This window comes from Scyliorhinus torazame, chromosome 27, assembly GCF_047496885.1.
Source record: "Scyliorhinus torazame isolate Kashiwa2021f chromosome 27, sScyTor2.1, whole genome shotgun sequence".
Classification (NCBI taxonomy): Eukaryota; Metazoa; Chordata; class Chondrichthyes; order Carcharhiniformes; family Scyliorhinidae; genus Scyliorhinus; species Scyliorhinus torazame.
Window position 1 is genome coordinate 19,020,780 of NC_092733.1, and position 144,179 is coordinate 19,164,958.

Consider the following 144,179-nt stretch of genomic DNA (forward strand, 5'->3'; position numbering starts at 1 on the left):
ATTTAAGGTGGTTCACAGAGCGCACTTGACGGGGGCAAGGTTGAGTAGGTTCTTTGGGGTTGAGGACAGATGTGGAAGGTGTTCAGGGAGTCCGACGAACCATGTCCATATGTTTTCGTCATGCCCGGCACTGGAGGGGTTCTGGAGAGGAGTGGCGGGAGCAATATCTCAGGTGGTGAAAGTCCGGGTCAAGCCAAGCTGGGGGCTAGCAATATTTGGAGTAGTGGATGAACCGGGAGTGCAGGAGGCGAAAGAGGCTGGCATTCTGGCCTTTGCGTTCCTAGTAGCCCGGCGAAGGATCTTGCTAATGTGGAAGGAGGCGAAGCTCCCCAGCGTGGAGGCCTGGACAGAAGACATGGCTGGGTTCATTAAGCCGGAGAGGATAAAGTTTGCCTTGAGAGGGTCTGCGCAGGGGTTCTACAGGCGGTGGCAACCGTTCCTAGAGTATCTCGCGGAGCGTTAGAGGAAGGTCGGTCAGCAGCAGCAGCAACCCAGGGGGGGGGATTGCTTGGGGGGATGGAGGAGCAGGAGATAACATGAAGGGTGGGGGAAACTGGCACGTGCGGGAGAGAGCCAGTGTATAAAGCTATGTAAATATACCATTTTGCCATGTATATATCTTGCTCAGTGCAATTTTGTGTTATTTTGTTACGGGGGGGGGGGGGGTTATTGTTTGTAAGGGGAAAAAATTGTGTTGGTAAAAAACTCTAATAAATATATTTTTAAAAAAAGAATCATGTGAGGAAATCAAGGCCGGGATTCTCCGATCTGAATCCGCCGCCCCACCACTGCCAGCGGGAACGGAGAATTTGGCGCTCAGCCAAGACTTCATTCACTGCAGCGGGATTGGAGAATCCCAGCGGTGGGAACGGATGGGAAATCCCGCCCCAAGCCTTGACGTGACAAAGGCGTGAGTGAGCAGTTGAAGGTGGAAGGAGGCACTGTATCGAAACCCTTTCAATATAAAGATCCAATAAGAAATGAAGGAGAAACTGCTTTACCCAGAGAGAGGTGAGAATGTGGAACTCGTTCCCTACCACAGCGTTGAGGTGAATAGCTTTAGGAGGAAGTTAGATAAACACACGAGGGAGAAAGGAGTAGAAGGGTGTCCCATTCAATCCCGGGTTTCAAGCTCCAGATTTGGTCTGCCATCATAGGAGGTATAGCAGAGAAGCAGGCCATTCCAGCACCGCCTGAAGGTTCCCCTCCAAGCCACTCGCCACCCTGACTTGGAAATATATCGGCCGTCCCTTCTCAGTGGCCGGGTCACAATCCTGGAACTCCCTCCCTAACAGCAGTGTGGGTGTACCTACACTACATGGACCGCAGCGGTTCGAGATGGCGGCTCACCACCACCTTCTCAAGGGGAAAATGGGGATGGGCTATAATGGATGGCCTAGCCATTAACACCCATATCCCATGGATTAATCTAACGAAATACAGGCTGATAGAGTTAGGCGTAGAGGGTTGGCGGCAGGTTCAAGTGGACTGGCATGGAACCTGTTGGGCCGAATGGCCAGCTGCTGATGGCAGACCAGATCTGGAACTAGAAATTCAAATCAGTATTGAATGGGGTGTCAAGAGGTGCCCGGGTGAGAAGCCTGGAAGCAGGAAAGGAATTGGTAACTGAAGTTCAAAGCGAGTTCTCGGTTGCAATGCTGACGGCAGCTGAAGGCACACTTGGATTTATTTCAATAACTCTGTTAGATCCTCCAGCTTTGCCAGGAAGAGGAAAGCGGAGGGTTAATCCTTACATAAAAAAGGGAAAGACTGGTGTCTGATGTGATACAACAGTGTGTAATATTGTCTAATTGTTCCCGTTGAAACAAACTCAAACTTGTAGGTTGGGACAAAGAGCCTCGAGGACGCAAATTAGCTTATTTTCATGTTTGCGGTTCCATTTTACTCTTTAATATAAATCAATAAATCGTTACATCTGTTTGGCATTCTGTCAATGAAGGAACACATACGGGGCAGATGGGAGCTCAGACGAGACCTTACCAGAAAATATTTTTAAAATTCCGTCAAATAGCAGATGGGAAGCAAGCATCAAACGTTCACATCTCACCAGTTAAAACATAACACCGTGAGTCAGTGGCTTAGAGATCCCCCCATCCCCTGAGCTAAGGAAGGGAAATTTCTGCTACCAAATATTATCCAGTGATCCATGCAGGAAAACCCATGAATGCAAGGAGTTGAGTGTGGAGGACACTCCATTTGACTGCCCACTGATCAGAGTTTTCGAAAACATTTAGATCCAGTTCTCTTTTTTTCCAATTAAGGGGCAATTTAGCGTGGTCAATCCACCTACCCTGCACATCTTTTTGGGTTGTGGGGGTGAGTCCCACGCAGACACGGGGAGAATGTGCACGGACAGTGACCCGGGGCCGGGGTCGATCCCGGGTCCTTGGCGGCATGAGGCAACAGGGCTAACCACTGCGCCACCTTGCCACCCTTGCCCGCCGATCAGATGCCCAACAAACTGCTGCCAGGCGATGCTCAGGTGAATCAATGACGGTGGTCATCAGAGAATCAGAATCAAAGAGTCCCGACAGTGCGGATGGAGGCCATTCGGCCTATCGAATCTGCACTCACCCTTCGAGAGAGCCCACTCCCCTGCCCAATCCCCGTAACCCCGCCTCACCTGCACATTGTTGGACACTAAGGGGCAATTTGAGCACTGCCGACCCACCTAACCTGCACATCTTTGGGCTGTGGGAGGAAAACCATGCAGACACGGGGAAAACGAGCAAACTCCACACAGACAGTGACCCAAGGCTGGGGTTGTGGGAAAAAAAGGTGACAGTTGGAACCTGCTGAGAGGAGAACTGAAATCGACAATGATGAAAGACTTCGAAGTAAAAAGCAGAGTCAAGAGTGCAAGTTATCTCAAGGTTCGGTACATTGACCAAGAAGGCCTCTCTGGATGATGGAGCTGTGATTGGTCAGCAAGAGGCAAGGACAAGGAAGTAAGGAGCAAAAATTGGTGAACTATGTTCATTGGGATATGAGAGCAGTTTCTTATATTCGGATTTGCTGCGTGGCTTTGATCATACATGACAGGCGGCATCGGTCTCAGCCGCAACCTCATGGTTGTGGCACACACGCCCCAGAGCTGGAAGGTTGGAGTCCCACTCCAGAGCACAGCATCTAGGCCGACATTCTCCCAGCGTGCGAGGGATCGCTGTAACACCAGCCCCGTCGTTCAGTAGACGTGTTAAACTGGGCACGCACGTCCATCAGAATGGGGACAAAAATACTTGGTGTGGTTGGGGATGGGGGAGTGAGTAGACGATGGTGTAGGGTAGGTGTCGTTGATTTAACGTGGGGCCCTCAGTTCCCAATTTCAACTGGGCAGATTAGGCCAAGACATTTCCCCCCCCCACAGAGAAGTGAATCATTGCGGAGGGAAGCCGGGCCGGCATGGGCAGTATCTGGAGGCGGGCCACACGCTGGGGGCAATGGCAGCAGCGGCTGATGAGCAGGCTATCCTTTTGACCATGGTTATCGGGCCTAGCGTAACCATGGTTTCTCAGCCCTTCCAGCAAAACCTCCTCCAGCAGCTTTAGAGTTGAAAGCCTGAAGACGAGGGAAGTGGAAGAAACTGGAAGGAATATTGAGCAGCTAATTGTAGAGTTTTATTTCTTTTTCCTTTTTTAAAATAAATTTAGAGTACCCAATTTATTTTTTCCAATTAAGGGGCAATTTAGCGCGGCCAATTCACCTACCTTGCACATCTTTGGGTTGTGGGGGCGAAACCCACGCAAACACGAGGAGAATGTGCAAACTCCACACGGACAGTGACCCAGAGCCGGGATCAAACCCGGGTCCTCGGCACCGTGAGGCAGCAGGGCTAACCCACTGTGCCACCGTGCTGCTCCTTATTTCTTATTCCTGACTCCAGGAGTTTGGCCAAATATTTAACTGTCCTGTTCTTTGTAATTCTCTCACATTATTTTCATGTTTATTTCCTTTTTTGTCTGCCCCGCTCCTGCTCTCCTTTGCTTGCCTCGTTTTGCATTGCAAGTCATTATAACACCCAATAAAAGCAAATGCTGGAGGCACAGGCCTCCAGGCATCATCTGGTTTAATTCTCGTTTCCCTGGCTCATTTATGGCTAGTCAGGGGGAAGGACCTGTGTATTGCATTTATCCAGACAGATATTCACTATGATTCAAATTACCTCCCTGAGAGAGGGGTGAAAAGTCTAGTCGAAATTACCAATGCGATTATATCTCTTCAAAGGTAGCTTCCTGATTTCACTTCACACATTGTTCCCGGAGGTGCGAGGGATGTCCTTATGTTTATTGCACCTTTCTCATCAGCTCTGCTCTTGAACTATCTCTTCGTGCTGCTCAAAATCTGGTGATAGTTCCTGTGCTTCCCTGTGCAACCGCGTCCTAGTGTGCTGCAAAAAAGCATGTCTCTTAGATCATAAGAATAGTGTCCTCTCCCCTCCCAATCTCCGCCACCCCATCCCGCCCTACAACCCGGCCAGATCTCAGTGTCCCTCCGACCCTGACCTCTTTGTGCTTTTTCCCACTTTGGTTCATTCCATTGTTGGCGACTGGGCCTTCACTGTCTGGGGCCTAATCTCTAAAGTTTAGACGGTCATGGATCTTCGGAATTCTCTATCCTGGAGGGTTGTGGATGCTTCACTGCTGAATACTTTAAAAAGAAATTTAGAATACCCAATTCATTTTTTTCTAATTGATGTGCCATCAATTAACACAAGACGAGTAGTGAACGAAACTATGGCTTTAATAAGCTAAACAGGAAGCCTCCTGGCCACTGATCCCGAACTGGGATAGGGCCGGAGGTCAGCCACCTTTATACCGAGCCCGAGGGGAGGAGCCACAGGCGGAGCCATCAGGCAGTGGTTTACCACAATACGCGTAGTACAGTAACAGTTTACCGCAATACATATAATACACTAAGAGTGGTTTACCACACTAATTAAGGGGCAATTTAGCGTGGCCACTCCATCTACCCTGCACATCTTTGGGTTGTGGGAGCGAAACCCACGCAAACACGGAGAGAACGTGCAAACGCCACATGGACAGTGACCCAGAGCCGGGATCGAACCTGGCACCTCGGTGCCGTGAGACGGCAATGCTAACCACTGCGCCACGGGGCTGCCTTTCTGCTGAATACTTTTAAGGGATGTGATGGCCAAGCTTTTCGCCTCCCTGGGAATGAAAGGATATGGGGACCCAGGCAGGAAAATGGAGTGGAAGTCCAATACCAGCTATGATTGGATTGAATAGTGAAGCTAGCCTGCTGGTTTTCTCCACTGTTGCTTCACAGCGTCAGGGTCCCAGGTTTGATTCCCGGCTTGGGTCACTGTGCAGAGTCTGCACGTTCTCCCCGAGTGCTCCGGTTTCCTCCCACAAGTCCCGAAAGACGTGTTGTTCGGTGAATTGGACATTCTGAATTCTCCCTCCCTGTACCCAAACAGCCGCCGGAATGTGGCGACTAGGGGATTTTCGCAATAACTTCAATGCAGTGTTAATGTAAGCCTGCTTGTGACACAAATAAAGATCATTATTAAAACAAACCCAGCCATTCCAGTCTCTCCTCACAGCTGAAACCTTCCATCCCGGGCAACATCCTGGTGAATCTCCTCTGGACCCCTTCCAGAGCAGTCACGTTCCTCCGATGGTGTGGCGACCAGAACTGCCCACAGTATTCCATCTGCAGCCCAACCAGTGTTCTATAAAGCTGTACCAAGACCTCCCTGCTCCTATATTCTATGTCCTGGCTAATGAAGGCAAGCATTCCGTATGCCTTCTTCACCGTCCTATCTATCTGTGCTGCCACCTTCAGGAATCCATGTACACCAAGGTCCCTTTGTCCCTCAATACCCCCGTGGGACCTGCCGTTCGTTGTGTATATCCGAGGCTGGTTTAGCTCACTAGGGTTGGATTCGTTTATTGTCGCGTGTACCAAGGTACAGTGAGAAGTATTTTTCTGCGAGCAGCTCAAACAGATCATTTAGTACATGAAAAATAAAATAAAAAGAGAATACATAATAGGACAACACAAGGTCCACAATGTAAATACATAGACCCCGCAACAGCTGAAGCATCACTTGGCTAGACAGCTGGTTCCTGATGCGGAGCGAGGCCAGCAGCGTGGGTTCAATTCTCGTACTGGTTGAGGTTATTCACGAAGGCCCCGCCTTCTCAACCTTGCCCCTCGCCTGAGGTGTGGTGACCCTCAGGTTAATTCACCACCAGTCAGCTCTCCCCCTCAAAGGGGAAAGCACCTTATGGTCATCTGGGGCTATGGTGAAGTTACCTTACCTTACATCCTAACCTTATTAAACCTCCCAAAATGCATCACCTTGGCCTCTCTCTCTCCTACTTTCAGATCACTTTGACCAAGCTTTTGGCTCCCTGACAAATATCTCAGTGTCAAACTTTGATAACATTCCTGTGAAATACATTGAGACTTTTTACTCCCTTAAAGGACCCCAAAAGTGCAAGCTAGCTGCACTCTAATAGAAGCAGAAAATATCAGTCTGTTAATCTGCTGACAGGATAGGAGGGAACCAATTGAAATTGGAGAAGCTCAGGAATTATTTCAAATGAGAGGAAATAGTTCCATGGATTGGTTGTGAGCCTCTGAAGTGAACATGGATTTCAGGACAGCCACAAGGTCTAGCTCCTGGCTCCAAGCGAAGGACATCTCGTCTTGGCCATTGTCAGAAAACATGGTACGAGCAGTAGGAACGATTCTTTCTCCTGGTTTACTCTTATCCAATGGCCCAAAAGTGTCAATTTTTGTCCTCTAACTGTATTGTAATTTGTCGGAATGTATGGACCCTTGTTTGCTGAATTTAAAATGACAGCATCGCGGTGACGTATTGGTCATTTATTTCAGCCAAAGCTGATGCACGTCTTCAGACATGAGCGCCAGTGAAGGTGGTGCACAGAGTGCACTTAACCAGAACACGCATGAGCGGGTTCTTCCCGGAGGTGGAGGGCAAATGTGAACGGTGCCAGGGAGGCCCGGCCAGCCGCACCCACATGTTCTGGTCTTGCCCCAGGATTGTCGGGTACTGGACGACCTCCTTTGAGGCCATGTCTAAGGTCGTGGGGGTGAGGGTGGAGCCGTGCCCACTAGTGGTGGTCTTCGGGGTATTAGAAAAGCCAGAGCTGTTTACGGGGAGAGGGGCAGGCGCCCTAGCCTTTGCCTCCCCTGACCGCCCGCCGAAGATTAATAGTCGCCATCCGGGGATCAGAGGACGGCTTTCACGATTCGTGGAGGATGTTCACCAGTCTGTTCCAAGACTTGTTTGTGACCAGCAGTCAATAAATAAGGGGGTGGGGGGGGAGACAAGACAGGCAACAGAAGAGAGAAAGGAAATGAGGGGGGAGAAAGGGAAGGAAGGAAGCGGGGAGGCAGGGAGAGGGGCTGGACATCAAGCAGAACACAGGGCAAGGAGAGAACCAGAAGGGTCAAGCAGTAGGGACACGCACAATCGCGGTCGCAACAGCAACGCCAAGATGGACTCCAAATTTGGCCCACCCCTCAGTACATTCTAATCCCAGGAGGTGGCAGGTACATAACCAAAATGTTGCTGTGACAGCAACTGACCACCGGGGGCACAAAAATAGGAGCCCCCACACCTGTACATAGATTAGAGTTGAATAAATACTTATTCATTTGTTGTATAATTTTGTTTCCTTTTGTTTGTATTCATCCTTAAATACCCACTTTTTTTATTGAAAATATTTGGTAGTATAGTGTGATAGCCCTGGAGAAAGGCACAATGTATAAACGTAAAACCAATAAAAATATACTTTAATATATACTTTTATACTGGATTGGCCTCGCTAAATTGTCCCTTAGTGTCCAAGGATGTGCAGATTAGGTGAGGTGACGGGGCTCGGGTGGGGGAGTGGTCCTAGGCGGGGGACTGGTCCTAGGTGGGGGAGTGGTCCTAGGTGGGGTGCTCTTTCAGAGGATCGGGGCGGACTGGATGGGCAGAGTGGCCTCCTTTTGCACTATAGGAATTCTATGGTTGTATAGGTGTCTGTGTACACAGATCGTTACAAGCCAATCAACAAGGACAAACAACTTCATGAAAAAGCTATAAAAAAGAATATGAAGGTGAGGAATTGATGTGTCAATGTACAGAGCATTGTTTGCGTCTAGGGTTGCCAACTGTGATTGGATCTGTCCATGGAGGTTTCATCACATGACTTGTCCCCCACGCTCCAGCCGTCTTTGTGACATTCTGTCTTCCTACGCCATTATCCAATTGGACGATGTTTGACTGTCAGCCATAGAGCCCGATCCTTCCCTATTTCTATGAGAAATGGTCAATGAAAATGATTAAAGAAACCATATTTTTTAATGCCCCGGATGATTCTTCCTCCAGGATTGCACCCAGCAGTGTAATGGAGATTGATCTTCGATTCCTGGAGACTCCAGGCCAATCCTGGAGGGTTGGCAACCCTGGAGTCCCATCTGGGGCTTTGCCTTCAGCTTTGGACAGCAAGGATGGACCATCAGACCGTAAAACGTAGGAGCAGAAGTAGGCCATTCGGTCCATCGAGTCTGCTCCACCATTCAATGAGATCATTGCTGATCTGCTATGATAATCCTCAACTCCACTTTCCCACCTTATCCCCATGACCCTTGAATCCCCCTTACTGGTTAAAAAATCAGTATTCACGGCGCCGAGGTCCCAGGTTCGATCCCGGCCCTGGTTCACTGTCCGTGTGGAGTTTGCACCCCACAACCCAAAGATGTGCAGGGTAGGTGGATTGGCCACGCTAAATTGCCCCTTGATTGGAAAAAATTAATCGGGTACTCTTAATTTAAAAAAAAATAAGTACAAATGAACATACCAATTAGGATCAGGACTAAAACCAGAACTTAAAAGGGTTAAGTTATGAGAAGAGTCGTGTCTGCGTGGGTTTCACCCCCACAACCCAATGATGTGCAAGTTAGGTGGATTGGCCACGCTAAATTGCCCCTTAATTGGGAAAAAAAATAATTGGGTACTCTAAATTTATTTTTTAAAAGTTATGAGAAGAGGTTGCATATGTTTGGCTTATATTCCCTTGAATTGAGAAGATTAAAGAGTGATCCAACTCAAATATTTAAATGGTTAAGGGATTCGATAGGCCCGATACAGAGATACTATTCCTTGCTGTGGATAAATGCAGAACAAGGAGCGTGTCTGTGTGTGTAGTGGTGATGGGGTGGTGGGGGGGCGGGGTGGTGAGTGGGGGAGGCATCATCTTTAAGTTGGAGCTTAGATCATAAAACTATAACACCATAAGCTGTAGGAGCAGAGGTAGGCCACTCGGCCCATCGAGTCTGCGTTGCCATTCATTGAGATCATGGCTGACTTGATAACTCTGAACTCCACTCTCCCGCCTTATCCCCATAACCCTTGATTCACTTACTGAATAAAAATTTGTCTAGCTCAGTGAAATCAGGAAGCAATTTGTGACCCATAGGATAGTGGAATCTGTTCCGCTTCCAAACATTGTGGATCCTGAGTATCATCATTTAGGGCAGCACGGTAGCCTTGTGTATAGCACAATTGCTTCACAGCTCCAGGGTCCCAGGTTCAAATCCGGCTTGGGTCACTGTCTGTGCGGAGTCTGCACATCCTCCCCGTGTGTGCGTGGGTTTCCTCCGGGTGCTCCGGTTTCCTCCCACAGTCCAAAGATGTGCAGGTTAGGAGGATTGGCCATGATAAATTGCCCTTAGTGTCCAAAATTGCCCTTAGTGTTGGGTGGGGTTACTGGGTTATGGGGATAGGGTGGAGGTGTTGACCTTGGGTAGGGTGCTCTTTCCAAGAGCCGGTGCAGACTCGATGGGCCGAATGGCCTCCTTCTGCACTGTAAATTCTCTGCACTGTAAATTCTATGATAATCTATGATAATCTGAAGTCCAAAATTCGATTGTGAAGTTTTGATCAGGTATGCATGTCAATCGCTTCTCGCCCTTTTGACCTGGTATGTCTCTGTTGTGGGGACCATGAATTGGATTCAATCTGAATTTGAATTGGATTTTGGAGCAGGCAAGGAGCTGGATTAGGGGTCTCGCCCCTGTCCACAGTCTGAGCCCTGGCTTCGTAACTCAGAAAAAATACTTAAAAAAAAGGTAAGCATAGCAAAGGACATGGTGGAAAGGTGGGAACGTGGAGCGAGGGAAAGATCGGCTGCAATCCAGCCAGACGGCAGAACAGGCACGAGGGGCTGAATGGCGTCTTCTTGGTCCAATGTGTCCATCGGTCCAAGTGTACAGACAAAGGATGTCATTTTTGAATGTATGTGTAACCCAGAAGATTTTAAATGTTGTTCCCCCTGCTATTAAACTAGTTTTAAAATTTCACCCGGACTGTGTTACTTATCAAAGAGGGATGTGACAGCTGGGGGCAGAACACTTCCCATTCCAGGCACCTACATGGAGTGTCAGTGCATTTAAAATACAACTAGATAGAGAATAATGATGCCTCCACTGAGCTCCAATCTCTGCAGAACACCTCAAGCATCACAAGTACATCGTCCTTTTTTAAAAAGCTTTTCAGACCAGCCTGGCTGTGACCTCCACTGGGCGAGGTTGCCAGTTAGGAGATTTGTGCTAGAGCCCAGAACTGGATTTAGTCTTTAATAGCGCTTTGTACCATAAATGCTCCTATAACAACAGGAACAAGTGGCATACCGATGATGAAAATTAAAATCGACCAGTTAAATAAATTGAACGGCATCTAGTGTCGGCACATGATTTGGGAAATGTGCGCTGTCTGAAATCCTGGGACCTCCGTTTAAAGAGCCCGATTGATTTAATAAAAACATGGTTTGTCATATGGCACGGTAGCACAGTGGTTTGCACTATTGCTTCACAGCGCCAGGATCCCAGGTTTGATTCCCGACTTGGGTCACTGTCTGTGCGGTGGTCTGCACATTCTCCCCGTGTCTGCGCGGGTTTCCTCCGGGCGCTCCGGTTTCCTTCCACAAGTCCCGAAAGACGTGCTGTTAGGTGGATTGGACATTCTGAATTCTCCCTCTGTGTACCTGAACAGGCGCCGGAATGTGGCGACTAGGGGCTTTTCACAGCAACTTCATTGCAGTGTTAATATAAGCCTATTTGTGACACTAATAAAGATTATTATTATTAATATAAAGGCTCCCACAGTCCAAAGATGCGCAGGTTAGCTGGATTGCCCATTTTAAATTGTCCAAAAGTGTCAGGCGGGGTTACTGGGTTACGTGCATAGGTCGGGGGATTAGGCCGAGGTGGGGTGCTCTTTCCAAGGGTCGGTGCAGACTCAATGGGCCACACGGCCTCCTTCTGCACTGCAGAGATTATATGATTCTATATATGAGATAACATAGTCGATGCCCAACTCTTTCACGACCCAGGTGGGGTTTGACTGTCCTAGGTCCGAACTGGAGTGTTCATTATCTGCTGCCAGCTATCTCCCTTCCCAACTCTTTTAAGGATTTGAATTATTGATTCTCCGGGCTCTGCTTGCCTCCAGTATCCTGCTTATTATTTGTCAGCCTGGGCTGCTCACTTTGGTAGACAACTTGCCAGAGGTCATGAGGCTAAGTTGACAGCTGAGCCCAGTCCTTTCCTCATGGGATGATCACGCCTTGGTCAGGTAACTCCGTCTAGTCATGGCGATCGGAAACACCTGCCTGATTTGATTTTCCTTGCTTCGGGGAGGTGAGGCCTACTTTGTCCTCACCTACAGGAAAGATCTGTTTCCACTAGCTGAGGGGTCAGTTGTCGGGGGTGGGTTGGTGGAGGGTATAGATATACGGCGATTGGTAGAATTTACAGCAAAGAAACAGGCCATTGGGCCCACCTGGTCAATGCACCACAGGAAACTCCTCCTATCATACTTCATCTCACCCTCCCAGCATGTCCCTCTATTCCTTTCTTTTTTTAATAGAAATTTAGAATACCCAATTCATTTTTTCCAATTAAGGGGCAATTTAGCGTGGCCAATCCACCTACCCTGCACGTCTTTTGGGTTGTGGGGGGCGAAACCCATGCAAACACGGGGAGAATGTGCAAACTCCACACGGACCTTGACCCAGAGCTGGGATTGAACCTGGGACTTCGGTGCCATGAGGCAACCGTGCTAACCAGTTGCGCCACCGTGCTGCCCCGATTCCCTTCTCCCCCTTGTATTTATGTGCCTCCACTGATGCTGTTTGCCTAGTTAAGGCAAGCGTTTTCATCCAGAGATTGCTGTGCATCTGGAATTCACTGCCCGAATTGGAGGATGAGGCTGAAAGGCTCGACTCATTTAAAAAGTAAAATAAGCAGGATACTACGGATGCTGGAATCTGAAACAAGAACAGTGGATGCCGGAAACAATCTGGCCGCATCTATCAGGAAAGGAAAGCAGATTCAAAGCTTCAAGCCCATTGACTGTTGGAATGTACCTGCATCTGCATCTCAAGTGCTGTACCTGGTGCTGGAAAACGGGATAAAAATGAGCGGCTGGTTTCTTTGTTTCTCAGACTCAGTGGGCTGAGTGGCCTCTCGATGCACCACAGAATCCCTACAGCGCAGAAGGAGGCCATTCGGCCCATCTGGTCTGAACCGACCCTCCGAAAGAGGACCCTACCCCGGCCCACTCCCCTCCGCCCAATCCCTGGGACCCCACCGAACCTGCGCGTCTTTGGACTGTGGGAGGAAACCCACGCAGACACGGGGAGAACACGCAAACGCCAGACAGACACCTGAATCTGAGTGCCTGCCGCTGTGGTTCCCAAACACGAGAGTCTCAGACCCGGACCTGAATCTGGGACCATTTTCTTAAATATAAATTTCGAGTACCCAATTAATTTTTTGTTCCAATTAAGGGGCAAGTTAGCGTGTCCAATGCACCTATCCGGCACTTCTTTTTGGATTGTGGGGGTGAGATCCACGCAGAGGCGGGGAGAATGTGCAAACTTCACACGGACGGTGACTCGGGACTGAACCCGGGTCCTCGTCGCCGTGAGGGAGCGCCGCTGACCACGGGTTGCCGCTCGCTGTGACAGAGTGCCGCCCCCAGGGATCATTTTTCTTTTAGCGGTTTGCACAGGACTGAATTCACAAAAAAGATGATAAAAAAATAAATAAAATAAAAGTTTGGACATTGCTCATCCGCAGTCCCCTGGTCTAGAAAGTGCCCAAGACTAGACTGCCCCAGACACAGGAGACTGACTGACTCAGCCCTGCAGTAATAGACATTGTTCATGCTCCCTGCAGCTGGGTGGGCGGGGCCGTCTGCAGGGAGGGGGCGTGGCGAAGAGGGGCGGGTGATTGACATGTTGGCTAGCCAATGGGGAGGGCGGGGCCGGACGGACCGAGAGCCAATGAGGGCGCGAAGGGGGCCGCGCACGGTGGGGGGGTGGGTGATTGACGTGCCGCCGCGCCAATGGGGAGGGCGGGGCCGGGGTGGCCATCGGGGGCGGGGTAGGGGAGGTTATAAAAGGGGCGGGCGGCAGCCGGCGTGCGGTCAGTCGGTTGAGCGAGTCGTTGGCGATGGCGGACGGCGGAGGAGGAGGAGCGGAGCCGCCGACCAAGCGGCTGTGCCTGGGCGGTGGCGGAGGGGCGACGACAGCGGCGGGGATGGCGGCCAGAGCGGCCCACACAAAGGCCGGCCACGGCCGCTTCCACAAGCCCGACACCCTTCTGGACATCAGCGCCAAGAAGGTGGCGGAGAAATGGCCCTTCGAGCAGGTGAGCGAGGGGAGGGTTGGTTAAATAAATAAATCACCACAGTAAACAACACTGGAGAGCGAGGGACTGAAAACAATAGGCAATAAAGCCCGAGCTGTCAGACTCACCAGAGCCTCCTCCCCCTCAGCACCGCCAGCCCCTCCATCCCCCTCCCCCTTCGAATCGCCCCCCTCCCCCCCCTTGAATCCCCCCCCCCTTGAATCCCCCCCCCCTTGAATCCCCCCCCCCTTGAATCCCCCCCCCTTGAATCCCCCCCCTTGAATTCCCCCCCCCTTGAATTCCCCCCCCCTTGAATTCCCCCCCCCCTTGAATTCCCCCCCTTGAATCCCCCCCCTTGAATCCCCCCCCTTGAATCCCCCCCCCTTGAATCCCCCCCCCTTGAATCCCCCCCCCTTGAATCCCCCCCCTTGAATCCCCCCCCTTGAATCCCCCCCCCTTGAATCCCCCCCCCCCTTGAATCCCCCCCCCTTGAATCCCCCCCCCCTTGAATCCCCCCCCCTTTGAATCCCCCCCCCTTGAATCTCCCCCCCCTTGAATCTCCCCCCCCTTGAATCCCCCCCCCCTTGAATCCCCCCCCCCTTGAATCCCCCCCCCCTTGAATCCCCCCCCCCTTGAATCCCCCCCCCCTTGAATCCCACCCCCCTTGAATCCCACCCCCCTTGAATCCCACCCCCCTTGAATCCCACCCCCCTTGAATCCCACCCCCCTTGAATCCCACCCCCCTTGAATCCCCCCCCCCTTGAATCCCCCCCCTTGAATCCCCCCCCTTGAATCCCCCCCACCCCCCTTGAATCCCCCCCACCCCCCTTGAATCCCCCCCACCCCCCTTGAATCCCCCCCACCCCCTTTGAATCCCCCCCACCCCCCTTGAATCCCCCCACCCCCCTTGAATCCCCCCCCACCCCCCCTTGAATCCCCCCCCTTGAATCCCCCCCCACCCCCCCTTGAATCCCCCCCCACCCCCCCCTTGAATCCCCCCCCACCCCCCCCTTGAATCCCCCCCCACCCCCCCCTTGAATCCCCCCCCACCCCCCCTTGAATCCCCCCCCACCCCCCCTTGAATCCCCCCCCACCCCCCCTTGAATCCCCCCCACCCCCCCTTGAATCCCCCCCCACCCCCCTTGAATCCCCCCCCACCCCCCCTTGAATCCCCCCCCACCCCCCCTTGAATCCCCCCCCACCCCCCCTTGAATCCCCCCCCACCCCCCCTTGAATCCCCCCCCACCCCCCCTTGAATCCCCCCCCACCCCCCCTTGAATCCCCCCCCACCCCCCCTTGAATCCCCCCCCCACCCCCCTTGAATCCCCCCCCACCCCCCTTGAATCCCCCCCCACCCTCTTGAACCCCACCCCCTTGAATTACCCCCTCTCTGCTCAGCTTCTCCTATTAACCAAAAAACCCCTCTTTACCCCCCCCACCCCAAAAGAATTTGGTATTCAAATCGGTCCCGCTGACCAGTTAGACTTTTCCAAAGCCAAATAATTATTCCGCTCCTGGATTTTTTTTCTCTCATCCAAGAGACTGACTTTCTTCCAATTCGACCCCCCAGGGTGCGAACACACCACCCCCATACCTCCCCCACCAAGCACACGTGCACCCCCGCAGACACAAACACACAACCCCTAACTGTACACCTGCACCCCACCCCAACCATACACACGTACACCCCCCCCTTCGCACCATACACACTTATACCTCCACTCCGTATACACATGCACCCCCTCCCACAGTATACACATACACCCCCTCCCACAGTATTCACGTACACCCCCTCCCACCGTATACACACCCACCGTATACACACCCACCGTACACACGTACACCCCCCTCCCGCCGTACACCCCCCTCCCGCCGTACACCCCCCTCCCGCCGTACACCCCCCTCCCGCCGTACACCCCCCTCCCGCCGTACACCCCCCTCCCGCCGTACACCCCCCTCCCGCCGTACACCCCCCTCCCGCCGGCCGCGCGCCCGCCGGCCACGCGGGCACCCCCCCCACCCAAAAATTCTTTCCCCCTCCCCTCAGTTGAAAGTAAAAATTCGCTTGGGGTGGGGGTGGGAAAGAGATGGAGGATGTTGTGGATAATTTTTACGAATCAGGGAGAGGGCGTGGGAAGGACATTTTAAGAAATGGTTTTTAGGGTGAAGGGAGGAGAATGATGCATTGTGCGTCAAAGTCTGGGCACGGAGAATGGGTCTTTTAAAAAGATTGAATCGCTTCTCCAGTGTGTCTTCCTCCTGCATTTTCTCCCCCTCCCCGTGTAAGAATGACACTCGTGGTTGATTCCTGCAGTGGAAGTCATCGCATTTCGCGTTTGTGTGTGTAATTTGCAGTTAATTCTAGTGTCAGCAGTGAGGGACTTTGGCGTCTTTGCTCCAGATTGCATTTTTGGGTTGCTGTGGTCCAGCAGATAGCAGTCACAACTATTTTATTTTTAAAAAGTTATTTACCAGTAAGTTGGTACTGCGACCTGCTCTAATTGTTCTACATTGGCTTCTATGTTTGTTTTGTAAAGTTGGCTCGATTTGCACAATGCTATTTCTAAACAACGAAGGGCATAACTTCAGCGAAAGGGAAGGGCTGGCAGTCATGAAACAAATAAAATATTCTAATGAATTGACACACAGCAGAATTGATCCTGTGTTGCCAGTCTTTTACAAGGTTGGGTACATGAAATGATAATGTAGCTGGTTTGAGGCTCCGCTGAGAATCTAGCCTTTTGTTTTCGCATCGCTTCTGACGCGGAGTACGAGATTTAATTTCTGTGGAGCATGCCCTGGAATGTGTTTGGTTGTGCGTGCACAGTTTTTAAGTTCTGGTTGCTGGAAGGTGGACTTCTTGTATGGTTTTGATTTTTTGTGTGGGCGTTGCTTGCGAAGCCAGCGTTTGTTGCCCTTGAGCGGTGTGGGTTGCAGGGCCATTTCAGAGGGGCAGTTGAGTCGACTGCACTAGTCGCAAACTCATCGCCAGTGAGGACGGTAGGTTCCTCCCCCAAAGGGCTTGAGTGAACCAGATGAGTGTTTCTGACAATAGTCTCATGGCCGCTATTACTGAGAGTAGCCATTTCTTTATATTCACAATTTTAAAAAATTAATTGAATTTAAATTCCATGAGCTGCCATGGTGGGATTTGAACCGGTGTCCCCAGTCATTAGTCTGGGGGCCTCCGGATTACTAGTCCAGTGACATTACCACTCTGCCCTCTCCTGCCCTAGTGACCCCATAGAGGAGGTTTTGTCTGAAACTTGGTCAAGATGGCCACCATTCAGACTTTGGTTTGTTGATTCAGTCTCTTTATTGGCACCATTTGCAGGCGTTTTAGTCTGTTTTCCGGGAGTAAAATAAATTTAGACAGTCTTCCAACGTTTGCCTCGACAATTGGGCAGTATCAAATCAGCCTGAAAACGGCCTGTTTGTGCGTTTACGGACCTTGATGACCACTGGATTTTCATTGGGGTGTTGTCGCACATTCCCTACCCAGTTGTAATTGTAAAAACCTTTTAATCAGTCCAACTGTGTATTATGTTGTGTATACATTACGATTTCTAATCTGGCAGCTGCCCTTCCGATCGGAGAAGGTTCATGTGAAGAAGTTCTTGCCTGAAGTTGATTTGTCTTGTGGATTTGAATTACTGACTACTTTTGCACCAAAAGTTTCTCAGTTGTTCTTGATCTCTGGATTTTAAGTTTGTGAAAAGTTTCCCAGTTGTCAATTCTGTAAAAGGGGTTTGTGTTAATTCCGACGCCTGGTTATCTGAGTGGGTGTGGAAATACGTTTTAGAAAAAAAAGTACCATGAGCCATTCCCCTCCCCTTTACCTCCTCCTCCCTGGACGTAGCAGTCCCACAATCATTGGACTGACGTAATTTTGTCTCAAGGCGATTGAATCTGCAGCAACTACCAGAGCACCATAACAAAGCCTTTCCACTTCAAAGTAAAAATCTCCAAGAAAAACAGCATGGTTTGTGGTTTCTTGTAGTGTCGCTATCGATATGCTATTTGCAGAATAACAGATGCCAAGGAGGGAGGTTAAAGGCTGTGACCATCAAAAGGGTTCTTATGAAGTCATAAATGATGCTTAAGCGATTTGTCATTTGAATCCCTCTACAGACTGAACTCCCTTTTTGCTGTCTTATTTTGCGCGTTACGATCACTTGATCCTGGCTGACCTCCCTCTGCACGTTTGAGATCTTAAAGCCTCAAGACCAGGAGTGGAAGTAAGGCCATTCGGCCCATCGAGTCCTCCACCATTCAATCATGGCTGATTTCAACTCCATTTACCCGCTCTCTCTCCATAGCCCTTAATTCCTCGAGAAATCAAGAATTTACCAACTTCTGTCTTAAAGACACTCAACTTAAAGCCCTGTCCATGACGTAGCTCTCATTGAGTCTCATTCACCCAAGATCCTTGTGCTTGCTGACCCATCTTCTCTCTCGGCCCTAGATTTTAAAATTCTTGTGCGTGCTTTCCAATCTCTTGGAATTCCCACCCTAAACTACTTCCTTTCAGAATTCCTTAAAGTTTAGCTCTTTGAAGCTATTGGCCATGTGTCCTCATCCTCTTGTGTGACTCTGACTTTGTTTTATAGTGCTCCTACGAAGCACCTCGGGTGCTGCAGTATGTTCAAGGTGCCACGTAGATGCAAGATGTTGATGAAATCATTTTAACCCGTTGAGAATTTTGTCTGAGTGCATTGGTTTAGGTGCAGAGTTTTTTGATGTGTTGATGGTGTGCTACTGCCCAGTGCTCTGCTATCACGAGCTCTGCCTTAATTTGAGAATAAATGGGCTAACCTTCCTTGTTTAAAAGTGTGAGGGTGGCGCGGTGCGTAGCACTGTTGCCTCACGGCGACAAGGAACCGGGTATGATCCCGGCCCTGGGTCACTGTCTGTTGCGGAGTTTGCACATTCTCCCCGCGTCTGCGTGGGTCTCATCCCCACAAACCCAAAGCTGTACAGGGTAGCTGCGGATTGGCCATGCTAAATCGCCCCTTAATTGGAAAAAATAATTGTGTACTCCTAAATTTTTTTATTTTGAAAGTGTATGGGCTTGTAGGTTAATGACACCAGCTGCAAACATTGGCTCAGGGTTAATCTAGTTTTCTGAAGTCTGATTGTTTCTAGTGGAAATTCAGTTAGTCTTCTCCTTTTGGCAGCTACTTGAGATAGCTCGTAACGCAGTCAGCTGGCAAAATATTCCCATCGTGTAGTTTTGAAGAAATCTGTGTTCAAAACTTGCATCTGAACTGCCAACAAATGAAGGGAAAAAGCTGTGGCCCTTCAACTCATGCTTAGTGTGGAGACTATGTTGGGATAAATTATACATAATCTGTGGAAAGAATGGACTTGATGGGCCAAATGGCCTTTTTCTTTAACGTTTTCCAACTAGTTCTGGTTAGTCCTTCCCTCATCAGATAGGGTGGTGGTTTATGAAAGCAAGCTACAGAACTGACTAGTGAAGATGGTGGGGATTGGGCTGGAAAGGGAAGAGTGGCTGATTTTTACTTTAAAGCGATTCCTGGGATGTGGCTAGCTAATCCTGTGCAGAATTAATAGTCATCAATGGTTGCATGTTCCATGTTTAAAGGAACCCCTTGCAGGGTCTGCTGTCTTAAATATAGTGACTCTTTTCAGCAGTTCACATTTGTCTTCACTCGGGAAAAGGACGATGTAGGACCAGAATTCAGGGAGGGACTGTGGGGTACAGTTTGACTTGGAGAGCGAGGAAGTATTCGAATAGAATCCCTACAGTGCAGTAGGAGACCATTTGGCTCATCGCGTCTGCACTGACTTTCCAAAAGAGCGCTCGCACATCCACCCATTCTATCCCAGTAACCCCATAACCTAATATGCACATCCCTGGACATTAAGAAACAATTTATTATGGCCAATCCACCTAACCCGTACATCTTTGGACTGGGAGGAAACCGGAGCACCCGGAGGAAACCCACGCAGACACTGGGTGAACGTGAAAACTCCACACAGACAGTAACCCAAGGCCGGTATTGAACCTGGGTCCCTGGTTTGGAGACTGCAGTGCTAACCACTGTGCCACCATGCTGTCCATGGAGGATTTGGTGGGCTTAATAGGGAGAAAATTACACGGGCTCTGCCTCAAATTTTTAATTCCTGTGTGGCCACAGGGGAAGTGGTAGAACATTGGAGGGCAGCAAATGGGGTTCTAATTTTCAAGTAGGGCGGTAGATGTAAACCAGAGAATTACAGACCAGCCGAGCCTCATCAGCGGTAGGGAAACTATTGGAGACAATTCTGGAGGAGAGAATCGATCTCCACTTGGAGAGGTAGGGTTTGATCAGGGATAGGCGGCATGGCTTTGTCAGAGGGAGGCCATGCCTAACAGACATTAATTGAATTTCCCGGGGAGCTGATTAGGTATGTGGATAGTGCAATCAACGTAGTTTATAGGGATTTCAGCAAAGCCTTTGACAATGTCCCACATAAGAGACTGATAAAGAAGATTAAAAAGCACACAGGATTTAGACTAGCTTAGCAAGGTGTGTCCAAAACTAGCTTAGTGGTAGGTGACGGGTTGAGCTTTTCGGTGGCAGATGGAATTTAATTGTGAAAAGTGCGAGATGATGCACTTTGGAAGGAGTAGCAAGACAATGGAGTACTTGATGAATGGCCGGACACCAGAGGGATCTTTGGGTTCTTGTCCACAGATCTCTGGAGATGGCAGCGCAGGTTAATTGGGTAGTTGAGGCATGCGGGTGTCTTTTTATCAGTCGTGGCATAGATTATAAGAGCAGGGAAGTTATGATGGAGCTGTACACAACTTTGGTTCGGCCCACAGCTGGAGCACTCTGTGGAGTTCTGGTTGCTTCGCTATAGGAAGGATGTGATTGCATTGGAGAGGGTGCAGAGTAGATTCACCGGGATGGAGCATTTGAGCTGTGAAACTGGATATACTTTGGTTGTTTTCTTTAAAGCAGAGGAGGCTGATTGAGGTTTGTAAGATTGAGGAGTATGGACAGGATGGTTGGGAAGCAGCTGTTCCCCTTGGATGAAGGATCAATAGCATGGTGGTATAATTTGAAAGTGAGGGCAAGAGGTTTAGAGGGGTTTTGAGAAAAGTTCCCCAAACGGTGGTGGGAGTCTGGAATGTACTGCCTGGATTGGGGGGGGGGGGGGGGGGGGCGCGGGGGGAGGGGGGGGGTGTAGAGGCAGGAAGCCTCACAACCGTTTAAAAAGTACATGGCCCAAGGCTATGGGCCAAGTGCTGCTGGGAGGTGGGATTAGTGTAAATTTAGTTTTGTTGATGGGCCGAAGACCTTTTCTGTACTGCACGGCTCGATGAAAGTTGGTAAAAGGATATCGCTTTATTTAACTTTGGAGTCAATATCATTCTATTGATTACTTCTGAAAACCAGGATACATTTTGGAAGCACTCTGTTCCCCCGCTATTGTCTTAAGATCTTGAAACCGTTATTGTGCTATTCTCTACTGCTCCACTTTCGTTTCCTTTATTCTGTGTGCATTTTATTTTTAGGTAGAGGAGAGATTTTCTCGCATTCCAGAACCAGTTCAGCGGAGGATTATTTTCTGGTCCTTCCCCAGGAATGAGCGGGAGATCTGCATGTACTCCTCACTCAGCTATCAGTGTCAGGAAGGGGAGAAGGATGGTGAGGTTCCGTTCAACAAAGGGCTAAGATTATTGGAGACTGGAGCCATCGATCGGGTACTGCAAGTAGGTGAGTATGCCATCAGGTGATCTGGGGGCATGGATTGCTGAATGCACTTGAATCATGAGGAAATATTAATCCAATTTGTAAAGCACACAGTGTGCCACTGTCGTTTCTGATGGCACATGCTCTATTTGGTTAAGACATTATCACGCGTGAGATGGTCACACACTCCGTTTTTGTGCCTGTGCACGAGAAGAACAGGAAGGTAGAAAGGCCCCTGAGGATGTTTGCAGAAGGCGTTATTTCATCGTGCAGCCTGCTTGTTTGCGGGAGGAATGGTTTGGGTCCACAGACTTGCATCTATAAAAGGTGCTTAATGGTATGCAGAAGATAACCCGACAAATCTTTGCTTGTAATCACTGCTAATTGACATTTTTTTCTACTGCCTTTGCTCTTTGAAAAGCAGTATTTGTCAGCAGCAGCTAATAAGATCTTCGCAACCAGCTTAGCCAAACATGAGTAGCAGTTAACATCATCTTTTGTTATATAATGGACTTCCTTTTGTGATGCTAGTCTAGTCCCAAGACAGTGGAACTGCAGCATTTTCCCACAATAGTGAAGTCATAATAAAGAATTAACTTCAGATGGCTTAGGGCACAACCTCCCATTTTAAAAAGAAACATCGCTGAAGTGGTGACGGGTGCTCCGTGTCATGTGCTCAGAGTTAAACTAAACGCAAGATTGCCAGAGGTTTCAGGTTGACTTCTCGTTGTCCTCTGTGACCCTTTTTTTTGTTCATTTGACTGGGCCTCCAATAGAGGCTACAGTCTCCTCGGCCATGACTCACCGAGTAGCACTTTGTTGCTTCTGAGTCATGTGGTGATGGGTTCCAGTCCAGAGGCTCAGAAAGGTAGCCTGACACTCCAGTGCAGGACTGAGGGAGTGCTGCAGTGTTGATGTTGAACTGAGCCCCTGTGCCTGCCTGCTCCCTCTGCGTGGGGCTAATGGACCCCATGGTGTTATTTTGAAGAGGAATTCCCCCCTGGTCCTCTGACTGTTTTAATATTAAATAATTTTGCCACTATGATGTTGCTGTTCATTGGAACTTTATGTGGACATTGGCTGTCAAGTTTCCTGTACTCCAGCAGTGGCTGATACACTTAAAACATTTTTTTAAAATACTTCCGTTGGATGCCCCAAAGAGTTTTACAGACAATGGTTATGAATTTGTAGCACAGTGGTTAGCACTGTTGCTTCACAGCTCCAGGGACCCAGGTTCGATTCCCGACTTGGGTCACTGTCTGTGCGGCGTCTGCACGTTTTCCCTGTGTCTGCGTGGGTTTCTCCAGGTGCTCGGGTTTCCTCCCACAAATCCCAAAAGACGTGCTTGTTAGGTAATTTGGACATTCTGAATCCCACCGTGTTCCTGAACAGGTGCCGGAGTGTGGTGACTAGGGGATTTTCACAGTAACTTCATTGCAGTGTTAATGTAAGCCTACCTGTGACAAAGATTATTATTATTTTTTAAATATGCTAACTTTGCTGCTGCTTGCTGGGAATAGTAGGGGAGACGGTACGTGAGCTGGTGTTGGTGGTATGAAACCAGCCTGGGTTCCTGCTCTCCCTGACAGGTGTGGCCCTGGAAAGTGTTGGGGTATGGGTGGGCTGTTGCCTTGCAGGTCAAATAGTCATGAAGGCATTTTCTGTTGACACCTAATCAAGATGCATTGATGCTTGCGGATCATATTCCAGTTGAATTGGTGGCATAAAGCTGGGGAGGCGAGTGAAAGAGGGGTGTATGGAACTCCATTGTAAATATATTCCACCACCATGTAGCTGCCAATGTTTTCTGTCCTTGCTCGTTATATCTGAGCCAGGTCTAGGAATGTTTTAGTTTCTCGTCTGGCTTGTACAAAAATCCACTTTTACAGTGCTTGCATAACAGGTGAACCTTTTGCACAGTTCTGAAAGCTGATTAGACGATGAGTCAGGAATCCAGTTTCCCTTTTTGTGTGGTAACAGTGCACCAGCCAGTGACTTCTGTCTCTGTGCTGAGCTGTTGGCCTCTGGGCTTCCCTAAACTGATTTTGTTTGGGGTGTGTAATTATGTATAATTCATATCAGAGGTCCCTGAGAAACCACAGGCAGGTGCCTGGTTCGAGATTGTTTAACAAGCTTATTTTTGCACTTGCAAGGTCATCTGACTGAACCAATCCAGCAGTGCACAAGAAAGAATAATTCTGACAAATGTGAACAAATGATGCATTTGCAATAAAGTTTAGGATGTACCCCAAGGGCCTCCGATAATGACCTGAATCGTAGAAGTAAACTTTGAGTTGTTTGAAAAGCTGCCTTGTGAGCCAGCAACTGTGCAACCTTGACGTGCAAGTCAGCTGTTTTGTACATATAAATTCTGCAGTGTTTGTGTACTGTGGCTTTCTCATTTAGCAGCTGTCTGTTTAAGGTGCTTCTAAATTTCTTTAAATAGACGATGCTCAGTATTGATCGTTGTCTGTCTTGCCTGCCGTGTGGGTCTTTCGTCTTGGAATCCTTTCCCTGGAGTAGTGTGTCTGACAATTTGGTCCTGAAGGCAAACCATCAAACCAGTTTGGGGATCTACTGGTTCCCAAAAAACAGCAGCCCATGTGTTCGGCATAGGAAGAGCTGTGTCTGGTTATTAATTTCTGTGTCAATCGCTCGCTGGCAGGTGTAAGGTGGAGAAAAATCTAAATGTTGAACATTGGAAACAAAGCTAGAAAGGGTGCCCGACTGGCTGGTCAGAATCCAAAAGGACAGATTCACGTTTCAAATCTGATCCGTCCAGATTCACAGTGATTTCTGATATTGTGTTATGTTGTATCTGTCAGACAGCTCTACAATGGGAAGAAAATTAACATGGCAGCCCATTTGAATGATGAGTTTTATAAATTGTTTCCCCTTGCGAATTTGGTGCTCCCTAGCACCTGACAGTCCAGCTGTTGAGGATAGGCCAACTCCAAGCATGCACTTGCTTATTAAAAGAATTTACAGTGCAAAAGGGGGCTATTCGACCCATCGGGTCTGCACCAGCCCTTGGAAAGCGCACCCTACTTAAGCCCACGCCTCTACCCTATCTATCCCTGTGACCCGACCTAACGTGGTGGACACTAAGGGGCAATTTAGCAAGGCCGATCCACCTAACCTGCACATCTTTGGACTGTGGGAGGAAACCGGAGCACCTGGAGGAAACCCGCGCAGACACGAGGAGAAAGTGCAAACTCCACACAGTCGCCCAAGGCTGGAATTGAACCCGGGTCCCTGGTGCTGTGAGGCAACAATGCTAACCGCTGTCCCCATCGTGTTTAAGTTCTAACGGGCTGGAGTTTTTTTTTAAAGGGTTTCTGACAGGATTGCCTCATTGCTGGTAAATCTGAGATATCGGAAAATACAAGTTACTGGGCGTGTGGATTTAAACCCCCTCAAACTGCAGATGAGGAGTGCTTGTTCTTGCATATAACAGCCTGTTAATTACTGTAACATTCGATACTGAATAATTTAATTCCATTATTACAGGTGTGTACAGAACTTTGCCAACTGTAGACAAAGTCTAATTAATGCATTTCAGCTGTTTGAATACATGGGTAACTGATATGTCGTAATTCACTGAGAGGAAGAACGCTTCTGAATGTTCTCCTAATCATTGTGAATTTCTTTAGTCCAGGAGGAAGGTATTTCGGCTGTCGTGCGTCTGTTGGCCCTTGTGAGATCCTATTTCTCTTTGCCTCATCAAATTTTCCTCTCTTTTTGTTCCTCCCAAGCCTTTATTTTCCCCTCTTATGATTCTGTTTTCACTACTATTTTTCGGGAATTCTATGTCCCACCAACTCTTACAATGATCAAAAAAATGTACGCCCTGCTCCTGATTTCACCGACCTAGGACAAAGTAGCCGCTCTCTGATTTTTACACACTGCGTGCGTTAAGGCTGTCTTTTTAAACTGAGAATTGCGGCCAGCGGCAGGACATCATTTGGGAGAGATGTCAAGCTTTGGTTAAAAAAACATCATTATGGGAGGAAAGACGTGTTACCTGACCCCTTTGAAAATACAAGGGTTACTTTTGATGACCAGGCCTGCTAAAACAGCTGCCTCGCCACATGAACTACTGTGACCTCTGCATCTGCGACTCATTTCAAGTGCCTGACGCAGGCCTTTCACCCACTTGTGTTAGATTAGGCTCTGATCCACCGGCAGTTGGGTAACTGAAGTGCATGTCAAACATGTGCTGGCTGGTCTGTCGGAATACCTGCAAGGCCAGCAGTGCACTTCTGGGAATGGGAGCAATTCAGTGATATATTTCAGGGAGTTCCTGGGAAAGCACTGAAGTTGGAGAGAGAGGTATATGGAGCCTTGATTCCAATGGGCAGGACAATGAGCATATAGTGTGATACAATGGTGCGTTGGGAGGGATATCTCCTGATATTGAGGTAATAGATGGACATAAGCGAGTTATTCGTTTTTAGGTTGAGGAAACAATACTGTCAAAAGCAAAGTACGAATTTCCTGGAAACCTGAAAAATTAGAAATGCTGGAGAGAGAGAGAGTTGGTCTTTTAGACATATATGTATGTATGTATCGTCAGGCTAATATTTCTCTTGGCAGTAGCTGATGTGGCTGCTGATGAATTATTATAAGGGGTTTGTATCCTAAGTAACATCCTTGCAGCACCTCCATACCTTTAAGTAGTTTGTTAGTATCTTTGTTAACTCAGGAAGAATGTCTGAAGATTGGACGTCTGAAGACATTAATGCAGCGACGGTCTATCTTGCATAGTGGTGCTTTGGCAGGCTAATCTAATGCGAGTGGGTGAAAGACTAGCCAGTTTGAAGGGATCAGTGTGTGAACTGCGTACTAACGAACAGACATTAGCAGAGAGCAGCCCTGCTGCATACTCAGCATGTAGTAATGTTGCAGTCGATTGCAGTTCAGGCTATGGGCAAAGCCAGAGAGGAAACTTTGCTCAGTTCTCCTGGCGGTGCTGACTCATGCCTGGACATGGTTTTTACAAGTGCTGACTGCCCTTCAGCATCTTGTGTAAAGTGATTGCTCCTATATTTATTGGAGTCTGGAAATCGGAGCCAGGTCTGATCCTGTACTCTCTGCTTGAGAGCAGGTTTCAGCAGGTTGCTGGAGAGCACTGTGGTCCCGGCCGAAATATGCATGACTCAAGTGTTGGTTCTATAACGTCTTGTCCTAAGTGGCCTCTACATAGATCTGAGCAATGTAGTTTGATGAATCGTTTGTGGTATACAGTGACCAGCTTGGTCCTGGAGAGGCTCTAAAGTCATGATTCAACAGGGTGATGCCAGGCATGGGGTGATCTTTGAACTACTACTGCTGGGAAGATTTAACAAAGTTTCTAACGTTGAAGGTTTTGGTAATGAATAGGGGGGTGGGGAAAGTTACCTATTGTGGCAAAGAAACATGAAATTACCGTTTGAGGACAGAGACCTTTATTCCTGCGGCAAGTTATTAGAGCTTTCCCTGAGTGGAGGCTGAGAATCATAGAATGTACAGAGAGCCATTTGCGTTCTCATCCAACGCACTAGTGGTCTTTGAGCAAGCGGAAATGAGTAAATATTTGAAGTAGATAAAAATGGGAGCGAGATCATAGCACTGAGATTTGTTTGGGATTGCTCCAGTGTAGAACTGGAAGAGGCAATCTGTGTGGTTTATCAGCTGATATCATTTGGTCGACCTATATTTCTTTGGATCTGTGTTATTGAGTTCTTTGAGAAGGTGACCAAACAGGTGGATGAGGGTAAAGCAGTTGTGGTTTATATGGATTTCAGTAAAGCGTTTGATAAGGTTCCCCACGGTAGGCTACTGCAGAAAATATGGAAGCATGGGATTCAGGGAGATTTAGCAGTTTGGATCAGAAATTGGCTAGCTGGAAGAAGACAAAGGGTGGTGGTTGATGGGAAGTGTTCAGACTGGAGTCCAGTTACTAGTGGTGTACCACAAGGATCTGTTTTGGGGCCACTGCTGTTTGTCATTTTTATAAATGACCTGGAGGTGTGCGTAGCAGGATGGGTGAGTAAATTTGCAGATGACACTAGTCGGTGGAGTTGTGGACGAGCGGGAGATGGCATGGAGGGTGGGGGGAAACGGTACGTGTGGCCAAGAGCCAGTGTATAAAGCTATGTAAATATACCATCTTGCCATGTATATATCTTGCCCAGGGAGATTTGCGTTATTTTGTTGCCGGTGGGGGGGGGGGGGGGGGGGGGGAGGTTTATTGTTTGTAAGGGGAAAAATTGTGTTGTTAAAAAACCTTAATAAAAAATATTTTAAAGCTATGTCCCCTCGTGCTAGACATCACCATCCGAGGAAAAAGGCTCTCACTGTCCACCCTATCCAATCCTCTGATCATCTTGTATGCCTCAATTAAGTCACCTCTAAACCTTCTTCTCTCTAACGAAAACAGCCTCAAGTCCCTCAGCCTATCCTCATAAGATCTTCCCTCCATACCAGGCAACATTCTGGTAAATCTCCTCTGCACCCTTTCCAATGCTTCCACATCCTTCCTATAATGCGGCGACCAGAATTGCACGCAATACTCCAAATGCGGCCGCACCAGAGTTTTGTACAGCTGCAGCCTGACCACATGGCTCCGAAACTCAATCCCTCTACCAATAAAAGCTAACACACCGTACGCCTTCTTAACAACCCTCTCAACCTGGGTGGCAACTTTCAGGGATCTATGTACATGGACACAGATCTCTCTGCTCATCCACACTGCCAAGAATCTTACCATTAGCCCAGTACTCTGTCTTCCTGTTATTCCTTCCAAAATGAATCACCTCACACTTTTCTGCATTAAACTCCATTTGCCACCTCTCAGCCCACCATTAAACTCAATTTGCCACCTCTCAGCCCAGCGCTGCAGCTTATCTATGTCCCTCTGTAACTTGTAACATCCTTGCGCACTGTCCACAACTCCACCGACTAGTGTCATCTGCAAATTTACTCACCCATCCTGCTACGCCCTCCTCCAGGTCATTTATAAAAATGACAAACAGCAGTGGCCCATAGCTTTAAATTGAGGGGAGATAGATATAGGACAGATGTCAGAGGTAGGTTCTTTACTCAGAGAGTAGTAAGGGCGTGGAATGCCCTGCCTGCAACAGTAGTGGACTCGCCAACACTAAGGGCATTCAAATGGTCATTGGATAGACATATGGACGATAAGGGAATAGTGTAGATGGGCTTTAGAGTGGTTTCACAGGTCGGCGCAACATCGAGGGCCGAAGGGCCTGTACTGCGCTGTAATGTTCTGTGTGTGTTTCCATGAAAATCTGATAATTCGTGCTGTAAAAGTGAACATTTTCTCATTTTTTTTCTGATTGCTGGAGCCCACTGTACTTTTTGTATTGACCGTTAACCTGGCAGTGTACTCTTGGAATGTGAAAGCTGGGCCTTCAAGTCGCTGTGGGTGTGAAGGAGCCAAATCGAGCCGTGCCAGCTGAATCTGAATGCGTATGCCTGCCCGTGGGTGCTGGCCTTCCAGATCTGAATTTGCAGATGGAGCCATCAAAAATTATTCAGTAAATTTTAAGTAATCTTCAATCCTTCCAGCACAAACTATACTAAGTATATGATTTGGGGGGAACAGGATTAATGCATTTAGACCGTCACTGATCAACCTCCATTTAGTTTTCCGCATTGCTTCATAGCCTTTCGCAACAAAAATCATTTTAGTTGCCCCCCGCCTCCAAATTCCATCTACCTGTTTCCGATTTCACTGGCCCCACTCGAGTTTAATAATGTCCTGCTCTGAATTGTTCCATTGAAAGGTAATTTCCTCTATGTACCTTTTATTGAATCTCGTTACAATTTTGAGCACCCAAGATTTAGGTCGCCCCCTCATAGTCTATGAAACCAGTTGTCATACTTTAACCCATTAAGTGCTGTTGTAATTGGGGCGAATTTGCATTGTGGCCTCTTGTCTGTTCATGAGGTGCATCATGCCTCAACTGAACACCACTACTTCAAGTGGGGCCTGAGCAGGGTTCTGTACAGTTGATGAATAACATATTTCCCTTTTCATTCCAGTCCTTGATTTGGGGTGGAAGTGAAAGAGCCTTTGTACGTTTGTTCTTTTTTCCTCTCTAAAGAGCTTGCGTTGAAATGAAGTACTACTTGTGGCAAGATTTTCATATTCTAACCTCACTCTCTGGTTAAATCAAATCTCTGCCTGGATTGGAATCATACCATACTACAGTGCAGAAGGAGACCATACAGCCCATCGAGTCTGCACTAAGCCTCAAAGAGTACCCTATCCAGACCCATTCCCCTACTCCATCCCTGTAATCCCACCTAACCTTTTGGACACTTGAGTGGCAATTTAGCATGGCCAATCCACCTAACCTGCACATCGTTGGACTATGGGAGGAAACCGAGCACCCGGAGGGGAAACTGAGGTTCTGTAGACTCCACGCAGAATTGAACCTGGGTCCCTGGTGCTGAGAGGCAGCAATTGTTGCTGACTATCTTGTATTTATGGCGTCTAGTTCTGGCAGAAAGATTTTTTCCACTTCTGTCTCCAAGCCTCTTCATAATTCTAAAGATACCTCCTTTGTCCTATTTTTTTATTTTATAAATTTAGAGTACCCAATTATTTATTTTTTCAATTAAGGGGCAATTTAGCGTGGCCAATCCACCTAACCTGCACATTTTGGGTTGCGGGGGTGAAGCCCACGCAGACATGGGGAGAATGTGCAAACTCCACATGATCCGGGATTTGAACCTGGGTCCTCAGCGTCGTAGTCCCAGTGCGAACTACTGCACCATGTGCCGCCCTCTTGTCCTATTTTTGAGGGAATAGAATAGCCCCAAACCTGTACACGAGCAGCAATTGGATAAGTGTTTTGGCAGTGATTGAAGGATGAACAGTGACCAGGGCTCTGGGAGAACTTTGTGACAGCTTAGTTGGAATTTTACAGTCGCTCGGGGTGGCAGGTGAGCCTTAAGTTAAACGCCTCTGCCAAAAGATGGTACCTCTGGCAGACAGTGTTCCTGTAAAATTTGGTTGGAATTCTCTGTCCGTTGAGATTCCCTCTTTCCCTATGGCAGTGAACCCCTGCCTGCGGGTTTCCTGACGGCGTGGGTGGTTCAGTGGAAACCACATTGACAAGCGGCAGGAGAAAAGAATCACCCAGCTGGGGGACTGCTCCTTCCCCTGGTGTTCGAGTTCCAGAGTGATGCTTGTACTATGATCTGCTAACTCTGGCCTCGTTGAAGTTGCAACTGCTCACCCAGTCCTGCAGAGTTCCATAAATTGTTCTGATACTTGTGTGAGCAGGAATATCAAGTTCACGTTGTTGGTGTCAGTGTGCAATTAGAATTTGACATGCTTTTGAAAAATAACTATTTAAAGTTGCCTTGATCCACTTTTATTAAAAGTTGTCTTAGCAGTTCCTTTTCAGCTGGGTTCAATTTTAATTAGGGCTGTTCTTTTAATAAAGCAGTTTACATTTATAGATAGGAAGCTGTCCCAAATTACTGCAAGAGGTGAACTTAGGAGGATTGTTGGCTTGGTTAGAGGTGGGCTTGAAAGATGGTTCGAACAGGAGTTAAGGGAGGCAGGTTTTATTTAAGTTCTGGAGTGTACTGCTTCGATAGTTGAAGGCACAGTTGTTGCTAACTGTGTAGCTGTTGGCTAAGAAGTTAAAACTGGGCAAGTATAGTTCTGGTAGGAGGGAGGTGCAAGGCTGGAGGAGATGAGATAGGGACAAAATTTTGTCCAGGAAGTAATGTAATTGCTCACGGCTTCTGCAGAGTTCCTGTTTGCTAAAATTGGAATTTCCAATCAGCAATTGGCACAGGAAAAGCACAATCACACCAGTTGATGCTTTATTTTTATCCATTTAAAAAAAAAACCAAGGGTGGGAAATGGAACATTTCTAAGATGCTAAATACTGCCTTAACCCAGTTTAAATTGTTTGAACCCACTTCATTCTTGAGGCCACTGTGTATTGGCAAAATAACATGCTTTGTCCTAGAATTGTGAACAGCCTTGTCTCCTCTTACAAAAGATTTTTGATCTCCGACTTCCACTGTAACAACAGCTATTCTCCACCCCCCACCCCCGCCAGTTCCTTAAAGAGCTAAAGGAAGTGGCCATTGGATTTGAGGACAACAGAGTGGTAATGTTAACGCAGCCTTGAACCAAAGCTGTGTTTGAACGAACATTTTCAGCTTTTGTTCCCAGTGTCTTGTCGTAATCCCCAGCTGTGATTGATCACTTCACTCTTCGATACTGATAATTTCACATGTCTGCAGATCAAAAAGTGGTGGTTCGCACATGTGAAGTGGAAACAATGGTCTCCTGTGGGATTCAGCAAAAAGGATGTGTTTGAGCTCCAGCAGGAGTTACATTCCTAGAGAGAGGGGGAAGATGACAAAATCTAAAGCTATTCGGAGTGAGGTCCAGGTGTGTTTTCCTTAATTTTGAGCTATGATAGTTTCACAGTGTGTGACAGTGAGATTTCTCACTGCCATTCGATCTTAATCACAGACTACGTGTTGTTTGCTATGTTCTTCTGTAACACTGGAATATTTTTTCGTCTCCTTTTCTTGCCCCACTTGCGAAGGTAGTTAACAGCCCTGGGTACAGTTCCACTGGTGTTTGAACTCACTTTGGTAACCTGTGTTGCCACCACTTTAAAAATTGAGTAGTCAATTATTTTTCTTTTCCCAATTAAGGGGCAATTTAGCATGGCCAATCCACCTAACCAGCACATCTTTGGGTTGTGGGGGTGAAACCCACGCAGACACTGGGAGAATGCCCAAACTCCACACGGACAGTGACCCTAGGCTGGGATTCGAACCCGGGTCCTCAGCGCTGCCGTCCCAGTGCTAACCACTGCGCCACATGTCGACCCGTGTTGCCACCAATGTTGATTTCTCACACTCCCTGGCAGAAGGTGGACAATTAATAAAGAAAAAGGTCCCCAGGCTCGATCACCTCTGCATCAGTGCAACGTTGGATCGGCTCTTTGGGTGTTTTGTTGGAACCTCTTTTGAGTTAAGCAGTGCTGCATACTTCTCTAATGGCAAGCCGAAACTGCAAGCACATTCTCCCTGTGTTGCCGTGGATTTCCTCCCACGGTCCAAAGATATTCAGGATGTGTGGGTTACAGAGATAGGGGAGTGGATGGAGGTTAGGGTGCTTTTTCGAAGGGTCAGCGTGAACTCGATGGGCCGAATGGCCTCCTGCACTAGGAATTCTGTAGATTTGGCATTGCTGTTTACGTTTCCAGATTTAGACCAAGCTCAATCCTTGTATTTCCTGTTGAATCATGGGATAGACCGTGTTGGAAGAAAAAAAACTAGAAAATCTAGCTGGGCCAGACGTGGAGTGACTCAAACATTTGGACTTATTCATGGGATGTGGGTATTGCTGGCTAGACTAGCATTTATTGCCCATCCTTGATTGCTCTTCAGTAGGTGGTGGTGAGCCTCTACCTTGAACTGTTGCGGTCTCTTGAGGGGTAGGTACATCCAGAGTGCTGTTGGGGAGGGAATTCAGGATGTTGACTCGGCAACAGTGAACGAATGGCTGATATACTTGCAAGTCAGGATGGTGAGTGGAGGGGATCTTCCAAGTGGTGTGTAGCCAGGTATCTGCTGTTCCTGTTCTTCTGGATGGTAGTAGTCGTGGGTTTGGAAGGTGCTGCCAAAGGAGCCTCGGTAAGTTCCTGCAGTGCTTCTTTTAGATGCTACAGATGGAATGTTTCTGGAAGGGGTAGCAATCAAGCGGGCTGCTTTGTCATGGGTGGTGTTGAGCTTCTTGAGTGTTGTTGGAGCTATTCATTGAGGCAAATGGAGCATATTCCATTACACTCCTGACTTGTGCCTTGTAGATGGTGGACAGGCTTTGGGGAATTGCTCACTGCAGGATTCCTAACCTTTGACCTGCTCTGGTAGTCACGGTCAACGGCTAGTTCAATACAGTTTCTAGTCAATGGTACACCCCAGGATGTTAATTGGTGCAGAATTGAACAATGGTAATTTTAAAAAAGATTTAGAGTGCCCAATTCATTTTTTCCAATTAAGGGGCAATTTAGCGTGGCCAATCCACCTACCCTGCACATCTTTGGGTTGTGGGGGCGAAACCCATGCAAACACTGGGAGAATGTGCAAACTCCGCACGGACAGTGACTCTGAGCCGGGATTGAACCTGGGATCTCGGCGCCGTGAGGCAGCAAGGCTAACCCACTGCCACTGTGTTGCCCTTGAACGATGGTAATGCCGTTGAAAGTCGAGGGGCAAATGGTTAGATCCTCTCGTTAGAATTGCTCATTGCCTGGCACTTGTGTGGTGTGAACGTTACTTGTCAGCCCAAGCCTGGGTATTGCCTGGCTGCATTTAGACGTGAACTGCTTCAGTACCCAAGGAGCCACGAATGGTGCTGAATGTTGTGCAGACATCAGGGAACCTTGTGATGGAAGGGAGGTCATCGATGAAGCAGCTGAAGATGATTGTGCCTTGGACACTATCCTGAGGAACTCCTGCAGTGATGTCTCAGAGCTGAGATGATTGACCTCCAACCACCACAGCCATCTTCCTTTGTGCCACGTATGACGCCAACCAGTGGAGAGTTCTTCGGGCTCCTTGATGCCATATTTGGTCAAATGCTGCCTTGATGTCAAGGGTAGTCTCGCCCCTCACGCTGGCATTTAGCTCTTTTATCCATCGTGGAGCAGCATGGAATGAGGTCAGGATCTGAGTGACCCTGGTGGAACCCAAACTGAGCATCCGTGGGCAGGTTATTGCTGAGTAAGGAAAGAGAAAATGCTGGAAAATCTCAGCAGGTCTGGCAGCATCTGTAGGGAGAGAAAAGAGCTAACGTTAACCTGCTGAGATTTTCAAGCATTTTCTCTTTCGTTTCCGATTCCAGCATCCGCAGTAATTTGCTTTTATTATTGCTGAGTGAGTGCCATTTGATAACACTTTTAAAACGTTTAGGACCCAATTCAGTGTTTTCCAATTAAGGGGCAATTTGGGTAGCACGTCGGCACAGTGGTTAGCACTGCAGCCTCACGGCGCCGAGGTCCCAGGTTCGATCCCGGTTCTGGGTCACTGTCCGTGTGGAATTTGCACATTCTCCCCTTGTTTGCATGGGTTCCGCCCCCACAACCCAAAGGTGTGCACGGTAGGTGGATTGGCCACGCTAAATTGCCCCTTAATTGGAAAAAATGAAATTGGTATTCTAATTTAATTTTTTTAAATGAAGAAAAAAATTAAGGGGCAATTTAGCGTGGCCAATCCACCTACCCTGCACATCTTTGGGTTGTGGGGGCGAAACCCCATGCAAACACGGGGAGAATGTGCAAACTCCACACGGACAGTAACCCAGAGCAGGGATCAATCCTGAGACCTCTGCACTGTGAGGCAGCAATGCTAACCACTGCGCCACCGTGTTGCCTTGATAACACTGTTGATGGCCCTTTCCATCATTGCCGATGATAGAGAGTAGACTGTATAGGGTGGTAATTGGCCGTGTTTTCTTCTGTACAGGGCATACCTAGGCAATTTTCACATTGGAGGGTAGGTGCCAGTATTGGAACTGTACTGAAACGGCTTGGTTAGGGGTGCAGCACGTTCTGGTGCACCAGACATCGATGCTATTGCTGAAATATTGTCAGGGTCCATAGACCTTTTGCAGTATCCAGTGATTATGGTTTGTCCCCTATGCATAAGCTTTTAGTGTAAGTGGACACCTATATCCCAGAACTCCTAGTCCCTCTTCATTTTATGAAAATATTCTGGCTGGCCTCTGAAATCCTTGCACTTCCTGCACTCTTTTCCCTCTCCATTTGTCATGATTTTGAACATGGGAACAGCAGTCTCTGCAGTAACTTTTATTTCACAGTATTTTGTTTGGCGACTGCGTCACACCATGTCCGTAGAGTGGTTGATTAAATAGCGCACACACTGAGCACTTAGCCACAGCGAGTTAAAGATGTGCTTTGGGTGCCTTGTCGATCTCTGTTTCTCAACCTTAAGCTTGTTCTGAGAGTGGTTTAACGATGGTGGCTTATTTACCTAAATTTTACCCCAGGGAATGTTTAGCAGCTGGTACATGAATAGTTCAGGAAGTTTCAGTCTTTCTTCAGGTTTCTGTGACCCTCCCAACTGACTCTCTTCTTTCTCTCCCCCCCCCCCCCTTTTTGCTCGAGTTACTGGTGAACTACGCAGCCAGGGAAATGGCAATGAGTTGAGATTAGAGCCTGCCATTGTTTCAGTGGCTTTGAACTAAGTGAATCACACAGCTGCAGATCCTCTGGCAAAGGGCTAAATTTCATGTAATTTGACTAGTTTGGATTTTGTAAATACTTCAGTGAGCTGCAATGTTTCAACTTCTCACAGGTTAGAGAAATGCCCTTCTTCAGTTGCCCCTAACTCTACTGCCTCTCCAGAGAAAGAGGAGCAGAGGAGATTTGATTTATGATCCGTCTTGTACTGTGTTTTACCACAGAACCAAATTGGAGCAGCGCACCTGGTAGAGAATCTGACTCCGTTTTTAAATGTCGCCACCCGACCAGTGTGTTCTGAATTCTGTGCATTTCATACCACCGCTCTCTCCAGATCCATTTTAAAATGGGGCCTGTGGGGAGACGAGTTGACATCTGATATTCTAAATCGGTTCCATCTCCCATTGTCTTGAATAAGGCAGGACCTTGCTGTGACATGCTGATGTCTGTAGAACTGGCCCTGCCCTCTTGTGTGCCACACTAATGCTGAACTTGTAATGCAATTTCTCTGCAATATGTTGAGATAGCCATCCCCATCGTAACTGCTGTTGTTTTAGAGCGGATGTATCTGAAGAACAAGGTGTGGGCTATACTCCAGACTGGGAAGGCTGCGCATGAACAAAATTGATTTTTTTTTTTCTCACAGTAATCTGGCAGCTATCAAGGTCACTTCTCATTTCCTGCCAAGGTGCTATCCCACAAATAACTTGGGTTTACCATATTTCTTAAATGCGGTTTCGCATCTTTCCTCCTTTGGGATATGTACCTGGGACTTCTGGACTGCTGGTTCTGTGGCACAATCACTAAATGCTGTGGCCTGCCACTTGTATGTTCCTTGTGAGTTTGGAAATGCCCTGGTCATGAGATGGTTTATAAAATCCACGTGCTTGCTGTAGTGACTGTTTGTATAATACTGCATGTAGCTTTGCATGTTATAAAAGGTTGGGACATATTCAAAGTCAGACTTTGAACCTGATGAAATGAATTGGTTATTCTCACGGAGGTCTGTTACTGAACCAAAATCAGTAGGCTCCAGGTGCAGTCTGGGTCTGATGCTAAATAACAATCTCTGGGGTACCATTGAGACATGGCAGTTGGCCTGACTATCCCAGGGAAAGAGAAGTACTCTGGCATTTGTTACCTGCTCCCCCTGCTCCTGATGATTTTAACATCCATTTAATTCATATTGGGAGGGTGTCTCCAAGGGACCTATGATCTGACTGGGCTGTGAACCTCAACAGGACTGACTAACCCACTGACGTTGCCCAGTCTCGCAAACTAAAGGCCTGGCAACTCTTTATTTTCTATTTGCACTTCTTCCACACTGGTTTGTCCTGTTTAACTTGCAGGGGCCTGGCGGATTATAAGGGTTGTTTTTAGTGTTGCTTCACTGGTCGATTAAATCAAAAGCCAAGCTCTGTTTGGTTGAGCCACTTGAGATGCTTGCAGATTAAGAGAGGCATTGATTTTGATTTCATGTGGGTAAGGAGGCTCTGGTGGCATGCACCTGAACTGCTTGTGAAGACAAACGCTTGGTCACTCCAGGTCTACTTGCACAGGGTGCTGACAGCTGCTATCGGGCTGCGAGCTGTATCCGAGCATGGATCACTGCTTTCAAGAGAACCGGGGTAAGGGGGGAGTGCAGAGGAAGAAAGGGTTAGAATATGGGCTTGAGCTATGTGTACTTTTGTACTGATTCACCTACAAGGTCCTGATCCCAGTTCAGTGACGGCAAACACCGAAAATGTCTCTGTAAAGCAAGCTGTGCAAAAGACTCTGGTATCAGATATCTTGTCATTTGCCTCGGAGACTTGTGGAACAAGCAGCAGTGTGTTGTGCAGCAGGAATGGTTGCATTCTTGCAGTTTGCTGTGTGGTCGATGATGGGATTATGAAGCAAACACTTCGATGAAAATGGAGAGATTGATGTCCTTGTGGCTGAAATTCAATAGCAAGCCTGCATTACAAGTTCTGATCGAGATTAGTAGAACTCCGAATCCAATGTTAATTAAGGTTTTAACAGAAGTAATTAAAAAAACAAGTGCGCGGTTCCACTATTTCCACCCGTCCCTCTCTTTTGCCCCACCAATGGCCTTTTCTTTAATTGCCTAGGGCTAGGCCACAAGCTTGGAATTCCCTGTTTGTACATGCCTCGCCCCTCTCCTTCCTTAACCTTCCTCTTTTTCATAGAATCCCTACCTACAGAGCAGAAGGAGGCCATTCGGCCCACTCCCCCACCCTATCCCTGTACCCCCAGCTAACTGTTTGGACACTTAAGGGGGCAATTTAGCATGGCCAATCCACCTAACCATATTTTTAGACTGTGGGAGGAAACTGGGATATCCGGAGGAAGCCCAAACAGACACCGGGAGAACGTGCAAACACAACGCACAGTAACCAGAGGCCAGAATCGAACCTTGTTCTCTGGTGCTGTGAGGCAGCAGTGTTAATACCACAGTGCAGCCCGGTTCAGAAGTTCATTATCGGTGATTGAAGGCAACTATAATGTAGTTCTGGTGTTTCAATGAAATACACCCTTCCCCCGCGGCTTGTCTGCTGATCACTTATTTTCTGTGATATCTGCAATCTATTTCAAATGGTACATCTGAGCTGAAAGAAAGATTAAGCAATACCTTGATTTTTGTCCCCAATTTAATTGCTCCACTTGTGGCTGAGCATCAGTTGCCTTGACCCTAACCTCCTGAAATTCTCTCCCTAAACCCCTCTCTACCTCCTTTCCCTTTTTGGCTTGGTGGTAATGTCCACTGTCCTAGTAATTCAGAGGCCCCAATGTTTTCCCCATTTTCCCTGTGTTTGCGTAGGTCTCACCCCCCACAACCCAAAGATTTGCAGGGTAGGTGGATTGGCTACGCTAAATTGTCCCTTAATTGTGGCGGGGGGGAATTGGGTACTCGTAAATTTTACAAACAATACATTTTTTTAAAGAAAGGATTTTTCCGTGGTGCTAATACAATGCATTGGCGTGCTGGGGTGCAGCAAAATTAGAATTCAGCAAGACCTAATGGTTCGTATATTTCCCTGCTAGGTTTATCTGAACTGAGGTTTTTTTTTAAAAAGGCAACAATACTATAGGTGTTTAAGTTGGGTTATATCTGGTAAGAGAGCAAGGTGGTGGTTGCAGATTTCTTCTTGCTATCAGCAGTGCAAGGTGATGGAGAGTATCGTCCAAAAATCACACCGTGACGTCAAAGCATGTTGGCTCGTGCATCATTTCTCCACGGACTGGGGAGAGGTGACTCTGAGCAGGGGAAGGTAATTGGAAGGACCAGCTGTCGCCTAGTGCTCTTGCTCTGCATTAAGCATCTGATCACAGAGATTAATTTCACTGAAGCTACTGGCGGAAGAATTGGAACCTGCAGTCTACAGTAAGGGGGGGGGGGGGGGGTCGAGATTTCTCAAGAAGAGAAATTTTAACTTCCAATTGTTAAGATTTTTAAAACTGTTGCTCATGCTTTTTATGGCCAGTTTTAGTGTTTCTTCTGCAGTACTGAATTTTCTGGATTTTAGAAAAAAACTGTAAAAGTGAATCATTTTTGGATAGTTGTATTGAATTGTCCCAAACCAGTGGAAGACCCTGCTCCTTGCCGGGGGCGGGGGGGGGCATCTTAGAATTGACATGCTTCAGCCCACTTCTCCTAATGAATGTGCCCTAACATGTGCGGAGCTGCAATGACTTTATTTTTAAAAAATAATCTTTATTGTCACAAGTAGGCTTACATTAACATTGCAATGAAGTTACTGTGAAAAGCCTGTAGTCGTCACATTCCGGCGCCTGTTCAGGTCCACGGAGGAAGAATTCAGAATGTCCAATTCACCTAACAACACGTCTTTCAGGACTTGTGGGAGGAAACCGGAGCTCCTGGAGGAAACCCACGCAGACACGGAGAACGTGCAGACTCCGCATAGACAGTGACCAAGCCGGGAATTGGGACCCTGGCGCTGTGAAACAGCAGTGCTAACCACAGTGCTACCGCGCCGTCCTTGGTAGCGTGGTTGCCTGTGCTTTGAATTCACTTGCTCTGTGCTTGGTGGATGATAGTGAGCAGCCATGTATGAGATTACACCATTCGCAACTTCATCTGACTTGTGTGTCCTGCCAGCATAATGTCCTTAACTAGCCTCTGAAGCCATAGGAACGCCAGTCCACAGTGGGCAGAGGAAAATGGCAGCCCCTAATGCTTATGGAATTTGAAGTAAATTTGGAGGTCATCTTCATGCTGTTTGTTTGACTTGATTGCTGCAACACAGCCGTGACTGCGCTTAATTAAGTACTTGATTAGCTGAAAAGTGCTTTGAGAAGTCTGCTAGTCGTGAAAAGCTCTCATGCAAATCTTTTTTGTTTTGTTTAATAGTCCAAGCTTGGTGATGGCCCAGTTTCTCTCCCTCCACTCCCCTCCCAAGTTTACTCGTCAGTGTGATGGTGACTGCCGTGTGCATGTAACTCAAAAAGCCGCGTTAACTTTGCAACCCCTTGTAAACCGAGCAGTGGGATTTGACTTTGTTTGTTTGTTTAGCTGGGCCTGTTGGGGAATGAAGGTTTTAATTGTTTATAGAGAGCTCTGTGGGTCTGGTGGTCCTGTTTGTTCCATGAATTTCTGACTGTTTTGACAGCAAATGTTTGGAATTGGCCCAGATTAGCTTTATTTACTGTGAAACTGTGTTCACGACCTCTGGAAAGTCACAAATCCTTAGTCGTTTTGTACATTGGATTAGTTTCCCCCCCCCCCCCCCCCCCAAAAAAAAAACCAAGTTTGGCTCACTGCATGTGAATATCAATTGACTGCTGATGTCTTGGTAACACTTGGGAAGCTTGGTTGGGTGGTCCAGAGCTGGCATCACTTGGCACGAGTCTTGGGGGCTTCCAGAAAGTCCTAAAAGCTGATGTGTATTGAACTCCATAACTATTCTCTAAATATGTGCTGCAGAAGACATGGGCGTGAAGTATATTCGTGTGATTTTTTTTGTTGTTAAATCCAATTTTCTGGTACTATTTAATTTTAGTCTGATGTGCAGATAGATGCAGTACAACTTGCCAGAATGGATGTCGTTCAAACTGACATCCCTTTCTCAAGTGGGGAAAGGGCAGGCGAGGTGTGACCTCAAAAGAGGAATGGATGCTAGCAAGGATGGAATGGTCAGGATAATCCAGAGCAAAAAAAACAGACATTTGAATAGAATTGAAACTGAGTTTTCCCCGTCCCCTTACTGCGTTTAAACGTCCACAATTGTCAAACTGAACTTGCATTGACACCCATCCCTAATGTTTCCCGTGCTGCTTCCGCAGTCGGGTCCAATGAATGACTGATGCAAAGCTGTGAGGGGCCCTCTAATCCTCACTTCAAAATACTGATTTAAGTATTGTTCAAATATTGCTTTGTTTTTACCCGGACCCTGATCTCAGCCAAAGCAGCAGCTTTGAAGCTTCAAAATACTTGTGCGAGGTGAAAAATGAACACCCAGGGCTTGTTTGCAGTTCTTGACACAAGAAAATACCGTCAGATTGAAGAGCTAGCTGTTCTAATCAGAGCTTTTATATGCATCAAATTTTGCAGCTTGTCAAACTTAAAAAATCAACAGAAATAGACCTTTTTAATTTGCGATGCAGGGGAAAGAGCAGCTTCTCTCAACTGACTCAATTTCTGGTGAGCAGCAGGATTGACACAAGATTGATTTGTTAAATGAGAGATTTCTTCACTTGGGTTTGTGGATTTTGTGAAATTCTCTGCCGCAGAGGGCTTTGAGTATATTCAAGGTTTTAAGGTTTAATTGTGAGCGCTAAGCAAACCAAACGATAGAGATGTCCTGCAGAAGTGGAGTAGAGGTGGATAATGAGCTATGATTGGAAGCATTCTAGGCAAGTTTTGATGCCCATGTTTTCTACGCTTTCCACCAAGATTTCCTGGACATGGTTGGCGTTTAACTTTTTCCTCCACTCCCTTGGGTACGATTGAGAACTGAAGCCGTAACCTTATAGCATGTAATGGAGCTGTACTGTTTGCATTTATCAGAGCTGTTCACGTCGCTTGTGTAGTCTTAATCATAGGTCATTATGCACATGATAAGAAGTCTTACAACACCAGGTTAAAGTCCAACAGGTTTGTTTTGAACCACTAGCTTTAGGAGCGCAGCTGCTTCCTCAGGTCATTCACCTGTGGAAGGATTTGCGCTCCGAAAGCAAGTGATTCGAAACAAACCTGTTGGACTTTAACCAGGTTGTGGTAGTATCAGGTATTGCAGTACCCGAGAGGCTGTAGACCATTGGGTAAACCTAGGAGTTTACCATTGGCTGTTTGGTATGTAGCTCCGCCCTGATAGGCGGGGTATAAGAACAGGTGCCGTCCCAGCAGCCCTCATTCTGTACCGAAGCTGCTGGGGAACAGATCTAGTCTATTAAAGCCTTCAGTTATGATACAACCTCGTCTTTGAGTTTAATTGATCATGCATCACTGGTGTTGTACGACTTCTTACTGTGCCCACCCAAGTCCAACGGCGGCATCTCCACATCATTATGTACATGCATAAAGGATCCCTCGAACACAGTGTAGCAATCTGTGCTTTTTTTTTTGGAGTGGATTTAATTGTTAAAGCTCAGTAAACCTTCTAGTCTTGTGAATTCCTATTACACCCTGGTTAGAAACTTGATATAAACAAGGCAAATTTCTAGGCAAAGCTCAAGAATGGTGCTCTGAAACTTGGGGTACTTGTACATTTGGCTGGCCTGGGTTACCTGCCATTTTATGTACAAATTAATTTTCAGAACTGACCACTCTCGTGGCAAATATTGGGCACTAGGAGCCTTGCAAAACCTGATCACTTGTGTATCTGTTGACTGAGCTGATGTTTTGCTCTCTGGTGGCTTTCCAAGTGTGACTCCTGACAAATCTATAATGCTTTCTGACTGAACTTCCATTAATGCCACAGCCCTTTCTCTGGCCTAACAGACCAGCAAATTACTTTTTGAATTACAGTCTCTGTTGCATGAGTGAGCAGCAATAGCAAACTAACATCAACAGGTAATCTTGTTTTTTTGGTTCTGTGCATTCCAGGAGGAATGTTGCCAGGACAATGGGAGTCCCTCTTTGTTCCATGGGATTTTTATGTCCACAAAACCACCTGTTTCTCATCTCCCATCTGATGAACAGCAACTCGTGCAACCTTTCTTAAATGCTGGCCTGGCACTTTTGACCATGATAATATCTGGGTGGCATGGTAGCACAGTAGTTAGCACTGTTGCTTCACCATGCCAGGGTCCCAGATTCGATTCCTGGCTTGGGTCACTGTCTGTACATGTTCTCCCAGTGTCTGTGTGGGTTTCCTCTGGGTGCTCTAGTTTCCTCCCACAAGTCCCGAAAGACGTGCTGTTAGGTAATTTGGACATTCTGAATTCTCCCACGGTGTTCACGAACAGGCGCCGGAATATGGCGACTAGGGGCTTTTCACGGTACCTTCATGTAAGCCTACTTGTGACAATAAAGATTATTTATTATTATTATTACATAGAAAATAGAAGCAGGAGGAGACCATTTGAGCCATTCATTGATACCCTGATTTCCCCTGCCCCCCCTCCATCTCTTGACCCCTTTAGCCCCAAGAGCTATACCTAATTCTTTCTTGAAATTACACAACGTTTTGGCCTCCATTACGTTCTGTGGTAGCAAATTCCACAGATGCACCGCACTCTGGGTCATTCATCTTGTCCTTGTCTCAGTGTTTCCCAAGACCTCATGCTATCAACGTTTCGGCATTGGAAGGAGTGCCGTGTACAGTGACAGAGTGAAACCTTGAACTCCGGTTAAATTATGAGGAGACATTAGGTTGCGTTCTCTGGAATTTTGGAGATTTAAGAGGTGATTTCACCCATGTTTTGAAGATATTAAGGGGAGCAGATGGGGGGAAACTATCGCCACTAGTTGGAGTCTAGGGCTACTGGACATGGTTGAAAGATTGGAACCAGACCGTTCCGGAATGAAATTAGGAAGTGCTTCTGTATGCGAGAAGGTAGATGTTTGCAGTTGCTGAATGTAATTTGCCTGTCCTATACATATTTAAAGCATATGCTGTACCACAACAGAAAGCAAGTGTCTGCTTTCCTGAAAAAATGTTCAGGAGTTTGCATTCATTCAGTATTATCTGTATGAATGAATTTTCTGCAATAATGGCACAGAGACGACTACAGTATGGTCATGTCCATATTGCAATAAAAACCCCAAAACTGCCTGTCTAAATTTGCAGAGCAAATTTACTGATCTGTAATGTGGAGAGTAATTCTCAACCGCTTCACTGTGCTTGGGCCTCGCCACATCAAGTTGTTGGAACTGCAGTGCATTCCTGGATTACATAGCTGTTTTTAGTCAATTTTCAAGGCCTTTATTCTCCCCATTATAGTGAACATAATTCTGTGATTCATCAATCTCTCCTTTCCTGCATGAAAGCACCCAGTGTCTGTTCATCCCTGTGGAATCCATGGGAGATTCACTGGCCTTGGAATAGTGAATGCGACATCGTGGTTAAAATCAATTTCGCCAAGTTGCTTAAACGCAAGGCAGTGCTGAGTCCTGCTTTGAAAATGCATTGTGAGGAGGTTTCAGATATGTGAAATTTTGTAGTGAATTACATACAGATGGCAGAGAGACTGTTCTTTCTCCCCAGCACCTCAAATTCTAGGTACGGATTTGGCCAGCTACCTTCCCTTATGAAATAGAATTGTAGAAATCAAAAGGTAATGTGTGGCTTAAAAAAAAATTATAAATGGAAAAACGTTGCTATTTCTGTTGATGGTTAAACCTGCTTTGACTGCCATCGACTTGCAACAGACTGTGTGCCATGTTGTTTGAATTTGCTATTAAAATTATTCCCCCTAACACCCAAAATCCATTGTTCAGATCTTGAAGAGTCTTAACAACTAATTAAAACTGTTAATGAAATGCAGTATTCAAATTGCATCCAAGAGGCAAGCGCATTTGATAGTGAAATTTTTCATTTGGAAGTGAAAATACTAGCCTGTCAGCGAAAGCGTTATCAGTTTTAACCTTCTGGTGTTCTGCAGCAACACGACAGACCTGCTCTTGTTTTTTGTTGCAATGTGCTCCATGTAAATGCAATCGGTTTTTGGTGTGTGGATTCAGTTTTAAGAATAAATCAATCAAAATAACAGCGCAGTCTTGTCCCACCTAGCACTGTGTAGCTGCTTAAGAAGCACGGTAGCATTGTGGATAGCACAATTGCTTCACAGCTCCAGGGTCCCAGGTTCGATTCCGGCTTGGGTCACTGTCTGTGCGGAGTCTGCACGTCCTCCCCGTGTCTGCGCGGGTTTCCTCCGGGTGCTCCGGTTTCCTCCCACAGTCCAAAGATGTGCAGGTTAGGTGGATTGGCTGTGATAAATTGCCCATAGTGTCCAAAATTGCCCTTAGTGTTGGGTGGGGTTGCTGGGTTGTGGGGATGGGGTGGAGGTGTTGACGGTGGGTGTGGTGCTCTTTCCAGGAGACGGTGCAGACTCGATGGGCCGAATGGCCTCCTTCTGTACTGTAAATTCTATGTTCAACATCGGCCAGGCCGAGGGAGTGTGACTTGTGTACCCCACCGTGTGTATTTACACGAGTGCAGCCAGTTAAACCATAAAGCAGATGTGCAGTGACTCTGCTTCCTCCTTGTACGTGAGAAGACTGGCCATTTAATATTATGACAGTGCTGCAGGTAACTAATTGCACTTTGCCTCTGACAAATGCTGTGGCGTTGAAGAAGAAACATTTAGGGTACGTAATTCTTTTTTCCCTCAATTAAGGGGCAATTTAGCATGGCCAATCCACCTACCCGGCACATCTTTTTGTGTTGTGGGGGTGAGGCCCACGAAGACACGGGGAGAATGTGCAAACTCCATACAGACTGTGACCCGGGGCCGGGATCGAACCTGGGTCTTCGGTGCCGTGAGGCGGCAGCGCTAACTAGCTATGGTGTAACTTTCAAAAGAGATGTTTCTTTGGTTTTGGGCTGAGGTATAGGATCAGCACAAAGCAAGCTGTCTCCTTTTCGAGCAGGTGCAGGGTTTGTTTTGATTCAATAACTTCAGTTTGTACATCTGCTCCAGAGTTACCTTTGTGCTTGAGTGTAGCATGACTTCCATATTGCTCATCTGCCCAGCAAAAAATCTTTTTACAGTTTTCAACATAAAAATGCCATGATTTCGGAGTTTTAATTTTGAATGAAATTGCAGTTGGCATTACTCGCCCAGTCAATGTGAATTTTATTCATGGAGCAGCTGGACAATAAACCCTAATAAAACGCTATCTTCCGTTGATAGCAGGTGCTTAGTAAGCCTGTATCACGTGGTAGAGATTTCTTCCATAGGATGTGGATATCACTGGGAGGGTTTGTCTTTATTTGCCCATTCCCAATTGCCTTTGAAGGTGGTTTCGAGTCGCTTTCTTGAACTGCCAACAGTTTTATCAGGAGTTGCCGAGGTCCGGTATTTTGGAATGGCTTGACTTTCTCTGATCTTTTTCAGACTTCAGGTTATGCAGAGTTGGCCTTATCAGTCTTACAGTCTGAAATGGTTAGGGCAGCATTTCTTACAGGGGTCTGGTGAACTGTGAGCATTCTTTACATGGGCCTGGCGAGCTGGAATGAGTAGTTCAGCCTTTCTTGCATTGTATCAAACATTTTGACCAGTCTTCCCATTGACCTGTTTTCCCATCATGCTATTACTTAATTTGTACCATATCACACATAGGGATATGTCTAGGGGTTTGAGGATTGTGACTCCATGACATTAAAGGAACGGTGGTGATTCCTAACCAGGGTTGTTTGTGACTTGGGGGAAATTTGAAGTTGTTCGTGCTCCCTTGCACCTACTGCCCTTTCCCTTCCAGGTGTTGGGAAATGCAGGCTTCGACTGTGCTGTTGAACAAGCCATGGCAAGGTGCTATAATGCATCTTGTAAATGGTGCATATTGGTTGTTGTGTGCTGGAGGTTGAGGCAGTGGATAGGGACACTCATCCAGTGGACTCCTTTGGATTGGATGGTGTCCAGCTTCTCGAGTGTTGTTGGAGCTGCACTCACTAAGGCAGGTAGAGTATTCCATCATGCTCCTACCCTGTAGGTGGTGGCAAGTCTTTGGGGAGTTAGGAGGCAAGGCACTTGTTGTACAACAGTCTCTATCTCTGACCTATTCTTGATCAGTCACAATATTTAAGTTGCGATCCCTGCAGTGTTAATGTGAGATTTTGATGCGATTGAATGCCATGGGAAGATGGTCATGTCTGGTAATTTTGTTACTTGCTGCTGACCAGAGCAAGCCTGGACTGCTTCACCATCTGAGGAATTGTGGATGGAACTTATGACTTCCTGTTGGAAAGAAGGTCCTTTTATGAAGCAGCTGAAAGATTTGAGAAGAGTGCCCTGAGGAATTCCTGCAGCAAGTGCAATAATTTTCCTTTGTGCTCGGCATGATTCAACCATTGGACTGTTTCCGAATTTTCCCCATTGAATTCAAGTTTGCTTGGACTTCTTGAGACCACATTTGGTCAAATGCTATCCAGGGTTATCACTCTCTCCTCGTCTCCTGGAGTTCAATCTTTGGACCAAATCTGGATCTAGGTGATCCTAATAAAAACAAACAAAATGCATTGCTGAAGTGCAGTTTAATAGCACTGCCGATATCCATCACTTTGCTGCTGCCCTGGAGAGTTTTCTAATGGGCTGGCGATTGGATTTGTCCTGCTTTTACTGGACGTGACATAATTGGGCAATTTTCCACTTTGCCTGTGTTGTAGCTGTGCTGGAATATCTTGGCTAAAGTAAAGCTAGCTACGACATACATTGTAGCTGAGAGATTGCCCAGACGCTTAATTGTTTACGGTTTCTGTTGTGCTTGGACATTTCTTTATCATGCGAGTTCAAATTGGTTGACAACTGGCTTCTGTGAAACTGAGGACCTCGAAGGGGGCTAAGATGGATAATCGATATACAAATGGTTGAGGCTGCTTCATCCTTGTCCTTGCACTTGCTTGTAGGCTGTACCATTATAGGTAGGTAGAGATATTCATGAAGCTGATGGTGGTTTCGTTGTCAGCTGTCATTCATGATGACTGTAGCAGGACCAAAGAACTTTGACATTTAATTGACATGCCAACTGGATGGATGGACTGTGGTTTGGGACCATCTGATGGAGGACCAACAATTCAAATTTAGTGTATATCGTGTCTTTCACAATCTCCAGATGTCTCAACAATTTACGCAATGACTTGTTCATCAGCTGTAATGTAGGAAATGTGCTAGATTTACACAGCAGGGTCCCACGAACATCAATGTGATCACTAGTCTGTTCAGTCTTCCCCTTTTTCATGTCTTTTCTGAACCCCCCAATGATGCAGCATCCCCTCACTACTGCACTGGAGCGATGGCATAGACTCCTGTGCTTAATGTCTGGAATGAGACTTGAAGTCATGACCCTAATCGGAGGCGTGAGTGATGCCAACTGAGCTACAACTGGTACCCAGAGGCAGAAAGAAAGCTTGAAGAGATGAAGAAAAGGAAAATCTGCAGTTGGTTATGCACAGCAGGCTAGTTTACACTTGACAGACTGGTTAATGCTTCAGGTGGGACCGATTATACACCCAAGTTATATTTTGTGGTTCCAGGTGCCTTGTTTTGTAACCCAAGGTTTCATGAAGGTGGATGTACCTGTGCTGTTATTTTCTAAAGATCTAATTTTTGTGTTTTTAATTTAAAAAAAAGCTACCTTCCTTGGCAGCTAGAGTGGGCAAGCCAAATTTATTTAACGGTTGGCAGAGATCGGTGGACTTGTGTCACAAGGATTAAATATTTGAACTTGCATTGAATATATAATGCAAACAGGCCAACTGGCCCAACCAGACCACGGCAGCATTGAGGTTCCACACGAGCCTCCTCCCATCTTTCCACACCTCACCACATCCGCATAATCCTTTATTCCCTTCCCTCGTATGAGTGTTTCGCTTTCCCTCATCCGCAACTCCTGTCTTGTAACCACTCTAGGAAATTCAGGAGCATTTATCTATCAGATTTCTTGGTTGCCACCTGACATTGACTTATTCCCCACAAGTGGGTATTCCATCTTGCGTCTACTCCATCAAAACCCATCTTAGTTCTTAAACCTTCGAGGTCAACCCATTTTGCAGAGAGGTGTTGCTCCTGCCTTTTTAAGTGGAATAGAATTCTGTACAACTTCTTTGTGTGGTAGTTAACTTAAAAAAAAAAAAAGCCATTTGGTGCCACTGTTTTCGCCATTGTCGCCATGTCCCATATGAGCTGCATTGGGCACCATCTTTGGAGGGGGGGGGGGGGGGTTGGGAATCTGGCTCCTAAAAATCTTTTAGGGGTGAACTCCAATTAAGTCTCATCCAGTTTTGACATGCAAGCCATCCATCCTTGCACGTTGCTTGTCCTTGCACGTTGTTTGATGTTGTTTAAAAAATTGCCCTGAGAATGTTGAATTGATTTGATCTGAATAGAGACCCTGGGATCTAGAAAACAAACCGAAAATAGTCATGCTGTGGATTAAAACTGAATGGAGTTTACATTGATAGGTTTCCAGCTCCCATACTGTTTGAATGTCTCCGTGGGCAATACTTATGAATTGAGCTGCTGATTTTAAATTATACATCATACCGGTGAGCAGCAGGACTGTACAAGAGTACTTGTTTTCAACTTGACTCAATTTGCTACAATATTACTTTAACTCTGCACTCTCCTCTAAAATACACCAATGCTCGGTTAAATTTTACTGTGTTCCTTCTCTCCTCTTCTTCTTCTTCTCTCCCCCCCCCCCCCCCCCCCCCCCCCCCGGCCTCCCTCCACTCCCCAAAGGACATTTTTATTCATCTTGGGGGTGACCTGTTATTTTTAACACTTGAACATGTTGTTTGTGATTTCAGTGCTGCAAATGCAGCTACTACAGTGAGTGTTACAGAATGTATGCTGCAGCAGTGAATATTTAGAGACTTGTAGCAAGCAAGATAGCCCAGAATAGTGCAGGAACTGCTTAGGGCCTTGGAGCACAAGTGCTACAGAAGTTGGTTTGATGACAGCTGTCAGAATTGAGCTATTGCACCATGCAAGCCAGCGCATGCCTGGGCTCCACGAAGAATGGGATTAAAACCAGCCACCACAATGGGCCAAGCACTTGGCTCTTTAAAAGATTGGGGTCATCAAAGGAACTTGATCACGTTTCCAGCTGCTTTGACAGGCCACTGCAGAGCTTTTTGCCCTGGCTTTGCGCAAACACACCTAGCATTGGCCATTTCTGCGGGGGGTGGGGAAGACTGCGGCAGACAATGGGAGCAAGAAACAGTTGCACGCTTGTGTGAAGGATAATGTTCCGCAGCATGTGTTCTTTTTAGTTTAGGGGGGGAGGGCATGTATGTGGCTTCAATTTGAGCCCCCCCCCCCCCCCCTGTGTACGTATCACTGTGATAACTGTATTAATGCGTAGCCATATGGAGACAGAATTAGCATTTTGGAAGGTCATCAGCTGATACCTCTGTTTCCTGTTCTGAGCAGGCAACCGACAAGCTGCTGTAGCCAATTGAAAGGGAGGAAATTAAAGCCAGCCAGATGGAGAGATGGGAGCATTTCTCTGACAATACACACACATGAAAATTTACTAGCTTGCTGACTGCTCATGGCTCCAAATTTTTTAATGGACAATAGTGGCTTTATTGATCTAGATGAATACAATTAAAATATCACAGCCAGCGCAGCTAAACTGACCCCAGCTGCTTGTTTCCAAAAGCACAAGGCCTACTTGGATATTTTTAATTTCCAATGTTGGTGTTTGTAATTTCTGCTCTGGTCAGAGGCGGAAAGATTTGGAATTTGTTTTGAAGCTGTACTTGGCGCTAAGAGTTCTGTTTTGTCGATGTTCTATTGGTGGTTCCCAAGTAGTTTTTGCTGGGTGCTGGTAATGAGGTACTTCTCCCTTTGTTTTCTCTTCCCCAAAGGTTTATGGTTGTCAGAGTTCTGAGCTAGCCTCCATCACCTCTTATGGGGAGCAAACGGGTTTAATGGATGTGAAAGTGGATGAGGGAAAGGTGGGGCTGCTTCTGTCGATAACAGATTATTGCAACTGAGGCAGGGTATTCCAACCCCTCCCCCCAAGGTGGTATTAACTTTTTTTTCCTAGCTGCATTAAGTGTACTTTCAGCCCATCCAGTGGTACGGCCATTAAAGTTGGCCTCGTTCCTGTGCTGCAGAAAAATCACCTCTGCCTGGCCACCGTCCGCTCACTCCTGCTGGGACGTTTTGGAGGGTGGGTATCTTGGCGAGGGCAGACTTAATGTCGATGGCTCCCCGGTTGAATAGCCAGAGTTGCTATCTATCCAGCTTGAAAGAACGGTCAGTCTGGTGCGGTCGAGTGAGGCGCTGGAATCAAACGTTTTGAATGCCCGCTGGGGGCGGGGGGCAGGCAGGACTGCTATTAAAACAGACCTAGAAATAAGCTTTGAAAAATTCTGTTCTTTCAAGAAAATTGTATGGGTCCTGAATTCAGTGATCCACTGCCAACCCTTTCAGATGGCAGGTGAGCGATCAGCAAAGCAAGCGCAGCAGCAAAAGAGAAGTCTCAAAGGAGGTGAACTCCTCTGTTTCTTTCTCCCCCTCCCCCTTTCTTGTTATAATAAAAGTTACATTGGGAAAGCTCCTCTCTCGCCAGTTGAGCATGTGTCTTTTACTGCCTTGGCATGGAGCAGATATGAAAGAGCTCGCAGGCTGTTTCAAGTTTGGAAAATGGAAGCAGTTTCAAAGATGTTGTGTGCTGTATTAATTTGTGCATGAGAGCAAAGGAAACCAGTACTGGAGCTGGAGGCAGACATTTAATTTTTATAGGGTATGCTCAGCAGCCATTTCACAGCTAACTTGAGTTGTTTCTGATACTATGGTTATGCAGGTGATCGCAGCAGCTATTTTGCACCCTTGTTTTAAAAAAATTAATAAAACACACCATTGACCTCCAGTGATGGCGTTGATCCATTACTTTGGGTATGGTTCCCTGAACAATGGCAACCCTGCGATGGCTGTTTTACAGCAAATCTCTTCTCATTTTTGGTGCCGTTACTTGACACCATATCGTGAGTCACGGTTTTTCATTTCTGGTTTCCCTTCCGAGACCTCAATTTGAGGTCAGTTGTTGCCAACGACGAAGGTCAGCCGAGGCGCACTAGATTAGGGATTGACCGTGTGACCTTTCTAATCTTCCTCAAATGTTTTAGTGTGTGCGAGTGAAGTTGAGCCATTGGTGGTCATCGCCATGTTGGTTCTCGCCCCTCGTTGAAGCTGCCTCCTCTCCTGCCAAACGTTCTGCACTCCCGAGAGCACATTGCAAGCTGGAAACATCATCATGTCTCAGCAGTTCAGCCGGTCTATTTTGAAAAATAAAATGCCAGTGATTCTCAAATGGAGATATTTTGAGTCCTTGTATGCAGTCGGTCTCTACTTTCAATGAGCAGTTGTCGAATTTTCAGTTACTACCACCGGAGCTCTCCCATGTTTCGTCTTGGTGCCTGTCCTGTGTGTTGGCGCTGTTTATTCCTTTCTAAGATGGTGTGTGTGTGTGGGGGGGCGTAATTTGATTGATCAAACACACGTTGAGGTGTTGAGCTCCAGTAACTCCCAACAAAGAAATCCCAACTCCGGCTGAGGAGAGGGGGGGGGGGGAAAAGATACTTTTCTCCAGAGAGTAGAGGATGTCATTTCATATGGCTCAACAGTGACATGCCTTTTTGTTCTAAAGGCTGTTATGGCTCCTTGGGGAGCAATTTGGACTTCTCAAGTTCCTCCGAGAACACGACTACATGCAAGGACATGCAGTGGGGATGTGCTAACTAATCCAGTCTTTCACGATGCTACAGTATTCTTGGGTTCCTCTTGATGAATGTGGGACGACTGCGATTCATGCAGCTTGGCTCTCTGCTAGCCAACAATAGTAAACATGGGTTAGCATGGTTAACTTCCTTTTGCTAATGGATTAAGATGATATTTTTCCTTTTCGCTGAGCAATAGATCTTGACAAGATTTTTGCTTGGCTGCTAAACACCGTGCAAAGTGACCGATCCAGTGCTAGCTCCTGTACTTCCCTCCATCGATTCCCTGTGAGAATTAGCTCGGGAAGGCCTGGGTTTGATTGATATGTGCTGAGTTATCTTGTCTAGCTGGAGTGTCTGATAATCGCTGCGTTAGTGGAGGGAGGGGACTGGAATTGTTTGGTGTTCCTCCGCTTAATGATCCACTAACCGGAGCTGGGAAGTCCATGAGTGTATTGTTAAGCGAAGAAACAGACAGATGACCATACTTTCATTATTGTTCACAGTTGAATATCCTCCTGCCGCTTGATGTTCAGTGGGTTAAGTGATTCTAGAAACTTATCTGAATACTATGAGGGCATGTTTCTTTTTTGGGTTTTCTCCTTCTGGGTCTCCCTTTAATATTAATCTTACCCTGCATATTTGCACCCAAGGGCTGGCCTCATGCAGTCGATGGAAGCCAAATGGAAAAATCATACCTGCCCACCCTAGCAACTTGCATTTACGTAACTACTTCATGGGGAGCTTAATCAAACCAAATTTGAAACCGAATAATTAAGGAAGAATTATTAAGGACGATTAAATTGTCAAACCAATAGGTTTTTAAAGTAGTCTTAAAAGGGGAAAGCCAGATTCAGGGAGAGCATTCCAGTGCTTGGGTGTCTAAAAAGCTGAAAGCATGGCTGCCAATGGTGAAGCAGTGAAATCTCTGATACGCAAGAGGCCAAGATTGAGGTTTTCAGTCTCCTCTTTTGCAAGTTGCTTCGCTCACACTGGCACATGCAAAGCACCAGAACATGGTGATCCTCATAGCACCATGACCATTCTCTGGCAATATGCAAGTCCCTTTCATTTTGAACTTATCTGTCTGATTTTTGGTATCAGGAAGCTGCTTTCCTGACTTTTGCTATTAACACCTGGTTTCTGTAGACCCAGGTTGCAATGTTTCAGACTCTAATGTAAACTTACTTCCGTGTTGCATTGAGGCTTGCTGAATCCATCCTAGGCTGCCCAGTGACTGAATTTTAAGGAACAGGTACTTAAAAGTTTTTTTTAAAAAACACATTATAATCTTTATTAATGTCACAAGTAAGCTTACATTAACACTGCAATGAAGTTACTGTGAAAATCCCCTGGTCACCACATTCCGGCGCCTGTTTGAGTACACAGTTCAGAATGTCCAATTCACCTAACAAGCACGTCTTTTGGGACTTGTGGGAGAAAACCGAAGCGTCTGTAGGAAACCCACGCAAACACAGGGAGAACGTGCAGACTCTGCACAGACAGTGACCCAGGCCAGGAATCGAACCGGGGGTCCCTGACGCTGTGAAGCAACAGTGCTAACCACTGTGCCACCCCCACTAGATTTTCTCAAAATATAACACACCTAGCAAATATGACAGTGGCTCCCTCCTATAATCTGTATGCAACTCTTGCTCCATCTAAAAAGAGTGCCAATTTACACATGTCCGCTCACTTCCTACTGTCCACAAAGTGAAGTGTGTTAAGATGCTGCTGCTTGTATGACTCTGCCTCTCTTCAACTCTCTTTAAAATAAATTTAGAGTACCCAATTTTTTCCCCATGGCCAATCCACCTAGCCTGCACATATTTTGGGTTGTGGGGGATGAGACCCTTGCAAACACTGGGAGAACGTGCAAACTCCACACAGACGGGGCCGGGATTGAACCTGGGATCCTCAGCAGCGTGAGGCAGCAGTGCTAACCACTGCGCTGCCCGGTAAAGGGATTTCTAACAGCGGAGGAACAGCAGACAAAGTTGTCCTAGTATCTTGGGGGAAGATCAATCTCAACTACCATAACAGATTATCTGGTCATCTATCACATTGCGGTACTGTGCAAAATGGGTTTCCCCCATGTGTGTGCCTACATTACAACAGTAACAGCAGAAATGTTTTGACTGCTTGTAAAGCACTTTAAGGATGTCTTGTGGTCAGGAATGATGCTATCTAAAGGCCAATTCATCTGCTGACAAGTAGTGATACTTCACAGCATGCTTTCTGAAAGATGGGGAAAGCTATCTCGAGGGGAGCAGTTCTCCTCAACATAATGAGGGGAGCTCCAGGTTGGAAAAACCTTGAATGAGATGGTTGATTTGTGAGCAATTAGATTCTATTGGGTTGCAAATGAACTTTGAAAAAGATTACAATGAGCAATATAGGGAGAAAGGGGGGGGATGGATGGAATGAATTTCAGCAATGGCAAGTTAGCTCCTGTACAATATTCAGGGGGAAGGACTGTGGGTGTGTGATGACCGAGTGCTGAACACAATTATAGTACTGTGCAATTTAAGTAGCTGTGAATGCAACATTTACTGTTAATGGTATAAAATTAGCTGACTGCATCAGAGTGAGGCATTCACAGCAAAGCCCCATTTATATGAAATTCTTTGAACCAAGTATGGCTGATAGAAGCAAAACAATTGTTGGTAAGGTGTTGACCATTGATGCATTGCGTTAATTTGAACTTGCATAGTAATTAAAGCTCATTATTGATAACTACTCGCAAAGAAACATGGAGTTTTGACCACCATTTCTGAACTTGATTGGAACAGCTTGAGGTCAAGGAACGTATTGTGAAGTTTTTTGAAAACTTTTTTTTTTCTCCATTAGAGCAAACTGGGTGTTTACTTTCCTGATATCTAGGAAATGAATGTTGGTGTTGAATTTTGAAGTTTGTGTCTTGGGTACAGTTGCACACGTTTATCCATAATTGCTGGCAATTGCTGAGGGCGATCGAATGCTGCTTTGTACCTTTTTTTTTCTTTTGCCTTTGGACAGAGTTGAGACAGCTGATTGATTGCACCCTGGGGAGACAAACTCCTCCCCTCTTACTGCAGTCAGTGCAGCTCAATCGACGTCCAATAAACTAAGGGCCAGTGTCATCTGTCTGCCATAGATTCATTTATTAAAACTAATTAAGGAAAGATGAGCTTCCAGCAGAGCCTGGGGACGGGCTTGTTCCTCCTGGGGAATTAGGATGATGGAGGTGTGATGTGAGCACAGTGAGCATCACAGCTGAGAGCATCAATTACCTTCTCAACGAGGGAGGCATTTGTGTGTTAGACGTTTTAGTTGCTGTGATATGAAGAGTCTAAAGTTCTGTTCCTTTTTCACAAACACATTTATTTTATTCCAACAGCCTTTTCACTATACTTCACCTGACAGAGACCACCTGAAGCCCCTTTACATATCAGTGTCAATTAATGGATACTTAACATAAATGAGACAACTAATTGCAATGTCTCTTAACCCATTACTTAACAGTCTCCCCTTCCTTGGAGAAAAAAAATAATTAGGTGCAAACAAAATTAAGAAACAAACATGATTTCTCCCCTTTTTTTATTTGTTTGGACGAGAAAGAAAAAAAAAGTCACAGAAACGAACGCCCTTCATTAACAATATCCAAAAGCTTCTGTGAACTCGCCCCTCTTTTCGTAAAACAATCTGACCGTTGATAGCTCCTGTCGACCCATTTAATTTTTGTTATTTCCCCTCTGTCCAACATCTGCTTCAAACTTGCGATGTCTATCCGTAACCTCTTTTCATTGACACTTTTTGTAGAGTGCACATTTTCCCACAGGGATTTATTGTCAATGTGACAGTCAATAGGTATATTACCCAAATCCCCTAATCCCAAAATTTCTGTCAATATCATACTTGTATAAAGGACCATATCCACCGCCTCTACAAGGCTTAACGTCTCAGCAGCCAAAGTGCTTTTTACCACTCTCCTTATTTTCTTTGTTTCCCACACAAGCGGGCAACACTTACCATTGTTCCTCAAAAGGAAAATTATAAAACTTCCTGCGCTTGAAACCCCATCGCATAAATTTGTGTAGGACGCATCACTATAAACTGAGTTTCAAGTGCCTACGGTCACCTAAAACCGGGAACTTCAAAACACACTCCTGAATTTTTAGTTTGGCCAACGCTTTATTTGCTCTTATTATGTCTTCCACTTCTGGATCATTCATTTTTGTACTCTACGCTAAGACTCACGTCCGGTCTATTCTGTCTACCTAACCAGTTCAGTTGCCCAATTAAACTTCGCAGTTGCTCTTTTTCTATCTTTGAAACCATTGCGTCTTTTTGTGAAACTCGGCCACGACTAATTGCTATTGGGCTGATGCTTTCCAAATAAGATTGCTAACGTAAAGTTGCCCCTAACTTAGTCTGTCCAATTTCCAGTCCAATATATTTAAATGCACCAGAAGCCTGACTTCCAACCCTGAATTCTTTCCTCAAACCAGAGATTACAATAGCTTCAAAATCACTAGTCCCACCCCACAAAAAAAATCATCGACATGAATCATAAAAATGGCAGAAAGATTTCCTTTATAGTGTCAGTAAAACATTGCAGGATCTGCTTTCAACTGGGAACAGCCTAACTTTAACAAAACTGACCTTACCGAAAAATACCAGACTCTAGATGCATCATTTAATCCATATACACTTGTTCAACTTCCAGAGTACTCCTTTTGTGTTAGCTGCTTCTTTAGGAGGACGGAGAAGAATGTCTCTCTGGAGCTGATGCCCTTGCAAATAGGCAGCTTTTATATCTATAGATTTGCATTCCCATGCCTTTGTGGCTAATAGAGCCAAGAAGATCTTTAAAATAACCTTTCCTGCTGTAGGTGAATCTACCCTTAAATCCTGATCTAAGTTTTCTTCAAATCCCCTTGCCACAAGCCTGGCCTTGGCTTTATAAGTTCCATCCGGAAGAACCTTTTCCGTGCAAATCCATCTGTGAGATAGAGCTTTTTGTCCCCTAACCGGTACTTCCGTGTATACCCCAAATTCACTCCAACTATGCAATTCTTGCTGTTTAGCTTCTTTGATAACTTTTTCAACTAATTTATTTGAAGCACCAAAACCTCACGTGCATGTGGGTTCTACTCCTATTAGTATTCGTAGTCTTACTCGTGTTCCGAGATCTTGATAAACTACGTCCCCATTCCTGCCTGGTATCTCGTTCTGTACTGCTACTGCTTGATCTTTCCCTTCTGCTGTGGGATGTCCTTTCAATAGTTCTCGACCTTTTCCTGCGGACCTGTTCACTATCCGATGTGCTATCTGAACTGGCACTGCGTTTCTGTGCCCTCCATTTTTTGAACTTCGTTTTCCCAATTCATTGTCTTGACTCCTTCCCCTGAATGCTGTACATTCAACCAATGTTTATACTTTCCAATGGCCTTCCCTGCTCTACTAATACCAGTTGCATCCTTCCATTGACTAGACCCTTCAGGCAAGTCCGTCACTTGTACCAACTTTTGGCAGTTGCCCTTTCGGAAAAATGGCCTGTTCTAATTCATCAGAAGTATTGTGTTCCTCCACAGAAACCCTGTCTATATCAGTTAATTGGTCCTCATAGTTTTGTAACACGTGTGCACCAGATGATTCTGGTTCCTCGTCATGTCTGTCTGCTCTGTCTAAATTTGAAAATTTGTAATCTGTACCCATTATCCTTGATGAATGTACCCTAACAGTTTGATTACCATGTTGCAAAATAATTGTTTTGCCATCTATGATATTCCCTGGGCCTTGCCATTCATTAGAATTGTCTCTCTTATATTATACCATGCCTCCTTGCTGAAAAACGGCATCTGATGGCCGTACGTTATGTCTTAAAGCTCTGCAAATTCTTTCAGAGACTTTTTCCAAAAAAGCTTTTCTACTGCTATGTAATGCATTTAAATGTTCAGCAAAACCAGAGCTAATTGTAGTCCCCTCCCAAGCTGGAGGCTGGTCATCCAAAATGGACGGAATTTTAGGATTTCTACCAAACACTAATTGATAAGGACGATAGCCCCCAACCATCTGCAATGAATGCTTTGCATGTACTGCCCATGCTAAAGCTGAATTTAGCCTGCAATTTGGTCGATCTTCCGAAGCATGTCATCGATGACAGCATGATTTCTTTCACAGACACCATTACTAAATGGGCTTTCTGCAGCCATATTCCTAACTCTGACATTCATGTTTTCTCACACATCCCTAAACTCATCATTAGCAAATTCTTCCCCATTGTCTGTAAGGAATTTTGTCGGTGGACCCATTCCTGTCCCTATCCATTTTTCCACTATTTGATCCAGAATGACTCTCTTTTCTTTACTTCGTTAAATGAAAATCCCTTATTGTCACAAGTAGGCTTCAAATGAAGTTACCGTGAAAAGCCTCTAGTCGCCACATTCCGGTGCCTGTTCGGGGAGGCTGATACGGGAATTGAACAGTGTTGCTGGCCTGCCTTGGTCTGCTTTCAAAGCCAGCGATTTAGCCCTGTGCTAAACAGCCCCTTGTACAATCGTTGATTGACTAAATCTGGTTGCTAAATCTACAGAATTCAAAATAAATATATTATTTGCTTTATCCCAGATCTTAAGGTCCATGGCCACAATGTTGTTAAAATCCCTGGCCAAAGGTAGGGTTACTATCGGTCGTGCTGGTGTCCTTCTGTACTTCCTACAAACTTCACAGCGGTCACTAACCTGTTCTATCCGTTTAGTATAGTCATCATCCCTTATCCCTGCATCCTTTAATACATTTTTCAGCCTCCGAGAAGACGGATGTGCAAATTGCCTATGCAGTTTTAATATCAAAAGCTTTTTATCAGCTAAAGTCCCATTTTCAACTGCCATTAACACATCCTTAACCACTCTACTTGAAATATTATTTGTCAGTAATGGAATACAATAGTATCCCGACTGTGTAAATTGTAAGTCCACCGTCTTTCCAAAAACTGTTGCCTTATCCTGTTCCATATCCAGTTTCATGTGTGCTTTCTTCATCGACGGTCTGCTCAGAAGCAAAGGTATCTCACTTGATGCAACATCCGTCTAATGAAATGATTCACTCCGGCAATATTGCAAGGGATCACCACTCTTTTCAGCGACTTCAGAGTATTATCATCCCCAAACCTGAAATTGTGGAACTTTCAAATTCCTTAACCTTGTTACGATTTTCAGCATTCAAAGAGTCCAGGTAACATTTTAACCAGTCAATTCCACACACAGTAGATGGGCAGCCACTGTCCAATACAGCACAGTTGAAGGATTCTGCAACCAACACCCTCATTACCGGTGTAAAACTGCTTGTCAATAGGACAATGCCTTCTTTCTGGTCACTATCTTTTTCCTCTTCTGACTCTTCCGTGTCCTGTGTCGCTTCAAACACTCTATAACGAGTTGGACAGTTGAAAGCATAATGGTATTGAGAGTCACATCGAAAACATCGATTTATCATGCCCCATGCATTTCTGGGGTTCATCTTCCTATTGTAGGTTTTAACTGGGTTTCTGTCTTCATAATTTCCTTGTCTCGGCCTCCTATAGTCTTGAGCCCTGTTTGTAGCCATATGATTTCGCCATCATGTTAGTAGTGTATCTTCCATATTCTGCCTTATTGCAGGCTGACCTATTTGGGTCATCAGAGCCATCGGAATCGAATGTTTCCCCAGAAACTTTTGTAAAGCTTTTGTCATCTGTTCGAATAAGGTATCCTTATCAGTAAACTGAACTCCTGTCAAAACCAGGAGCCTTTCCATGTTGCTCACTCTAGCACAGTCAAGTAATTTAAAGGCCAACACAGACTGTGGAAATGCCAGGTTGTGTTTCTGCAGCCTTTTATATAGTCTGCCAGATTCCATTATATAGTCTTCCATGGAGATATCCTCCATTTTCCGTAACTTATCAAAATCCGACCATGCTTCATATGCACTTAACAAGTCATCTTTCTTATAAATCTTATCCATATAATGTAATATAGTCTCCAGACCTTCTTCTGAGTCTAACTTTTCCAATTCCAGCTCAGAAAGCACTTTGTTTCTGATTTTACTGCCATATGGTAGAGAAAGAGCCAATGCCATACCTTGTTTTCTCTTTCCCAAAGCAGTTACCTTAGTCCACATAACTACTGCACTTCTCCATTGGTCGTACGATTCCTTCTCAGAAAATAAGGGAGGATAGTCCTATCCAGCCATCTTTATCCTCGGTTCAGCCATATATCCCTTTTTTTTACTTTTCTCACTTAGTCCTTGGTTTGATCTGGAAAAGTTGTATCTTTCAACCCTTCACATTTACACAGCAACCATCCTCTGCTACCAATTGTTAGACTTTTTAGTTGCTGTGATATGAAGAGTCTAAAGTTCTGTTCCTTTTTCACAAACACATTTATTTCATTCCAACAGCCTTTGCACAAATCTCTCACTATTCATCACCTGACAGAGGCCACCTGAAGCCCCTTTGCATATCAGTATCAATTAATGGATACTTAACATAAATGAGACAACTAATTGCAATGTCTCTTAACCCATTACTTAACATTGTGAAAATGGCTTTTATTTCCCCCCCCCCCTTCATTTCCTTTCCTCAGTTATTGGTGTGAAAGTCATCTTGAGGGGCAGTGGTTCCATCGCGACGCCACCATTAATTCTTAAGGTCATTTAGCCTGAGCTGGATATGGCACTGCTTTCTGATGCCACCATGACTGTGATTGTTGAAATGTGCACCAACGTTTTACTCCATTTTTTTTTAACAGAGAGGTAAGTCTTTCTGAAAATAGCTGCAAGCTTAAGTGGCTTTGTTTTTGCTTAGGCTGTTTTGTCTTCTAAAACAGAGATTGTGATAATGTGCTTTTAATTTGATACGTCACGTTTTATGGACCTTGGAATCAATCCAGAGGCACTTCACTCGCATGCATGTGCCCGACTTGAGCTGGGAAGGAGTTGAGCCTTGCCTGTGGTTGTTTTTCGACTGTATATCTGGGAGTCAGCAGCAAAGCAGCCTCTTTTTTAACCATTTCTATTTTTAATCCAAGCTGAGTTTAGTTTACACTGCTGTTTAAAAAAGAAAAAAAAACGGTGCGTCCCGAGTGCCTCGTTTGCTTTGCAGTTTCCCAATGGCTGCCTTTAGCATTTGCTCCAGATTGCAGTGTGAAGCTGGTCGGGCCACGAGTCCTGTTGACTGACTGGTTGGGTGGCTTTGCTGCTAAGATATCGTAGTTTTCAAGTTTCATTTTTTTTGCCATGTGCAAAATATTTGTAACTGCTGGATTCGCAGGCAGCTGTATTGAAATCAGCCTAGGCATCCTTGTCCACATTTGTTTGGGTGGGGGGGAGGGAGGGAGGGAGGGGGGAGGAGAGCGCGAGAGGGAAGAGGATTTGAAGCTGCTGGAGTACTTTCCCAAATGTCTGTGATTAGCACTGTTGCTTCACAATGCCAGGGTCCCAGGTTCAATTCCGGGCTTGGGTCACTGTGCGGAGCCTGCACGTTCTCCCTGTGTCTGCGTGGGTTTCCTCCAGGTGCTCCGGTTTCCTCCCACAGGTCCTGAAAGACGTGCTTGTTAGATGAATTGGACATTCCGAATTCTCCCTCTGTGTACCCGAACAGGTGCCGGAATGTGGCGACAAGGGGCTTTTAACAGTAACCTTATTGCAGTGTTAATGTGAGCCTACTTGTGACAATAATAAAGATTATTATGTCCCTGACCCCCAACACCACCATTTGTTTCTTGAGTGAAATGATGAATCTTTCGGGTTTGAACTCGTCTGTTCTTCAGGGCATTCTGTGACTTTATTTCTTCTCATTCCAGGAGATCAAGGCTCCTCAAGTTTCCAATCCCAGTCTCCTAGCCCTTTAGCTTGCCGGTCGTGAACATCGGAACATAGGAATTAGGAGCAATTCAGCCCTTCGAGCCTGCTCTGCCATTCAATCAGATCCTGGCTGATCACTTCCTGGTCTCAAATCCACCTCCCCACCTGTTGCCCATATCTCTTTAACCCATTTTAATAATTAGAAATATATCTATCTCACTCTTGAAACCATTTAATGACGTTTATGTGTAAACACTTTTGTTTGTGCCCCAGTCTGTTGCAGGAATAAGAGTGCTTGGTTTAAGAATACATGCTCCAAGATGCTGGTCTCCCAATCACTTGAATTAAAATAGAATCATTATGAAAAGTGACAGGACTCTTCCCAAATTGTGGGCACTTTCTGTGCTGTGTTCCCGTGAGCTTGCTCCAAATCCTTTTCTCTCCAAACTAGGGAAGAAGGGAGACTTTTGTCTAGTTGGGCTGGGCTCGGGCCAAGCCTAAACCTCTCTTGGTGCTTGGCTCGCTGTTTAACCACAGGGGATCGGTGGGGGCGGGGGGGACGGACTACACACAATCTGGCCAAGTTCCTGCCCTTGTATCCTATTTTCATGTGTGCTTTGGAGTTGTTGGATTTCCTTAACTTCCCACCCCAACCCCTTCACAAAAGGGGTGTTGCAACAATTGTCTGAACTAAGGAGCTCAGTGGAGTTTAAACCAGGAACTTTCAGTTTTGTTCAGTCTACTGCTCTTGAATTCTACTTTTAGTTCTAGGAACTGGACTTGAGCTTTCCAGTGGGCGCAGATTAGTGTTAAAGTATTCTTTTTTCTTTAATATAAATTTAGAGTACCCAATTCATTTATTCCAATTAAGGGGCAATTTAGCATGGCCAATCCACTTTCATTTTCATTTTTTTCACTTAGCCTGCGCATCTTTGGATTGTGGGGGTGAAACCCATGCAAACACACGGAGAATGTGCAAACTCCACATGGACAGTTACCCAGAGCCGGGATCGAACCTGGGACCTCGGTGCCGTGAGGCTGCAGGGCTAACCCACATGTTAAAGTATTCTTGAATGTGTTTTTTTTGTTTTTGTTTGCACAGGATTTCATTTGAGTGGAACTGTGACTGAGCTTGCCAGCCAGGGCGAACCTGAGAAAACTTACAAAGTTGCCATCAGCTTTGACCGCTGCAAGATTACCTCGGTGACGTGCGGCTGTGGCAACAAGGACATCTTCTACTGCGGCCACGTGGTGGCCCTCTCCTTGTACCGGATTCGCAAAGCCCAGCAGGTGGAGCTGCGCCTCCCCATCTCCGAGACGCTGTCGCAAATGAACCGTGACCAGCTGCAGAAGTTTGTCCAGTACCTCATCACGGCCCATCACACAGAGGTGCTTCCAACCGCGCAGAAGCTGGCCGACGAAATTCTGTCCTCGTGTTCGGAAATTAATCAAGTGCACGGTAAGGAACAGGGCTGAGTTCGCAAACCCATGGGCAATCTGATTGCTTTCCGCTGAAGCTGTTTCAAGGCTTGTATTCTATGCTCGACCTTTCTAAAGCTAGCAGCTCGGAGCAGAGCTAAATTTCTCTTCTTTTTTTTAATCTTGCCCACTTGCTGCATTCCATTCCACAAAGTCATGATTGGATTAAGTGTCATTCAGTAGTTTCCTGTTTTTTTTTCTTGATCTCGGTTGTAGGCCAGGATAGTGCTCTCATCAAGATGGAAGATTATGGTTTTGGGGAGTGTGACAGTCATTTCCCAGGATTACATGAGAGATGCAGGCTGTTTGGTGTAGAGATGAACCCCATTCCACCTCTACGCTATCTTTCAATTGTATTTCTTCAGCGAGACTTTATTTAGGACGGCCATGTCTTGTGGAGCTGAATGTACCTGGAATGGCAGCTGGTTCGTTTGTGTGTGCGTTTAACAGTAAACTAATTGCGTAGCTGAGGGAGAAAGGACTAGAAAGGTATGTTGATGGAGTTCCATGCAGCAAGGTGGGAGGAGATTTGCATAACCAAAAATGGCTGGATGGCCTGTTTCTGTACTGTAATTACATCTTGTATTTGTACACCCAATCTAAAGAACAAAGAAAAGTTCACATGATGTGGAGATGCCGGCGTTGGACTGGGGTGAGCACAGTAAGAAGTCTTACACACCAGGTTAAAGTCCTACAGTTTTGTTTCGAATCACTAGCTTTTGGAGCACAGCTCCTTCCTCAGGTGAAAGAAAAGTACAGGACAGGAACAGGCCCTTCGGCCCTCCAAGCCTGCGCCAACCATGTTGCCCATCTGACCAATTTCTCAGAGGCATGATCAAAGGAGATATTAAGACCGTGGTCAAAGAGGTACAATTTAAGGAGCCTCCTAAAGGAGGCGAGGTGTTCAGGGGGAGAATTCCAGAGCTTGGCAGTTGAAGGTGTGACCAACAGAAATGGAGTGCAGAGTTCTCACAAGATCACAAGATTATCAGGTGGAGAAGGTTACGGGGGGGGGGGGGGGGGGGAGAAAGAGGAGGAGAAAGAGTTCAAGCTGTGGAGAATCAGGATGAGAATATTAAGGTTTGACTTATTGCTGGACTAGGAACCAGCGTGAGTTGGTGAACGGAGGGTTAATGGTGCTCCATGTGAGTTAGGATGCAGGCAACAAGGAGGGAGAGCATTGGAATAATTCAGCCGAGGGTTGCAGGGGCATATGTGGCTATTCAGCAGCCGATGGGCCGAATCAGGGTGGAGTTCATGTTGCCGAGGCAGTCAGGAGATCATCTCGCGCTCATGCCCAACACTTGAATTGTGTGGTTCCAACTGCAGATGGTTGACTGGGAGTAGTGGATTTGGCCATGACATTGGAGTTTGTGATAGACTGATGCCAATTGCTTTGATCCTCCCTGTGTTCGGTAGAGTGCTATATACGTGCTATTAATGAAATTGAACTTCAGAGTTGCAAAAAGGTCATTCAGGACTTCACGTGTTGAACTATTTTTGGAGAGTAGTGGTTGTAGGTAAATGTGCCCGCTGCTTTCGAGCACTAATGTTTGGCAGAGAGATGAATAACCACTTGTTTAGTTTGTGGTATTCGTTAAAGGAGGTATGTTGACCAGGACACTGAGAACCTCCCTGCTCCTTTTGGGTATTCTCATGGGAATTTTAGCACCCACCAAGTAAGTAATCAATTCAGTGTCTCGTGCTGAGAATCACACCTTGAACCCAGCATTCTGTCTTGCGTCTTGCTGCTTTTTTATTTGTATGGTGAGATTTTTCATTAATTCAACAAAATAGTCTGTTGCAGCGAAACGATTTCTGTTCCAACGGTTATTGTTCCACTTGCCAAAACACTTCCCAGTCATTCCCTGCTCTGAAAGTGGCCCAGTCATCGACTTGTGATGCTCGTCACACGCGGCAGTGAATCTAGCAAGACCTCGTAGCGGAGGGCAGGCGTTTAAAAATTCTCAGCAATAAAAATTTTTTGCGTTGTTGCACAGTAAATCGAGATCATGTGAGGCATTTTCTTGGCAAAGCTGCTTGTCCTAGAAATGATCAGAATATACTGCTCAAAATGGCTAAGTTGCCCTTGGGGTGGCCTCTGGACAACCTGTCTTGCTGATAAATTCCGAGCCGTAGCCAGCCGGAAGGACGGGCATTGTCAAGCCTGCTCAGTATATCTATCTAAAGTCAAGCTCAGTGCACCCTTCTGCCAAGGGGGCTTGATTTGCCCTGTACTTGTGGCATCTTATTTTTACCCATTCAAAGTGGGAATGGCTGTTGATTTCACTCCCTGTAATTGCGATTTAAGCGGTGCCTGACGAACCATAAAAAGACCGTTCATATTTTTGTTTATCCCATTCTGCTATTGCTGCTGAAAGTGCTAAAATGTTGCTCTGCATTAAACCTACAGAGCAGATGGTGAGTGCTGGGCCGGTTTTGTATCCGCTTTGGTGCGGGGAATACGAGGTCGGATCATTCCATGAAATGTTTCAGCAATGTTTCTTCTCCTTTTGCCATCTGTTTTGATGCTGTTTCAAACAGAACCATAGCAGGCAACTTGCTCGTTTAAAGTAATGCGATGTCTGACATGTATTCCACCCAAGCCGAGGAGTGTGTTTGCACTGCGTTGTAAATAACTCCTGCGCATCAACCTATCATTGATATCTCCCTCGAGTGACCGTTCCTCATTGTAGATCTGCACAAGTGAGTGTTAGTAGACATTGTTTGTTTGGCCAGAGAGATGGCCGTTATTAAAGCCTGATTAATGTCTGGCGTCCGCGTAAACACACTTCCCAGCAATAATTAGTGGATGGTGATTGGGAGCCAGAGCCAAAGTTATTCTTCCATGGGATGTCTGAGGCACCTTGAATTGCTGCAGTCCTTGTCTACGTCCACCCATTGCCTGTTAGGTTGGGAGTCTCAAGATTTTGACCCAATGACAATGAAGGAACAGTGATTTTTTTTGTTTGTTTTTGTTTCTGGGTCAGGATGCAGTGAGACTTGGGCAACCTCTGTGGGCCTGCTGTCTGAGATCTTCTAGACTACTAGAAGGATCAACTAACAGACTTGACAATTGGCCATCCTTTCAGCTGGTTTGAGGCACAGAATTCATCAGCAAGCCATGTTATTACCCCAAGGGCAATGTAGCCATTCTGAGATATTGATAGAGGTCACCGGTTTGGTGTAAGGATTTGGCTTTGATTTATTGTCACTTTTTATTGTTCTGCGTACACTCCAGACGGATCATTCCATACATGAAAAAAATATGTCGCATGCATAAATACACAATGTAAATACATAGACACGGACATTGAAGCATACAGTACTACTCAGTAGAGAAAATGTGTGGAGAGATCAGTTCAGTCCATAAGAGGGTCATTCAGGAGTTTGGTAACAGCAGGGAAGAGGCTGTTTTTGAATCTGTTAGTGCATGTCCTCAGACTTTTGTATCTCCTGCCCAATGGAGGAGGTCAGAAGAGAGAATAACCTGGGTGGGAGGTGTCTTTGGTTATGCTGCCTGCTTTCCCAAGGCAGCGGGAGGTGTAGACCGAGTCAATGGATGGGAGGTGGTTTCTGGTGATGGACTGGGCCGTGCTCACGACTCTTGTAGTTTCTCATGGTATTGGGCTGAGCAGTTGCCATACCAGGCTGTAATGCAGCCAGATGGGATGGACCTGTAAAAATTGGTAAGTCAATGTGCACATGCTGAATTTCCTTCGTTTCCTGAGGACGTACAGGCGCTGTTGTGCTTTCTTGGTCTTAAGACCATAAGACATAGGAGCGGAAGTAAGGCCATTCGGCCCATCGAGTCCACTCCGCCATTCAATCATGGCTGATTTCAACTCCATTTACCCGCTCTCTCTCTCTCCATAACCCTTAATTCCTCGAGAAATCAAGACTTTATCAACTTCTGTCTTAAAGACACTCAACGTCCCGACCTCCACCGCCCTCTGTGGCAATGAATTCCACAGACCCACCACACTCTGGCTGAAGAAATTTCTCCTCATCTCTGTTCTAAAGTGACTCCCTTTTATTCTAAGGCTGTGCCCCCGGGTCCTAGTCTCCCCTGCTAATGGAAACAACTTCCCTACGTCCACCCTATCTAAGCCATTCATTATGTTGTAAGTTTCTATTAGATCTCCCCTCAACCTCCTAAACTCCAATGAATATAATCCCAGGATCTTAGCATCGACGTGGGTGGACCAGGACAGATTGGTGATGTGCACAGCTAGGAATTTAAAGCTCTGCACCATCTCCACCTCGCACCATTGATGCGGACAGGGGTGTGTACGACACTTTGATTCCTGGAGTCAATGACCACCTCCTTAGTTTTCTGACACTGAGGGAGAGGGACAGATTGTTGTCATTGCACCACGCCACTAGGAGCTTTGCTGAGATGCTGCAGCGCATTGTGTAGATGGTGGGAGTCAATGTTTTAAGATGAGCAGATGAGCTGCTTTGTCCTGGATGGTGTCGGGCATCTTGAGTATCATTGGACCTGCACTCAACCAAGCAAGTGGCGAGAATTCCATCACACTCCTTGACAGTCTTTGGAGAGTCGGATGGAGTTATTCGGAATTCCCTTGCTCCTTGGAGCTACAGTATTTGCCTGGTAAGCGGTGACCCACATGTTGAAGAAATGGCAACGATCCCTATCTGTGCTTTTTTGCAGTTCCCCCCCCCAGCTTCCTGCCCCGATTTCGCTGCATCATTGCCATTGTTTATTCTAATAATTTATTGATGGAGGGTTGTGTGCATATGTAATGTTTAGGGTCCATGTTGGTTTTTAACCTGGTGTGAGAATGGGGATTTAAGTCCTTTTTCTTAAAGCATGGGTGTGTACTCTTTGGAAACGAACTGAACCCAGTCCTTGAGTTTAAAATGCTGTCAGAAGCTGCAAAGGATGTTCCAACTCATTGCTGAGTAAGATTCTAAGGAAACTAGACACAACACTGCAGGCATGAGGCAGAATGTTAATCATTGTTGAAGAATATTTAATAAACAAATAAGCTTTTAACTGTGTATGTAACCTTTAAAGCAAATTCTCAACACTCAATTTATTCAAAGTTTTTCCAAGTTCCCGTTGTGTTTCCTTTCATGCCCGGTATTTGCTGGCTTTGGATCTGAAGTCCATATTTAACCACTTTATTGCAGAGTTAGTGTTGAAAGAGCCTATTGACTTGCATTCCAACCTGCGGCTGAATATAGCATCTCCTGGGTAAGCGGCTCAAATAAAACAGTGCTCTGCTGCATTGTTGTTGCTGCCCCGGGCTGGGCTCTGACCTTTGCAAGCGTAGAGTCTATGGCTGTGGCAACCATCCCTGTTCAGGTCAGCTTTTGTACTGCTGCGCCACCTCAATTTGTACTGGCAAAAGGTGCGCTAGAATGCATTAAACTCTTCCCTTTCCAGTTGCCTGAATTTGCCAGTTCCTGCTCTTTGTTCCAGTGGGTGACCCAATGCCAGGTTTATAGCCAGTGTGGGCTGAAGGCTCGAGGTCAGCAGTTGGTGTGCCCCCACTTGTAAGCCTCTTCTGTCCTCGTGCACCATTGAGATTTCACCCTGCTCCAGCGTGTAATTGTTTCTGCAGAGGCCAAGTTGCACTTTTAAAATTCTTTCCACATTGCGTTACAGGTGCTCCTGACCCCACAGCAGGTGCAAGTATCGATGACGAGAACTGCTGGCATCTAGATGAAGAGCAGGTACAGGAACAGGTGAAAGTGCTGCTGTCGATCAGTGGATACTATGGAGCTAGCAAGCAACTCCACTCCATGTTTGCTAAGGTATACACCCACAGTCAGCTTCACATGCTACAATCCTATAATTGCAGAGGGTTGGGCTCTGTTGCCTCTGGAATACACAACTGTCCCTTGCTGCCGGTCTTCCCCAAGTGTTTCTGAAAATGATATCCTTGTAGGCATATATTTCTTGCTGGATTAACTCTTCCTCACACTTTCAACAGACGTTGTCTGGTCTGTGATAATCACCCCTTGTCTTTGCTGACCAATGTCTCCTTGTAAGGGCAGTTTTCCTGCTGACCAAGCTGACCATTTTTCAGTAATGGCAAAGGTTAGAGCTGAGGAGAGATCGAAAGGAACAATGTTGGAAGCGATGGATGTACCTTGTGTATATACCATGTTCTCTGGAACATAAATGGCCATGAGTACATTTGTCACTTGTAGTATGCTTGCCTCAGGATCACATTTTGATTGCATGCATTTGTTTGTTTGTTTTTTTTTAAAAAGCACAAGCGTTCTCTAGGTGGTGACTCATGCTCTGGTACAGTTTCACATACAGACTACCCTCTAGCAGCTTCAATGTGACCATTTTATATTACTGACAATAGACAGTGAATGACGGGCTGTCAGCCTGATCCCATCCTTGCTGATTATCCGCGTACACGCTCCATTAGGAATAGCTGGGAGCAGGACTCTGAAACTCTTCCTAGCCTTTGTTGCTAAGGCTAATTGTATTGCTCCTGCTCTTGATGAGATCAGCTAATTCAACCAATAGGAGATACAACCTGAGACCCTTCTCCAGCTCCACACTGGTGCCGAATGCATGTTTAATTCCCCCCCCCCCCCCGCGGTGGCGATCTATTATCTTAATACCAAACAGTTAATTGCCTCTGCTTATTATTGTGGCTTGTGGTGGAAGCTGTTGTAGCACAGCTATTACATTTACACGGTTTCTGCAATTTCTTTCCTCGCATGACAGGTGCGGGAGATGCTCAGGATGCGGGACTCCAATGGGGCTCGTATGTTGACTCTAATGACTGAGCAGTTCATGGAAGACCCACGGCTCTCGCTATGGAGACAACAGGGGACAGGAATGACTGATAAATGCCGGGAGCTGTGGGATGAGTTAGGTAACGACTGCCTGGTGTGCCTCGCATTAAACCTTTTTTGCTTCTAAACCTAAAGTTGGCCTCTATATAATCCTGGCTTCATTTATCTTCTGTTCTGGTTCATGTTTGCAGCTGCATTTTTTTTGTACTTGGGGGATATCCGTCGCTGAGAGTGAAATCTGTTTATTATTGGACTGACAGGAGCTGGAGTGGGATGTGTACATTATGTTCATTTAGCTTTTAACTTTGGGCATTCGTTAAGTAACGTTTTGTTTTTTATGTATATCCCCAATTTCTTTTGGCTTGGTCTGTACAGTATTTTGGCAGAACATGCACTAACCCACAAATGAAAACACACTGTTGGGAATCCACAAACTAGTCCAGCAACGTCTGTGGAGAGAGAGAACGGAATCATTTTCAAACATGGGGCAAGTGCATCGAGCTGCCTCCAATTGGAGGGAAGGGTTAAATAGGAAAAGATTCAGTGTGTCAGGATGCTGGTTTGAGCGCTGCAGGTTTTGTTTAAGAGGAAGGACAATTGCCGGGCAGCCAACCTGCTCCCAGGGGGTGGGTTGGCAGTTTCGACGTTAATAATGAGACCGCAAGCCTGGGATTTGGCCTGCCTTGTAGGTTGTTCTGCAGCCAGCCTGGTTTCCCTCGCCTCTGGACGAGGACAGCTTGGGGGAAGCGAAGTGAATGCCTGTCTGGGTGCTCCTCGTGGGTCCAGGTGGAGCGGCGATACTTGTTCACCCAAGCTCAGAGCTGGGCCTGTCACCAGGGATCTGACTTGCCCGGTCCTATGGCAAGGTATGCCTCACCCGCCTGGAAGCCAAACCAGTCAGCCAGGCTGACCGCCAGGTAAGAAGCCTCGGTCAGGGCCAAAGCGTGCACGACGTGGCACCCAGATGCATATTTGCATAAGAAGGAAAGAAAATCAGCAAATATAATGTACAAATCAGTGGAATTCAGCTGGTATCGTACATTAATATACAAATAAGCCACCTTTCACTGCCCTAAGTGCTTCCTGGCCAATGAACGCTACTGGGGTATACTCACTTGTGATGCAGGGGCAAAGAATTCCTGCTTCTCTAAAAATGCCACAGGCTTTTCAAGTGACCTGAAAAGATCACCTCCAATTAGTGGTATTATCCACAAAGAGGGCTCATCTTGCTAAACTGGTGACTAGACTTATGCTCTGGTCTCGCAGTGGGCTTTCGCCCTACAACTTCCTCATGAGGATCTCGTACACTTGTTTGGGATGATCCCAGGCATCTTGTGTTACGTTTCCACCCACCTTTATGATTAAAGGCAAGGTCTGGTTTATTGATACAGTGCCACTGTATGTACACAATGGGGGAATGTACACAATGAGAAAGCAAGCAATACCAAAAGAAAGGGCACCCTCGTTCCTGCTCCATACTGATCATAAGAAATGGGAGCAAGCATAGGCTGTTTAGCCCTCTCCATGTCCACCATTCGGCAGAATCATGGGCTGATCGTCACTCCACATCCTGCCCGTTCTTCATAAGCCTTGCTCTCTTTTTATATAAAAATAAATAAAAAATATGCCCTTTAATATGTTCAATGGCCTCGCCTCTGCTTCTCGCTAGGGAAGGGAATTCCAAAATCTAACCACGCTTTAAAGAAATTCCTCCTCACCCCGGTCTTAAAACGGAAGGCCCTCTTATTTTCTCTTAAATTTGTGTCCCCAAAATGGGAAACATTCTGAACGTTTCCTCTGTCAAGCCCCCTCCGAAGAATAAGATGCGACTTCACTGAAAAGAAAAATTTGAAGTTCCAATAAATTTAGACCCAACCCACTCAACCATTCCTCCTAAAACAAAATCTTCGGCCTGGGAATTAGCTTAGTGAACATTCTCTGAACCACTTCCAATGCAGATACATCTTAAATAAGGGGACTAGAACTGTACGCAGTACTCCAGGTACTGTCCACCAATGCCCTGTATATTTGTAACCAGACTTTCTACTTTTCTACTCCATTCCCCTTGTAATAAAGGCCAACATTCCATTTGCCTTCCTAATTGCTTGCCGTACCTGCATTATATTTTGCTTTGCGGTCCCTCATGTCAAAGTGGACAAACTTCAATATTCCCACATTTACACTCCATCTTCCAAATATTGGCCATTCACTAACCTATTAATATCTCTTTGACTTTGTATCTGCATCCACTTGTTTTCCTACCTATCTTTGCTGAGGATATATACGGTCTGTCCCTTTGTCAAACTCCTTGATATAGATCGTAACTGGTTCCGGTCCTAGCACTGAACCCTGAGGGACTCCAATGGTTAGTTTGCCAACCTGAAAGTGATTTTTATCCCGATTTTGTTTATTTGGGTAATCCTCTATCTATCCTAATATCTTGACACCTCATTGAATGCCCCTTTATCCACACCTCAAAACATTATTTCCCTTTCACAAAACCATATTGACTTTGCCTGATTGAATTATGATTCTCTCCATGTCCTCTAGCTTCCAGCTTTCTGTCTGTCTCCGTTCTTCCAACCCACTTGGACCTTTCCAGAATCAATGGAATTTTGGAAGATTACAACCAATGTCTCCAATATCTCTGCAGCCACTTCCTTTAAGACCCAAGGATGCAGGTTCGGGGGACCATGATGGATATAATGGGGTGTATAGTGTTACTGCTTTTCCCGTGTTGAAGAGATTGATATTGCAGGAAGTTTAGAATGTGTACCCAGAGAATGTGGAGCAATTAACTGAGGCAGAGTCTATAATGTCTTATTTTTATTTTTTAAAATTTAAAGTGCCCAATTTAGTGTGACCAATGCACCGACCCTGCATATCTTTGGGTTGTGGGGGTGAAACCCACACAGACACTGAGAGAATATGCAAACCGCATAGCCAAATGGCCCATTTCTGTTGCATTAGGTTTATTTTGTGTCCATGCGGAACTCTTTTTGCACTGCAACTTGCAACATGGTTTAGTTGCTGGCTACAAGCAGGTCTTGGAACAACTGAGTGAATGGCTCCCACGTTTTGTGGAAGCCGCCCTCCTCCTCTGACCCTTGGATGGTGAATTTAATTTTCCCCATTTTGGAGAAATTCCGATAGGTCGGACAGCCAGTCTGAAGCTTTGGGTGGTGCTGCTGATGATCAGCCGAGAGCAGGGTTTGGCGGGCGATCAGGGTGGCAAAGGCAAGGGCATCGGCCCTCCTCCCCATGGACAGATCTGGCTGTTCTGAGACCTTGAGGACTGCCACTCTAGGGCATGGTTCCACCCTCATCCCCACCACCTTGTCACTACGTCGAAGAAGGCAGTCGGAAACCCAGCAAGTCTGGGCAAGACCAGAACACCTGGGCATGGTTGGCCGGGCCTCCTTGGCACCGATAGCATTTGTCCTCCACCTCCGGGCAGAACCTGCTCATTCAGGTTCTGGTTAAGTGCCACTTTTAGCTGCATTCGGCTTAGCCTTGCGCATATGGAGGTAGAGTTGTCCCTGTGCAGTGCTTCGCTCCAGAGTCCCCACCCTATTTCAAACCTCAAGCCCTCCTCCCACTTCTCCTCATTTCGTCCAGTTGGGTATTAGTTCCCCTTAGCAGAAGCCCATACATGTCACCATAGAACATAGAGTGCAGAAGGAGGCCATTCGGTCCATCGAGTCTGCACTGACCCAGTTAAGCCCTCACTTCCACCCTAACCCAATAACCCTAACCTTTTTGGACACTAAGGGCAATTTATCATGGCCAATCCACCTAACGTACACATCTTGGGACTGTGGGAGGAAACCGGAGCACCCGGAGGAAACCCACGCAGACAGCGGGAGAACGTGCAGACTCCACACAGATAGTGACCCAGCAGGGAATCGAACCTGGGACCCTGGAGCTGTGAAGCCACAGTGCTAACCACTATGCTTCTATGCTACCATGCTGCCCATTGTTATCAGTTGAAAACCTCAGTCTCTTTAGTTTAGACAAAACTCAGGTCCTCGGGCATGATATTCCACAGTTCCCTTTCCCTCGGATGTATTGTCGGCCAACAGGTGCTCTAGCGATGATTGTCGTGGATGCCTCCTTGTTTCCCCTCATAGGAAGTTTTTGATCTGTAGGTACCCAAGTCCATTTCTGTTCCGTTCCGTTGTTCCCCCCCCCGGTCTCCACCTTTTGACTGTGGAGTCATTTGCTTTAGCAGTGTGCGATTCTCCGCTCCCAACAGAGCATCCTTGTCTTTTTTTTGATCAAGGCTGTTCAAGTGCCAATTTGTGCCAAATCATAGGTGTTCAATATGCTGCCCACCCACCTTTTGTTTACCAAGTCTAGAATTAAAGCTGCTTGATATTTTGTGTAGCAGCCAGCAGGGTCGTCATCTTCTCAGGTGAGATCGCTGTCGGAGTGAGTTGTAAATAAGTGTGCAGATGACCATTTTTGGGTGAATAATGTTCATGTTGCCAGCCTTGCTTCTATAACTGAGAGCTAATCTTTATAGATAGTTGGGTCTAGCCTGCAGAGACCCACTGTGTGCAGATAAGGCTTGCTCCTTCAACGCTTGGCTTACAAATCCTAAATTTAGTTTCCCAAGCCCAATTTAAATTTTTTTTAAAAAGATCAGCACAGAACAAAAGGAGCTGATCTGCAGTTTAACCACCGGTGTATGTCATGAAAGCTGCAAGGGGATCAGAACAGTCTCGCACACAGCACACACTTTAAAATTTTTTTACAGTACTCAATTAATTTTTCCCAATTAAGGGACAATTTAGCGTGGCCAATCCACCTAGCCTGCACATCTTTTGGGTTGTGGGGGCGAAACCCACGCAAACACTGGGAGAATGTGCAAACTCCACACAGACAGTGACCCAGAGCCAGGATCAAACCTGGGACCTCGGTGCTGTGAGGCAGCAGGGTTAACCCACTGCGCCACCGTGCTGCCCACCGCACACTTGGGGTACCCAAGTATGAAATGGGCTAGTCCCTTTCTAGTTTTGATCTGAATTGTCAAGTTCACGATCAGACAGTTTCACTATTGAGACCACTGCAACAGTCAGTAAAACAGGAAAAGTGTGTGGAAATCCAGGAGAAAATATTGTTCTGCTGGAGGTCCTTATTTGAAGTAGCAGTATATCTCGGCTGATTTGTTCTGTGCAATGTCGATTGCTGCGGCGGAGGCTTTAACACTAGAATTGTACAGATTAAGGTGTACACAACGGTGGCTGTCCTGATTTCGCCGGTGGTTTAATTAAAAAAAAAAAAAAAATCCCATCCTTAAAGTTACAAAGCTAATGTGTGGAATGGACAATCCCATTGCTTGCTCCAAAAAACAATTCAATATCTCCAAGAGAAACATACAAGATACAAACGGCATTTGCGCCTCATCTTGGATTTGGGTCTGACTTGATCTTGGCCAAATGCTCTGGCCGGCGAGCACCAGGAAAACCCCTTGGATGTTGGGTGAAACTCCAGAAACTAGAGCCTGTACTCCAATTGTTCTCTGTACTCCGGAGGTTAAGGCTGGGAAACGTTAGCTCAGGTCCCCACTCTTGATTGTCCAGTCATTCCCTGTTTCTAGGTGCACGTGTCAGTTGGGGAAAATTGATCCGGCTGAACCTCCATGCCTGTTGTAGTCAAATGGATCCCCACATACAGAAACGCCTGGCTCCTGCTTTCCGGCCCTGTGCTGACAGCACAGGAGATTGGGAAGCGAGACTGGATTTCCCTGCCTGTCTGTCGCTTCATTACTTTTAATTTCTCAGTTCTGGAACACAAACATTCTTGCTACCCGAAGTGTTGTTTTCAAGCTGCAGTCAGTTTGAATTCCTTTTAACCTGGGGCACTGCTTTGCATGCTAAGTGATCTCCTTATTTTTGCTCAAGTTGTACATCCACAGTCTGTCTCTACCTCTATTTTCAGTGGCCCCGTCAGAATAAAGTATTTTTTTTCCACGATGGTCGGTGCAGCTGACAAAGCTAATTAGTTCAGCTGACTCTCCTGTGATAACTTCATCTGTTTTCTGTGTGCTAATGTCGCACTTTTTTCGAATCATAGAATTTACATGCAGGAGGCCATTTGGCCCATTGAGTCTGCACCGGCTCTTGGAAAGAGCTCCCTACTTAATCCCACTCCTCCACCCAATCCCTGCACCCTGACCTAACCTTTGGGACACCAATGGGCAATTTAGCATGGCCAATCCACCTAGCCTGCACATCTTTGGATTGTGGGAGGAAACCGGAGCACCCGGAGGAAACCCACACAGACACGGGGAGAACGTGCAAATTCCACACAGTCACCCGGGCCCCTGGAGCTATGGGGCAGCAGTGCTAAGCACTATGCCGTCCCATTAGTACAATTCCATGTGCTATCCATGTACAAGCATGTTACAACTAACAATGCAATGCAGAGTTGTACTGGAAACGGTAAGACATCACTTGCAATTGTGCAGCACTCCTTCGGCTCTGAAGTAGAGGATCAGTCCAGTCTAGTTTATGTTCAGTTATGTCCACGGAATAGTTCCACACCACTTCGCTGTTTTACAGATGTCTTGTCTGGAAGGTGAAGAATGAGGCGGATGTGCAGTGGGCTTCATGTAACTGCATCTGCAGCTTAATTTAAATAGAGGTGCATTTTATGAAGTACATTCACATATAAAGGTTGTTCATAAGGCGGCGCAGTGGTCAGCACTGCTGCTTCACGGTGCCCAGAACCTGGGTTCGATCCCGGCCCTGGGTCATTGTCCGTGTGGAGTTTGCACATTTTCTCCGTGTCTGTGGGTCTCACCCCACCCCAAAAAACCCCAAAGATGTGCAGGGTAAATTGCCCCTTAATTGGGGGGGGGGGGGGGGAGAATCTTTTTTTTTTTTTTTTGTTGTCACAAGTAGGCTTGCATTAACACTGCAATGAAGTTACTGTGAAAAGCCCAAGATAGTTCTTCGTTGAGGCACATTCCGATGTAGAACTGAGATTCCTGGCTGTCCCCTCTCTGATACACTAAGTATGGTCACATCCAGGCACCTTGCACCAGGATCCTGACTGTAGCGGAGGCAATTTTGTTTGGCTTTAGGCTGAGTTGAGATTGAATGATGTAATAGTTGTTGGGGTTCAAGCCCTCCGCCGATGAAGGGGTTACTATATCAAAGGGATAGTTTGAGCAGGAATCTAAGAATTAGCCTGATAAATCCCTTCTGAAAACGAGAGGTTTTGGCATGTTGGGGGTTGGAAGGGGAAATCTGAGCAGTAAATATTTGAAAGGAAAATACAAAATGCTGGAGACACCTAACTGGTCAGATGGCGTCCTTGGCGGAGAGCGCGAGAAACCAAGTTCACATCAATTTTACAGTTGGAAGATGACAAATATGAAATTTAACTTTTGTATCTGTCTCAATTCCAATTGTTGGCGTAAATCAAAGTTCGCTTAAAATTAACACTTTCTGCTCGGGCAACGTTTATACAGTCAAACCACTTGTTTTCAAACCCGATTTGCTCAAGTTGTGCTGCAAAGGGAGGGCTGCTGACTCGGTTTTGTTCCTGTAACACAATTAAAAAATATTTGGCTGAAGTGTCCTCTAATTGCCATGGCTACGTGTCAGCGGAGAATCCTGAATGAGTGTCACTGACAAGTGATGCTAGGGAGAAAACTTGCGACGCAACGTGCTAGTCATGCAGCAAGTATTAGCCATGTTCCCAAAGACATTTGCACTGACTGGATGGCAGATTGAGCAGCTAAGATCAGTTTTTTTTTCTCTTACCCTTTCAAAATGCGTATCATGTGAAAGTGTATTTGTGGTTAGTGATTGCCAGCCCCGTTGCTGCTTTGAATTTCTTTTTGATGTCATAAACAGCTGAGGAAACCAGCCGGCTAAGTTTATAGGAAGCCACAGACTCCCCCGAGGCGTGCAGTGTGTACCCACCCTATTGTTTATACAGCAACACCAAAAGTGGCTCGGGTTTATTTTGGTCACGTTTTTTGATTTTAATCACCAGTTTCTCCCTCTTCCCTCAGGTGCTCTCTGGGTGTGTGTCGTACTGAACCCTCACTGTAAGCAGGAGGAGAAAGCTGGCTGGCTCGAACTGCTCGGGAAATGGAACAACATGGATGTCTGCCCACAAGAAGATGGTAACTATGGCAACCATGTCAACGAAACCCCTAGCATCACTGCTGGCATACAACACAACTCAAATCGAAACCCAGGTATTTAACGTGTTGCTGTTGGAACTTTCCAAAAACAACAAAAGTGCTGCAACAAATATCTGTCACAGTTTCCTACCCACCCGTGTGTAGATCATGTAACAATGTTAAGTGGAAAAACTATGCAAGTTCCCTTTACAGGATGTCGTGAAGTGTTGTGATGCTTTCCTGACTCCGTCATTTCATTTATGGCCATGTTAGTTTCACAGCTGCCAAATGTGTCTCGCTGGCTTCATTCTTGGGACCTATTTGACTGAGGACACTTGCCTCTGAAGTAATAAAGTGCACTTTTTACAAACCAGGGTTGGTAATTAGTAGCAAGAACCCTTTACCCGTCGCTCCTCCCTTCACCCCAAAGCCCGGCACACCTGAGCAGCATTTGCTGATAACCTGGATTAATTCTGCAATGGGCATCTTTATTTTCATACTGACTGGAGGTGATCCATAAGTTGCTGCAGTTCTTTTTTTGAAGGTGAGGTGAAAAGGCAGTGCCGTGGTCTGAATGGCTTCTTGGCCTGGCAGTGTCCTCGCCTGCTCTTTGTCCTCTGCGTTGTAAATTCATGAGATTTTAAATGAAGTAGTGACTGGGCTCCCACAGCATGCTCGAGGTGACTCCCAAGTTTCTTTGCAGAGAAACTCGTTGTCGTCTTTGCGGTCAACAGGCTTAGCCCCACCTGGAGTCGTCACCAACCCTGCCAAATTGGAGCTTCCATTATGTACCACTCCCCTATGCTGGGATGACATTATCAGCGAAGGTGGTTTATTCCCAGACATTTGGTTATCTGTAAAGCTAATGGAACATTGGGGCGCGTTTGTCACATGCAAAATTCTAAGTCTGAACATATGAAGAAATCAAGTGGTGTGGCTACCACAGTCTGACGTGCAGTTTTGGACTGACTAGCTATATCTGCATTGTAGAGAGATTGCAACAGTAATCCAGAACGATTCTAGACCTTGAACGGTTACATTCTGTTAAGTCTCAATTGGCAACTTACATTAGCTGTTGGAAAGACTTGGAAGATGTGTTACTGGGCATTAGATGAAAGGTACTCCACACCCATCAGCAAAGTGATGGAAGGTGTCATTGACAGCGCTGTTGAGCGGTACTTAACTCGGTAATAATCTGCTCGCTGATGCTCCGTTTGGGTTCTGCCCATGCCACTCTGCTTCTGATTTCATTACAGCCTTGCTTCAAGTATGGACAAAGGAGTTGCACTTGATGAGATGAGAGTAACTGCCCTTGACATTATGGCAGCATTTGACAGTTGTGGTATCAAGGAGCCTAGCAAAACTGGAGACAATGAGAATTGGAGGGGGGTTGGAGTCCTATCTAGCACAAAGGAAGGTGGTTGTGACTGTTGGAGGTCAATTATCTTCAGTCCCAGGACATCACTGCAGGAGGTCCGTGGAGTGCCTGATGCCAAACATCATCAGCTGCTTCATCAATTACCTTCCCTCCAGCAGGAGGTCAGAAATGGGGATGTTCATGGATGATTGCACCATTTGAGACTCCTCAATACAAGCAATCTGTGTCCACAGGCAGCAAACTTGGGCTGATGTGTATTGTAAAAGTTACTTGCCACTTTAAGTGCCAGGCAAGGACCATGTACAACAATAGAGAATCTAACCATTTCCCCATGACATTCAATGGCATTATCATCGCTGAATCCCCCACTATCATTGACCAGAAACAGAACTGAGCATGCAAATAAAAGCAAATTACTGTGGATGCTGGAATCTGAAACGAAAGAGAAAATGCTGGAAAATCTCAGCAGGTCTGGCAGCATCTGTATGGAGAGAAAAGAGCTAATGTTTCGAGTCCAGATGACCCTTTGTCAAAGCTGGACATACAAATACTGTGGCTACAAGAGCAAGTAGTAAGTCACCACCTGACCCCAAAGCCTGTCCACCAGGCACAAATCAGGAGTGTGATGGAATATTCTCCACTTGCTTGCCTGGATCCTTGCAGCTCCAAGCGCGACACCATCCAGGACAAAGCCGCCCGCTCAATTGGCATCCCAACAACAAACTTCCACTCCCCTCAACCTGACGGTAATCACCTATACCACCGCCTATGCCATCTGCAAGATGCACTGCAGCAATGCGCCTTCAACATCACCTTCCAAATCTGCAACCACTAGCACCTAGTGATGCATGGAAACACCAGCACTGGAGGTTGCCCTCTGCACCCCACACCATCCTGACTTGGAACTATATTGCTGTTCCTTCCCTGCCTCTGGGCCAAAGTCCTGGAACTCTCTCCCTAACAGCAGAGTTCCTGCATCACGGGGGCTGCAGCGGTTCAAGAAGGCGATTCACCACCACCACCTTGAGGGAAATTGGGGATGGGCAGTAAATGCTGGCTTTGCTAGCAATGCCCATGTGAGTGCATAAAGTATAAATGGGGTTTAAGCAAAAAAAAATGTACTTAACACTTGTATTGTAGTGCCAGTTCATAAGATTTTCAAATTGACTTCCTTATAGAATAGTACAGGGTTCAGACTTCGAGAGACGATGGAAAGGGTGCGCTGACCCTTTTCCACAGGGAACAGAATATGTTGAGGTGGGTTATTGATATTTGAGGCAGTGGGGAAGCTTGGAAGTAAGGAGGACAAATGGGTTTGTTGTGGGCGTTGAGTGGTGTAAAAATAGTCCATAATGGCCCTTCCTCACTCCGTACATTCTGAAAAGAGTTTTGAGCAGAATATTCGGTGTGTTCAGAATCGGAGGTCAGGTGATTATTTTTGGAAGCTTGACCTGGGGCTGGAGAGATGGTCACCGCACATCGGGGGGAGGCTAAGTTCAGTCAGTGGTGGTCTTGGTGTTTGAACATGACCTGCAGTTTATAAATGTTTGAACTTGCTGCTACTTGCATTTATTCATTCATGGGTATAGTTTTTGGACTTCGAAGTAACTTGTTGCAATGGCAGTAGATGGCTGAGATTGCTAATGCAGTAAAAATGCAGTTAGTTCTGCTCTGTCGAAACTCACTTGATTGATACTGTGGAACTACTTATGGTAAAGGTGGCTTTGTGAGTTGACGGTGATGTTGCTGTTCAGATTTGCAACCCTCCCAATCTCGATTACGAGACAGGGTTGGAACGCTGGAAGTACAAATGTGTCACGGGCAGGTCTGTACAGGCCACCTCCCCGAGGCCTGCATGTGGAAACGCATGGAGAGCTCTGCCCGCAGGAGACCGGAAGTTTACGACCCACTGGCTGCCGTGTCCCACGGCTGCGGTCAGCCTCCTGTGATGGGAAAGGGAGAGCGCATTCTGGATAGTGGAGGACTGATATTGCGCTGGAGCAATTAAGGTCAGGATAAGCTATAGTTGCATTTTGTGTACATGTATGTGAATCACACCAGGTTGACGCCTTCCATATTTTGCATGATAAGTTTGTAATCTTACTCATTATCCATTTAGAAGCAATGGGTTCTTAGTTGGAGGGGCAGGAATTGATGTTGAACAGACATGGCAACTGTTTAGAACAGTTTGTAAATTAGCCCCTGTTCAGTGAATGGGGGTGGCTTAGCCCTCCCCCTCGTAAAGCAGCAATGGACCAGATTTATTTTCCTGAATCATTCTTCCTTTTACTTGGCGATGCAGCCCCATGTGTGTTTTCATAGATTATCATAGAATTTACAGCGCAGAAGGAGGCCATTCGGCCCATCGAGACTGCACCGGCTCTTGGAAAGAGCACCCTACCGAAGGTCAACACCTCCACCCTATCCCCATAACCCAGTAACCCCACCCAACACTAAGGGCAATTTTGGACAATAAGGGCAATTTATCACGGCTAATCCACCTCACCTGCACATCTTTGGACCGTGGGAGGAAACCGGAGCACCCGGAGGAAACCCACGCACACACTGGGAGGACGTGCAAACTCCGCACAGACAGTGACCCAAGCCGGAATCAAACCTGGGACCCTGGAGCTGTGAAGCAAATGTGCTATCCACAATGCTACCGTGTTGCAGCCTTTGGGGTTAGTCATTGTGTTTCCCACACCCCTTGTACTTCACCCAAGTGTCTCAACAGCCCATGTGAACATGGGCTGGAAGCACAAGGTTACTTCAATGCTAACCAAACATATGTCATACTGGGCTAGATCAGTAGGGCTATAGAAGCAAGGAGGCTACATTCGATCGGGTAAAATAATGGTTTGGCCTCACCTGGAGTATTACACCCAGTTCCGGGAGCCCCATACGAGGCATTAGAGAGTGCAGAAAAAATTCACAAGAATGGTTCTAGTGACGAGGAACTCGGTTGTGTGGCTCGATTGGAAATGGTGAGGTGTTTTTTCTTCGAAGTGAAGATTGAGAGGAGATTTGACAGAGCCTTTCAAAAATAGTGAGGGGTCTGGACAGAGTAGACGGGGAGAAACCGTTTCCATTGGTGGAAAGCCCAAGAGCCAGGGGGCAAACCGAAGTGATGACGGAACGAGGAAATAATTATTATTGTTTTGTGCAGCCAAGGTGTTCGGCTCTGGAATGCACTGCCTGAGTGTGTGGAGGAGGCGGGGTCAATTAAGGCGTTCCAAATGGAACTGGATCGTTAACTGAAGAGAGTAAATTTACGGGGGAGGAGGCAGGGAGTGGAACTCGATGAATTGCTCCCTCAGAGGGTCAACACGGATATGACAGACCGAATTTCCATCTGAACCACTCTGTGACTCCGATAACCTCCCAGTGCTTGAATTATATAAACTAGACAAAATTTGGAAAGGCTGACCTTCAATCTTATTGTGTTGTCTACGGAGTTAACTGTGTGCGTGTATCACTGTGTGTTTGAGTGGTTGAAAGAAATTGCAGAACTAGTGACACAAAACTATTTTAAAACCCCAGCAGGATCCCGGAGAACTGTATTTGTCCGTGCAATAGAAGCCTGTGGCCTGGACTGGACAGACTGTCACCTTCGAAAAATAATCAGTAGTGACAACTACACAAACCAGTGGAGAGATGGAGACCGATCACTGTTTGACTCGCAGGGGCGACCTCTTTGGCTGGGTAGGTAGAAAAACATTGCAGTATAAAAGCGTAACCTTTCCTCCTTCCATCTTCATTTGACTGTCAAATACTGCTTTGGACTTCAGTGTGCCAAAAGGAAAAGCAACAACAACTGTTGCTTGTGTTTATGTGGCATCTTCAAGATAATGTGGCCTGAGGCACTTCACAGGAATCCAGTGAAGCAAAATCTGAAGCGCCCAGCCGCATGGAGATATTGGGGCAGTTGTCCGAAAGCTTGCTCAGAGGCAGGTTTCAGGCAGTGACGCGCTCGGCACTTGGGGGCACGGCTGCCAGTGGTGGAGTGATTTTTAAAATCGGGACTGTGTAACCGACTAGGATTTGGAGGCACCTAGGAAAGTTTGCCAGGGTGTAGGAGGAGGTTACAGAGATGGGGTTGAAATCAGTTTAAAATTTGAGGAATTTTGGGGGGTAGGGGTGCGGTACAAACTGTTGTAGGTCAGCAGGACAGGAGGAATGGGTGATGGGGATTTGGTGGGTGTTAGGACATGGGCAGCAGAGTTTTGGATGACCTCCGATGTGAGAAATTGGAGAGTGCAGAAGTAACAAAGAAAACACTCAACAAATTATTTTAACAAGGTCAAACAACTAGTGTTTATTTGACCCTACTAGAAAGTGTCAGTAATTTAAACTTGTTGGCTTTCCTCCTCTTCCATCCAACCCCCCCCCCCCCCCCCAACATTATCTCCTCTTCTCTTCCCCGCCACACTATCTCGCTTCTCCTCCCCTCCCCTCCCTGCTGTCTCTCTCCTCTTCCTCTCCCCTCCCCTAAGGTGCTGATTTAGGACAGTGGGCTAAACGACTGGCTTGTAAAGCAGAACAAAGCCAGCAGCACGGTTCAATTCCCGAACCAGCCTCCCCGAACAGGTGCCAGAATGTGGCGACTAGGGGCTTTTCACAGTAACTTCATTTGAAGCCTACTTGTGACAATAAGCGATTTTCATTTCATTCTATCTCTCTCCTCTTCCTCCCCACTATCTCTCTTCTCTTCCTCACCTCACTGCTATCTCTCGTCTCTTCCTCCCCTCCCCGCTATCTCTCTCCCCTCCCTCGCCCCTCACCGCTATCTCTCCCCTCTTCCTCTTCCCTCACCGCTATCTCTCTCCTCCCCTCACTGCTATCTCTCTTCTCTTCCTCTTTCCTCGCCCCTCACCACTGTCTCTCTTCTTTCTTCTCCCCTCACCACTGTCTCTCTTCTTTCTTCTCCCCTCACCGCTGTCTCTCTCCTCTTTCCTCTCTCCTCACCGCTGTCTCTCTCCTCTTCCTCGTCCCTCACTGCTATCTCTCTCCTCTTCCTCGTCCCTCACCGCTGTCTCTCTCCTCTTCCTCGTCCCTCACCGCTATCTCTCTCCTCTTCCTCTCCCCTCACCGCTATCTCTCTCCTCTTCCTCGCCCCTCACTGTTGTCTCTCTCCTCCCCCCTCACCGTTATATATCTCTCCTCTCCCCCTCACCGTTATCTCTCTCCTCTTCCTCCCCCTCACCGCTATTTCCTCTTCCTCCCCCTCACCGTTATCTCTCTCTTCCTCCCCCCCACCCCCACCGCTATATCTCTCCTCTTTTCCCCCCCCCCCCATCACCGATACCTCTCTCCTCTTCCTCCCCCCCCCTCCCATCACCGCTATCTCTCTCCTCTTCCTCCCACTTCCAACGCTATTTCTTTTGCCCCCGTGTCCCCCTGTCATGTATCTACCAGACTGTCAAAATTGGTAGTTGACCCTTGAGCAAAATAAGACATCTGTGGTTGCTTACAGGCCCTGAGTACTTGTTATTTATATTGATTGCCTTAGCACACATCGTGAGCGACTGAATCATATTAGGCACTCTGTCTACCATGTTGAGCATTTGCCGTAACCGTTAAATATTTAGTTGACCAAACAAAATTATTGAAATTAATGTAGGGAGGTTACTGCCACATGTGTTTTGAATGTTGCTGCTCCCCTTGTCTGCACCACCCGTTTCCCTGCTCACCCATGATCAGTGCTGTCACTGCTTGATTGCAAGAAAATGCATAATAGCAGCCTGGCGAAGATTGCCTGCCACCCACGATTGCCTGGCCATCGCAGCTCACTGGTCCTCGGGGTGGCCTTCGCTGAGCACAGTGCAGGGTTGTGCTGTTATTCTGCCTTCCACATTCCGGTGGGGCCCTCTTCTGCTCAGTCAAGTACAACGATTGCTTCTTGCTCCAGAGATATTTCCATTCTTTTGTTTACACGAGCATGTTGAGAACAGACTTTTTAGCTGTGGGAGACATTCCAGATTGTACTCTGCATCAGGAAGTAAGTGGCTGTGGGGTAACTTCCATTACTTAGTGAAAAGTTTAATTTTTGCTTTGTGCCCAATGCTTTGTGCTGCAACTTCTTTTTCTTTCTCTTAACCTTCCTTTGCAGACAAGCGTACTTTGAAATGCAAGTAGAAATTTGGCTAAGTAACCCGCCATCTTGGAAATAATTGATTTTCTATCCACTGCTGAAGAGTTTCTCTCTCATTTAATAGAGCACGTCCCAACTGCTTGCGCCAGAGTGGATGCATTGCGATCGCACGGGTACCCACGGGAAGCTCTTCGTTTGGCTATCGCAATCGTCAATACTCTCCGATTGCAGAAAAGGCGCCATTTGGAAACGTACAAGCAGCAAAAGAAGGGTAATGGCCACACGCTATTCATTGGTGGGGAAGGGGATGGACAGCGTGCTCTCCCAGTTTGCCACAACCCACGGGTGGCTGAAAGATTTGGAGATTTTGTTTCGGTTTTGATCTTGGCTGACTTTAAGCCAACACCAATCTATCTGTAGCTGGAAAAGGTTGTGGAGGGGGCTGGGGGCGATTGAATTGAAAAGCGAGACATTGCGTATTAAGTACTTTGGGATGTCTGAAAGATGCAGAAGGGTGCTTTATATAAATATAGAACATACAGTGCAGAAGGAGGCCATTCGGTCCATCAAGTCTGCACCGACCCACATTAAGCCCTCACTACTACCCTATCCCCGCAACCCAATAACCCCTCCTAACCTTTTTGGTCACGAAGGGCAATTTATCACGGCCAATCCACCTAACCTGCACGTCTTTGGACTGTGGGAGGAAACCGGAGCACCCGGAGGAAACCCACACAGACACGGGGAGAAGTGCAGACTCCACACCGGCAGTGACCCAGCGGGGATTCGAACCTGGGACCCTGGCGCTGTGAAGCCACAGTGCTGTCCACTTGTGCTACTGTGCTGCCCAAAGCTTTCTCTTTATAAGTTTTCTCTTTTTAAAAAAAAAAAATAGGCACCTCTGGTTAGTTAGGTGTGATAATGTACTATGTATTTAATAAACATCGGAGCCTCTGCTCTTGAGGCTCCATGGCAGGAATAAGGATGTGTTTTAACGGCTTGCCTTGTTTTTCCAGAGTTGTTACAAAAAGGGGCCACGACCATTTCAAACCAGGAAGGTTGGGTTGGGCATCCTCTGGATCCTATTGGGTGTCTGTGCAGGTCCTTGCTCGAAGCTTGTAAAATGGAGGATGAGAACTCCGTCTTGTTCACTGGTAAATGCTCCAATTGTTTCTTTTTTCGGGGAATGTGATTTTGAAGCTGCAGCCTTAGTTCTGTGGCGAGAGCCAAAGTGGCCGTTGTGACGCTGCGCTTGGTCCTGGCTGTGTTGTAGGGAGGTTGGGGGAGCCGGAAACTGGTGTGCGCGTTCTGCAAGCACGGCACGGTCTGTTTTTCACCGTGACTGTTTTTCCACACTCCCAGAAGCCAGAACATAGAACATTACAGTGCAGTACAGGCCCTTCGGCCCTCGATGTTGCGCCGACCTGTGAAACCACTCTAAAGCCCATTTACAGTATTCCCTTATCGTCCATATGTCTATCCAATGACCATTTGAATGCCCTTGGTGTTGGCGAGTCCACTACTGTTGCAGGCAGGGCATTCCACGCCCTTACTACTCTCTGAGTAAAGAACCTACCTCTGACATCTGTCTTGTATCTATCTCCCCTCAATTTAAAACTAGTCCCCTTGTGCTAGACGTCACCATCCGAGGAAAAAGGCTCTCACTGTCCACCCTATCCAATCCTCTGATCATCTTGTATGCCTCAATTAAGTCACCTCTTAACCTTCTTCTCTCTAACGAAAACAGCCTCAAGTCCCTCAGCCTTTCCTCATAAGATCTTCCCTCCATACCAGGCAACATTCTGGTAAATCTCCTCTGCACCCTTTCCAATGCTTCCACATCCTTCCTATAATGCGGCGACCAGAATTGCATGCAATACTCCAAATGCGGCCGCACCAGAGTTTTGTACAGCTGCAACATAACCTCATGGCTCCGAAACCCAATCCCTCCACCAATAAAAGCTAACACCGTACACCTTCTTAACAACCCTCTCAACCTGGGTAGCAACTTTCAGGGATCCATGTACATGGACACTGAGATCTCTCTGCTCATCCACACTGCCAAGAATCTTACCATTAGCCTAGTACTCTGTCTTCCTGTTATTCCTTCCAAAATGAATCACCTCACACTTTTCTGCATTAAACACCATTTGCCACCTCTCAGCCCAGCGCTGCAGCTTATCTATGTCCCTCTGTAACTTGTAACATTCTTCCGCACTGTCCACAACTCCACCGACTTTAGTGTCATCTGCAAATTTACTCACCCATCCTTCTACGCCCACCTCCAGGTCATTTATAAAAATGACAAAGCAGTGGCCCCAAAACAGATCCTTGTGGTACACCACTAGTAATTGGACTCCAGTCTGAACACTTCCCATCAACCACCACCCTTTTGTCGTCTTCCAGCTAGCCAATTTCTGATCCAAACTGCTAAATCACCCTGAATCCCATGCCTCTGTATTTTCTGCAGTAGCCTACTGTGGGGAACCTTATCAAACGCTTTACTGAAATCCATATACACCACATCAACTGCTTTACCCTCATACACCTGTTTGGTCACCTTCTCAAAGAACTCAATAAGGTTTGTGAGGCACGACCTAACCTTCACAAAACCGTGTTGACTATCTCTATTCAAATGATTCCTTTCCAGATGATTATACATCCTATCTCTTGTAAACCTTTCCAAGATTTTGCCCACAATCCAATCCTCTTTCAGTAACCATTCCGTTCACTGAAAAGGACTTGGCCACCACGATGAACTAAAGTTGCACAGTTCTAGTGGTACTTGTAACGGAAATGGTTTGTGAACCTGTATTGCCTTTTTCCCCATTTAAAATGGTCCCGTATTTTAAAATCTTGACACTATGAAAGTAGCGTAACAAGACTTTTTACTCTACGCCCCCTATATTCTGCAGCTCACAAGTGCACCTGATTAGAATTTATTGATCAGGAGGAGCACAATGGGTTGTGGGCAAAGTATTCACTCCTCCCAACTGGAGTTGAGCTGTCTGTTGAAATGTTTCTTTCTGAAAACTCCGATCAGTCAACGTGATTGTTTCTGCTCTGCTTTTAAATGTTTGATGGGGAAAGCCCAAAACAGCCTATGTGTGAACACTGATGCTCTTTAATACCAAGTGTTAAATCTTGAAAGATGTGTCAAGCAATGAATCATTCACTGGGTCACTGGTGACTGAACATTGTGTGTGTGCGTTGTGCTTTTTCTTGCTCCATGGGCTTGTGCGATTCTCACCAGCGTGGGGATTCCATCCATTTTTCTGTGAAAACCACAAACTATTCATCTTGACCGTTATCTGTCTTACTTTCTTCTGTGCACCATCTCTCCTCTTGCTTTGCCCTGTCCAACCACATACGTTCTGGGTTTCTTCTTTTTGTTGAAAAAAGTCCACCTGTAAATAGATCCGCTCACTTGGATGTTTGGTTGTTTTCAGATTCAATAAATGATATTCGGAAGCCAATCTATCAGCACTTTCCAATTCCTGGCAGCAGCAACACTGGCGAGTCCTACTACGCCCTTGCACTTGAGGTGGCCTTAATAGGACTAGGGCAGCAGAGGTTAATGCCAGAAGGTCTCTATGCCCAGGACAAAGTCTGTCGGAATGAAGAACAGCTTATATCAATGCTTTCTCAAATGGAATTTGATGAACGGCTAGTTCAAGTTTTGCGTAAGCAGGCACTCTTATTACTGGAAGGTAAAAAAATATTTTTAATTTGCGAGAGAGAAATGCTTTTGTTAATCTGTCTGTGTGGTTCGCTCATTCTGTGCATGTGCCTGATGGTTTTGAATTTTTGCTAAAGATGTTTCCCAGGTGTTGCCCTTCCCTGCCTCACCACCTACAATCCCTATAGTGCAGAAGGAGACCATTTAGCCCATTGGGTCTGCACTGGCCCTCTTGAGGACTGTACCGTACCTAGACCCATGCCCTATCCCTGTAACCCCACCTATCCTTCGAGGGAATTTATCATGGCAAATCCACTTAACCTGCACATCTTGGACCCACGCAGACATTGGGAGAATGTACAAACTCCACAAGGCAGTCACCCAAGGCCGAATTGAACCTGGATGCTGTGAGGCAGCAATGCTAGCCACTCTGCCACCATGCCGCCTGTTGTGCGTGAATGCGGCCCGATAGCCTGGAGATGGAGATGGATGTGGATAGACCCCAGTCCTGCTCGAGGCGTGCATCTCCCAGTGGTGGCCCATGGAATGGCAATGAAGATTGAAAACCCTGGCCCATTTTCCCTGAACCGGAGGCAGAGACCACTGTTGCTGCAACAACTCTGGCACGGGTTGAAGGCAGAACAATAAGCTTATCATCACCTGAGACAGCCGAGCTGCAAATCTCGTGGGTTTATTTTTTTAGTTGAAATAATTGGCTTGTACGAGATGCCTGGCCTCATTTAACTCCAATTGATTTGGTTTTTATGGTTTAGAAATAATCGTGGGATGGTCTGTGGGAACTTGGAGAGAAATCTTGGTGGTCCTTTCCTCCTGAAATTGACCGTGCAATTTTATTGCTCCGCCTCTCCCAGAAGTTTACCCATTGGTCAGGGAGGGGTGGTTGTGGGGAATTGTGATGTAAAATGTACTGTCTGCATGCAAGCTCCAAGGACCGACCAAGCCCTTCCAGGACGTTTGTGGCTAAACATTCAGGATTGAGCCAGGCCCTTGGATTAAACCTGAATCCTCTGCGCTTGTCAGAGTGCTAGAGTCCATTGTTAGAGTGGACGCATATTTTCTTAACCTGGACCAGCTCTTCAACACTGAATCGGTGCACCAATTGAAGCCCAAGTCCTTGCTTCGTCGGATCACATTTTGTTGTTTGCATTTCTTCATTCCCTGCGCTGGAAACCTTTTTCGGGAACTGTTTCGTAGGAGGTGTTTTTGTTTTCTTCAGAAATTCACCCTTTAACTGGAGATCTAATTCATCCTTAGAAGCTCCTGTGGTTTGCACCGGTAGCTTGCTTTTTATTTGTTGCATACTGCACTATATAGTGGAGATTTTGACCGCAGGGTTATTCTGCCGTCTGCTCAGAATGGAGGATTACGTTGTTCTGTATTGTGTGGATCTGTGTTCTAGGAGAAAGAGATCGGTCTCAAAAATTTCCATTGTGCAACAAAAAACCCACTGAAGAGTTAACCTTTTGCTTATTAACCACATTGACATTAGTGCAGTGCCGGGAGCGTGGTTACTTGGCAAGATAAAGGTTAAACTACAGCTTGAAAACACAAACATACATTCTTGCTCGCTTTTGTTCGCTCTCTCTCCTTTTTCATGACTTGACCCAATTTATTTAGATTACTTGGGATTAATGCCATTTTGCTGGATGTCGCTATAATCTAGCTTTGACCGCTACGTTTTTTTAAAAAGCGTTTGTTTGTGCGCTTGCTACAGTGTGCTCTCTACATGCTGGCCTAACATTTGTAGATTCCCCCTAAGTCAAACAGAAACCCAATCACCCAGTTTCTGTGCCTCTTCACTGTAGGAGCTGTAAGGCAGGGCCGTATTGCCAAATATTGTAAAATGGCGATCCGTTCCGAACTTCTGTCAAAAGCACTCTGGCAAGATTAGGGGTAGTTAGCACAATGTTGCGTTTTCCTTATTTAAAGGCACCTGACCACAACAGTAACTGAACACTGATGCCGTTGGTAGCCAACAATGCATTATTGAGCATAGACTAGGTTATTACTCGTGAAGATGTCGACTCCCATTCAAACCTCATTTCATAGATTCAGGCAGCCCTGACACCGTGCTCTGAATGGCCAAGTCTTTGTATGTGAACCCTGATAACGGAGGCTGTTCGATGTGTGCATCCGCCCTCGTTTCTGCATCACTGTTACACTCCTTGGTCAGGAGCATTGAGGAATGGAAGCCTGGGGTTTTCTCAGTCCCTACCCCCGCCGCAGCCCAAGAACGCTGAGGCCGATTATGGCTCATTGTTGCCTCTCGGTGCAACTCGCGGGGCCCAGGGAGTGGATCTGGGCCCACGGTGACGCGCACCTCAGTTTTGTGCCACAGAGCAAATTATCAAGAAAGAGCATCGTATTTTTGTAAAAAAAAAAAGAGTACCTGCCTATTCTCAGAATCCTCCGCTTTGGAGAAAATGGGCATTTAATAGAATGGCTTTTATATTTCTTCAGGAGGTCCATTCAGCGGCCTGGGCGAGGTAGTGCACCGGGAAAGTGTCCCCATGCACACTTTTGCAAGATACCTGTTCAAAGCTCTCCTGCTCCATGACCCTGACCTGGCCTACAAAGTGTCTTTAAGAGCAATGAGGTAGGTGAAACCCTTGAGGGGAAACATTTTAAAACTCCGCGCACATGCGACAGCTGTTGCCCACTGCACGGCGAGTGTGCTGTTTTACTGCAGGCGTCGGAAAAACCAGGATTGTAAAGCTGCTCGAGGGATCTCTGGACATGGCGTTACCCTGATTCATATAACGTACGTGAGTAAGGTACCTGGTAGATGGGAAGAACATGGTCACGTTGGGTTTTGTGCATTGGAGGAGTGCAATGAATATTTCTTACAGGTGGGGAAATTTGAACCAAATTGGCAATTGCAAGCGTGTGCTGTTCTTAACGAGCAGGGAATATGCAGCATGCATATTGTTAAGTGAGTCATTTCTGAGGCTGGAGCATTACTATGTCGTTCCCCACCCCCCTCTTTCTGGGTCTTCTGATAGTTGCAGTTTTCATGTGATGTTTCGGAGACACATGAGCGGTATCTGTAAGGGAGGTTCCTGTTTTGACGCCCGCCGCAGTGAGCCTGTGCTGTCGCATGAAAAGAATGTGGGTTGGAAGTTGGTGGCAGCCGTCATGAGGAAAACTTGTCTAATGAGGCATCGCTCATCTGTTGCTTATCTCTGCGTGGGTTCCCTTCCACGGCCGCCTGAGCAGATTCAGTAATTCTGTGACTGAACGGTACTAACCACAGACCTAACTAATTAGCCGAAGAGGCTTCCCTCTCTAAACCACATTTTTCCAGAGAGCTGCCGCAAGTATGTTTTTCTTGCAGGTATCGGCCCTCTGATCTGCAATTCCCTTGTGTGAAAGCTTTCTGGGTTGCACAAAGTACAGTTGAACAGAAACTGACCATTTGGCCCGACCAGTCCATGCTCCACTCCCATCCTTCCTACACGTACAACCCTCTAATCCAGTGATGGGCATCCTGTGGCCCGGGGGCCACACCCAGGTCGCAGTCAGAGCCCAGATGGGCCACGAGCCATTTAGTTGACTGGATTGCGTGCAGGGCTGCCATGTTCCGCTGATTTCCGTCCGTATATTTTTCTCTTCTACCGGTTTGACTGAAGTGATTCGCGTACAAAGCAAGGGGCAAGCGAAGTGAGGTACACGCTGATTGCTCACATTGACTGAGGCTTGTGCTCCCTCTGTCCAAAAATTTCTTTTGCTTTTACTATTTGAGGTTATCGAAACAAACCTGTTGGACTTTAACCTGGTGTTGTAAGACTTCGTACTGTATTCGAGGTTGATGACAGTTATTTTAATATACAAACGATTAAGCATTTTCTATAACTCATTGTGAAATATTTGGCACTTAGTAAATGTATTTAATCTTTGTGGGATCATGGTTGGTGAACAAGCCCCGATTTCAAACCATGGTCTTTAAAAGTTCTTCCACAGGATGTAGGGTGTCACTAGTCAGGCCAGCACTTATTGCCCTTGAGTAGGTGGCGGTGCTCAGTGTTGTGTATTTGGGGGCAAAAGTGCTGGTAGTTGAAGAGAAGGCACTCGTTAAACTTGGTGAATTGGTATGGGAAAAGAATGCAAAATGAGAATTTGAGAAATTCCTCTGGTGTGTGCCTGCCATTGGTGGTAAAACATGTGCCTCGGAGTCTCTGCCATCTCCTGTGGGAGTCAGGTGGTCATTTGAGAGCAGTTCTTGCAGAAAGAAGACAGATTATCGCCGTTCTAGTCGGCAGGGTTGTTCGGGGGGGGGGGGGGGGGGGGAGGAGATGCGGGGCTGAAGCTGAGAAATTGCACGTGTTAAATCTGTTCTTTAACACAGCGTCACTGACTGTGCTGCATATATGTGGTGGATGGTGAAGAATTATAGAACATAGTGCAGAAGGAGGCCATTCGACCCATCGAGTCTGCACCGACCCACTTAAGCCCTCACTTCCACCCTATCCCCGTAACCCAATAACCCCTCCTAACCTTTTTGGACACTAAGTGCAATTTAGCATGGCCAATCCACCTAACCTGCATGTCTTTGGACTGTGGGAGGAAACCGGAGCTCCCGGAGGAAACCCACGCACACACGGGGGGGGGGGGGGGGGGGGGGGGGGGGGGGGGGAAGAGTTCTGAAACAGAAAGTGAGATGGGATCATAGGAACAGGGATCAAGCCCCTCGACTTGGCTTGTCCCAATGTTTATACACTTTAGCTTCTATTCATCTACCGTTGCTCTACCTCTGACCGAACACACAATCTATCAATCCTGGTTTTAAAATATTTAATTGGCCCCCATCATCCACAGTGGGGTGGAGAATTGCGTTGTACATTTTTACTCACTGTTGTGCAATGTGCTTCCAGAATTAACTTATTTTTTTCCTGCATGCCACCTGATACCATTGTTTAAACATTTTGAGTTGTGTCCAGAGTGCGACCCTTCGCTCACCTTGTTTTACAATTCTCTTCCTTCCAGGCTGCCAGTGCTGGAATCTATGGCGCCAGCAGGCGATGGCTCTCACCCGCACCTTGTAGCATTAGTGGACCCAAGCCGCTACCCACGTTGGTTCATCCTCGGGCACCTTGAAACTCAGCAGTGTGAGCTGGCGTCCACCATGTTAACTGCTGCGAAAGGTAAGACCGGGCACTGATCACCTCCAAGCACAGTTAGTTGTACATCTCGTGTTACATGTTCCCTGTCCCTGTGTGGGTTTTACATTTTGGTTTGGGTCCTATTGTTGTGAATTGCAGTTTGTGGGGAGCAGATCGCCTCCCCCCACCTCAGCAACAAATTCAACTGGCGAAATCCTTTGTTTTGCGGCATGGTTAGAGGAGGTTAAAGAAAAGATTGAAACAAACATTTGAGATGGTTGAAAATTGTGGATGCACAAGTCGATGTCCAAGTTAGCAGTGTGTCTTTTTGTCCAATGGCTTTGATGTAGATCCGGGTCAGTGGGAATGTGCAGTTGAGGCCACAATCTGATCAGCCACGATCTTGTGGAGCAGTATCGAGGGGCTGAATGGTCGTCGTCTTCTCCTGATTCGTATCTTCATACGTAGTTGTAGTATTGGCCTGCTTGGGCATGGACTGTCCTGTGCACTTCTGGCCTTTTTTGTCTCTAAGAGCAGACCCCCTTTAAAGTCCCGGTTTTAATGTCCAGTGAAGTCCCTTTGCAAAAGGTAGGCACACTCCTTCCGAGCTCAACCCTTTTCGCTCTACAAATGAACTTGCCTCAACCGAATTCCTATGGAGGGAGTCCTCACTTAAAAGTGATGATTGGATTCCTGAAAATCGACACTTTAATAAGTGAAACCCGTGAAGCATGGCTTCCCATGTGAACCGAGGTTAAAGCCAGAGTTGCATTCCTGAGGACAACCTTTGCCCACTCTCTCTCTCTCTCTCTCTCTCTCTCTCTCTCTCTCTCTCTCTCTCTCTCTCTCTCTCTCTCTCTCTCTCTCTCCCCCCCCCCCCCCCCCCCCCATTTAGCTCTTGCTGCTGCGACTGTTGGCCTCTATTTGCATCCTCTATTTGCATTGGAACCATTTTGGACCCGGAGGTTTGTGGGTGGGACCAGCTGCTCCCTCCAGTGCTTCCATTGCTTGCAAACTACTGAGAATATTCATAGTGCCATCTGCAGGCAACTGGTTGTTGTTGCGCAGAAATTAATTCGGAGTTGACGAAGACTCGGCGACATTGTTGAATAAAAGAAACCCATTTAGCACAAGTTAAATTAACATTATCACTTAGTTTATATTAATAGGGAGAGATGAAAATCTGCAGCTTTTCAGTGCATTGCTTAACGAGGTTACTAAGGGTAAGCTGGGTGGACGAAAGAGCTAATGGAGAGGTACTGAATGAGTCCAGAAGAACGAGAAAACCATTAAACAATGTCAAAAGAAGACTAATCTATTTCTTTGGAGGTGTTATCTGTGGTTATAACCTAATCCCCTTTTGGAAGGATGAATGGGAGGAGAACAAGAGGCCAACCACTAAGGAAGCAGCCAGACCGCATTAAAGATCGGACGAAGCAGAGTTCCCAACAACCAAGTCACCCACGGTTGCCATGATGGGGAAGTTTGAAAGACCCATGGTCACCACTTGGCGTGCTGACGAATAGCAAGAGCTAAACTAGATTGCGCAATGATACAGTGAGGTAACCCTGGTAGCTATGCAACGGTTTGTAGAAATTCATTTCAGACTCTGGAGGTTCTGCAATTCCCTTGCTCGTGTATCAATTCCTCTTCCCAACGTTTCTCAACCAAGTGTTCTACCAGAAGACTCCTGCTTTTACTGGACCTGCTTTCAAAACAGTTTCTGAACACGGTTTCCTGCAAAGTGAGCTTGTCAAAACATCCGTGGTGATGTGTTCTGCTTCCACTTCAGCTTCTGCCCCCTCCCCCAATAATCACTCTTTAGAAGTCTAAATATAACACTGGAAATTTTTGGGGTTTTTTGTATTGATTTTATTTCTTAACAGTAATTTTCACGTCCCTGTTATGGAGTTCATAGAATTTACAGTGCAGCAGGAGGCTATTCGGCCCATCGGGTCTGCACCGGCCCTTGGAAAGAGCACCCCACTTAAGCCCACAATTCCAACCTATCCCAGTAACCCCTCCCAACCTTTCTTGGACACTCAGGGCAATTTATCATGGCCAATTCACCTAACCTGCACATCTTTGGACTGGGAGGAAACTGGAGCACCCTGAGGAATCCCACGCAGACACGGGGAGAACGTGCAGACTCCACACAGACAGTGACCCAGCCGGGGAATCGAACCTGGGACCCTGGAACTTTGAAGCAACTGTACAAACCACTATGCTGCCATGCTGCCCCTTTGTGTTTGGTTTCTGCATTGTCTTTAATGACCTCCGGAATAGTTTTTTAATATAAATTTAAAGTACCCAATTATCCATTTTTCCAATTAAGAGGCAATTTAGCATTGCCAATCCACCTAACCTGCACATCTTTGGGTTGTGGGGGCGAAACCCACGCAAACACGGGGAGAATGTGCAAACTCCACATGGACAGTGATCCAGGGCTGGGATTCGAACCAGGTCTTCGGCGCCATAGACAGTAGTGCTAACCACTGTGCCATGTGCCGCCCTCTGACCTCCAAGAAAGTTCATCTGGTTCATTAAGGTCCTTTAAAGAAGGAAATCTGCCTTCCTTGTCTGGTCTGGCCTACATGTGATTCTAGATCCACTGCAATGTGGTTGACTCTGAAATTAGGTTGGCAACTGGCCTTGCAAACATGCACAGATGGAAGAAAAAATGCATGTGTGTAACTGCAGGTCAGGTGACCTGAAGAGCGCCATTCAAGAGGACATGTTGTAGGGAAATGGGAGAAGATCCTAAACTGGGCAGTGGGGCAAGGTTTGGGACAAGGGTAGAGATCAGAAATCTCCTGCTAAGCAAAGGCAAGAGAAATGTGCAGAGCAATAGGCTCTGAATTAAAGGGTGCAGACCTGAAGCAAAGTGGGCTCAAGAGAAGCCCTGGAGATCCAAGGCTGCCTAAGTAGGGTGACTCCATGCAATGTTGTCGGGTTTTTTGGAGCCACGGTGTTTAGTTGGCACAGTTGAAGTTCTCAAAGCATGCTGGAAGGTGAAGCTCAAGTGTACATGGAGATCCAGAGGATAGGAACCTTGGAAGGTGAGACTGAAACTCTGGAGATGGATCCTGGTTGAAGTCAGCCGAGTGGGAGCGCCGTTTGAAGTTAATTCTAAGGAATGTTCTTCTACGTGGAAATTGGAAACCCTCGTGAGCGAGACCAGAGTCTGGGTTGATTGTTGGGAAATCCATAGAATCTGCTTTGGTTGCATCTGTCAGTTACTTTGGAGATTCACTGGATAGCATCTTGCAAACACACGGCCGCTACCACTTCAGAGGACAAGGGTAGCGGATACATGGGAGCACCGCTACCTTGAGGCTCCCCACTAACCACTTGCCATTCTGACTTGTAACTATAGTGCTGCTCCTTCACTGTCACTGGGTCAAAATCCTGGGGCTCTCCCTACACCACATTGACTACCCCAGTTCAAGAAGGCAGCTCAGCGCCACCTTCGAGGGCAATTAAGGGTGGACCATAAATGCTGGCCTAGCCAGCGATACCCATATCTGTAAATGAATAAGAAAGAGATGGGGTGAATTTACCTTCCTGAATTTTTTTTTTGTGTCTGCAAAGATATAGCCAGGGTGAAAGAATAGTGATATTGAATTGTTTTCTTGTGTGTTTGTTTTGAGATCTTTCCAACCTTGTTTGGTGTAATATAGTTCATTTTTCTTAGTTTATTCTTCGTTAAAGGTTCATAGACTCCTGCAAATTTGTTCAGTAACCTACCTCACTTTAAAAAAAATAAAATAGAAGTTAGGACCAATCAAACCAGGTTTTATTCTGGGATCTAACTTGTCCAGTAGTAACATCAGCTGGGATCGTAACAATATATAGCACAGTGGTTAGCACTTTTGCTTCACAGCACCAAGGTCCCAGGTTCGATTCCTGGCTTGGATCACTGTCTGTGCGGAGTCTGCGCGTTCTCCCCGTGTCTGCGTGGGTTTCCTCCGGTTTCCTCCCACAAATTCCGAAAGACGTGCTTGTTAGGTGAATTGGGCATTCTGAATTCTCCCTCCGTGTACCCAGGTCCTGGGCTGCTGTTCAGACTTGCCCCTGTATTTTAAGTATTACTTCTGTCGCCTGCTTCAGCGATCGTTTAATGCTCATTCCCTCTTGTTGCAGGAGACCCAAAGTGGCTGCGAGTGGTCTTGGAGTCCATTCAACAGAACATTCATTCCCCTTCGCTCATATACAAACTAGCACAGGATGCTTGCAAAACCGCTACACCACCAAGCTGTGCACCCGACATTACACTCCTCAATGTGTCCCTGGAACTAGGACTACAGGTTGGCCTGTTTTCAATCATGATATTGCAGTCAATTTGTCTTTTTCATGTTCTCTTTATTTTTTTGTCACAATGACGTGCAGAATTTAGGATACTGGTTGATATTTTCTAAACAACAACTTGCATTATTGCAATAAAATGTCTTGACATGCTTCACAGAAGCATACTTGACACTAAGCTGCATGATGTAGCAGAACAAGTGGCCAAAAGTTTGATGCAAAAAAAGCTAGATTTTAAGGAGCATCTTGGTATATGTGCTGCCGAAACGAGCACTTAAAAGGAGTCTAGGTTTCGGGAGTGAATGCCACAGGTTTGTGTCCGGGGCACTGTTGCCAGTGGCGGAGCGATTAACATCGGGGATATTCAAGAGGCCGGAGTTAGAAAAGACCGGTGTCTGAGTTGTGGGACTGCAGGAGATTAGAGAGAGGTCATGGTGAGGCCAAGTGTGCGGCCATGGAAGGATTTGGGAAATAAGGCTGAGAATTTTAAAATTGTGTTGCCAGATTGGGAGTGCATGTAGGTCAGCGAGCATGGGTGTGATGGGTCAATGGGTCTTGGGCTATGGGTAACAAAGCCTTGGATGAACCCAAGTTGGGAAGTCATAGTGAAATCTGGAGATAATGGGAAGGTATTTAGAATGTTGTTTATCTCGTGGCATTGTGCCATATTTTTCAACATGTGGAAAGGATTTTGCACCATGTATTAAGCTACAAAAGGCTTCATTTAATTTGAAAGGATGGAGAGAAGCCGACTTCTGCCTAGTCAGGTCAATCTCCTGTAGCTACCGGTGATCGATGACCGACTGCAATTGCCCACGGTTACTGTCCCAGTTACTAACCCTGTCGTGTCTCGATGTGAGAGAGAGTGTTTGAAACTGTTTGCAGCACTAGCTTGGAACGTGCACCAACAGAGTTGTTTCACGTATGGTTGATGAGAGGGGCAGCACGGCGGTGCACTGGTTAGCACTGCTGCCTCATGGCGCTGAGGACCCGGGTTCGATCCCGGCCCCATGTCACTGTCCGTGTGGAGTTTGCACATTCTCTCCGTGTCTGTGTGGGTCTCACCCCCACAACACACAAAGATGTGCAGGGTAGGTGGATTGGCCACCCTAAATTGCCCCTTAATTGGAAAAAAAATAATTGGCTCCTCTTAAGTTTGTTCCAAACTTCAACTCGCACCCTCGTGTGCTAATTTGAGAATCTTCCAAACATTGTGTCGAGCAGCACTGAGGGCAAAATTAGTTGGGAGTGAACTTGAAGACTATCAAGAAATAATGGTTTTTGTGCGTTTCAAACCTGTAGATTTTGATGGGGGTCGGCCAAGGATGGTAGGGGTTCTGTAGTCTCTTGCTGTGTTTCAGCGGTGTGACTTCTATTAAAACCTGACCACCTCTCCTTGCACATGGCAAGGTATCGTGAGCATTTACTGGGATTCATCCATGCCGCACGCCTTTTCCCAAGTGAACAGAAGTGACTTGTGTAGCAGTTTGCTTGGGGAATTGCATGAGCCACATGTGTCGACTGCTTCATTGTGCAGTTTGTATGCCATGGTCCCTCATCCCTGGATCTTCATTGTGGTGCAGTGGTTGGGGTACAGTTTATAGAGTATTGCCCCCTTTTTTGTTTTTGCTTGTACTGTTGAAAGTAGGATCTCTGGAGCTGGCGAGTGTGTGTGTGTGTGTGTGTGTGTGTACACCATCCTGTGCTCTGCAACACCATCCTGTGCTCTGCAACACCATCCTGTGCTCTGCAACACCATCCTGTGCTCTGCAACACCATCCTGTGCTCTGCAACACCATCCTGTGCTCTGCAACACCATCCTGTGCTCTGCAACACCATCCTGTGCTCTGCAACACCATCCTGTGCTCTGCAACACCATCCTGTGCTCTGCAACACCATCCTGTGCTCTGCAACACCATCCTGTGCTCTGCAACACCATCCTGTGCTCTGCAACACCATCCTGTGCTCTGCAACACCATCCTGTGCTCTGCAACACCATCCTGTGCTCTGCAACACCATCCTGTGCTCTGCAACACCATCCTGTGCTCTGCAACACCATCCTGTGCTCTGCAACACCATCCTGTGCTCTGCAACACCATCCTGTGCTCTGCAACACCATCCTGTGCTCTGCAACACCATCCTGTGCTCTGCAACACCATCCTGTGCTCTGCAACACCATCCTGTGCTCTGCAACACCATCCTGTGCTCTGCAACACCATCCTGTGCTCTGCAACACCATCCTGTGCTCTGCAACACCATCCTGTGCTCTGCAACACCATCCTGTGCTCTGCAACACCATCCTGTGCTCTGCAACACCATCCTGTGCTCTGCAACACCATCCTGTGCTCTGCAACACCATCCTGTGCTCTGCAACACCATCCTGTGCTCTGCAACACCATCCTGTGCTCTGCAACACCATCCTGTGCTCTGCAACAAGGCTTTCCTGGCCATGGCCCTCGATGCGTCCTGTGAAATTGTGATTTTAAAGGGGTCTGGGTTTTTTTCTTTTATATCATTAATGCCTCTTTTTTTTACTTTTTTTATTGGAGCTTGACTAAATGTACTTCCTACCTGCAGGTAATGAGAATGACGCTGTCGACAATGAACTGGCGTCGTCGCGAGATGGTCCGCTGGCTGGTCAGCTGTGCTACAGAAGTTGGTAAGTAATAATGAAGTCTGTATTTTTATTCTTGCATGGGCTTGTGGGTTTGGTGGCAAGGCCAGCATTTGTTACCCATCTCTAATTGCCCTTCAACTGCGTGGCTTGCTTTTAGATGACAATTCAGAGTAAACCACAGGGTGAAACGCATAATGTGCTATCTACCCTAGACTGGTTCGTTCTTGCCCCACATTCAGCACCAAGGGGTGTTGTAATTAATTGTGACACTGGCACAACAGTTGAGGTCAGCCAGATCTCACTCTCTGACCTTCTTGTCCTTCCTTGGTGACGGATGTTACCTTTTTGAGCCTAGCCACGGCACTCTGGTCTCTGAGCGAGTGTGCACATGGTTCAAGCGACACTCCCAGAAATTAGGGTGCAAAACCCAGTTTGATACCCGGATTGTTGAGCGCAATTTTGGTCTCCTTGCCATAGAAGAAAGTAAATTAAAGTTTCATTAAATTGTTTCATTAAATTAATTTCTGGGATGGGTAGATTGTCCCATGAGGAAACATTAAATAGACTTGGACTTTTATTGTCGAGGTGATCATCTTCAAACATACAAATTCTTGCAGGGCTTGACCAGGTAGATACAGGGAGAGGGACTGGGGGGGTTTCTGGGCAGTGCCTGGGAATAAGGGGCAGGCCATTTCAGACCGAGATGAGGCGAAATGTCGTCTCGGTGGTGGGTAAATCTTTGGAATTCACCTCCAGAGGCCCGGTCGTTGAGTATGTTCAAGATGGAGATCGATAGATTTCTACATTTTAAAAACATATATTACTAAATGATGGAGCGCCTCGAAGGGCTGAATGGCCCACTCTTGCTCCAGTGCAGTACTTGAGACAACCTGTTACCTTGGTCTTTCAGATGGGGATTTTAAACCACTCCGGACCTCTGGGATGATGTAAAATTTGTGGCGATCGCCTTTTTTCTATTCATTCACGGCGGGCCAGCATTTATTGTCCATCCCTAATTGCCCTTCAAATGAGTGGCATTTCAGAGCACATTTTCAGAGTCTTGAGTACCCAATTAATTATTTTCCCAATTAAGGAGCAATTAGGCGTGGCCAATCCACCTACCCTGCACATCTTTTAGGTTGTGGGGGTGAGACCCACACAGACATGGGGAGAATGTGCAAACTCCACACGGCAATGACCCGGGGCTGGGACCTCAGTGCCATGAGGCAGCAGTGCTAGCCACTGTGCCGCCCCTGCACATTTTCAGACTCAACCACATTGCTGGGAGTCTGGAGTCACATGTAGGCCAGACCCAGTAAGGATGGCTGATTTCCTTCCCTGAAAGAGACATTAGTGAACCAGATGGGTTTTTAACGACAAATCGACAATGGTTTCATGGTCATCATTGGAGTTACAATTCCCGTTTTTTTTGTTGTTTTTTAAAAATTGTCGAATTAAAATGTCAACATCCGGTGGGATGGGTGGCACGGTAGCACAGTGGTTAGCACGGTCACTTCACATCTCCAGGTTCGATTCCCGGCTTGGGTGGAGTCTGCGCGTTCTCCCTGTGTCTGCGTGGGTTTCCTCCGGGTGCTCCGGTTTCCTCCCACAGTCCAAAGACGTGCAGGTTAGGTGGATTGGCCATGATAAATTGCCCTTAGTGTCCAGAAAAAGGGTTAATGGGGTTACTGGGTTTTGGGGAAAGGGTAGGGGTGTGGGCTTAAGTAGGGTGGTCTTTCAAGGGCCAGTGCAGACTCGATGGGCCGAATGGCCTCCTCCTACATTTCCTATCATATTTGAAACCAAGTCCCCAGAATGTTACCCTGGGTCTCTGGATTAAGAGTCCAGCAGCAGGACCATTAGACCACCACCTGTGCCTGGCCTTTTGTTTCAAAGCTGACTTTGTGACCAGAGTGCAAACTTGACTGGCTTTTGTACCAACGTCACCAACAGTGACTCCGCTTCAGAAGTACTTCATTGGCTGTATGGAGCATCAGGATGTTCAGAGGCCTTGAATGGCAAATTTTTATTTGTAGAGCTTGCATATATTTTAGCAGATATCCCAAACCGTACTCAACAGCAGTGCTTAAGGAATCTATCTCTTGTATCTTTCCAGGGGTCTGTGCCTTGATGAATATAATGCAGAATTGGTATTCTCTATTCACACCAACTGAAGCGACTACGATTGTAGCTGCCACGGTAACATCTCATGCCACTGTTTTGCGCTTGAATCTGGACTATACCCAGCGCGAGGAGCTGGATAGTTGTGCCCGGACACTTGCACTCCAGTGTACAATGAAGGACCCCCAGAACTGCGCACTGTCGGCCCTGACGCTGTGCGAAAAGAACCACGTAGCCTTTGAAACAGCGTACCAGATCGTCCTGGACTCTGCTTCCACGGGGATGAGCTACTCGCACTTGTTCACCATCGCTCGATACATGGAACACAGGGGCTTCCCGATCAGGGCCTACAAAATGGCGAGCCTTGCCCTCTCCCACCTCAATGTCGCCTACAACCAGGACACTCACACAGCCATCAATGACGTCCTGTGGGCCTGCTCCCTCAGCCACTCGCTGGGCAAGAACGAGTTGGCTGCCATTGTGCCGCTGGTCATCAAGAGCGTGCAGTGCGCCCCTGTGCTGTCGGACATTCTGAGGAGGTGGACCATGTCTGCTCCAGGCCTGGCTGGCGTTCCCGGCCGGAGGAATTCCGGGAAGCTCATGTCGACGGAGAAGGCCCCGCTCTGCCAGCTGCTCAACGCGACGATCGACGCGTACATCAGCACCACGCACTCGCGCCTGACGCACATCAGCCCCCGCCATTATGGCGAGTTCATAGAATTCCTCAGCAAAGCTCGGGAGACCTTCCTGATGGCTCAGGATGGGCACATTCAGTTTACACAGTTTATAGACAACCTCAAACAGACCTACAAGGGCAAGAAAAAGCTCATGATGCTGGTTCGAGAACGCTTTGGTTGAAATTCGGGATTCTGCCTGTCTCCAGTCTTCCTATGTTGCAGTGAAGTCCTTTTTTCCTTTTGTGTGTAGAAGCGACAGGTACAAACTTAACCAAGTCATTCCACGTGCGCAGTATTGTCACGGCAGCTGCTCCAGGAGCTTGCCCCACGTTTTGTCTGCTGAGGGTGGAGTTTAAAATGCCCCTCCAGCTTCCGAATCCTGTCTGAGGTGGGGAAGTGTTTCCATTGCGCTGGAACCGCCACTGTTTGGGGGTGGGGAGGGTGTCAGACTGGCACGCAACTGCTAAGCTGGCAATGAGTGGGTTGATCTGCCCGAGGGCCGCCAGCCATTTGACGGAGCCGAGTGTTAGTTGTCAGCTTCGTTGCAGTTACCTGCAAAGTGATTGTACGGCGATGGAAGGTGTTCTTCTTTTGCAGTATCTGTTTGGAGGAGGCATGATTATTAGGAGGGAAGGTGGAGCGGTGTGGTTTAATCCCATCAATTCCGAGTGTATTCTCCACTTTGTTGCCTAATGGTCAAAGAATAATGGGTCAAAGAATTTATAATCAACCTACTGTTAGCCAGAAGGTCTGGACTGGGAGAGTCCTGGGTAAATCTCTGCTGTGGTGGGCTGTTTACAGAGAGGGTTCTACTTGAAATTAACTTTCAGTGTCCTGTCACCATGACCCTCGCTTGCAGCAGGAACCCACTCCTGGGCTTGTGTTACAGTGGCCAGGGCGAGGAAAGGGACAGTTTCACTCTGACTGTGACTCACGTGCTCTCTCGCTCTTTTCTTTCTCTCCTATTTTCTTTCCCTTCTCTCTCTCTCTCTCTTTTCTCTCTCTCTCACTCTCTTCTCCTTTTCTCTCTCTCTCTCTCCTTTTCTCTCTCTCTACCTCTTCTTTTCTCTCTCTCTCTCTCTCTCTCCTCTCCACTCTTCTCTCTTTCTTTTCTCAATCTCTTCTCACCTCTCTCTCTCTCTCTTGTTTTCTCTCTCCCCCTCTTCTCTCTCTCTCTTTGCTCTCTCTGCTCTCTCGCTCTCTTTGCTCTCTCTCTCGCTCTCTGCTCTCTCACTCTCTTTGCTCTCTCTCTCGCTCTCTTTTGCTCTCTCTCTCGCTCTCTTTGCTCTCTCGCTCGCTCTCTTTGCTCTCTCGCTCGCTCTCTTTGCTCTCTCTCTCGCTCTCTTTGCTCTCTCTCTCGCTCTCTCTTTTTGCTCTCTCGTATCCTTGGCCATCTGACTGGAGAATGTGATGCTGACACAGTGCCAAAAATGGCAGTGTTCCATTCCCAGCACAGCTCTGATTTCACTCACTCAATTAAGCAGTATTTCTCCAATTCAGTGTTCTTACAATTCAACTCATTTAGGATTTCTGGCTGAAGTCGTTGGTTTTTCTGCAGAGCTTTTAACATTTGCACATGACCCGCACTAAGCCCTCCTCAGCCTTGTACGGTTACATTACGATTGTATACAGGTTCTCTGAATTGGGTCCTCACTGAGCAAGCCGTGCCCCTCCCCGATGGCCTCGTCCTTCTCACTGCCATTTCCCCAAAACAGGAGCCATTAAAAAAAAAAAAGGGTTGATTGCGCAACTTGAGTCCCTAAAGCGGGGTTGAAATGCGGCGGTGGTCCTAGCAAAATGCTGTTCAGTGTGCAGGGCTGTGAGGAGCGGAACCATTATTTTGGCGTTTCTCCCGATCCCATTGAAGGATTCTGTTTGTATTGTTTTTTCAGTAGCGTTTCCCTGTAACTCTATTCGGAAAATGTGCGGAGCATGTCTTAAATGATGCGGTGGAATCTAGATTCTCACAAAGAATACCGCCTCTGTCTGTCAAGATTTTTTTTTTTAAAATGTGTGATGGTTAGAATGCATTTGGAAGGTTTCTTGATATCCTGTTATCCGGGGTCTGAGGCAACGTGTATAGGGAATCAAATTCCCTCCTTCGTCTGGTATCCTTGAAATCCCACTTACCCTACCTTCAAGCCACCTCTGAACACACTGGCACCAACCAAAAAAAAGTCACCCCGGAGATCCTGGCGAAGTTGCCTGCTGTACCAAAATCTCTCCTCTTGCCGTTATACCTCTTTCCACCGCTGTGCGTGCGCTTCTCTCTGCATTTCTCTCTCTCGCCAACAAACTCCTGCCAAACTTGAATCTTAAAAAAAACAAAAGGAAGACAAACAATAAGCCATCCTGATCAGGCGTCTGTGTTTTTTTTTAAAAAAGAAAAAAAAATGTAAACCTGTGTGTGCTGTGACTGAGCCCAATCTCAGGGAAAGAAGGGGGAAACATTTTGTAAATAGTATTTTATTTGTCAAATTAATATGAAAGAAAGTTTAAAAGAACCTTTAATTTATGGAGTATGTGTAATACAGTACTTGAATTTCTTTGTGGGCAAAGCAGTGTCATCCTTAAAACTTTTTGATGTATTGCACAGCTGTCGGGACAAACTTAAAACAGCTGCTGGTCAGTTTAATTGCTCTTGATTTTTTTGTACAGTGTATCCAAAATTTTTTTGTTAAATATTTATTGAAGTTTGTAAATGGTTTCACTGTTGAGAAATAGACCTATTAAGACGATGAATTGTTGAGTTTGTAGTTTTTCTTTTCCTGTCCTCCTGCAGCGTGGCGTTGCTACATTTCCACTTGCACGTCGCTGCGGCAACTTCACGCGCATGCTTCTTCCATCTGGAGCCACGTAGAGCGATGGCCGAGTGCCCCCCAAACGTTCTTTCCAGGATGCTACCCCGCCGAGCCACGAGACCTCCTCCATTCTCCTGTCCTGCTCTGAAATAGCAGTCCAATTCCTAACGTTTATTATTCTGCAGTGGCTAGGGCAGCACGGTGGCACTGTTTGTCCATCTCCATATTCCTAGCCCCCACCCCTCAAACTCATGGCATCCAACTGTTCAGATCGTAAAAATTCCTAAGTCAACTGTTGGTTTTCACATGTGATGAAGGACATTTTTTAAACAAAAAAACTAATGTCCCAAGCTTCCCCACATCAACTGATCCTCGGGATTAACCTCGCTGCCTTTGAACCATTTTCCGGGCGTCTCTTGAGCCGGAAACTCCGGATTTGAGTCCCACCCCAGGACTTGATGGCCGAGGAAGTTGTGTTCATAATGTGGCCACAACCCGTAAAATCCTTCCAGCACACAATCAGTGACGGCCTGTGAAAGTGGGAGAGATTTCTACTGTTACACACTTGCATACATATGAAATAGGGGCAGAAGTAGGCCATTCGGCCCCTCGAGCCTGCTCCGCCATTTGATAAGATCATGGCTGATCTGTTTTGTTTGAGTTCAGCATTTCCATCTACCCCCTCCCTCCCCGATACCCTTTGATTCCCTGGCCTAACAAGAATTCATCTACCTCCACCTTGTAACACTCGGCAAAAAATATGGGAGAGGATTCAAAATATAATGCGGGTGTACATCGGCTGGTGAAACAGCAGCAAGAGGAATCGAACCGGAGTCGTGACAGTGGCGCGAGCAATGCTGATTGGATTTTTGGATGCCCGCCGTGAGGGAGGCCAGGTTTGCTCGCTGGCGTTTGACCCATTTAGACTGAGGCTTGCCGCGAGCAAGGTTTTAAACTGTAGGCAGAAGGCAAACATGAAGTGGATTCCCTGTTTAGGGCACCAATCCTGATTGGCAGTATTGCAGGCAGCGCGGAGAGCTCAATGATCCCAGTGAATGTAGCAAAGGGGACATTCCTGGCTTTAAACTCTTGACCACTTGAGCTTTTGGCTGTACTCCCTCTTCTCTCCTATTGTTTGCAATCGCACGTGAGCACCCAAAATCCGGGTTGGCACTACCACAGTATGGAGGGAGTGCTCCCACAAGTGCCACTTCTAATGTTGAGGTGTTGCATTTCTTGGAATGCGCCAGGTCCAATGGCATTGTTTCATAGATTATGGGGAGTTCACCCTTTTTAGCCTTGGCCAATATTTATAATAAATGGCAGTCTCTCTTGGGTTGCCGTGTGATGGGGACGTGGTGCTGCCAGTGCCGAATCCTTTAGAAAGCCTGCCAAGCTCTCCTCGTAGTGGAATAGAAGGTCGCCATAGTCCCAGGCGACTGTAGCCTGCTCTCCATCCTTCATCTTACTGCTGTATCTATTTCCTGGCGCTACTCCACGTACAAAATAGATGGGGCAAACCGCGCTACATCCTGACGACTTGTTGTGAATCAGGCCAAGTTGCTAAGAACAGGGAGGGGGTTGCTAGCTACACCATCTGTGTCGAAGATCTGAATTCACTGAATCTCCTGCCACTCAAAGCATAGGGCTGCACTCTTCTGGATTATATATTAGGTGTGTTCTCTGCTGCCACCCTGTGGAAATAAATACATTTTCAGTCTCTTGCAATATGTGTCTTTTAAAAAATAAATTTGAGTATCCAATTATTTTTTCCAATCAAGGGGCAATTTAGTGTGGCCAATCCACCTACCCTTCACATCTTTGGGTTGTGGGGGTGAAACCCACGCAAACATGGGGCGAATGTGCAAACTCCACACAGACAGTGATCCAGAGCCGGGAGCGAACCCGGGTCTTCAGCGCTGTGAGGCAGCAGTGCTAACCACTGTGCCACCGTGCTGCCCTAGCCCAGGTAAAGTTGAGTAATTTTCTTCCCTACAGGATATTTATGAACTAGTAGCTTGACAACGATTACTTTCACTGATGACCTGAACTGGCCTAAAATTTGGTTCAATTCCGACCTCGGGTGATTGTGCGGAGTTTGTCTGTTCTCCCAGTGCCTGCATAGGTTTCCTCCCACCATCCAAAGATGTGCAGGTTAGGTGGATTGCCCCCTAAGTGTCCCCCCAAAAATGTGTAGGTGAGGTCGGGGTTACTGGGATAGGGCGGGGGGCTAAGCTGAGGAGGTCTTTTTCAGAGAGTCGGTGCACACTTGATTGGCTGAACGGCCTCCCATACCGTAGGGCTATATCTAATTCCTTTCTGAAATTGCACAATGTTTTGGCCTCGACTACTTTCTGCGGTAGTAAATTCCACAGATTCACCGCTCTCTCTGGGTGAAGAAATTTCTCCTCCCCTCATTCCTAAAAGTTTTACCCCTTATCCTCAAACTATGAACCCTAGTTCTGGACTCCCCCCACCATCGGGGACATTCTTTGTTCGAATTTTATAAGTTTCAAGAGATCCCGTCTCACTCTTCTAAACTCCAATGAATATAATTCCAACCGACCTGATCTCTCCTCATATGACAGTCCCGCCATCCCAGGAATCAGTCTGGTAAACCTTCGCTGCCCTCCCTCAATAGCAAGAACATCCTCCTTCAGACAAGGACACCAAAACTGCGCACAATACTCCAGGTGTGGCCTCACTACTGCACTATACAATTGCAGTGAAGCATCCCTGTTCCCCTCGCTATGAGAGACCAACATACCATTTGCCTTCTTTACTGCCTGCTGTGTCTGCGTGTGTACTTTCAGTGACTGATGCACAAGGACACCAAGGTCTCGCTGAGCATCCACCTCTTCCTTTGTGAAGACAGAAGCAAAGTACGGATTTAGTTCCTCAGCCATTTTTATGCACCGTTATGAATTCCCCCGTTTCTGACAGTAAGGGGCCTACACTAGTTTTTTATCAATCTTTCTCATTACATACCTATAGATTGTCGTTACAGATTAGAACCCATGAGGTGTTTTTAGAATAAGAGGGTGGCGAGTGTGCATGTTGCTAGTTGTTAGGCTTGGTGACCCTCTGCGCTTTTCGAAAGCGTTTTGCTAAGTAAAGTGGTGAGGAGGAAACAATGTCTTGCCCTTGAAGAGAAGGTGTCCAATCCTGTATGAGCTGAAATCAAAAACTGAATGCTTGAGGGTTTTAAAAAAAAAAAAACCAAAACAACCAGTAGTTTAGGCGCTGCCGCTGTGCACCGAGAGAAACGGGGAATATTTCGGACTGATCACCTTTCATCAGAACGAGGCACAGTTAGAGATGGAATGGGTTTTGAGCATAGAATCAGCGAATTTACAGTGCAGAAGAAAGAAGGCCATTTGGCCCATCGAGTCTGCACTGGCCCTTGGAAAGAGCACCCTACTAAACCGAGTAACACCACACAACCTTTTTGGACACTAGGGGGCAATTTAGAATGGCCAATCCACCCAACCTGCACATCTTTGGACTGTGGGAGGAAACCCACGCAGGCACTGGGGGAAAAGTGCAGACTCCACACAGACCTGTCATCGGAGACCGGAATTGAACCTGGGGCTGTGAGGCAGCAGTGCTAACCCACTGCCGCAAGGGCTGGGCGGGGTATCTATGGACGGCCTGAGAAGGTGGGAGATGGGAGAGATTGATTGAGTGGCAGAAGGTAGTCCCCCAGGGCCAGAGTGTCTGTGAGCTGAATTTGATTTGCCCAACCGACGCCTGCAACATTGCTGCTAATCCACCTCCCAAATACTTTTGGAGGGCTTTGGCTTGGCAAAGTGCTGCAGTAGTCTGTCATTACCTTCTGCAGTGTGCTTGACCAGGAAACGCTCCCACCCTTACCGCCTGCCCGTGTGCGCATTGGAAGGATTGGCAGGCTGGCAATCAACCTGTTGGGTGTTTGAGCACTCCTCCTATGACCACCCAAATCTTGAAGTTGGGACTTGACTCTAGACCTTCTAGCCCAGAGATAGGGACGATGCCCGTTGTACCACAAAGACTCTGCTGTCCTATTACCCCAGGTTAAAGATTCACGGCAACTTGTATTCAAGATCTGACGAAGGGCTGATACAATCTTTTGCATTGGCTTAATGGGAGTACTCATGACTCTTCCTGAGCGAGGTGCACTTGAGTACCATGGTGTCAATGCTCATCAGAATGTTCTATCTGCTTAGCATCATGTGGACGGCAGAACCACAACAGATTTGTGTAGATAAGTAACTGCTCCAGCCAGCATTTCTTCCTCGACTATTCACAGCTTTGCTCTCTGGAATCTTGCTTAGGGGAACATGGTAGCATAGTGGTTAGCACAATTGCTTCACAGCTCCAGGTTCGATTCCCTGCTGGGTCACTGTCTCTGCGGAGTTTGCACGTTCTCCCCGTGTCTGCGTGGGTTTCCTCCGGGTGCTCTGGTTTCCTCCATCAGTCCAAAGATGTGCAGGTTAGGTGGATTGGCCATGATAAATTGCCCTTCGTGTCCCAAATTGCCCTTAGTGTTGGATGGGCTTATTGGGTTATGGGGATGGGGTGGAGATGTGGGCCTGGGTAGGGTGCACTTTCCAAGAGCCGGTGCAGACTCAATGGGCCGAATGGCCTCCTTCTGCACTATGAAGTCTATAAATGATTGAATTTTTAAAATATACTGCACAATTGTACAGGGATTTTGTTAGGGGTGACATTACAACTTTTGCGCTATGCCAAGAAATGGATGTCCAAGTCCTTCATGGAAGTGGCATGGATTTCAGGACCAGGGAAGAGTGACTGAAAGCTTGGTCAACCAGCTGCATGCGATTAAGGAGCAGGAGTAGGCAATTCAGCCCCTTGAGCTTGCTCTGCTGTTTACTATCAGGTCAGCCACCACCTTATTAATCTCATCTGCATCCCACCAACCAACCCCCACCCCTCCCTCATAAACGTTAACGCTATTGCTTACCAAGAATCGATCCACCTCTGCCTTAAAAATATTCAGAGCCTCTGCTTTTGAGGAAGAGTTGCAAAGACGCGCGACCCTCTGCGCGTGCAATATTTGCCTCATCCATTTTAAATGGGGACCCCCTAATTTTAATCTTGATTAGTGTCACAAATAGGCTTACATTAACACTAGTGAAGTTACCGTGAAAAGCCCCGAGCTGCCACACTTCGGCCTGTTCAGGTACACTGAGGGAGAATTACATAACAGCACAGTCTTTTGGGAGGAAACCGGAGCTCCTGGAGGAAACCCACGCAGACACAGGAAGAACGTGCAGGTTCTGCACAGACATCGACCCAAGCCAGGAATCGAACCTGGGACCCTGGTGCTGTGAAGCACTAATGCTAACCACTGCGCTACCGTGCCGACTTTGTCGACCCCCTAGTTCTATATTCTCCCACAAGAGGGAACATCTCCACAGACACCCTGTCAATACCTCTCAGGATCTTTGTTTCAATCAAGTCGCCTCTTTAAGCTCCAGTTGATACAAGCCTAACCTCTCCAACCTTTCCTCATAAGACAAACTATTCCAAGTATTAGTCTGGCAAACCTCTGAACTGTTTCCAATGGTGACCAATACTGTAACACCACCCCCCCCCCCCCCCCAATTGTGGCCTCAGCAATGCCCTGTACGGGGCCGCACGGTGGCACAGTGGGTGAGCCCTGCTGCCTCATGGCGCCGAGGTCCCAGGTTCGATCCCGGCTCTGGGTCACTGTCCGTGTGGAGTTTGCACATTCTCCCTGTGTTTGCGTGGGTTTCGCCCCCACAACCCAAAGATGTGCTGGGTAGGTGGATTGGCCACGCTAAATTGCCCCTCCATTGGAAAAAATGAATTGGGTACTCTAAATTTATAATAAAAAATAAAGCAATGCCCTGTACAACTGAAGCATAGCCTCCCTACTTTTGTATTCCATTCCCCTCCCAATAAATGGTAACATTCTATTAGCTTTCCTAATTACTTAGATCCATAGAATCCCTACAGCGCAGAAGGAGGCCATTCTGCCCATCGAGTCTGCACCGATCCTCTGAAAGAGTGGCCCACTCCCCCACCCTATTCCTGTAACCCCACCTAAGCGTGAGACACTAAGGGGCAATTTATAATGGTCAATCCATCTAATCTTCAGACTGAGAGGAAACCCACGCAGACACGCGGAGATCGTGCAAACTCCTCACAGTCACCCAAGGCTGTACTTGAACTCTTGACGGTGTGAGGCAGCAGTGCTAACCGCTGTGCTGCCCGAAGGTACTTGCTGTACCTGCAAGTCTAGCCTTTTGTGATTCATGCACTCGGCCAGCCAGATCCCTCTGCACCTCCGAGCGCTGCAATCTCTCAACATTTAGTTAATCTTTTTTAATTCTACCTGCCAAAATAGACAATTTCACATTTTCGGGGTTGGGGGGCAAATCATTGGGACAAAGGAGATCTGGGTGCACGAGAGTATGGAGTTGGAAGGATGACTGAGGTGTATTTTAGGGCGAAGTGATATTTTTCTGAAGGAATGCAGCCTCCGAGGGTTTCAAACACGGATGAGTATTTTATATTGAAACCTTTGGTTGGAGCTAAAGGAGGAGGAAGAGGATTTTTACTTGCCAGGTGTAGGTGTTGCTGTCAAAGGCTGCATTTATTCTCCTTGAAGGGGTGAATGATGAATAGGACCAGGTGAGGATCTGGCATTTGGATTTGAGCTCTGGTTTCTGGAGGGTGGCGAATGGGAGAAAGTTGTCATGGTTACAGCTACAGGTGAGTAAAAGTAATAAGGTTTAGGCTGCAGAACTCCTAATCACCCGACACTCTGCTGCCTCCCTCAAAGTCTCTCACATGCTCTGAGCAGTCCCTCGCTGTCCTACGTTGATTTGCTATTCCCTAACAAATAGTCAATCTCTAATCTCTTCCCCACTTCTACCTGCGGAGTAGAGCTTGCTACCAGAGGAACAGCTCTTTTCAAATAAATTTTGGAGTAGCCAATTTCTTTTTCCAATTAACATAGAACATAGTGCAGAAGGAGGCCATTCAGCCCATTGAGTCTGCACCAACCCACTTAAGCCCTCTCTTCCACCCCATCCCTGTAACCCAATAACCCCATCAAGCTTTTTTTGGTCACTAAGGGCAATTTATCATGGCCAATCCACCTAACCTGCACATCTTTGGACTGCGGGAGGAAACCGGAGCACCCGGAGGAAACCCACGCAGGCACGAGGAGAACGTGCAGACTCCGCACAGACAGTGACCCAGCGGGGAATCGAACCTGGGACCCTGGCGCTGTGAAGCCACAGTGCTAATCACTTGTATTTTGGACGTACCCCACATCCTCACAATGATATTACTGTTGTTCCGTTTTTTTTTTTTAAATTTAGAGTACCCAATTATTTTTTCCAATTAAGGGCCGATTTAGTGTGGCCAATCCACCTACCTTGCTCATCCTTTTGGGTTTGTGGGGGTGAGAACCACGTAGGCACGGGGAGAATGTGCAAACTCCACACGGACAGTGACCTGGGGCCGGGTCCTCGGCGCCGTGAGGCAGCAGTGCTAACCACTGCCACCGTGCTGCCCTTCGGTTGAGATGAATCTCATAGGTGCCTTTCAGGGGAAGCACTTGTGAGAGAAAGAAACGCACGGTATGTGGATAGGCGAGGACTGAGCATTCAATGCCCCCATTGGTGTGAAATGAACAGCTTCTTTGCTCTCGTTGATGATAGAATTTTAAAAAAACTTGCAGAATACGGAGGCCTAGATAGTGAACGTGGAGAGGATGTTTGCACTGGCAGGCAGGACTAGAACGCGAGGGCACAGCCTCCGACTGGAGGGACGATCCTTTAAAACTGAGATGAGGAGGAATTTCTTCAGCCAGAGGCTGGTGAATCTGTGGAACTCTTTGCCGCAGAAGGCTGTGGAGGCCCAAATCGCGGAGTGTCCTTAAGACAGAGATAGATAGGTTTGTGATTAATAAGGGGATCCGGGGAGAAGGCAGGAGAATGGGGATGAGAAACATATCAGCCATGATTGAATGGCGAAGCAGTCTCGATGGGCCGGGTGGCCTAATTCTGCTCCTGCGCCTTATGGTCTCGTAATAGAGGGTTAGCATGCTAAGAGTGTCCCCTGCTGATTAAGTGTTTGAAAACCCAGGGACGTGCGGGCACCAGGGGATTCCAGCTATCGTGAATAAAAGATGCCACCAGAGGGCGATGGAATCAAGGCAGCTGGGGCCAGAGTCGAGTTAGCATTCTCTGCGTCCTGCTGTCGGTCGTCCATCTAGCTGCCTGAAGTTAAATGTTAAAACATTTTAAAACATGTTCCCTGGTTTTCTGCAGACAGGTTAACCCCATCATCTCATAAGGCAGGAGACAAATGGGGTTGGCATCAAAATCGATCAGAGCTGTTTACAAAAACTGTCTTTCCCCATCAGAAAATGCTTGACAACTTTTTAAAAAACTTAACCTGTTATCCTTCCAATCCAGTTAATCCGTGATGACCACCCATTAACAAATGCTTGCCTTTCCAATTGAAGTGCACCAGCAGTGTCAGTGTTGTTTTTTTCCATGCTCCGGTCTTGGAATGGGCCTCGAACTGACTAGAGTTGAGAATATCATCTACAGTCCCCCACCTGACAATGCCGTTATCTGCAGTGGAGTAGTTACTTTCCCCTCCAAACTTAAGGTGCTCTTCCTTGGGGCTGAGAAGAGACAGGAATGCATTTGCAAAGGAGGTGATGGTGTAATGGTATTGTCACTGGGCTAGTAATGAAGAGGCCCCGAGCTCCCAGGTTCAAATCCCACCACAGCAGATGGTGAAGTTTGAATTAAAAACATTTTTAAAATCTGAAATTAAGGCTAATGATGACCATTGAAACCTGTTGGGCAGGATTCTCCCGTCTGGGGGCTAAGTCCCCAGACCTGCCAGAAAAGGGGCGAGAATCACTACCTTTTTCCTCGAACGTCCGGGGTGATTCTCCGTTTTCCAGGGGGCGAGCAGAGCTCCGGCGTGTGTCCCGCAGCTCTGGCTGCTGGCGGGGACCTGCTGTCCAGACCGCGCGGCTGCAAGCCGGTCTGCAGGCGCACGGCGGCCCACTTCAGTGCGGGCGCCGCCGACGTGAGCCACACAGTGGGCCCCCGCCGAGGAAGTTAGGTCGCCCCCACAGCGCGGTGGCCCACCGATCGGTGGCCCCCGATCACGGGCCTGGCCACCGCTGAGGACCCCCCCCCCCCCCACAGAGTCAGATTCCCCCCTCCCCCCACCAGGACCGCCACCGCAGCCGCGGGTCCGAGCTCCCGCCGGGTGGTACCAGATATAAACCACGCCGGCAGGAGTTCGGCCGGTCGACTGTTGAGAATCGCCGCGGGGGCTTGTTCCAACGGCCCCCTCCGGCCCCACGTTGACCGCGTGACTGGCGGGTCTGCGGAGAATCGGTAATCCGACACGAATGGCTATCCTCCGCGCCGGGCGCGATTCCGGCGCGGAGGGTCGGAGAATCCCGCCCACTGTCTCCCAGAGGCTTCACGGCCTCGAGCAAAGGCGCGGAGAATTGCAATTCATATTTCGTTGACTGTTGAGGTTTCTGGAAGGGTTGAGATTATGTTGTCCTTACGTTTTCCCCAAACAAATAAATGTGACGAGTGAACGTTTCAAGTCCAATATGACTCCTTTTTGGGACTGGAGAGAGACAGAAATGCCTTTGCACAGGAGGGGATGGTGTGATGGGATTGTTCATGGACTGCTAACCCGGAGACCCTGGCCATCTGGGTTCAGAATCCCACCACAGAAGATGGTGAAATTCAATACAAAATTTGGAATTAAAGGCCTTAATGATCACCATGAATCAATTGTCATTTAAAAACCCATCTGGTAGAGGTGGCACAGTGGAGTGTGGAGTTTGCACATTCTCTGCGTGGTTTTCGCCCCCACAATCCAAAAATGTGCAGTGTAGGTGGATTGAACACGCTAAATTGTCCCTTAATTGGAAAAAAGAATTTTTAAAACCATCTGGTTCACTGATATCCCTTCAAGGAAGGGAATCTGCCAGCATCTCCCTGTCAGGCCTACATGCGACTCCAGATCCTACAGCAGTGTGGTCACATCTTAACGTTAAAAAAAAAAATGTTTCCAATGAAGGGGCAATTTAGCGTGGCCAATCCACCTACCTTGCACATCTTTTGGGTTGTGGGGGCGAATTGCAGATTGTGTGGAGGTCCCTCAAGTGCAGAGATCACACACTTCTGTGATACACGACTGTGCTGATATGCATAAAGCAGTTCGGTATGTAACGTTATGCACGACTCTGACCAGTAGGTGGCAGTATAAACCCACCACTCGACCCTTTGGCTGGGGAGTTGGGAGTAGGTCAGGTTGGGAGGATAGACGTATATTGCAGTCGCTCTTCTATAGCATTTACAGTGCAGAAGGAGGCCATGTGACCCATCGAGTCTGCACCAGCCCTTGGTAAGAGCACCCTACTTTTAAAAAAAATAAATTTAGAGTACCAAATTAATTTTTTCCAATTAAGAGGCAATTTAGTGTGGCCAGTCCACCTACCCTGAACATCTTTGGGATGTGGGAGCGAAACCCACGAGACACGGGGACAATGTGCAAACTCCACACGTACAGTGACCCAGTGCCTGGGACATCGGTGCCGCGAAAGAGCGCCCTACTTAAGCCCACACCTCCACCCTATCCCACCTAACCTTTTTGGACACTGAAGGGCAATTTAGCACCTAACCTGCACATCTTTGGACTGTGGGAGGAAACCGGCGCACCCGGAGGAAACCCACGCACACACGGGGAGAACGTGCAGACTCCGCACAGACAGTGACCCAAGCCGGGAATCGAACCTGGGACCCTGGAGCAGTGAAGCAATTTATCCTAGGTGTGTCTATCGCGCCGTTGTTTCAGAATAAATAATTCAAGCTAGATGGTCTGTAGTTCGTCATTCACTTTGGCCAGTCTGCAGAACGTGACTACGACCTCACACTGTGCCTCTCTCCCTCCAGCGAGGCTGGGAAACCCCGACGGTGCAAGGGAATGTTGGCGCAAGCCTCAGATCCTGCCTGCACCACCCATGTAGCTCTATGTCTCCCAGAGGCTGTCTGTAACGCAGGGTAAACATCACTGCTGTGACACAATCCCTCGAGCAAGGGCGCAGAGGATTGCAATTAGAAAACTTTAGATTCTGAATAAAATGACATCTTTAAATTTAGTCCTTTTGATCACCGAGGCGGTGAAAAATGGAGTTGCAGCTGTCTAAACAGATAAGCACCAAGAAATAGTCTCAATTAAAGAGTAAATGCAGTGGGAGGATTCCATTCCCTGATTGATGTTGTCCCAGGGCCTCTTTCCCCCCCCCCTTGCAGTGAAGTTATTATTTTAAAAGAAAAGTTGTTTTTCAAGAGGAAAACTGCTCCGTTTGCCTCTGAACTCGGAGCGAGGGACATTGGAGCTCCAATTAATGTTTGTTCAGCCAGCAGCTTCAGCATCAGCTACCTTGGCTGATTCTCCTTCCCCCACCTTCGTTCTGCAGTTTCTCCCATCCCGAGCTCTGAGTGCTTCAAGACCCCCGGATCCTAGTCCCGGCTGAATCCGGTCAATTCCAGCACAGCCCAGGATTCAGAGGTGAAACCGCTCCAGTTGTTTCAGCTACTTACCCTCTGTAAACCTCACCACACCCACTTTATTTATACTGTGAAATTTAGACATTGGATTTTTTCATTAACAAAATCCATTCTGACATCTCAACTGGAACATGACGGAAAATCTCTGGCATTCCCTTGGGAGTGCGCCAAGGCTTCAGAACTAAAAGAAAATTTTAGAGTACCCAATTCTTCTTTTCCCCAATTAAGGGGCAATTTAGCACGGCCAATCCACCTACCCTGCACATCTTCTTTGGGGTTGAACCATAGAGTTTATAGTGCAGAAGGAGGCCATTCGGCCCATCGAGTCTGCACCGGCTCTTGGAAAGAGCACCCTACTTAAGCCCACCCTTCCATCCTATCCCAGTAACCCCAGCTGATCTTTTTTTGGACACTAAGGGCAATTTATCACGGCCAATCCACCTAACCTGCACATCTTTGGACTGTGGGCGGAAACCGGAGCACCCGGAGGAAACCCACGCACACACGGGGGAGAGCGTGCAGACTTCCGCACAGACAGTGACCCAAGCCGGGAATCGAACCTGGGACCCTGGAGCTGTGAAGCAACTGTGCTAACCACTGTGCTACCGTGCTGCCCTGTGGGGGTGAGACCCACACACAGACGGGGAGAATGTGCAAACTTCCCACGGACGGTGGGCCGGGGATCGAACCCGGGCCATCGGCGCCGTGAGGCAGCAGCGCTGACCACTGCAGCCCCAAGACTTCAGAAATTTGGGGTAAATGTTTTCCAGTGGACCAGGTCTTTATGCAGTCCCCTGCTCATCTGCATTTGGGCCTCAGGGGTCCGCACTGGAGTCTGCTGCGAGAGGTGATTTCCCTCGTGCCGATGTATCTCCTTGGCTCTCGTGATAACCCAAATGTTTTTACTGTCGGATGCAGAGGGAGCACTCTCTGCACATGCCTGGGTAACTCTGCACACTACAACTTGCACAAGTCTTGATATCCGCTGCCGGAGCTTACAGAAGGAAAGCTGAACTGCTGGTACAGCTGATCCAGATCGCCTTGAAAGAGGGTGACTGCCGAGGTATGGGAAATGCTCAACACATTCCAGAATCTGTCCTATTCTTTCCTGGGATGTGGCCGTCACCGAGACTGGCACGGCCGGCATTTATTGCCCATCCCTAATTGCCCTTGAACTGCCCTTGCTCGGCCATTTCAGAGGGCAGTTAAGCGTCCACTGCAGTATAAGGGTCTGGCACATGAAAGGTTAAGGCAAGACTGAATAACGTACCATCCACACAGCGATGTAAGCCCATAAGACACAGGAGCAGAATTAGACCAATCGGCCCATCGAGTCTGCTCCGCCATTTGACCATGTCTGATATGTTTCTCATCGTCATTCTCCTGCCTTCTCCCCGTAACCCCTGATCCCTTTATTAATCAGGAACCTATTTCTGTCTTAAAGACACTCAGTAATTTGGCCTCCACACTCCAGCTGAAGAAATTCCTCCTCATCTCAGTCAGATTGTGGCCTCTGGTTCTAATTTTTCCTACAAATGGAAACATACTCTCAACGTCCACTCTATCCAGGCCTCGCAGTATCCTGTAAGTTTCAATAAGATCCCCCCTTATCCTCTAAACTCTAACGAGTACAGACCCAGAGTCCTCAACCGTTCCTCATGCGACAAGCTCTTCAATCTAGGGATCATTCTTGTGAGCCTCCTCTGGACCCTTTCCAAGGCCAGCACATCTTTTCTTAGATATGGGCTGGTTTAGCACAGGGCTAAATAGCTGGCTTTTAAAGCAGACCAAGGCAGGGCAGCAGCACGGTTCAATTCCCATACCAGCCTCCCCGAACAGGCGCCGGAATGTGGCGACGAGGGACTTTTCACGTTAACATCATTTGAAGCCTACTTGTGACAATAAGCGATTTTCATTTTCATACGGGGACCAAAACTGCTCACAATACTCCAAATGGGGTCTGACCAGAGCCTTATACAGCCTCAGAAGTACATCCCTGCTCTTGTATTCTAGCCCTTCCAATGCTAACATTGCATTTGCCTTCCTAACTGCTGACTGAACCTGCATGGTAACCTTAAGAGAATCTGGAACTAGGATTCCTAAGTCCCTTTGTGCTTTTGATTTTCTCAGCATCTTCCCATTGAGAAAATAGTCTATTCCTCCACCCTTCGTACCAAAGTGCATAACCTCACACTTTTCCACATTGTATTCCATCTGCCACTTCTTTGCCCACTCTCCTAGCCTGTCCAAGTCCTTCTGCAGCTCCCCCTGCTTCCTCAATTCTCCCCATCCCCCTGCATATCTTTTTTGTTATAATTTGCAAGCTTGACAATAATGCCCTCAGTTCCTTCTTCCAGATCGTTGATGTATATTGTGAAAAGTTGTGGTCCCAGCACTGACCCCCGAGGCACACCACTAGTCACCGGCTGCCATCCTGAAAAAGACCCATTTATCCCCACTCTCTGCCTTCGGTCAGTCAGCCAATCAAGCCTCATTATGATCTTGGTTGATCATCCAATTCAATCACCTGATCTCGCCTCCCCACCCCCCAAATCCTTTGATGCCCTTCGCCCCAAGTGCTATATCTAACTGCTTCTTAAAAACGTACTGTTTTCGCCTCAACTGCTTTCAACAAAGAAGGTTGAGACTACAAGAGCAAGTCAGAGGCTGGGAATCCTGTGCTGAGTAATTCCCCCATTGACTCCATAAAGACAGGAGTGTGATGGAATACTCTCCACTCGCCCGGATGAGCGCAGCTCCAACAACACTCAAGAAGCTCAACACCATCCAGGACAAAGCAGCCCCGCTTGATTGGCACCCCATCCTCAAACATTCACTCCCTCCACCACCGACGCACAGTGGCAGCCGTGTGTACCGTCTACAAGATGCGCTGCAGCAACTCGCTAAGGCTCCTTCAAGAACACCGTCCAAACCTGTGCCGTGAGGGCAGCACGGCGGTGCAGTGGTCAGCACTGTTGCCTCACGTCGCCGAGGACCCGGGTCACTGTCCCGGCTCCGGGTCACCGTCCGCGTGGAGTTTGCACATTTTCCCCGTGTCTGCATGGGGTTTTGCCCCCACAACCCAAAAAAGGTGTGCAGTGCAGGTGGATTGGCCTCGCCCAATTGCCCCTTAATTGTTTAAAAAAAAGAATTGGGTACTCTACAGTAAAAGAAACCTGCGACCTGTATCACCTATAAGGACGAGCAGCAGACACATGGGAACACCACCACCTGGAAGTATCCCTCCGAGCCACTCACCATCACGACTTGCAAATATATTGGCTGTTTCTTCACTGTCGCTGAGTCAGAATCTTGGGACTCCCTCCCTAACAGCACTGTGGGTGTACCTACACCACAGGGGCTGCAGCAGCTCAAGAAGGCGGCTCACTGACAACCTTCTCAAGGGAATATTAGAGATGGGCAATAAGTGCTGGCCGGCCCAGCGACACGTACGCTGTCTGAAAGAATAAATAAAAGGAGCTCCGGTGGGAAAATCCTCATGCAATAAATTGAGAAAAGTTGCTCAGTGAGTCTCATGCGCAGTAAAAACAGAAAACTCTGGAAAAACCCAGCATCTGTGGAAAGAGAGAGAGAGAGACAGAGTTAAAGTTTCGAGTCCACTGGGCTCTCCTACAGAGATAAGATTGGCGATGTTGTCGTAGCTCTTTAGAGTTTTATTTACTATTCCCCGCAGTCTCCTCTGTAAGATTCGGGGAATCATCTCCCTGTCTTCCTGTGTTGGAGCCGGTGTTGCAATAATACACTTGGAGCTGGCCGATCCACGTGTTACACTTCCTCGATGACTGTCCCCTTCCGAAGGCTCGTACGATAGCGGCACAAATTCTCAGAAAAAGAAAACCATAAAAAAGTTTTTGAAGTTTAAGTGTGGACTTCCTGCCTTGGTGAGATGTGACGGTGTAACGAGGTCCATTCCTGTGCTAGGAGTCTGTGCACCCGCACAGAACATATGTGGTTGGTTTCTGATTCAGTTGAGTCATTTTCTAAGTATTTTCTATCAGTTCCTCCCCTTCTGACCTTTTGGGTTTTAAGCAGGAGCTTTCAGAAAAGTTACCGCGGGGATAACTGGCTTGTGGCAGCCAAGTGGCGATGCCGCTTTTTAATCCATAGCGGGGCGGCAGGGTGGTTAGCCCTGCTGCCTCAGAGCTCCAGGGACCCCAGTTCGATCCCCACCTTGGACGACTGTCTGTGTGCGGAGTTTGCACGTTCTCCCCGTGTGTGCGTGGGTTTCCTCCGGGTGCTCCGGTTTCCTCCCACAGTCCAAAGATGTGCAGGTTAGGGAGAATTGGCCATGCTCAATTGTCCCTTAGGATGTGACAGGGCGGGGGATTGGGCCTAGGTAGGTCGGTCTTTCAAAGGTTCGGGTGCATACTAGATGGGCTGTATAGCCTCTTTCTGTACTGTAGGGATTCTATGATTCTATTTGCCTCGCATCAATGTCACCGCCCAACCGGACTTGCAAGTAACTGGGTCAACATCAGAGATGGGGATTGATGAGGCTCAACCCAGGGATAAAATGGGATGGCTGCTTCCAACCAGTAACAGCCGATACGTCAGTGGCCAGTATCATCCGCTTTTCAGACAGACACGAAGGGTAGCCCTCTAACCCTAACCAGTTTTCAACTGGCCCTAATCTTTAGAAATTCATTTCCTTTAAGGGGATGTGGTGTCCGCGGTTGGGCCCAGCTTGCCCATCCCTAACTGCCTTCCATTTCAGAGGGCATTTGAGAGTCGACCACATTACTGCGGAGTCTGGAGTCACGTGTAGGCCAGCCCGGGTAAGCACGGCAGATTTCCTTCCCTGAGATTTCCTTGCCTACTCCTGCTCCTAGTTCTTATGAGTCAACATCACAAAGGATGTTTGTCGACCCATTGCACTCTCCCAATGGATAAACAAGGGGAAGCTGCCTGGAGTCAATTGGGCAGCACGGTTGCATAGTGGTTAGCACTGTGGCTTCACAGCTCCAGGGCACCAGGTTCGATTCCCGGCTTGGGTCACTGTCTGTGCGGAGTCTGCACGTTCTCCCCGTGTCTGCGTGGGTTTCCTCCCGGTGCTCCGGTTTCCTCCCACAGTCCAAAGATGTGCAGAGTTAAGTGGATTGGCCATGCTAAACTGCCCTTAGTGTCCAACAAAAAAGGTAAGGTGGGGCTACGGCGATTGGGTGGAATTTTGGGGATGGGCTGGTGGTGTGGGGTGCCCTTTCCAAGGGCTGGTGCGGACTCGATGGGCCGAAAGGCCTCCTTCTGCACTGTAAATGCTGTGTGAAATTGTGTGTGTGAATTCCTGTGCAGGCGGAAGGCCTCCCATTGAGAGCTTACCGATGGGTCACTGCCGGACATGGCGAATTGCCAGGTTTTATGCCCAATCAGCCAAGGGGGCTGAACGAGAGCTCAGCTTATGCCTCTCTCTGCCCCCTGTAATTGAAGCCTCGCCCCCTCTCGCACGCTCTCCAAATGTATCCTGTCTCCATATTGAGGAGGGTTTTTTTTTGTCTTTGTTGTTTCGCAAAAGCCACTTCCCCTCCCGAAACCTCAGCTCGTCGGGATTTGAGGACATTACTGTCGGGCAGCTGCGCTTTTTAATTGCTTCAGCTATTGGCTGGGTTAATTTGGGCTTTCAAATGAATGCCTCAGCATCCTGTGGAGTCACTGAGACTGTTTATCATGTAATAGTCGGTGCTATTGTGGGCACATGTTTGAATACATCTGGAACATGGGGCTATCATGAAAATGAAAATCGCTTATTGTCACAAGTAGGCTTCAAATGAAGTTACTGTGAAAAGCCCCTAGTCGCCACATTCTGGCGCCTGTTCGGGGAGGCTGGTACGGGAATTGAACCGTGCTGCTGGCCTGCCTCCGGTCTGCTTTAAAAGCCAGCGATTTAGCCCAGTGTGCTAAACCAGCCCCTACTGTGATAATATAAAGTCGTCCATCCGCCCCCCCCCCCCCCCCCCCCCAACCCCCTCCTCTGAGGGGGCTGATGGTGGTGTGGTGCTAATATCACGGGCTTAGTAATCCAGAGGCTCAGGTTAATGCTCTGGGGTCACGGGGTCAAATCCCAGCAGTTGGCGGAAGTTAAATTCAATTAATAAAATCTGGAACATAAAGCTAGACTCAGTAACGGTGACCCGGAAACATTCACCGATTGTCATTAAAAAAAACATCTGGTTCGCTAAAGTCCTTGAGGGAAGGAAATCTGCCGCCCTTACCCGGTGGGCAGCATGGTAGAACAGTGCTTAGCACTGTTGCTTCACAGCTCCAGGGTCCCCGGTTCGATTACCTGCTTGGGTCACTGTCTGTGCGGAGTGTGCACGTTCTCTCCTAAAGATGTGCAGGTTTGGTGGATTGGCCGTGCTAAATTGTCCCTTAGTGCCCAAAAAGGTTGGGTTGGGTTACCGGGTTACGGGGATAGTGTGGAGGTATGGGCTTAAGTAGGGTGCTCTTTCCCCAAAGGCCGGTGCAGAGTCGATGGGCCGAATGGCCTCCTTCTGCACTGTAAATTCTATGATTCTATAAGACATGTGACTCCAGACCCCATACCAAATGCGGTTGATTATTAACTGAAGGAGGGCCCTCGGCTCGAGGGCAATTAGGGACGGGCAACAAACGCTGGGCTGACGGCCAGATCCGGTGAAAGAATAAAGAAACGGCCTTTTTAAGAAAATTGGTTTTCTCGCAACTGATGAATGAAAACGGCGGTGGCACGAAATATTCCCACCTGCCAGACTGTCCGATTCTGAATTCATCAGTTGCAATAACTGGTGACAATTAACGGAAAGACTTGAATCTCAAAGCGTCGCAATGTCGGACACGAGGCAGACGATTTGCGCACAGCAAGGTCCCACAAAACAGCAATGTGATAATGACCAAATAACCTGCTCCAGTGAGGCTGATTGAGGGCTAAATATTGGCCAGGACACTGGGGAGAATTCGCTTGGCTCTTCTATTCATCTGAGTACTGTATTACCAACTGAACTTGCCTTGCCTGTAACCTTTCTTTTGCACCTCTTAAGTAAGTGGCCAGTTGACAGACAGATTTTTTTTTAAATTCCATTTTTGGGATGTGGGTGTCGCTCGTTAGACCACAACTTTTCACAATAACCATTAACGATCTGGAAGAAACAACTGAAGGCTCTGTTGCTAGGTTTGCAGATGATACAAAGATCTGTAGAGGGACAGGTAGTATTGAGGAAGCAGGGGGGGCTGCAGAAGGACTTGGACAGGCTAGGAGAGCGGGCAAAGAAGTGGTAGATGGAATACAATGTGGAAAAGTGTGAGGTTATGCACTTTGGTAGGAAGAATGGACTATTTTCTAAATGGGAAAAGGCTCAGGAAATCAGAAGCACAAAGGGACTTAGGAGTCCTAGTTCAAGATGTCTTGAGATTAACGTGCAGGTTCAGTCGGAGTTCGGAAGGCAAATGCAATGTTAGCATTCATGTCGAGAGGGCTAGAATACAAGAGCAGGGATGTACTTGTGACTGTATAAGGCTCTGGTCAGACGCCAATTGGAGTATTGTGAGCAGTTTTGGGCCCCGTATCTAAGGAAAGATGTGCTGACCTTGGAAAGGGCCCAGAGGAGGTTCACAAGAATGATCCCTGGAATGAAGAGTTTGTCGTATGAGAAGTGATTGAGGATTCTGGGTCTGTACTCATTGGAAGTTAGAAGGAGGGGGGGAGGGATCTTATTGAAACTTACAGAATACTGAGGCCTAGTGCGGTTAGGGAGGGAATTCCAGTATTTAGACCCAGCGAGAGTGAAGAAATGGCCGATATATTCCCAAGTCAGGATGGTGAGTGACTTGGATGGGAACCTCCAGGTGGTGGGGTTCCCATGTGTCTGCTGCTTTTGTCCTTCTAGATGGTGGTAGTCATGGATTTGGAAAGCGCTGCCTAAGGAGGTGTGGTAAGTTGCTGCAGTGCATCTTGTAGACGGTACACACGGCTGCTACTGTGCGTTAGTGGTGGAGGGAGTGAATGTGGATGGGGTGCCAAGCAAGCGGGGCTGCTTTGTTCTGGATGGTGTTGAGCTTCTTGAGTGTTGTTGGAGCTGCATTCATCCAGGCAAGTGGGGAGTAAATAACCACACTCCCGACTTTTGCCTTGTAGATGGTGGGCAGGCTTTGGGAAGTCAGGAGGTGAGTTACTCGGCACAGGATCCCTAACCACTGAACTGCTCTTGTAGCCATGGCTGCTTCAGTTCAGTTTCTGGTCAATGGTAACCTCCACGTTATTGATCAGAGAATCAGAGAATTTACAGTGCTGAAGGAGGCCATTCGGCCCATCGAGTCTGCGCAGGCTCTTGGAAAGAGCACCCTACCCAAGCCCACATATTCATTCTATCCCCGTAACCCAGTAACCCCACCCAACTTTTTGGGACACGAAGGGCAATTTAGCACGGCCAATCCACCCAACCTGCACATCTTTGGACTGTGGGAGGAACCTTGAGCACCCGGAGGAAACCCGCGCACACAGTGGGGCGATTCCGCGATGGTAATGCCACTGAATGGCAACCACATTGCTGCGGGTCTGGAGTCACATGTTGGCCAGACCCAGTTTGGACGGCAGATTTCCCGAAAGGGCAGATGGGGGAAACCGGAGCCCCGTGAGGAAACCCACGCAGACACGGAGCGAAAGTGCAAACTCCGCACACAGTGAGCCGAGGTCGGAATCGAACCCGGATCCCTGGCGCTGTGAGACAGCAGTGCTGCCCACTGTGCCGCCGTGCTGCCCATAGATGTATGTTAATAACGTCGCAGGGGTGGGGGTCTGAGAGATGAGGCAGTATCCACTCATGTCCCAACGATTAGGGCTGTGGGCTAGGTTCGATGGACCAACTTCTCATTTCTGGGCCATCAATGCCAAACGTCCATCTGTACGCTTTTCCGATCTGGTTCCTTGCTCACAGTGGCGAGTATTTTCAAAAGTGTCCTTTTATTTCTGAGGGTGGAATGGAATGGGTGGGAATGAGTGGGCAGATGTTGTGCAGTGTAAGGGGAGGATCTCTGACCCATTTGACTCAGCTCCTTCCAACCGTGGGCGATTTCCGCTCTGTCATGAATTCACGGGATTCTTTTAATCCCCTGAAGGAAGTTATTAACCTTTGGAAAAGCAATTTGAGGAGGCGAAGTTCTGTGAAGTCGCTCCCTGTCACCCAAGAGTGGTCAAGTGCAAAGAAGGCTAATCTCTCGCTTCAGACTCAATCCTGACCTGTTGGGCTGTGTCAGTTACATTCCCAGGGCTGCCATCAGATTGAAACCTGGATGCTCCGTGGAGTGTTTCGATGTCAACATCGGAACCTACCCTGAGAAGCTTCGAATCTATCCTTAACCCAGTTCTGCTCTTTTAGTTTGACCCGATCCTGTTGTAGACACAGCTATCGTAGCTCAGACACACATTACCCTCTGTGTTTCATAGCCCCATCCTCCATATCCCTATAACCATCTCCAGCCCTACAACTGTGGGGATTCTCTGCGCTCCTCCAGCTCTGGGCTCCTGAACGTTCCTCATTTTCATCGCTCCACCATTGATGGCCTCAGCTGCTGTAATAAATCCAATGACTGCCAGTCACCAGTTGGCTCACGAACAACGAAGGGTTAACTAACAAACAAACAATATACCAGCACAATAATCGATGGCTTCATTCTCAGCACAAAGATCACAACTGGCTGCACCAAAATCACCGCGCTCATTCCCCATTGGCCGATGGGTCACATGCCCCTTCCAATGTGCGCCCCCTTAAAGGGAAAGTTACCAAAGATTTAAGGCGGGGTTCTCAATTTCTGAGACTAAGTGTTGACGCCGATGCAGAATTCGTGGACTTTCACAACAGCAAAACTTGCACCTGGACCGATTCAGCGACTGTGGAGGGGCTGGAACCGGCGCCACATGGAACACAATCGATTCCGATGAAAAACGGGGCCGGATTCGCCGGGTCCGTGATTGACACTCGGGAGGCTGACATGTTGCAGCTGCACAAACACATTACACTCCCCACACACTCACCCAGCCGCACACACACACTCCACTCCCCACACACTCACCCAGCCGCACACACACACTCCACTCCCCACACACACTCACCCAGCCGCACACACACACTCCACTCCCCACACACACTCACCCAGCCGCACACACACTGCACCCCCCACACACACTCACCCAGCCACACACTCACACTCCACCCCCCACACACACTCACCCAGCCGCACATACACACTCCACCCCCCACACACACTCACCCAGCCGTACATACACACACCACCCCCCACACACACTCACCCAGCCGCACACACACTCCACTCCCCACACACACTCACCCAGCCGCACATACACACTCCACCCCCCACACACACTCACCCAGCCGCACATACACACTCCACTCCCCACACACACTCACCCAGCCGCACATACACACTCCACTCCCCACACACACTCACCCAGCCGCACACACACACTCCACCCCCCACACACACTCACCCAGCCGCACATACACACTCCACTCCCCACACACACTCACCCAGCCACACACACACACACTCCACTCCCCACACACACTCCACTCCCCACACACACTCACCCAGCCACACACACACACACTCCACTCCCCACACACACTCACCCAGCCGCGCACACACACTCCACTCCCCACACACACTCACCCAGCCACACACACACACACTCCACTCCCCACACACACTCCACTCCCCACACACACTCACCCAGCAGCGCACACACACTCCACTCCCCACACACACTCACCCAGCCACACACACACACACTCCACTCCCCACACACACTCACCCAGCCGCACACACACACTCCACTCCCCACACACACTCACCCAGCCGCACACACACACTCCACTCCCCACACACACTCACCCAGCCGCACACACACACTCCACTCCCCACACACACTCACCCAGCCGCACACACACACTCCACTCCCTGTCATAATATCCACTCATGTATGTAATGAGATGCAGACAGGCAGTGATTGACACACAGGATGACCAGTAAGCACACAACACAGTGCAGCCAATCACCAGACAGGACACTACCACTATAAAGCCAGTGGGCACTAGGTTTCCCGCTCTCTCGGGACCCAGCTACTGAGACAGTCAGAGTCCACGAGCTAGCAAGCACAAACACCATACGGTAGCTAGTAAGTCTGGTCAGGCTACTACAAGGTCACTAGTCAGATCAGTATAGTGTCGACCCACAGCTGAATATGTACAGCAGTTCATCTCGTTGAATAAAACAGTGTTGGATCTTCTCCAGTGTTAGACGTCTGCTTCTAGCTTCCCCGCCCCCCCCCCCCCCTCCACCAACAGCGACAAACAGCTCCTTGAATATGGTCATGAACAGCCTCCCCATTACCCAAAGCCCTCCTCTGACCTCCTCAGGGCAAATTTGATTTTTTTCGGACCTGGGAAATTCGTACAGATCCCCCAACCAGTCTGACCTCCAATTCAAAAGTACCCGTCGCCCGGCGATCAGAGAGGCGAAGGTCAGGACATCGGATCCCTTCCTCTCCAGCAGCTCTGACTCCTCCCTACACCCCATAGGTCGCCACCAAAGGGTCCAGCTTCATCTCAATTCCTACAATCTTCAATAGATTCCTAAACACCACCTCCCAAAATCTCTCCAACTCCTCACACTCCCAGGACATGCAGGCTACATGTTCCCCTCGCACAGCATTCAAAGCTGAGAGAGAGAGAGTGAATGTTGTAATCTGCAAGCTGCCTTTCCCAAACCAGCCACCAGGTGGCGGTGGTGTCCCTGCAAACCTTTCAAAGAGTTGAGTCAAGGAATGAGTCTGTTCCACATCCCCATAGCTCTCCCTCCAATCGCCCTCGTTCCAGGTCTGACTTCACATTGCGCCTTCGGTTCCTCAGAACGCTCCAAGGTGCTTCACAATTTAGCCATGCGGGCAGAGCCCGTGGTCAATTGGCCCACAGCAAGGCCATTCCTCAGAAAGGTGAAGGGGGTGATGGGTATCGGGGAAGACCGTTCCAATTTTTGCAGCACATCCCTCAGGCAATTCACTCTCCCATTTATGCTGTTGCCTTTTTTACCTACTGTAAATATGGCAGTCAATGAGGTTGCCCTCCTTCCTTTGGCGTGGGTTTCCTCCGGGTGCTCCGGTTTCCTCCCACAGTCCAAAGATGTGCAGTTTGGGTGGATTGGCCGTGATAAATTGCCCTTAGTGACCAAACTTGCCCTTAGTGTTGGGCGGGGTTACTGGGTTATGGGGATAGGGTGGAGGTGTTGACCTTGGAACTTTTGTAAGTCATCTTTGTCAACAGGAATAGTGCCAGAAGACTGGAGGATAGCAAATGTTTTCCCCTTGTTCAAGAAGGGGAGTAGAGACAACCCCGGTAACTATAGACCAGTGAGCCTCACTTCTGTTGTGGGCAAAATCTTGGAAAGGTTTATAAGAGATAGGGTGTATAATCATCTGGAAAGGAATAATTTGATTAGACATAGTCAACACGGTTTTGTGAAGGGTAGGTCGTGCCTCACAAACCTTATTGAGTTCTTTGAGAAGGTGACCAAACAGGTGGATGAGGGTAAAGCAGTTGATGTGGTGCATATGGATTTCAGTAAAGCATTTGATAAGGTTCCCCACGGTAGGCTACTGCAGAAAATACGGAAGCATGGGATTCAGGGTGATTTAGCAGTTTGGATCAGAAATTGGCTAGCTGGAAGACGACAAAAGGGTGGTGGTTGATGGGAAGTGTTCAGACTGGAGTCCAGTTACTAGTGGTGTACCACAAGGATCTGTTTTGGGGCCACTGCTTTGTCATTTTTATAAATGACCTGGAGGTGGGCGTAGGAGGGTGGGTGAGTAAATTTGCAGATGACACTAAAGTCGGTGGAGTTGTGGACAGTGGGGAAGGATGTTACAAGTTACAGAGGGACATAGATAAGCTGCAGCGCTGGGCTGAGAGGTGGCAAATGGAGTTTAATGCAGAAAAGTGTGAGGTGATTCATTTTGGAAGGAATAACAGGAAGACAGAGTACTGGGCTAATGGCAAGATTCTTGGCAGTGTGGATGAGCAGAGAGATCTCCGTGTCCATGTACATAGATCCCTGAAAGTTGCCACTCAGGTTGAGAGGGTTGTTAAGAAGGCGTACGGTGTGTTAGCTTTTATTGGTCGAGGGATTGAGTTTCGGAGCCATGAGGTCATGTTGCAGCTGTACAAAACTCTGGTGCGGCCGCATTTAGAGTATTGCGTGCAATTCTGGTCACCGCATTATAGGAAGGATGTGGAAGCATTGGAAAGGGTGCAGAGCAGATTTACCAGAATGTTGCTGGTATGGAGGGAAGATCTTATGAGGAAAGGCTGAGGGACTTGAGTCTGTTTTCGTTAGAGAGAAGAAGGTTAAGAGGTGACTTAATTGAGGCATACAAGATGATCAGAGGATTGGATAGGGTGGACAGTGACAGCCTTTATCCTCAGATGGTGATGTCTCGCATGAGGGGACATAGCTTTAAATTGAGGGGAGATAGATATAAGACAGACGTCGGAGGTAGGTTCTTTACTCAGAGAGTAGTAAAGGTGTGGAATGCCCTGCCTGCAACATTAGTGGACTCGCCAACACTAAGGGTATTCAAATGGTCATTGGCTAGACATATGGACGATAAGGGAATCGTGTAAATGGGCTTTAGAGTGGTTTCACAGGTTGGCGCAACATCAAGGGCTGAAGGGCCTGTACTGCGCTGTAATGTTCTATGTTCTATGTTGGGTAGGGTGCTCTTTCGAAGAGCCAGTGCAGACTCGATGGGCCGAATGGCCTCCTTCTGCACGGTAAATTCTATGATATCGATACTGTATTGCTTTCAGAGTCTCCAGATATCGAATGATACCGCCACAAGGTTCAACTGGCTATCGATCAAAGAGCCAAACACCAGTTAGTTAGTTCAAGGTCAAGGGTACTTTATTTACAGACAATTAATCATGCAACATAAACACTACTAGTTAACTACACCTATCGACTAAGACAACCTGTACTTAACTTCAGGCACCCGGCTTAGGTCAGAGGAACAGTGGCCGCTGTTCGATTCTGGATCTATCGGGTCTGTAGAAGTAACTGCTGCTCCGCTAGGCACATCCATCTGGTAGCGGGCGCTGAACTTGAACGTGCTTCTGGTGGTGCTGCACTTGGAAGTGGACGTTGCCGGAGCGGCAAATCCAAGAGAGGCCAAACACATGGTGGTCTCTCGCTTTATTCTTGGGGGTTTTCGCGCTCTTTTGACGGTCCCTCAGTTTGGACCCCACTAATTGGGTGATTCCTGATCATCGTGTTCGATTCGAACCAATAAGTGGGCGGGGATCTGGATGGCTGGGTGTGTCCCAAGCGGTCACTGACCCTGTTGTTTACACTTCCCTAATACAGGGAGTGGCGCCAAAATGTCTGGGACTGTATCGGTCGCTCAAGTACCAGTCCTTTGTCTGGCGGAGATGGGCCATCAAATGCTAATCGGTTGCGGGTTTCGATGCCGTCTGGATTCCTCACTCGCAAATATACATTCAGGCTCTGAGCCTGCCTGAATCTCACATTGCCCATTTTTCCCGCTATGCTTTGCGGCCTTCCCTGTTCCTGCTTGTGAGTGGCCATCCCAGATGGCTACAATGCGCCCAACTGCTTTTCATGTCTCACAGGGCCTTTGCTTTAACACTCTGCTAAGTCGCATTTCAATAGTTCTGGGCTGTTCCGGGCACCATACCTGAGGAAGAATATTCCCTCCTGCCTTGGAGGGAGAGGCAGCGTAGGTTTACTAAAATGATACCTGGGGGTTAAGTTACAAGGATAGATTACTTAAATTAGGCCTGTTTTTCCTAGAATTTAGAGGGCTAAGGGGTGATCTGATAGAGGTATTCAAAATACTAACAAGGAAAGAGGGTCGACAAAGCTAAACTATTTCCACTGGTTGGAGATTCTAACACTCGGGGCATAGTCTAAACATTAGGGCGAGGCCGTTCAAGGGAGATGTTAGGAAGAACGTCTTCGCTCAAACGTTGGTAGTGGTTTGGAACTCTCTCCCACAAACAGCAGTTGTTAATTTTACATCTGAGGTAGAGAGATTTAAAAAAAAAATTTAAGCACCCAATTCTTTATTTCCAATTAAAGGGCAATTCAGCATGGCCAATCCACCTACCCTGCACATCTTTTTGGGTTGTGGGGGTGAGACCCAGGCAGAGAATGTGCAAACTCCACACAGACCGTGACCCGGGACCGGGATCGAACCCGGGTCCTCGGTGCCGTGAGGAAGATAGACGTTTGTTAAGCAAAGATATTAAGGGATACGGGCAAAAGGCAGGTATATGGAGTTAGGTCACAGGTCAGCCGCGATGTCATTGAATGGCAGGACAGGCTCGAGGGGCTGAATGGCCTACTCCTCTTCCAATGTTCCCAATAGAGGCCTCCTGGTAACAATTTAAAAGTGAAGCCAGGTGTGTGAGGGCTGTCATTGATATGCAAACGTGCAACCAATGAACACTCAGAATAGGATACAACCAATGGGCAGTCAGGACACTCAGAGGTGGCATCACCACAAGGGGGCATGACATAAACACTGTAAAAGGGATGAGGCACTCACACCCTGCCTCTTTCCACAGACAGACATCTAGAGAGTTAGACAGGGTAGATCAGCAGCATCACACCCCAGCACGTGGCTTAGAGCAAGCTGGTACAGTTAGACTGAGTTACTACAGTTAGATTAGCAGAGAGCCGAACTCATTTGAGAACTGTATTAATAGTTCAATAAACACGTTGAACTCATTTCAGAGTCTGGAGCATCCTTTAGTTAAGACTGCACCAAGTAGCAGCCTGTGTTATCCGAAGCAGCAGAACACAGCAAGGGCCAGCACAGATATAACAAACAGATTAAATCTAAATTTGGAACACGCCGAGAGAGACGGCAGCTAATAATCGCCCTGGTGAGTCAGGGCTGGGGAATTTGAGTTTATTGAAGTGCAGAGTAATTAAATTTGACAAGTATGTCAGGTAGTGTATTCTCCACAAGCTGCTCATCAGGTAGGCCCAGACTGGTGGGAAACATCTCCACGGTCTGGTTAGTTCGCTCAGAGAGCTGATAACTTGCAGGATTATGACAGAACGTCAGCCTTTCGGCACTAAGCTTTATCGAATTTCCTGTCTAGATTATTAATAGCGAATGTTTCTTTTTTTAACAGGACCCCAGAGGGAGGGGCATTTCCTGTCCGTCGCTTAGTTGGTCTATTCGAATGTAATTTCTCTTCTTCGAACTCAGTGACTCCGACGGCACCAGGGCCCTTTCCCAACACAGAAATGACCACCCCAGGCCACATCAAGGGGGAACAGCCTGAAGGAACGGCTCACAGGACCTATCGGCCGGATGATATCCTCCCCGACTTCAAACGGTAAAAACAGAACAAATATTTACACTTTGGACGCGGCGGGAGCGCACGGCTCTCACAGTCGATGTTGTGAGCAATCAGCTCGCTCCTCACTTCACTCGCCCTCGCTTTACGTGTGAATCACTTCAGTCAGACCGGTAGGAAAAAACCTACACGGGCGGGAATCAGCGGAATGTGGCGGCCCTGCGCCTGGGGAACGGTCAACACAATGTCTGGTGGGGGCCACACTTAGACCCCAATGTGGACCCGAGGCCGCAGGATGAGGAAGAGGGGTAGTGGGGCTCATTGCTGTGCTTTCCCCTCCGGGGAGGAATCTGAAAAGAGAGAGGATGAAACCCTTCTTTTTTTTTAGGTCCCATTATGAGGTTTTGGCCAAGGAAGATGCGTCCCACGTCCGGCTTACAAACAGCAACTCAAGCGTGCTGGACCAGTCAAGAAAACCGTGCAGTGCTGGTCTGATGCATCAGAGGAGATTCTCCGCGATTGCTTGGAGCCTGTGGACTGGTCCGTACTCCGCGGCAGCTAACCTGGACGAGGATGCAACCACCGTCACAGGCTTCATCAGTAAGTATATCGAGAACTGTGTACCAAAGAAGACAATACGGGTATTCCCCAATCAGAAACCCTGGCTCAACCAATAGGTCCACTCCCTGCTAAAGTCCCGGACAGAGGCATTCAAGTCTGACGACCCTGGCCTATATAAGAAATCCAGGTACGACATACAGAAAGCCATCAGGGACTCTCAAAAACAATACCAGATCAATCTAGAGTCCCAGGCCAACAACACAGACCCAAAACGTCTATGGCAGGGCCTACACAAGATCACAGGCTACAAAGCAAGGCCAGGCGGAATATCTGGGGCTGGAGCATCCCTACCTGATGAACTGAACAAGATCTATGCCCGCTTTGAACAGTCAGCCAATATATCAGTGCCACCCGCCACAACAGCCATACCCGCTATCACAGCCTTGGAGGTAAGAGCTGCCTCCTTGAAAGTAAACCCATGGAAAATGACGGGCCCCGACGGAGTCCCTGGGCGAGCACTCAGAGTCTGGGCTGACCAGCTGGGGAGTGTATTTGCAGATATCTTCAACACCTCACGTCTCCACTCGGCGGTCCCTACCTGCTTCAAGAAGATCACCATAATACCAGTACCAAAGAAGAACAAGGTAGCCTGCCTCAACGACTACTGACCGGTGGCCATGACGTCTGTTATCATGAAATGCTCTGAGCGGCTAGTCATGAGACGGATCCACGCCAGCCTCCCAGACGGTCTCGATCCACTGCCGTTTGCCTATCACCACAACCGGTCCACAGCAGACGCTATCTCACTGGCCCTACAATCAACACTCGAACATCTCGACAACAAGGACACCCACGTCAGACTGCTGTTCATAGACTACAGCTCCGCCTTCAACACCATTATCCCGACAAGACTAATAACCAAACTCCACAATCTTGGACTTGACCCCTCCCTGTGCAGCTGGATCCTCGACTTCCTCACCAACAGACCGCAATCTGTCAGGATAGGCAACAGCGCCTCCTCCACAATAGTCCTCAACACCGGAGCCCCGCAAGGATGTGTGCTCAGTCCTCTACTGTACTCTCTGTACACACACGACTGTGTGGCGAGACTCAACTCCAACTCAATCTATAAGTTTGCAGATGATACGACTGTGGTGGGTCGTATCTCAAACAATGACGAATCAGACTACAGAAGAGAGATAGATCATTTGGTTGCATGGTGTACCGAAAACAACCTCTCTCTAAATGCTGGAAAGACCAAGGAACTGACCATCGACTTCAGGAAGCGCAGCACGACACCCCCCACCTACATCAATGGCTCCGAAGTGTAGATGGTCGATAGCTTTAAGTTCCTGGGGGTCACCATCACCAACAGTCTGTCCTGGTCCACTCACGTTGATGCAACAATCAAGAAAGCCCAGCAACACATCTACTTCCAATGCATCACACAAGCTTGCCACCGCCCCATTGATTCTGTCTACACCTCCTGCTGCCTCAGGAAGGCAGACAGCATTGTCAGAGACCCCTCCCACCCAGGCTTTGCCCTCTCCCAGACCCTTCCATCAGCTCAGAAGATACAGAAGTCTGAAGACCCGCACATCCAGACATAGGAACAGCTTCTTCCCCACAGCTACAAGACTCCTCAACGACTCCCCCTCGGACTGATCTGTTCCCTGTAAGAACACTATTCACGATGCCCTATGCTGCTCTTGTTTGGCCCTTGTTCCGCGCTGTAACCAATCACTATTTGTCGATGTACCATTTGTCAATGTTCTCTGTTGATTATTCTTTTGTCTACTATGCACGTACTGTGTACGTTCCCTCGGCCGCAGAAAAATACTTTTCACTGTACTTCGGTACATGTCACAATAAATATCAATCAATCAATAAATATCAATATCAATCACTATAACAAGATCAAGCGGACAGTTGGTCAGCCTGTAATTCCTTCCAACATGTGCCAATGGCAGGATGGGAGAGATTTCTGGGCCACCATGTGATGGACCCTCTGCCATCACTACCCACAGCTCCAGATTACAACACGCCTGAAAAAAGCGTATGTTTTTAAAAATTCATTTACTGGATGGGGCTGGTTAGGCCCAGTGTTTATTGCCCATCCCTAATTGTCCTTCAGAAGGTGGCGGGGAGCCGCCTTCTTGAGCCGCTGCAGTCCATGTGGTGTAGGTACACACACAGTGCTGTTAGGGAGGGGGTTCCACCAGCGACAGTGAAGAAACGGCCGATATATTTCCAAGTCAGGGTGGTGAGTGACTTGGAGGGGAACCTCCAGGTGGTGGGGTTTCCAGGTATCTGCTGCCCTTGTCCTAAATGGTAGCGGTCGTGGGTTTGGAAGATGCTGTGGAAGGATCCTTGGTGAGTTGCTGCAGTGCATCTTGTGTCATAGAATTTACAGCGCAGAAGGAGGCCATTCAGCCCATCGAGTCTGCACTGGCTCTTGGAAAGAGCACCCTATCCAAGCCCACACCACCACTCTATCCCCATCACCCAGTAACCCCACCCAACACTAAGGGCAATTTAGCATGGCCAATCTTCCTAACCTACACATCTTTGGACTTGTGGGAGGAAACCGGAGCACCCGGAGGAAACCCACGCAGACACGGGGAGAACGTGCAGACTCCGCACAGACAGTGACCCTAAGCCGGGATTCGAACCTGGGACCCTGGAGCTGTGAAGCAATTGTGCTAACCACTATGCTACCGTGCTGCCCTGTAGACGGTACACACGGCTGCCACTGTTCGACGGTGATGGAGAGAGTCAATGTTTGTGGATGGGGTGCCAATCAAGCGGGGCTGCTTTGTCCTGGATGGTGTTGAGCTTCTTGAGTGTTGTTGCAACTTGGGTTCGGGGGCGATGGAAGTGAGGGGGGGGGGGTTAGTGCCTGTTGGCTGGATGGCCAGTGTAGGTCAGATCGGTATCAGCAGCACAGGGTTCGATCCCTGGTCCGGCTGGTGTAGGATCGGGTCCTGCCTCCTTGACCCATCTGCGGAGCAGGTCGCGGTGCGTCCGGCAGAGGTAGATAAAGCATCTCCGTGGCCTTCGGTTGAATCTTTTTTTCACTGCTGCTTTCCTCCGCTTCGCCAGTATAAGAATGTGGCAGAGATTCACTTGCATGTCGCAATCATCGAGACAAAGAATATAGACGGTAAAGCAGGTGAGGAATAACAGGACTAAAGGCAAACCCAACACAGCAGGCAACAGCTCCTATGTGGGGAATGAAGTCATTTCCTTTCTGTTATTTAATTCATGAGTGTGGTTAGTGTGAGCATTTGATTCCAGTAAAGGTCGTGGAGGTAGTTTCCTAATTGAAGGCGAATTCTAGGAAGCCAGTGGTTATGTTTTTTTGGCATCATGCAGTGTGATTTATAATCACCATTTAGCCCTCTGACTTCGTCCTCGGAACCGCGCAGTCATCTCGCACGTTGACACAAGCCTGCAGAGCGAGCCCCGTGCCAGCCTGACCGCGAGGCCACTTCCGTCTCCGGAACATTCGGCGGTTTTGGGCGCTTGTCCGCAAAGCTCCACCAGCGACAGCAGAGCTTCGCCAACGCTGAAGGGCCCATCGCTGAGTCTAGTGACCCGCCCGTTTATCACCGAGCCACAGGATCCGTGTTGCAAATCTTCTTTGCGTTGGGGAATGAAAAACAAGATGACACCAGGCCCCTTAAGGAGGGGTCAATCTGGCCTTGGAGGTCAAGCTACCATGAAATAATCTCATTTCAATGATTGTCAAAGTGGCAACGCCTTCCGTCTCCTGTGTTGGTTCCAAACTTCCTCAGATCCACCTCCAACAGTGTGGCCTTCTTGGCTAAGCCTTCCCTTGTTCCCTCTCTCCTCATGGTGCCCGGCTTTATTTGTCTCTCCTTCTTCATGGGCAAGCATAGGCTATTCGACCCTGAGGTGGGAGAGCGGCGGGGGGGACATTAATGAACCAGATGGGTTTTTTACAACAATCGACAATGGTCACCATTCGACCTTTAATTCCTGATTTCTGTAAAATTGAATTTAAATTCCCCCAGTCACCGTGGCGGGATTCGAACCGGGGTCCCAGGAGATTGGTAGTCCAGTGGCAATTCCACTACGTAACCTGCTCCCCTTCGGTTACAAGTAGACCAAATAAACCAACAGTGTCTCCTAAACCAGTCCGAAACTCAAAGTGCTCACCAAAAAGATCAGTAACTCCATCAAAATAGGGGAAAAAAAACTTTAGAAAATACACCACAAGGTTACCAAAATATATCAGCAAATCTGAATAATTCATCCGTCCACAGACAGACACCTGCAACATCACAGAATCCCTACAGTGCAGAAGGAGGCCATTTGGCCCATCGAGTCTGCACCGACCCTCTGAAAGAGCATCCTACTTATGGCCCACTCTCCCGCCCTACCCCCGTGACCCCACCTAACCTGCACAACTTTAGACACTAAGGGGCAATTTAGTATGACCGATGCACCAAAGCTGCAGATCCTTGGACTGCGGGAGAAAACCGGAGCACCTGGAGGAAACGCACGCAGACACGGGGAGAACATGCAGACTCCGCACAGTCACCCGAGGTCAGAATCGAACCGGGGTCCGTCGCGGGCGAGTGGGAGGAACCGTCACAAATATACTTGAAAGGGAGTATCTGGTGGCCAAAGTCATTTTGAAGGCCGCTCTGCAAATTGTGTCACACATTTTTCTCTAAGAAACAATAGTTTCTAATGGACTGATGCTTCCCGAGGGTAAAATATGGGAGGGTGACCAGGAGACCATTGAAAGAGCTTGGAATCAAATCCAGAACATTGCTGCCCTACCTTAATTTGCAACAAGTCCCCGTCATCCATCAACCCTGGCCTGGTTGACTTGCATAGGCTCCCATTTTACATCTCCCATCCTTATTTTCAGAAACCGCCAGGCATCCTCTGACCCAAGATGGTTTACCACATTAACAGTGCTACATAACTGCAACCTAGTTCTGTGCTATGTGACTGGCCAAAGCTTCTCCTGCTCTATGTTGCATCCTGAAACCTCTACCCCTAGTGGGACAAGGGAGTAAGGTCCATGGAGATAGCATTACCCCTAAGATGCCCTCCGAGCCACACACCATGCTGACTTGGGATTGTGTCAGTCGCCTGGGTCAAAACCCTGGAACTGCCTCCCGACCAGCACCGTGGGGGCACCTGCGCCACATGGACCGCCGCGACTCAATGGCGGCTCACCAGAACCTTCTCAGGGGGCAATTAGGGATGGATTGTCAATGCTTTTTAAAATAAATGTTGAGTATGCAATTCATTTTTTCCAATTAAGGGGCAATTTAGTGTGGCCAATCCACCTACCCTGCACATCTTTGGGTTGTGGGGGCGAAACCTACGCAAACACAGGGAGAATGTGCAAACTCCACACGGACAGTGACCCGGGGACGGGATCGAACCCGGGTCCTCGGCGCTGTGAGGCAGCAGTGCTAACCACTGCGCCACCGTGCTGCCCTGGGTTGACAATGCTGAAATTTCCAGCAATGCCCACGTTCCAAAAACCGCAGGTTACAAAGTTGCTTGCCCGCTCTGCCCTGTGCCATCCCTCCGTTGGGCAAAGCCTTCAGCATCTGAGCCATCGGAGCTCGCCGCTGCACAAGGGGGCGGTCGGGTTGGTGAAACATCTTCTCTCTGGGGAGGGAAAGGGGAAAGTCCCCAAAGTATCTATTGCTATTTCTAGTGGAGGGCCACCGGAAACTCTTGTCACACAAATGTCTAGCTCACGCAAGATGTGTTAAAATATGAGCGCTCGATGAATGTACCGGAAGAGGTAAGATTGCTCAGGTTGAAAGCGCCCCGTCTGCCAGTTTGTCCGGCGATTATTACTTCACCGCCCCTTTAATTGGTCAATTGTGAGGCGGTCCAGGAACGGATGTGACTGGTGCTGCCGACCTGTTATCGTGCAATCGTCTGACAAAAGCCTGACGAGTGCACTGCCCTCTGTGTTTGCGTCGGATAATAATACGCTTCATCTACGGCTCGCCGCTTTCTGACCTAAATGAGTCTCCCTTTATGCTCCCTCCTCCCCCAGCCTCCATGGTGAGAACAAAATGGAAACTGATTGTAACCGCAACCCGACATTCCATAGAATCCATACAATCCCCACAGTGCAGAAGGAGATTCTCTGGAAGAGCACCCTACCTAGGCCCACTCCCCCGCTCTATCCCCGGAATCCAGGGAGCGGTGAACCTGTGGAATTTGTTCCCACATATAACAGTGGAGGCCAAAATATTGTGGGTGGGATTCTCCGTCCCGCCGCACCCTTTTTCTGGTGCGGCGCGCCCCCGCTGGCAGCGGGACTTCCGTCCCGGCAGACGGCCAATGGGGTTTCCCATTGTGGGCACCCCCACGCCGTCGGGAAATCCGCGGGCGTGAGTGCGTTGCCAGCGAAGCGGAGGATCTCGCCAATGGAGAATCCAGCCCCGTATGTTTTCAAGAAGCAGCTAGATATAGCACTTGGGGGAAATGGTATCAAAGGATATGGGGAGGGGGAAAATGGGGGAACAGGCTGTTGAGATGGATGGTCACAATGAACAGCGTTGGAGGCTTGAAGGGCCGAATGTCCTCCTGATTCTGTTTTCTATGTTTCAATGTTTTAACCCCACCCAACCTACACATCTTTGGATTGTGGGAGGAAACCGGAGTGCCAGGAAGAAACCCACGCAGACACTGGGAGAACGTGCAAACTCCACCAGACAATAACCCTGGGATTGGAATCGAACCCAGGTCTCTAGCGCTGTGAGGCAGCAGCGCTAACCACTGTGCCGCCGATAACCTTTCGCCCCCCTGGTTAATCAAGAATCTAACCACCTCAGCCTTAAAACTATTCAAGGACTCTGCTTCCACCGCCTTTTGAGGGTGAAAGTTCCAGAGACTCACCACCCTCCGAGAAAAACTATTTCTCCTCATCGCCGCCTTAAATGGGCGACCCCCTTATTTTTAAACAGTGACCCCCGTCTTCTAGATTCTCCCACAAGAGGAAACGTCTTGCCGAGGACCTGGGTTCGATCCCGGCTCTGGGTCACTGTCAGCATCCTCTCAGCATCTGTCTGCACTGGTCAGAATCTTACATGTTTCAATCACGTCAACGCTGTAGGTCCGACCTGTTCAACCTTCCCTCATGCGAGTGGACATCTGTGGGTTCAGAATGGGACCCAGCTGGTCTTCGCTGGCCTTGTGCTAGTGATCATCTGTCCTGTGTGTGTGTAAAAAGAGTCAGCTGCAGGAGGTTGGGGGGGGGGGGGGGGGAGGGCGGCGGAGAAGTGTCAAACTGGACCGAGGCCTTGCAAATGTCAGAGAGACAGTGTCGGAGTACATAATGACCCTAAGATCCCACGGACTGGGCAGCAATCGAATGCCGGTAGCTTTAACGGTCACACGGTGTTGGATTTCCATGTCAGTGGGTCCTTCCAGGGCTCCACAGGTGGCCTGGTTGGCATCTCACGGTCTGCCACCCACAAATGCATCAGAGACGACACCCTGTTCCCAAGTGAGATTCGTCGCCGGTCCTGAGCCCCTGGCCTTACTGCCATTGCTGGATTTCGACAGGTACGAGGAGGAATCGATCGCACGCACGTCACGCTGCAATTTCCCTGGATCGTTCATCGGCCGTAACAATGTGAGAGGCTTTTCCCTCTAGTAAGGCACAGTTGGTGCGTGATTATCGCAGACATGTCCTCTCGTTGTGCGCTGGCTTCTCACAGAGAGATTAGAAAACTCTTACAGCTTCACTCACTCTCGGGCGACAAAACACTGTGGGCACGATTTAACCACCGCACTGCGCCCGGAGTGGATCTGGGCGCGCCGGTTAAATAGCAGGAAAGGCCAGAATTGGGATTCGCGCTGGGTGCAAATCAGTTTGCAATCTGACCTCTCTGCTCTCGATGGCAAATTCCAGATCTCGCCCAAATATGGTATGCATATAATTAACCCCAATTTGCATCAATTTCCATCTCATTAGCAAGATTGCAGTCAAATGCAACGGCCTCCCGGGAATTAACAAGCGAGAAATCACGCGGGCGTCGTTTAGCACGTCTTTTTAAACGCGTGAATCTGGCGCAATG

At 47.6% G+C, this 144,179-nt stretch overlaps 1 protein-coding gene across 2 annotated transcripts; it reads left to right on the forward strand.

Moving 5' to 3' along the window:
* The first annotated feature begins 13,510 nt into the window (after positions 1-13,510).
* On the forward strand, positions 13,511-107,478 carry LOC140403275 (zinc finger SWIM domain-containing protein 5-like). 2 transcript variants are annotated; one of them, XM_072491063.1, is made up of 15 exons: positions 13,511-13,716; positions 21,227-21,428; positions 63,440-63,796; positions 69,452-69,600; positions 70,535-70,685; positions 78,635-78,823; positions 83,667-83,828; positions 86,342-86,488; positions 87,234-87,371; positions 89,667-89,927; positions 92,378-92,513; positions 94,901-95,058; positions 99,160-99,323; positions 101,899-101,980; positions 104,055-107,478. In XM_072491063.1, exons 1-15 carry the CDS (start codon positions 13,519-13,521, stop codon positions 104,915-104,917), a joined length of 3,357 nt encoding a protein of 1,118 aa, XP_072347164.1. In that variant the 5' UTR covers positions 13,511-13,518; the 3' UTR covers positions 104,918-107,478. The 2 variants fall into 2 exon arrangements, with proteins under 2 accessions (XP_072347164.1, XP_072347165.1); XM_072491064.1 differs by having other exon boundaries at positions 83,670-83,828.
* The last annotated feature ends 36,701 nt before the right edge of the window (positions 107,479-144,179 follow it).

Excerpts from the sequence above, each read along its gene's own strand:
- LOC140403275 (XM_072491063.1), top strand. The coding sequence starts at position 13,519 with ATGGCGGACGGCGGAGGAGGAGGAGCGGAGCCGCCGACCAAGCGGCTG. Across the intron at positions 21,429-63,439 it reads CGATCGGGTACTGCAAGTAG|GATTTCATTTGAGTGGAACT; the intron begins GTGAGTATGCCA and ends TTGTTTGCACAG. Across the intron at positions 69,601-70,534 it reads TCCACTCCATGTTTGCTAAG|GTGCGGGAGATGCTCAGGAT; the intron begins GTATACACCCAC and ends CTCGCATGACAG.